The following is a 116,773-nucleotide window of genomic DNA, read 5'->3' on the forward strand; positions in this document are numbered from 1 at the left end:
GGGCTCTGACAATTATTTCAATGTTTGGTGTAAAATCTTAATAATTTGCTGTGCATGACAGACTTTTGGCCTGCACTTTTAATTAAAAGTATGCAACGCTTCAAAAAACCACAAATTGGTTTAAGTTTGTTTGGCTGAACTAGTTAGTCGGTGTCAAGTCCAGATACTGAATGGTATTTTCTATTATACTATATTTCTGCTAGAAAAAGAAGTTCTCCCTTTCATTGGCAGCTAAATTGTTGTACGATAACTTCACGTCAGCAATTAGTACATGAGTACTACATATCTACATACTTGTATTTGCGTCATCAAACAATGTGTAAGTAGCATCAAAATATGAATTTCTTAGTTAGAACTAGTTTCCATACGAATCCTATTAATTCTTAATATTGAAACCGATACAAATTTTCTTTTATAGATAAAAAAAATAACAAGAATGTAAAGCGATTTCAAAATAGTATTTGACTTTCTTGCAAATTAATAATTTCATTAGAAATTAATTAACAATTCAATTTTCTTTAATATTTTTATTAACAATCATAATTTGGACTACGCACATTCTATGCTCATACTTTATTAAATAGCATCAAATTAATTTACATACTCGTACATACTTATTTAACAACTCGCTAGTTGGACATTAATAATGTTCATTTAATAATTGCAATACACATAAACATACAGTATTTCTTGCCCATTTGAGAGCCTCTCTTAGTCTATTTTAATAACTACAAGTACAACGGAAATAATATTTTTATAGCATTTTCAGTACTTCAGTTAACTTGAAAGCAGCCATCGAGGAAATGTGCAAAATGCAGAATGCATGCGAAAGTAGGTCGCGCTACATTTGATTCGATTTTCAGATGCAGGTGAAAGGCTCTGTTTCCCAAGGACAATCGCCGACAAGTGCAGAGAAAAAACCTTTAAGTGTTCAAGGTCGTTCAGGTGCTTCGATCGTAAGTCTGTTCATACTATACTAAGTATAAACACACTTTTAAAGATTTCTGCGTTGCACACATACAAGTATTTGAATAATAAAATTAAAGAGGGGCAGGCTCTCTACTAAAAAGCCAGAGTCGTACCGTTTAGCGTAAATTGCACAAAATCGTAGCACACTCATGCGTATGGACTGCAGACACAGTAAACCAATAAACGAAAGCTATCGGTTAAGTGGGGGACAAACAGAGCTGGGGAGGAAAGACACAGACTTGACAGCTGCAATAAAACTCAACAACACGAATTTCTCAGATAAAGTAGCTTAGGGATTAACATAAGCGCCCCAAAGATGGTGATGTTGCTGCTGTTGCTGATGCTGATGCTGCTGCTGCTGCTGTTGGTGATGATGGCCCTGGTGATGTTGCTGCGACTGTTGCAGCTGCAATGTCTGATGTGGATGCGGTGAATGGGGCATAAAGTGTGTGGGGTAGGGCGACTGATAGGCGTGTGTCAGGTGATCGTAATAGCCACCAGTTGTTGTTGTTGCTCCCGCCGCTGCTGCTACTGCTGATGCTGCTTTCGTCGATGGCGAGCCACTCATAATTAGACACTCAACTGGCTGCAGCTCCACCTGCTTGCCGTTGCTGCCGTTGTTGTTGTTGTTGTTGCTGCTGTACAGCGCTGCCGGCGATGAAGCACTGGAGCAGGTCGAGAGCGAGGCAGATGAAGTGAGCGGTGGCGAGGACTGAGCAGCTATCGCCAAAGGCTGAGGAGGCGGCACATGCGTCATGGGCAGCATATGATCCATAAGATACTGGTCGATTTCCTTGGGATCAATGTCGCAACCATTTGTTGTGGAAGCCGTCACTGGCGCTGCTGACGTTGCCGCCGTCACTGCTGTCGATGCCGCTGCTGCCGCCATCTTCGAGGGGTTGGTCAAATAATTTAGCGCTCCAGTGGTGTGTGTCGCACCGCCAGCGGTATCTGTGAAGATGCCGCCGCCATTATTGTTATTGTTGCTGTTGCTGCTGCTGCTGTTGTTATAGTAGCTGTTGTTGTTGTTGCTGTAGTGCGCATGCGTTGCATTGCCAGTCTCATAGCCATAGCCACCATTCATGTTCTCCAGAAAGTCCATATCCTGTCCATTCGACTGGCTGTTGTAGTTCAGTTCGCCGAGCGCTATGTACTCCCGTCCAGACTCTAAGAGCACACCATAATCCGCTCCAGAAACACTGCTGGGCTCACTTAGCTGCCGCAGCAATAAACTGGAGCACGCTGCTCCAGCTGAACCAGCGCCCAGCAATGATGGCTGCTTGCCCCCCACATTGTAGGGCGTGGCCGGTGGCGTCAATGGCTGTCCATCGCTGCCGCAGAGCGCACTCGAGTGCAACGAACTGGCCGTGGAGCAGGGCGAGTCCAATATAGCGCTCTCCGCCTCGCCACTGAGTAGGCTCTGTTCCAGCAAGCTGGCCGCGCATGCACTGTTGAGGGACTTCATGAAGGCCTCATTGCTGAAGACATCGCTGCCTGACGACGGACGGACTGGGCAGGGCGGACTACCGACGGTTCTGTTGTTGTTGTTGCTTTTTCCGGCCCTTTTCTGAGCGGCGTTTCCCAAAGCGGCGCCACGTCTTTGCGCATGCCCCGAAGACGCTGTGTTTGTTGGTGTTGTTGTTGCTGGCACTTCTCCATCTGTGGTTGCTGCAGTCGCGTTTGTTGCTTGCAACGCTCGCGCCTTCTTGCGTCGTGGCTGGTATTTGTAGTCGGGATGTTCCTGTTTGTGCGTCATGCGCAACTTCTCGGCAAATTCCATGAACGGCTTCTTATCGCTATCCTTCAGATTTCTACGAATAAAACACAAAGTAAAGAGCAGCATGAGAATCATGTGGATGTAGTAGTTGTTTAATTTATGTCCATTATTTATTGACTGACAATTTGTCGAGTTGTGCGTCCACTCAAAAAAAAAAAAAAAAAAAAAAAAAGAAAAACTCCGCTTAATTAACGCAACGCATCCGTTGTCGTCGTCGACATTTCGCTTATCAGTTCCGAGACTTAGGACGCTCCCGCTTATCTCAAATGTCTCAGCTGGCGCTGAACTGTGAAATTTTAATTTCAGATGCGCAACAATTTATTACAAAAGGCAAAAGAAATCCAAAAATAAATAAGTCAACAAATAATTGGTTGGGTTTTGATTAAATGATACATGGTTTATGGCAAATATTCAAGCTACATGTTTTTTTTTAAAAAACATTTTGTTATTTTTGTATTTAAAGCTATTTTTAGAAGACTATTCATTTCTCTTCATTCGTAGTAGTGTGGCTCATAATTAAACTGATTATTTCTATATGAAATACTTGTATATAATGAATCTGAGTTAGATTCTAGCTGAAAAAGGAATAAGTAGTTGTAGTTCAGATATTCGGGCACTTCCAAAAGGTCTTACTAAGCATAAAATATTGAGACTTAAAAAACAAACAAATCTTAGCTACATAAACCATTTTATGTTTGTTACACGGGCAGTTAAATGAACAGCATGCGAGAATCCTGCTACCGGAACTTCAAAACTATTGAGACATTCAACTACTGTCGACTCTCCTTAATTCAAATCTGCGATAATTCGAACATCTCTATAATTTAAAGTTATCACGAGTTCCCCACAAAATCTCTTTATATTTCGAACTACAAGTAAATCAATACATTTTCGTGAACTTGGTAATTCGTACTAAAAAATCATTGCTATATAACAAAACGACGCGTTAATTCGACAATTCAAAGTTGCATAGAGAAAGAGGCGGAAGGATTGTGTGTAAGTACATTTTGCGACAAGTTCAAACTTGTCTCAACGTACAGGTGCTAGCCCCGCCCGTCGCGCCGCACTTCACCGCTCAAGATCCGTCCCGGTAATTGTTTTAATTAGTAATTAGTTTGGCTAATTGACACACACTTCACACGAATTGGTTTGTTTAGTTATCATTCAGTTACTGTTACTCTGTTGACATTGTTATAGAATGGCAGTTAATAAATAATAATTGATCAACACTTAATAATTCGAAGTTTATTTATTTTCTCACACAAATTTCGAACCATTTGATATTTGAACGAATCGATAATTCGTAATATTTTAAGAGTCCCTCGAGTTTTGAATTAACAAGAGTCGACAGTATAAAAATGGTAATATCCACTCCGTAGCATTTAATGGCATCTACATCGGGCCAATATGAACAACAAAAAATTTGTTGAAATGCAATTTCTGCGGTGCTACTTAGAATGTTACTTCAGTTTCTGTGGCACAGCTTTTAGCTTTATGTTGCTTAAAAATAACTCTAAAATGGTTTTCCAACTTCAGCGGCATGGCAACAAGTGCAATTGAAAATGCAAATGGCAAGCTCGGAATAACTGCGGCACGCATAACAATTTATTTAGCCTGGCTGCCTGGAAAAAGTTTCAGGAGCAGTACAACAACTAAATTCTACTTTCCCTCATACTTGTATTTCAACTCATACTTACTTCCACAGCTTGCCCAGAGATTTGCTCAGCTCGGAGTTTTGCAGATGCGGGTATTGCTTGGACATGACTCGACGTGCCGCCTGGGCCCACACCATAAACGCATTCATGGGTCGTTTGATGTGCTCCTTCTTGCGATCGGATGGTGCTCTGTAAGTGTGTGCGGGAAAATGGAGAAATTAATTAATTTGGAATGCGTTTGGATGCTCAACTGTTTTGGCTCAGCTTTTTCATCTTCTGCATGTTGGCCAAGAAATATTCGGAGGTAATTGCACGAAGTTGCCAATGTCTTGCCATTGTTTCTAGGCGAAATTGCATTTTGCTTTTGGTTTTTGTCAACACGCACAACAACAACAAAACCAGGAATGGCCCCAAAACAATCTTCCAACTGTAACGTGCAATTAAAACTTTTTCACAAGCCCACAGCGAACAAACTGCAAAGCGACACAAGTTCAAATGGTTTCGGCGCAGTAGCAACATCAGAGGAAGCCTCAACCACAGCAACAATACAAGTAGGAGCCACAATAAGAGCAACAATCCAAAAGTGCAGATTGCCCAGACAGCGGCATTATACTGGATTTAGTTGTACTCTATTGCATGAACGAGACATACTAAATACTTGAATTATACTTGTATATTTTAATTATTATGCAGCTGCATTTTATGGCTTAAGTCGCCACCCAAAATAAATCCTTTTGTATTTCAGGCAATATCTGAGCAAATAACATATTGTATACTATATAGTATACACATATATGAGCTAATTGAATTGAGAAAATTAGCCCCAACAAATGTACAATTTATTCAAATAAAATTGCTGAGCCGTATGATAACTAAATGGCCACAGGAGCACACGAGACAAATGCAACAACAGCAACACACAGACACTTTTTTAGCGCAAGCAAACACGCACATCTACCAGTATATACATTGTTCTTATATATTTATTCATTTTTATTTGATATGTTGAGCAACATGTCTAAGAAACACAAAAAAAAGAAGCACAACAGCAGGCGCAGGCTCAACAAGCAGCTACAAACCCAATCAATGACGCAAAATTGACACTGGACGTGCAGAGGTTGGCGATGGTGTGATGGTAGCTGTTGGCTATACTATACGTACTCGTATATAGGAGAGATTTAGCTCGAGCCGATGCCGAGATTTGTTTTCGGTGCGAGTATATTGAATTATTTATCCTAAGTAAACATGATCAGGCAACAGCTTTGTTAGCTGAGGTGTTCAAGCGTCTTTGAATTTGCTGATGTGGTTACACACACACACACACCCACACACCCACACATTCACACCACTACACACATGCGCTCATAAGTGTAGGTGCAGGTATAGCTGCAGGTATAATACAACTCATTTGACACAAAATAAAAGCAACATGTTACCCACTCCGAATAAAATATGTTGATTACAGTCAATATTGCCTGTGAATAATGGAATTGAAAATGCAAATGATTTCTGCCAACAAATTGGATACGTGTCTGAAGATACGAGTATGTCCTTGTCAACATCAGTTGAGAAATTGAGAAAAACCAAATAGACCAATAATAATAATAAAGAGAAAGACAATTCTCAGGTACCCGTAGGGGCTTTTAACTGCCAGCCAAATAATACAAACGGATTGATGATCGTAAACAAAAAAATAAACTGATTATTATTGATTTCCATTTGTAAAAATGAGCGCTTCCCTTCTCGTATTGCTTGCCAAAAACAAAACTGAAGTACGAAGCTAAAGTTCTAGCTCCAATGAGGGGAAATCATATTCAACTACTGGTAAATTAAACTGCCAAAATAGCAAGTAGGAAACCAGTTTAATAAAATTTGTTTAAAAAAAAGTGGGAAAATCTGAATTTTTAATCCGATTACCTTAAAACTTGATTTTCGCACTCAAAATAAACTGCATGTTTCGCTTTTTGATATTTTTTGGAGGCTTATTAATATTCTGCTAAGCTTTAAGCCATTTCACATTTTTATTTACCTTTTTTTTATTATACTGAAATATTTCTTCGAACGGACAGCTTTTATTCAAACTTGCGGTCAGTGGTAGATTTTATTAAATTGAATGTTTCTTTGAGTACCAAAATAAATGGAATTTCCTTTTGACCTACAACGCTACAACAAGTATAAATCTAATTATCTTTGTACACGGTCTTTTTTACACAATTTTGATATAACACGTTTTGAAAATTAAGAATTTCATATATATTTGTTTAGAGATAAGGAACCATTCCCGTATTTTTGCATATGATCAATGTCTTTTTTTACACGATTGTTTCTGGAACCAATCTACCGTGTAAAAACAGAATTAGGTATAGTATATAATGTATAGTATAGTATATATATATATATATTTATACTAACCACCTCCTCCAATAATTTTAGTTGGGCACTGCCCATTTATTTATTAATAATTAAGTTGTTTCTATGAAAATTCTTCGAAAAAAACACCGCAACTGTCATGGCTACAGGTCTGCAACAAATAAATACCTAATAGCTTTTAAACCAAGCTTTATACAAACAAATAAAATAAGAAATGCTTACAAGTATATTCCATTTCCGTTGTTTTAGCTGCCTCGAATGTTTTGGCCACAATTCATTCAATATTTTCAATTTATAGTTTAATGAAAATGTCAAATCTATAGTGCAGATACTATACAAGTACATATGTATATACATAAATGGACGCATGTTTGATTTAAATCAATAAATAATCTGGAATTCATGCACATGCTCAGCACTTGGGTGGTGTCTATATTAATTGTATGTATGTACACATATGTAGTTGTATGTACATAGTTGAATTTTTTTTGTTTTCATACTGTTGTGTAGCACCGCGGGCTATTAGTCCAGTGCCTGCGGTTAATTACAAGTGTGCGGCGCTGCCGGACTTATTAAGCGATTAAAACCGCGAGCGCAGCATCCGTGAGATGATATCGTTGGGTTCAACTCGGCTCTCAGCTCTGCTTTACTCTGGACGAGTCGAATCGAGTCGGGTCGGGTCGCCCAGGGCCCTCAACTGGCTGACGTTCTGACACTGACGGAACAACAAGTGTGCACAACTGCATACATGTGTGAGTTTGTGTGCGTGTGTGTGTGTGTGTGTGTGTGTGCGTGTGTGTGCTGCTGCTGCTCTCACGCTTGACAGCACGCTAATCAGAATCAAGTGATGTGCGTTGCCTGCCAGCCAGCAGCACCCCCTCCAGTAAAACGCTCGCCCGCGCATCACTTGGCAACTCAAGCACGTCTTCATTATTTTTATTGTTGTTGTTGTTGCTGTAGCTGTTGTTGTGGTACGACACTCTTTGCTGTTGTTGCATTTTGAGATGCGCAAATCTCATTAAGTGATATCTTCAAGTGGCCGTTAGCTGCAAGCGCTTCGCAAAATGAGAAATGGGCGAAGAATTTTGCATTTGGCTCATTTTGGAATTTTCTTACTTTGCATATAAGTATTATAATCGTACATATGCAGTGGGGATATTGTTGCTGTTACTGTTATTACAGCTATTGTTGGGGATCTGACTATGGCTCTGGCTCTGGCTCTGACTTTTGCTTTTGCTTTCGTTGTCTCTCCATTCCGTTCTCATAAGTGTTTGTTGTTGTCCATCTCTTTATCAGCCTGCATTTCGTAATGAGCCATTTGCCGCTTTTGTTATTAAAAATACACAGCACTGCGCACTAAAATGTAAATTGGAAAGCGAATGGCATGGCAGCCACAAAGATGCGAATGAGTTGCTCTTGTTGTTGCAGTCAAATATTTACACCATAAAATACGCTCAGAGTTGTAAACAAATTTTCAATTTGTAAGCGCATGTAAAGTCGCTGACAAATGCGTCTAATTAACAGCCGCCTTTTGGCTTTGGCTTTGCCTTGGTCGAGGCATCACCATCGCCATCGGCAATTTTCACAAGTTCACAAATATGAAATGTATCTAACAGATGCCAAGTGTAAACAACAACTACTACGAGTACAACAACAAGAGCGGCTGCAACACCATCGTATTTGCTGCTGCACTAGCGTGCTAAACGTAGCGACATACCCGTATACAGACATATATATACATATACTATTCGTGTACATAAGTCGCGTGTTTGCTTAGCCCGTCAGTCAGCCGTCGGTTTTCCCACGCCTCTGCCAACGATTTACGACACTTTTCTTTAAGTGTCTTCTTCTGCTCCTTCTTCTTATTTCTTTTTCTGTGCTTTGCTCATTTGATGTCATATTCAAATGCCCAGCGGATGCTCCACCCCTCCCTATTTACGAACTGTACGATTTGCGTTCCACCAGGCGGCTTCTACCTGATAAGAATGGGGAAACGAACTACTGCGTCCCCCTTTTCGATACACCCCTCCCAAGCTGTGAGCAGATAAGACACAGAAGGAGGAATATCCGGCAGGACGTAGTGGCAATATCCCTCGCATTTATATTCACAGCTATCTGGTTAATATATTTAGGGGAGCGTATAGGTTACAATGCGGATGAGAGACAATTTATTTAATATAGTTCGCTACTTGGTTACATTCCTATGATTTAGTGAACTCTTTCGTTTTGTTAACTTATTTATTTAATATATGGTAAAATTTCAAATATATTACTAGAGAAATTAATAAAAGAAACAGCAAATCGGGCCTGCTCTCATATTTATTATTAACTACTATTACTACTTTTACAAAACAAAAAGTTACTTTTCAATATAATATAGTATATTATAATACTTATATACAGCTGTTGGCAACTAATTAACAACGACTAGCAGTGAGGGATTTTTCCACTCTCATAATAACTACAATTGATCCAGCGGTACCCAATCACCCCTTACCTCTTCTTTAGCTATTCCTCTCTATAAATGTGTCGCAGGTTTATGCATAGAACCATTACTCGAAAAGTGCCGAACTATTTGTATGCCAAAATCTCGATTACCTCATCAAGAAGAACAAATAATATAGTTTGCATAAGATATAAATTATCTTGTTCCAAAAGACGCTTTTTCAAATTTGCTGTTGCTGTTGTGTGGAACGAGTTACCGCATAGCTTTAAAATAATCAGCATTGAAACGTATTTTAGAAATAGAATTCAAGCGCACTTTCAAGAAAATACCTAAAGGAAAATAAAGTAAAGAGCACAATACTAATACTAATACATTTACACTCAGCAAAACTTTTGTACTGATTATAAGGATATTAATATAAAAAATCCAAACACTTTAAATTTATGTATAACTAAAATGTATCTAATAAAAATAGGTAAAGTAATCACGAATCAAATCACTTGAATTTTTTATATCTGAGGAAATCTAATTTTTGTGAATAGTGGATTAATTTATAAGCATCTTTCCTGTCGCACTAGGAATTAATAACAAATAAATAAATAAGCACAGCAACGTTCAATTATTTATTTAGATTTTTGAGTAGAGTTGTGCGTTGTGAGTTGTGTTAAACTTTTTCTATTTTTGGTATATTTTTATACAAATTAAGCAAGTTTTTGTAGATTTTGGTTCTGAGAACGCATTTTAATCAAAATTTGGTCAATAAAAAATATAATCAATCTTGGGAAAAGGTAAAAGATGTACCCCGGCCTGCGCTTTCTAATGACCATGCAACGCCGATGTAGAGCTGTGTTAAAGCAGAAAGGCTTTCCCAACAAATATTAATGTTGTAAAATCTAAAACTATATTGAATTTTTCCTTAAGTTTTCATATTTGTTTTTCGTACTCAAGTAAACGCTATTAATTAGTTGTTTCAGTCTAACCCGAGGTATGGGCATAAAAAATATTTGAGTAAGAAATTGAGTAAGAAAAGCAAATCTGTGAAAAGGTTTTCAGTTGGCTTTTCAATTCGAAAAACATTGGCAATAATGAGCGCAAAAATCGAGAGGTTTCCTGTCAAATATTTTTGATTTATGTTTATTTTTTTGAACTTTAGCGAACATTTTAAAGAGAACCCCCAGACCCACTTGTAGAGTGTCTAAGGTACTTCTTGTTATTTTAATGTCGGTTTTCATTCTTTTTCGCTAGAATAGTGTGCAGTGAGAAGTTGTCAAGCGTCGCGGTCGTGTGGCGGCTGATAAGCGCAGGAAACTGTTGCAGCCGTAGCCATAGTCATAGCCGGAATCCGCTCCGGGTCTTGATCGGTGGTTCGGCTTCTGAGCTACCGTGGGAGTTGCGCATTCGTGTTGTTTGGACAGCTTATGTTTGCACAACAGCAGCGCAACAGCAGCACAACAGGAACAAAAGGAAAGGTATAAATGTGTTGTTGTTGTTGTTGATGCTTCTCTTATCATTGTTCTTACCATTCTTGCCATTCCTTGGCAAGCATTGAGTGCAGCAGAAGTAGTTCAAAAGGAGCCGTCTAACAATTTCAGGGAATCAAGGAACCGAGGTCAACATGGCTACGACCTTTTTATAAGTTTGTATGTAGGTAGCTTAAGTATATTTTTAAGCTTTTACTTTTCATTTAGCACGCACAACTGGTTGGCACTAGTGCTCTCCAGTTTGTGCTGCTGCTGCTGCTTTTTCATGTTCGCCCACACAGCTCATTGGCTTTTTTTCAATTTCCAAGTCAATTTATTTTCACAGCCACTCGACAGGACTCGAAGCAGATACGCACGCTGCGCCTTGTCCAGACAGATAGACAACATTGGTGAGGGCGAGTCTGGGGAGCCGGTCGTATTCGGGATGGAAACGGTGCTTAGTGAAGTGGCTGGCCACTCAACGTTTCGGACTGGGCTGGCAATGAAGAGCGACACTTAAAGTGACTCACATTTTCATTTTTTTTCCCATTCGACAACGAAAACTGCACTGATGTCGCTGACACATCGAATGCCATAATGGCACTGACATTCGATGTTTGTCCAGCATTAGAATCCGCTCAAGTATAATGGACAAATGGGCCGACGAGTCTGGCCGACCAATTTGCATGCTTTTTGCTCTAAGCTTCTCCTCTGTATCTAACAGTATGGAAGCCTGCATGTAGCTTTGTATAGATATGCATGGAGAGTGTCGCAAGAGCAAAAATAAAATTAACTTTTTTTAGACTCGAATTCACCGTCGGATGTATGAGTATTGTAGTGGCTGTCAGCAAAGCTTGTCCTTGTCAGTTGCCATGTCATAAGTGCCGATTCACAAATATCTGTACAGGCATACTCCTATATGTATGCCATATATACCAGTCCACGATGCGTGCGGGCAGACCCTACCGGATGAGTGGGCTGTTTTATAGGTCCTTCGAATGTGCGGAACTAAAGCAATTGACAAAAATCAGTGGTTTGTCGCGATTTGTCTTAAACAGACATCTTCCGAAACTCAACCTGCTGCTTATATATAATTTAATAAATGTGTAAGACAAGAGCTAACAAAAATGATTTGTTATGGCTATCTACCTAGCTATCTTTGTATCTAGTTGTCCACTTTTTCATCGTTCCATTTTCAAAGAAGTCGGTGCATTTTATTTTGTTCCAATCTAACCTGAAAATAAATGGAAAAGAGCTTCACCTAAACATCCTTTATTTACAAGTATGTAGCTGTCTATTTTTTTCTGCCATATCCTTTTAAATATCTGTCTATTTTGCATTTACATGTTTTTTTTTCTTATTTCTGGCTTACAATAAAATGCTCGGCAGTAGTAAGAAACAGTTGTGTTCTACAATGAACATCTACTTTCCATCAATATCTATAAGACTGTCTGATAACGCAAGTTATTACTAGAATTAACACATTCCCATCCCTTCCCAGCACAAGCTCTTAAAAATACAGTTCTTTTTTCACACAAGAGTTAATACAGAATATTGAAATCTATCTTTAATTGAACCAAATTTAAGTATTAGTTTGATTGTATTAGTTTAGTTTGATTGACAAAGAAGCAAGTTGAAAATCACGGATATTTACTGCACAACCCATGCTCCAACACTTTTGAATGTTTTTCAAATGGTGGTGTCTGTGTACACATTTTTTTTTTCGATTGCGGGAAAGGTTAGATCTGGCTTTGGCCCTTATCAAAATGGCTTAGCCCGCTCGGCGTATTACTACATCGGGGGCGATTGAGTGGGTGGAGCTTTATATCCGGCTATCCTTGAGCTGGAGCTTATGCGCGCCACTGAAATATGCGCCGAATTTTATGTGCAAATTTCGTTTAATATTTTGAAAAATGTGCTGCGGGAGCAGTAGAGCAAAGGCAGCGCGCATCAACTCGATATTCCGCTTCATTTCCTGGGTGTGTGTGTGTGTTTGTGTTTATGCGAGGATGCAAATGTATGAGTGTGTGAGTCCTGGGACAAGTAAGATACACGTGGCAGCTGCTTAACGGCTGGATTTCGTCGGGTAGCCTGAGCGACTCATTTGATGTCCTTGCCACCTTCGCACCGGTCGTTCCTTGACTCATATAGACGCTTACCGCTTGTTTGCTCATTTCCTCCGGCACCTGCCTTTTAAATGTTTATGCATGTGGAGAGGTGTAAACTTTCTGTAAACTGTAAACTGCAGACTGTCGACTGTCGACTTTGACAAAACCGGCGACACAGCAGGCCCTTCTGATGGGTAAGAGTCCGCGCCCCATTCGCGGCCATTGTCACGCACCTGAAGTGCGACAAGGCGACTGGTGCCAAGGATGGTGAATGGTGTATGGCAACTGGCAATAAACCGCCGGCAAAATGAACGACCACAAGGCGTAAAAACCAACGAACATCAAATGACAAGCTACGAGCATTTTGTAAATTTACAACGGAACGCAAACAACTCTCATACTCACAACAACGCACACTCACGCAAATGCACCAAAAGAAAACCAAATGAAGTGACATTTCATAAATCTTTTAAAGTTTATTTTGGTCCTAACACTTGGTCCTAGCTTTAGTAGAAACGATAGTTAATTCTCAACATCTCTGTTAACGATAAGCAATTTGTAGACAAATTTAGAGAAGTATCACTTTTCCAATGTCAGAAGCTAACGGAAAGTTTTTATTTTGAATCCTTTAAGCAAATTTTTACCATTTTATTATCATTCTTTCAGTTCGAAATTCGCGAAACCACTATTATAATAACTTTACCAGATATAAGCACAACAAAAGACCTGATCACTCATTTGATCCTATAATGAGCAATCAAAGAAACGAAAACATTTTTAATTTCATTTTTAGACTAGCAGTTCGCTCCTGTGTAGGCGCTCTTTCGAATCACGCCGCAACCATCATGTTGGAAGCATAATTAAAAAATGTCAAAGTTATCATAAAATAAAAAAGAATAAAGAAGGTTTACAGTATATAGACAAGGGGCCTGGCATATCTCAACGAGCTAACAAGAGTATATAGCTCGGTTAGAATCACGAAGAAGCACGATTTAAAAAATTACTTTCAGTTATATATATTTTTCTGTAACAGGGGTGTGGTCTCATATACATGTAAAAATGTCACACTGTTGTGTTATGGTCAAATCTTCAGGCCGATTCCGCAAAATAAAAACAAAAAAAAAAAAAAAACAAATTTGACTTATTCAAAAGTATATATATAATACTCTGCATCTGCAACATTCCCTTTCTAGAAACGAGTGTGCCATGTGCTGTGTTTTCAATCGTGTTACGTGTTGAATAAAATGGCCACAAAAAACCCTAGGTACAATCCTAACCTGCTGAGGATAATAATTATTGCCTAAAAGCTTAGACATGAGATGCCAGCCCTTTTTTACGAGCTATATAAATTACATTTAGATCTAAATCAGGCACAGGTTTTACAAAATGACGACATTTGATTAATGCATGAGCAAAAGATCATTACAAAAATATATATTAAATGATACAGTGATCGAAATATATACATACTCGTACTTCTTCACATTCAATGATAAAATGTTGCTTCCAAAATATCACATTCTCGAAAAACATGTCAATTTTTTAAAGTGTATCTACAGCGAGTGCGGTGTGCCATTAAACCTGCAAAATCGAGCCTGGCCAGCAACGACTAAGTCTAAAAAGTTTTAGGTGCTGTTGTGGTGTGGGCCGCACGTTCAAACTTCGGACAGCGAATGGCGACGAATAGCAACTACGAGCACGGAACACAACAACAGAATCAATATTTGTCTTGTAAGCCGCACGTGATTGTGCATGTGTGTGTGTGTGTGTGTGTGTGTGTGTGTATGTGTGTGGCAGTACGTATGTGTGATGTTGTGATGCTCCATGTCAGAAGCTGTGGAAACTTTGGCCGACCAACAGGCAAGCACAAACATGTTTTTGGACTTACCTCCTGCTAAGCGCTGCGGAACGTGTATTCAATGGTCAACATCCATCGGCAATCTTGGAGTGGGAGTTTTGTGTAGGCCGGGACGCTGGCGAAATGTAAATTGACTGTACAGGTAAGCTTTGGTCAAGAGCAAAATACCGTAGCCTACTTGAAGGCGCAACGTGGAAACAGAGATGATATCAGAGCAGGGCACCTCAAAGGCTGCGATTTTAGGGCTGCGATAAGACCGACGCATGCCTATGCGTGTGCACGCTGCCCAGATAAGCAATAAATAATTTATATGGTCTCGCCGATGTTCCTGAAGTGTTGGGCGACGCCTTGTCCCTGGAATTATCTTATCGGCGAGTAAATAGAAGCGCATACAAATTGAAGCTATTAGCTCAAAAAAGGGGAGCAAAACATAGCCATGGGGCGCACTTTATGATCGGGTGACATATTCACACACACACACACACACACCCTACCTAAACATTATTCAAAGCCCACTAGGAAGCAACAATAAAAATAAATATGAGCATAGGAATAAATACTTGTGTATTGCGACTTGCGAAAAAATAAATGCAAAGACCGATAGCCGCCAGCGCCAATGAAGACACCGCAGATACTCCAGTAATTTGTGTTGTTGCTGTTTGAGATTATATTATTATTATTGGGGTGTGACTCACCAGAAATTAATTTAACTAGCACCAGGGCAACAGCAGCAGCATTAACAAACAATAAGCAATATCTATTTGTTACGGACAGAAGTGTGAGAAGGCTTAGACGTGCACTCGTAAGTGGAAAACGATTCCAGTTGTGCGACACTTGCTAAATCATTTAGCGCGTTAATATAATGATGAATTGAGAGGGACTTGTTTTTCAAAGACGCTCAAAGCATTTATATGTATTGACTATATGATCAGATGGGATGAACCCACCTGTGCTTCAGCCAATAACACCTATCGAATACGATCGGATATGATGCCTATACTATGTAACTATCAGAGAAAGATACTGCGGGAGGTCTTATTTTTTTGAATTGAGAGGAATTTGTTTGAAGTATTTATATGTATTTACTAAATGGGAAGATGGGATTAATCCACCTGATGTTCGGTTTTCCGACTGTGCTCCAACCAATAACACCTATCGAATGTGATCTGATACGATGCCTATACCTTGCAGATATCAGAGGAACAATATCATTTAAAAACTAATTTTTTATAAAGATATTGGAGGTGATAACTAAAAACACTATTATTACAGATGACAGAAAAAAAGCTTCAACGGCTTGACTACACGAATAAGATCCATAAGATCAAAGAATACAAGAAATAAATATGTTCAAAAATTGGAGAAATATATGTAATATGTATGTATAATATATAATAGCTCGCCAGGTGTTTATATTATATAATAATTATTTGTGGTATCGCGAACTTTTAAACAGCACTGGTGCTTAGCGCTCTTTCTAGGGAAACCGATTGCTAAACAAGCATAATAAAAATGATTAAATGTTTGGCCAGAAATGCAGGGCAAGCTCGAAAGTCAAATTGTTTTAATATGACAAAGAAACAGACATTGAACCAATTATGCCCAACATTGTTTCGTAAGCCCCCACATTGATTTTACACAGAAATATTCAAATCTTATCTAAACTATCTCTCCTACATATACCTAAAATGGACTTGCGGAGGGTTGCATATGCCCCAATACATGCCACACATGAATCTTATACCCGTATGTTCAACACCTCAGCGGTTTAAAGAAGGCGGGCATGTAAAGATAAACAGGCGCGTAAAGCGCAAGATAAACAAAGTCGTCTATATATGTAGGTATAGGTATGTTTATAGTATATATAGGGGAGCTTGGACATGTAAGTATATACAAGTATGAGCTATGTAGATATGCATGAATGTGTTGGGAGACCGGAGACCGCTGTTGTGAAAGATAAAGGAAATGGTGCTCATATCCTTGTACAAACACACACATGCTTTTTACAACTCTTGCGCTTTTAACCCAGTCACAACAACAATCTCAGTGACAATAAGAACAACAATTTTGCAGCTCAAGGATGTTTGCGACCGCCAGCTGAGTGTGGCAATGATAAGCACAGTCAACAGGAACAGGAGCAGCCACAAAACGAAGCGGCGCGACGACCACACAGAAAACACCTCAACATCGTCACAGCATGGCCATAATAACTGACAATAGTCCGCATTTTCCAACACTGTCGACATGACAACTAAGCGGGCATTTAGGGAGGCCAAGGCTTGTCTACAGTGTTAATCACAATGCAAACCGCTGGCAGTCAATTAGTGCTACAGGATCAGCGTTCCCATGGAGCCGCCGTCGCCAAGAGTTCCAATTTTTTTCTGGCTATGGCGCCACTTGCAACTGTCAACTGCAACTGCAACTGTTGACCAACATTGCGCTTCCCACATCCAAAGCTCTCCGGCCTCATCCTTCTCCACCATAGACAGGCCCATGTCGAGTGTCAATTTGCAGCCTAGCGCCCTCGCCAGAGAGTGTTAAGTGTTGCCATCGTTTCTAACCCCACCTGTCTGGTCGCAGCCCTCAACTCAACTCAACTCACAGAACCTCTCCAGCTGCCCTTCCCTCCACTCCTTCCGCAGTCTTGTCTAGCCCATTGCCTTGCAGCTTGTTAGCAGTTAGCGTCTCCATGCTAAAAACGTATTTATTCACTTTTTATGCCTGAATTGATTTGTCGTCTTCATTTTCAACATTTCCTCGACTCGCCCCGACACCTCTCTCCAAAACACACACACCCCACTGCCCATTCATTCTACATACATTTATTGTGTTTATATTTTGTATCTTGAGTTTTTTATTTTCCTATTTTTTGGTTGTTTTTTTTTTCGCCGTGCCAAATGTGCGTTTTGCTTCTTTTCTATTTTTCGACTCATCTGCTGGGCAATTTGTTTGCTTTGAAGTCGACCATAATTTTATGTGAACTCGTCTGGGTGTTTCTGCGTCTGTATTTGACGGTGTCTGACTGTATGTGTAGTCTCAGGGTATTTGCATATGCCGACATATTCCCAGGCGTGTGTTCCACACGACGCGGCGCCTGCCCGCCTTTTGCGGTTACCCCCAAAGTTTGCTTAACCGCTTACTTATATGGCAAGAGAACTCGAAATTGTGCTAATTTGTGCGCACCCGGGAAGACGGGAAGAAGGGGCTCACTTAGTCATTGATCAGTTTCGAAGCCTACTTTTTATGACTTGATTATTGAGGCGAGGAAACCTGTGAATAACAAATGGGAAACGGCTTCAGCAGATTTGGAAACGTGCGTCCCATAGGCTTTTAAGCATTTTCTTCCTACATTATTAGTATCCTTACGACTATAAGCTGAAACCACAGAAATCGACTCTGTAATACTGTATTCAATAATTCAAGAATTAATAATCCATTAAATGCGTTCACTTCTATTTTAAATGCTTTTTGTTTGTGAAGGATTCCTATTTAAACAATATATGAATTTTTCGTGCCATCGCACTTATTCGCCTTTGGACCAGAACGCTCTTTTACTTTGAAAAGTACATAGTAGAAAGTTTCCACCATTTCCATACCAGCTATATGATATAGTGAACCAATTTTAATTAAGCGTCAAATTATCTTGAGACGGTTTAAAACAATCTACCATAAATACAAAATGTTCGTCGAAGTTTACAGTGTTTTATAACAAAACAAAAGTCCTTTATGGTCACCTAACTATTATCCCTATAAAACAGGTATTCAATAATCTTTCATTAGAAAGCATTTTGTACAAATTTTGTAATTTTTAATTAATTTGTTCTGAGTCCACAGACGAACCTCGCGGTTTGGATTTCTACCGACAAGCTGATTATACTTATATTTATCTGTAACAAGTGGTCTACTATTCTCTTTTCTGAGGATTACAAGCTTACACAACCCAAACAGGAAAAGTGTAAAAACGTGTTGATAAGAGTAACTTTTTTTCCAATCCTACCGTTAAACCTTCGTCTTGGCATTTTTGTCCAGTCATGCTGATCTTATATATGTAGCTATGAAAAGGGGTCTGCCATTCCTCCTTTTGTCTGATACTTATATGTATATGCCTAGTAATCCTTTGAATCCTTTTTGTGTTGGTGTAATAAATAAAATAACACAATCTGTTTTAATATTTCTACCCCTGACTAAAAAGTTCAGAGATAATGATAAATATTTCGTTTCAATATCCTATGATCAGTTTCAATAATAATGACGTTCAGGCTAGTATCAACAAATGTAGGTTCTACATTTCTGGATGCTACAACAATTCGATGCTTCCCCTGATTCTGAGATACAGTGTCCAGATTTTGGGATTGACTGCAGAACCGAACTACAAACAGATGTTTCAGAATAAAGCCCTAAGGCTAATTACTGATTGCGACTGGCACCTTTGCGGTAATGCTCTGTACCATGTCTTAAATCTGGAAACCGCAGTTCTCCCGAAAAACTGGCATACAAGCAGACCAATGACGACTGAAACAAAACTGTTTCAATAAGCGTCAATAGAAAATACTTTTTTTAAATAAATATTTTTCTGTATTTTCGAGCAATTCTGTTTGCAATGCGGTTTTTAGCAACTCAAAAGTCGTGATTTTGGAATAGCTATTTATTTATATAATTTGTTGAATACTTAATAACACGCATAGTTCCCACCTTCCTTTATACTTGTATAGGCCATCGTGCTTATACCCTTATAGTACATAGCCCCCATTATAATCATGGGATTGGTTCGCTGATTCAATTTATGGAACCTCAAGTTCAAAAGCTACTTTCAAATGTTTTGTATAAAATAAAATGAATTCATATCTATTCGAAAGTATCGGCTCTATTCTATTATTCCGTGAGCGAAGGCATATTTGATTTATAAAAATTGCTTTAGCTTGGTTTTTCGAAATACAATATGCCTGTAATTGATTTTTGAGTTTCTTCCACAAGGGAACCTCCATTTAAAAATGTACAAACGAATGAGGTATGCATGCATGTGTTCAGTTTCTTAAAATATTAGAGATTAGGCTTTCTTTGATGACACTTACTTGGCCGATGCCTGCACCAGATTCCAATCATAGCCCTCCAAAACCTTCATCACAGCACTCGTAATGCGCTCATCCTCCTTGCGGCCTCCCTGGCCGGCTGCGCGTTTCTGTTCCGCCTTCAACGCGTAATTTGCCAGTACCAGTGTCTCCACAGGCTTGGCACGTTCCACGCTGGCAGCACTACTACCATTGGTCGTGTCCCCACTCATATTCACTAATCACTGCTCGGTTTTAAGTACAAACACCGGCGGAAATGCGACAAAAAGCCGCCGTAAAAACTTAAGATCGGTCAAGTACCCGACGAGGCGATGTGGTTGACAATAACGAAGCGACGCGGCTGGCAAGCAAACAACGACTGATCTCGCGACCCACGCAATTCACAGCAAAGTCCGAACTGGGACTGAGCCGAGCAATCGGCGGTAAGTGGCAGTGGATCGGCAGTAGCGAGCGCCAAAGATAAGCCGAAGAAGACGAAGACAGGAAACGAAGGCGGTTGGCAGCTTCAGAGGGCGACCCCGAAGTGGCGGGCACATAAAAATCGGGGTACGCGTGTAAACATTAACATGTTCATGTGAATTTATGCCATTTGGAAGATAGAGAGAGAAAGAGAGACGGGAGAGACGGGAGAGACGGGAGAGGCGGCGCAGCGCGGCAGCCTAGACGACTGTCACTGCACTGCTCAGCTACTCAGCTGCTGAGCTGCAACACTAACTCCAAAATGGAAATGTATGGAAATACAAATTGGTAACACTTTACAACCACATGTGGATTTATGACGCTTCTGCATGGGTGCCGGTGCTGCCACTTGCTGCAGCCGAATTTGATGGGGACGATAAGACAAATACAAAACAAAACAAAACAAATCTGGACTAAGATGCTCCAACACTTGCCAGAAGTCACCTGAAACTTTGCCGCTAGCTCAGCCGAAAAATAAAACGAAAATAAAGTAGAGAAAAAAGTCCGATGCCAGATTTTATGGCTGGTAAACAAAAACTCCCCCGAAACTGCCCGCTATTAATTTCACGCTCGTAAAAATCGTCAAAAATCGCCGCGCATTTATGTTTCGCTTTTGTTTTCCAGCTAGTTTCAACTAGAAGTTCAAGTTGGGGACGCTCGCGACTGCGTCAAAGTTTCGTACGAAAATGTCTATACAGCGTTTACTTTTACCGAGCATCGAACGTTATTTTTACAACTTTATAATTTTTACAACTCAATTAACTTTTTTCTCAAACGATGCGCCGCACAACACACAAAAAACAGCATCAAAATTCAACAGCAATAAAACACGAAAATTCATAAATGAAATCATAAATACCTACTAGATGGCGATGGCTGAGATATGTACGTTTTAACGTTTTGGGGACGCCGCGTCGCGCGTCGTTTCAAGATGAACGTTTTATACGATTTTTGGTGGCAGCCGTGACCAAAAACGTCAATATCAGCGCCAAAGTAGGGAACGACTTCGCTCGACTCGACTCAACTCGACACGATTCGGTTCGAATCGAATCGACTCAAGTGTCATAAAAAACATCAAAATCGAAATTATATAGGCAAATAGGCACTTTCCCCCTTCTTGCCACCCCTTCGAGCCATTTGCGAGTTCGCTGAACTGCAGTGAGACGCGCTATTCGGAAAATTGAAATCGAGTCTAGCAATTTAATGGCAGCATCTAACAAGTCGAGCCGACAGTTTTTCTCTGTTTTTCGCGGGCCTGTTGCCCGCAGGCCGGCAAAGTTCAAACAGCTGCACAAACAGAGTCGCAGAGGCGCAAAAATGTGAAAAAATAAATTAATTAAAATATGTATGTATGTTTTATAGAAAAGCTCTGGCAAGTGCAAATTGTTTTTCTTTTATTTATTACTTTTTCGGTCACATTATCAAATTGGAGCAGCGCCAAAAGGTCGCAAAAATGTAGTAGCGGATGCGTCTGGGGCCTCAGCGTCAGCCTCAGCTTCAGCTCCAGCCTCAGATCCCAGCTTGACAATCTCTGACTTGCCATGAAATCGCATTATTTGATCTAAGCCGCCGACAAGACAAAGATTCGGCGTCAGCGTCGACATCGACGTCGGCTTCTGAGCTAAACGAAACCAAATGGCGCATTGTACATATAGTATATTATGTATCCCGCCCCACTTCTCATCTTCGTTTCCATAACTTAATGCCGTTTCTCGATCTCTTGCACACATTAGAAATGGCAAGCAAACTCAGGGCGCGCAGAAAAACGACATGTGTTGCGGAAATATTTAGCAAAACATTGTCAGGAAATACGATATTTCCATCTCGCTCCCACCAATCATTAACCCATAATGGTGAAATTTTAATAGTCACAAACAAATATTATAATATTTTCAAAATTATATACTTATTTACTTATCACCAATGATCACTATTTTCATATACACCTAATTCTGTCTGTAAAAAAAAAAAAAACATGTAAAAAAAGACATTGATCATATGTTATTTTGAATTGTTTAATATTCAACTGGGTTAAATCAAAACCGATGAAAAACAGACCGTATAAAAACAGAATTAGTGAAATATTTATCAAAATGTTATTGCGCTCTTCAAGGGCGTAGCCAGCTTTTACCAAAGGGGGGCCAAAAAATTAAAATTTTGATTAAATAATGCCCGATGCATTTAAAAAATAATTTATGCATATGATCGATGAAAAAACTTCAACAAATCCAACACAGATCCATCTTAAGGCGAAATAGTGCGTCATAATAATGAACGTGTGGTCGACTTTATATGGAAAAATTTTTTCTAGGGGGGGACAACGGCCCCCACCTGCCCCCCCCCCCTGCGTACGCCATTGGCGCCCTTAGTTCCTTTTGTTAATTTCTGAATTATTTATAATTGATTTTCTAATGAATTTATAATTTATTTGCTGCTCATTTATTTATATTTTACATTAAATAAAAAATTAAAATAATTTAAAATTGCTAAATGCTAAAAATTTGACTATTTGGGTGATAGCTACGCGTAAAAAACCCATTTCTTTAACAAATATACAACGTTATTAAATATTATTGGGTTCTTTATACATATTGTACAAGTTTCATTATTTGATGAAACAAATTAATAAATGAATAGATATGTTGCATGTATTGCATCCATAGCAGATAACTTCATAATGTATTGTCGAATTATTAGTATTTCAATGTTTTTTCGCTATGTAGGATTTGACAATTTAACTATCTTCGCTATCTTTTGATGTTAATGAATGGCAAATAAATAAATGCAATTTGGGTAAATTATCTCACGCTGTCCATAATGGGTTAACGGCTCTTGAGATCGGACACAACTAATTTGCATGCGCGCGCACAGTACAGCCACAAAACAAACGAGCACCCACCTCACATTCTCGCAGAGTCATTTTGTTTTGTTTTTATTGTTTCGCACCTTGTTCGTGTCGTTGTCGCTCATTCCCATTCGTTTGACCATCGGCTCGCGGCGGTCTGCGATTCGCCGATCGGTACTTAGTTTGACGATGTAAGAGAACGTTGGTGTGTGTGCGAGAGGGTGTGAGTGTGTGAGTGAGCAATTTAGTTACGATCGCCCGCTGTGTTGTTGTTTTAAGTGCCGTTTGTTTGCTTCGCCGTTTTTGTTTTTTTTTTCTCTCTCAACCAATCAGTTGTGGCATAGGACGGGGCGTATGCTCTGAATTGTTCAGTCTCAGTGACTCAGCCATTCGTGGAAATGATTTTATTTGAAGAATTTTTATACACTTTTAAATATTGTCAAATAGAATTTGCTCATAGGATAGGCGCATGTTTTTTTTTAATATTTCTCTGACTTTTTTATTCGTCAGTAATGTTTTCTTTTCCTTTTTATTTTGGTGTTATCAATTTGTTGACATGAACGCTTTAATGATTGCTTATCTACCCCAAATTTGTTTGCCTTGCTGTGCATTTTCCTTCATTCAGCTTATATTCCTGCTCGTTGTCACACAATAATACGTATATATAGATATATATATATATATATATTTGTGCATAAATATGTATGTTTAAATGTGAGCTTGTGTAAAAAACAGCAGGGTGAACTAGGCACTATTTCGCCTTAAAATGGGTCCAAGTTGGATTTGCTGAAGTTGTTTTTTAAATGAATCGAGCATTATTTAATCAAAATTTTAATTTTGGTAAAACCGGCCTACGCCCTTTGAAATCTTCATTGTCCATCTCTTTAGAAGCAATTTTTAAGCATGTATTTCCTTCCGAATGATATAGAGTAGGTAATATAAAGTCTAAGAATTCTTCTTACATGAAGGTACAGGAGGACGGAGGCGTGGCCGACCACTTTTTAAGGGAAAACATAATTTGCATAGACTTAAATTTAGATTGGATTGCTTTTTATGATTGGTATATTCATAACTAGTTCAAGGTACTCTATAATTGATTTTTCCCAAAAAACTTGTAAGGTGTTCTGGGATCTTTTGTAAAGCCTTGCATCCTTTGATCTGACCTAATTGGATTGATGGAAGCGAATGCACTTCTTAGCAGCACATCTGCCACCATGACCCAAAAAGTAGTAAAGTCAACTAACAGTTTTTTTTGTTCTTGTTATTAAATAGATTTGTTAAAGTTTTATTAAATTAAAGAGTTCAAAGTTCTAGCTATTTGCATTGGCGAAATATAGACCTAAAAAGTTCAGTCCGTATATTTTAAGAGCATTTTATTTTTTCCATTTTTGATTCTAAGAATTATTGAGCAGCTGCGCTTTTTTTGCAAAAAGCCTTCAGATAAATGCTGAAGAGCAAACCAATGTCAATTAAGGGTAAACTTTTTGATTTCCTTTTACCCATCTTCTAATGTAACATGGCGTCAGAAAAATATATCGCAAGTGCGTGAAAATTTGAAATTAAACAAAGTTGTTCATATAGTTTATTAGTTGTAATGAAAATATCAGCAATTTAGCAAATAGTTATTTTATTTTGATTTTCAAAAGTGTGTAGCGTCACGTCATGGGCGTAGCCAGGATTTAGTCCAAGGGGTGGCAAGATTTTTTTGGTTGATTTTTTACTATCAAATTATTTGCACTATACAAAAAACACATGAAAAATATGGAAAACTAATGAAAATTTGAATGCAATAAAATGTAAAAAACTTTCTAAAAATAAGAAGATTTGTGATCGAGGATCAAATATAAAGTTGGTCCCGTGCGACATCGATTAAAATAAATCTAACAATTTGAAATTATGTCTTCTTGCATAAATGATAAATTTTTATATACTCGTATATACATACGTGCACATACTTTAAAATTATTAAAATCTAGATGAATAATACCGGCTGCGAAAAAAATAATGAGGCGTGCAAACTGAGCGAAAAATATGTAATTTTTCTAATGTGTGCTGCTCTCAGTTTGAAAATCAATTTATAGTATCAACTCTAGTTAATTTTCTAAAAAGAATTCGTATGCTTCTCAGTTGAATAGAATATTTTTACAAGCTAAAATGGAATGGGAGCCGTATCTGGGGTCGGAATGATATTGCCTCAGGGTTCGATCAAATCAGCGAACTGGTGGCCGCAAAAACAACTTATTTGCCCCGTTTGTCCCGTTGCCCAAAATCAACCTTAGCCCCAAATATAGGGCTAGTTAAGAGTAATAAGTTGAGCATATTAACACAATATTTTCATGCCCATATATAGGTATATATTCTCAATACTATATCTTCACAGCAATCTAGCTGATAAACTAACCGTAGCCATAAAGTGGATGTATTTTTTCGTGATTTTTGTACAATGCGGCACAAATTCAAATTTGTCTGCAACATTTTTGTTCCGTTCAGAATCTAGGGGGGGCAGCCATGGTCAGATGGTAAATAATTTCATTGCATGGTATTTTGTTTATTTTCAATTTACTTTAAATTGCGGCTTATACAGGTGGAATCAAGAAATATTATTTGAAATATTTAAATATAAGTTCATTGAACGAAGTTTTTCTGATTTTGCTTCTGATTTTTTTTGCCATGTTTTTGACAGGAATTATTTTTCAACTTCTCACAGCAAAAGTGCGTTCAAATGGGCAAAACTCATTATCTTACAATTAAACTTAAACATTAATATTATTATTAAACATAATTTAGTTTTAAAAACAATACTAACTACAAATGTTCCAATGGAAATTATGTAACGTCACGTCACACCATAATTCAAATTTAAAAAATAATAAACTTATATTCATTTAAAGCCTACAGAAAAAAATTCAAGGTAAAAGTCCTTCCCATTTCGCAGAGTTTTGCAATTTTGTTATTCAAGTCCTTTTTGTGTAACGTCACGTCTGGGCCTATTTTGCCTTATATCATAAAAAATAAATATAGTGCTATTAAACTACTACTCAACTATTTAATTTATTTATTTAAAAATTTTACTTTTTCATTAATTTACTTGATATTTTGTCGTACGAATGTCACATCACGTCAGATTGGATGGGTATATGGGTATTATACCGTTTCTGTGAGAAAATTTATGGTTGCAGAAGTTTAAATGTGTCCTAGATAGTCCTAAATAGTCCTAGATATGGTTGGAAGACTAGAAGAAGAATACTGGTAGAAGCATATATCGATTCCTTCGATGATGGCCCAACTTTAAATATTGGAGAAACTAGCGTATAGGATCGCAGACTGCGAGCAGAGGGCTTGCAAAAACTTTTGGCTTTATTTAATGCAATATGGAGAACAAAACAAGAATATCAGTTCTTATCTTTGAACACCGCAATACTTTTTGTTAAGTAGAATTAATAATAACAATATTAATATTAATATTATAAACAAAACACTAATCTGAAAATAATACTTAAGAATTCGCCATAGCGGTAAGCAAGCTTTCGAACTTGACATGCATTTAAAATTTTTATTTATAGATATTTCATTGATAATAATTGAGAAATACACCTTGGGAGTACTTGAAGTCTAGCTATAAATGCTATGTGCTTGATTAATCCATCGTGCCATATTTATTTCATTCCAGTATTTCGGAGAAAATACAGCTGTTTTTCTTATTCTATATATTTTCTGATATATGATGCAACTTTTGCGCAATGAATTTGAACTTGAAATTAATTTGTATTCTCCACATCCTAATTGGTCAAGATTTCTGCACCTAGTGACGAACTTATATGTAAAATGGTATGTGGATGTCGAAGCATCGTTTTTCATACACCAGCACTGCTTACTTTCAATTGCGTTCTGATATGAATCCACAATGAGAATGTGGATTGTGCCTTTGGTAGCTCACGCTCAAAAGCTAGATGTTTGAAAATTCCAATATCGGCTTGTCACTTTCGATAGAGTATATGTTATATTTTCCAACACTGACGTTGAATTTTGCTCATAAAGCAATAACAAGCAATCAAGTTCCACCGATATGGCAACAGTGACTACCATTTACATCCCTAGCAAGATGGCGTATTAAAATCTCCGCAATTCGACATTAAGAAAAATAACAAAAAATCGCAACGCAATTGTAAAAAGTAAGTGCTCAAGGCGTGTTTGAAGATTATTACGTAAATGATCAACTTAAGTGCGAAAATTGTGCGTAACGAACAATTAAAAGCCTGCTGTTGGGAGCTATAATAGCTGCCACTTTTGTGTGCGTGTGAGTCTCGTTGCTGGCGTACGTGTGTGTTGGTGTGAAAACGCTAAAGCAGTCAGGCTAGAAACGTGCTTGCTGGCCAAACAACGGCACGAGCGAGATAGCAACAATTAACTACGTCCACTTTGTTAACGTATGTGTGCGAGTGCGCGCGTGTATGTGCGCCAGGGCAAACGACTCGTGTAAGTTTAGTTTTTTTTTGTGTCGCCGTCCGTCGTCGCTAGCTGTGGAGTGCCGTGCCGTGCTTTTTCAACGATATTTTCTTAACAATTTAGATATTTGTTTTTGGTGTTGCTTTTCCGTTTATTTTGTTGAACCAAACATAGCGCACGGCAAGCAAGAAAATTCAAACAAAAAACAACATGAATACATACATACATACATGCATGTATATGCACATATTGACAACCAAAATGCGCACTTTGTTGTTTTATTGAAAATTGTGTTAACTAATGCAGAATTATAATGTTTTCAATTATTGCGTAAATGTGCGGCGGTTGCGTGTGGAAAAGTGCAAGTTTCCCATGTCCAATGACGCCAAAACAATAATATAATACAACAAAAAAAGCAGACAGAAAAAAGCTGACATCGCTTTCTTTCGCCCGCCTGTGTGTGTAAAAGTAAAACTAAAACAAAGGAACATTTGGTTTATCATTCGTAGTTGTTTTCGTTGTCACATTTGTTATATCGAAATGTTCTTATGTCTAAAATTTCAATAAAAGCAGTGCACCAAATCAATTTTACGTTCCAGCTGTCGAATTAAGCAGCAAGTAACGAGCATACACAAGAACGGACCCCAAAGAGGAAAGCAACGCCAACAACCGAGGAGTGACTTCCAAACGTCAAGGCATGTAACCGTATAGACACATTTGCATATGTATGCACATATGTAGGCAAGCCGACTGCTGTTTGCAGTGCAAATTGACTAAAAAACAAATGCATTTTCCGTTGTTTTATATACCCCTTAATCACTACTCAGTAGCCGCGTCCTCGTCGGCGTACTGCGAGGCCATTGACTGCGCTGTCGCTCTCGAGTGTTTGTGTGCTTGAAGAATATTTTTTTTCTTTTCATAATATTAACCCATTTAATTATTTGCTTAAAATTATTGCGTTTTTCTGTCGCTTTTTATTAATCTTAATTGTGTTTATTTACAATGGCAATTGCCACGCATACTGCTTTTCTCTAATTCTGTTTGTCTTCTGATACTCTGCGTGGGCATGAAATTTTTTGTGTGTGTTTAACAACGTTTTTATTCACTCCGTTGCCCTTTTTGTTCTGCATATCTGCTTTTTGAGGAAGTGATTGGCGCCATCATCGTTGTCGTATGCAAAACAACGTGCAGCTGATTTTCAATATGTACATATTTAGCATGCAGTTCAAAAACTGTTCAAAATTGCAACAGAAAGAGCAAAATTAGCATTTATTTTTCATTTTGAATGTACATACATTTGTATATGCGAGGGCAACAATAAGAATCAGTACACCCCCACCACGATCAGCTGTTGCTGCTGTCCGTTTTTTGTCGTATTTTTCGTTTCTGCGTGACGCACAGTGGTGCTATCTCGTTCGCTCACCTGCCTGGCTGGCACACAGGCAGGCAAGAGAAACTAGAACGTGTTGTTGTTAAGTGGCAACAAAAACGAACGGTACTTTTGGTAAACGAAACCAAGCAACTCTCGCGCAAACAACAACAATAACCAAAAGTAGCAGCCACACACGCATCGTGTAAAATAAATCAGAACGCACGAAAAGAAATTAAGCAAATGCAGCAACAACAACGAAACAGAGCCAGGCAAGTTTTGAGGTTAGAAATCGTCAAATTGGAACCAACTCCAGACAAGTTGCAGCATCAAGCAAAACAACAACACAGCTCATAGGTCACATGAACACATAGATTTTTTGTAGGAGCTACTTGCTACTGCCCACACACTGGCACGCACATGTTAATGAAGAAAGCGCAGTGGAGGCAGGCAGACACACACACAGACACAGATGCATGCCATAAACGATCTGCCAGAGCGACAGACCAGACCGAAAGGCATCCATCATAATAGTCCGTGTGTGTTTGAAGAAAGCAAAACCTACAACAAAAACAAAAAAAAAAATATAGCAATCAAACATAATTTCGTCATTTATTTGGGGTAAGTGAAAACTGTCGTGCCCTTTGCCGCCCATGCCTTTTCTTCTATCTGCGTTGTCTCCGACTCCATTTTCTATGATTGTGTGTGTGTGTGTGCTTTTCACCACTGAAAGTGTCATTTAAATGGCATTTTTACTGCTGCTGTATGTTTTACCTTTTGCTTGTCTGCCTGTCTAATTGTTTACCTGCACACATTTCTTTATCAGTGCTTCGTGCTTTAGCTGCTGTTTTTTGTTGTTGCTGCAGTTGTTGTAGCTGGCTGTTGGGGACAGTGGCTGCTTCGTTACGTTGCTTGGCACGTTGATTTGTGCGGCTATTTCTGGCACCATCACCATTTTGTTAGCTATGTTGTGCTATTGTTAAACTTTTTCCTTGTCCCTCTCTGAACTCGTTGCTGATTCATGGGTTAATTTAAATGTCGTCATAACGTCATCGTTGCCGCGAGTTCTCTATTTCTTGTTTATTTAAAGTATTTTTGTATTGACTACTCACATTTTGATTTTTGCTACTACATGTCTCATTAAACATGGTTCACTTGTTTCTTCAATGGGCTAAAGTATAAAAATGCAAGTCAACCGATTTAGCAAACCCAATGCTCGGTTGTTTTTGTAATCAATAACGCATACATACATACGTATGTATGTATGTACATACATGGTACATGTATGTAGTATTTGTGCTAAATGTACATATGTATGTAAAGCAATTATTAGCTTGGTCATGTCGGGGTGTTTAACGAGTTGATATTATATTCAACAAAGTCGCATATGGAGCTATCTCAAATATCGTTAACTTACAGGATCTGTTTATTATACAGCTGCGCTGTGTATAAATTTATAGCTCAAGAAATTTTACACATCTAGAAAATATTGGTAATAACAGAGGCGTAAAAATCAATGTATAGTTAAACCTGTAACCTATTTGGAATATCAATGTTAGGGACTTAAAGCTAAATATGTGGAAATCATTAAGATAACCCAACTGATAAGACAGTCATAATAAGTTATTCCATTCCACAAGTATGTCATAAACTTTTTCGCATTTTATCATGAACTTGTGATGTCCTTTTGTATAAGTTGTATACATATTATTTAAAACCCAAATTGTTACCAACATAAGTTCAAACCGTCAGCAGTGCACGGTTCTTAGGTAAGTGCACACATTTTTAGGGTATGATTTGCCAATCTACATACACACAAATGTCTTCGCCACATTGCATTCTGTGCCTTGAATTATATAGCTGCAGAACGTGCATGTCCGTCTATTGTGAATAAACACTCCCATTTATGGATGTGGGCGCATGATTGCATATTGAATCAATTGGTTATCAATTCCCTGTAATTGTGATTTTATCAAATTATTGCATACGCCTATAATCCAAGCTTAAAGTATATCGATTGGCTCTTATAGCTTATTATCGATACGGTTTGGAAGCAGCTGACAAAGGCAAAAGGTATAACTTTAAATATGTTTCTGTTATTTGAGCCAGCTATTTGTTTTCGTGTGTGGTGAATAACAAACAAACAGTTAATTTAAGTCAAGCTGCAACGTTGGCGTTTTGAAGAAAGTGCGAACGATTGCGTCACGTACGCAGAAATTGGCGCTCTTTTTGACAAATATAACGGCATAATTACTTCAAAACTAATTGGAATAACTTGCTTTATTTGCAGCCGCCATAACAAAAACTAATAAGAGAAAATCCCTCCATTCGTTGTCGAAGTGTAGAATAAGAAGCAAAAAGGACTGGTAAAGTTTTGCCCGCGCACCCTTTAAACACCCATATAACAAAAACAACAGTTTCGTTGTTGCATTGAATCACACACACACAACAAGGAAAGCGCAAGGTTTGCATAAACTTGACCATTTGATTATGTTTCTTATAATTCAAATTTACTGTTCCCCCGCAGGCAAAAACTGCCGTCGCTCTCGCAGCAGCCAAAAACAATCACACAGAGAGCTACAAAGATGGAGCTGCGCGTTGGCAATAAATATCGACTAGGCCGGAAAATTGGTTCTGGCTCCTTTGGCGACATCTACCTTGGCACAACGATCAACACAGCCGAGGAAGTCGCCATCAAGCTAGAATGCATACGCACCAAACATCCACAACTGCACATCGAGTCCAAGTTTTACAAAACCATGCAGGGAGGCATTGGCATACCAAGAATTATTTGGTGTGGTTCTGAGGGCGACTACAATGTTATGGTCATGGAACTGTTGGGCCCCTCTCTGGAAGATCTTTTCAATTTCTGCTCGCGCCGTTTCTCACTGAAAACAGTACTACTGCTGGCCGATCAGATGATCTCACGCATCGACTATATACACTCGCGTGATTTCATCCATCGTGACATTAAGCCGGACAACTTTCTGATGGGGCTGGGCAAGAAAGGCAATCTGGTGTACATTATTGACTTTGGTCTGGCCAAAAAGTTTCGGGATGCACGCTCTTTGAAGCACATTCCATATCGTGAAAACAAAAATTTGACGGGTACAGCCAGGTACGCCTCGATTAACACACATCTGGGAATCGAGCAATCGCGTCGTGACGATCTCGAGTCACTTGGATACGTGCTCATGTACTTCAATTTGGGCGCACTGCCCTGGCAGGGTCTTAAAGCAGCTAATAAGCGACAGAAGTACGAGCGCATCTCGGAGAAGAAGCTATCAACCTCGATTTTGGTGCTTTGCAAGGGCTTCCCCAGCGAGTTTGTTAACTATTTGAATTTCTGTCGGCAAATGCATTTTGACCAGCGTCCGGATTACTGCCACTTACGTAAGCTGTTCCGCAATCTGTTCCATCGCCTTGGCTTCACCTATGATTATGTGTTCGACTGGAATCTGCTGAAATTTGGCGGACCGCGCAATCCTCAGGCAATAGCGCAGGCCCAAGATGGTAACGATGGCCAGGGCCAAGATGCGTCCGCAGCTGCAGCAGCAGCCGCCGCTGCGTCCCATCAGCAGCAACAGCAGCAGCAGCATAAAGTAAACACGGCCATGGCCACGGCTGGCGGCAGCACACATCAGTTAATGGGCAGTTCCTCGGGAGCTGGCCAAACGCTGGCAATGCTCGGCGGCGGCGGTGGCTCAGGCGCGCAACTGATAGGCGTCAGTGGCAATGGAGGCCTTAACTTGGACGACTCAATGGCGGCCACAAACTCCTCGCGACCAGCATATGATACGCCCGAGAGACGTCCTTCGATACGCATGCGACAGGGGGGCGGTGGAGGTGGCGGAGGCCTACAACCTGGCGGCATCGTCGGTGGCGATGTTCGAAATGCTAAATAATATTTTATTGTTTAGAAATGCTGCGCAGTTGAGCGCTTGTGAGCAGCGCTGGACACAGTAGCTAACTTAGGAACTATAATACACACACACACTTATATATATATAAATGCTTTATATATACGATTAACGGTATACATATTGAATGTAAAGTTTCGTCGTCATCGTTTGAGTTGTTGAACACTTCGCTGGCGGCCACGAGACAGACAAAAAAGTGACAAACACACGCGATTAGTTGCGCTCTTCTTTCCTTCCTTTGTACATTTTTTAAAATACTTTTCCGAATCGTTTCTGCGCTATATAATATGTAATGCTTAGTCATATGATGATCAATAACAACAAAAATCTGTAGTCGTGTGTACTGTAAAGAGACATGTAGGTATTGTTCTTATGCATATATTAAAAAACTATGATGTGCTCTGAAAATTGTAGATTTCCAGTAGGAAACCATTTTTTAATATCAAAAAGTTATAAGAACAATACCTACACAACTATACGCATACATATATGATAGTCTACGGCTCAGTTTGTAAGTCACCCCCTGCCACACTCTGTGCTTCATTTAGCGCTTTGCTCTATGTTTATAAATTAACTTTAATTTTAGTGTTTAATTGCAAGCTCGCTGCATACAAAAAACAACAAGAAAAACATTAAACAAATCTTAACAATTGAAGTTCGGAATGCGGGCAAAAGTATATAGGCGTGTAAAAATTGAGTAAAAACAAAACTCAGTAGTTAAGAATTAATTTATAGCAAGGAGCATAGCAACAGCAATAAATTACATTTGCACTAATTTGATAATGTGTTGCATTTAAAGCAATGTTTGTTTCATGTGTGCATTTCACGCAGTTCTACTACAATGTTTCTAAGCCGGTTTTTTTTCTATTATATTCATTTTTATATATATTTGCTTCTTTGCTCTGTATACTTACACGTATATACTTATAAATAGAGGGGGTGTAATAACAGCAGCAGCAACAACAACAACAAACCAACTCAACTGAACAAACAAGCGAAAAATTTATATTAAATGAAAAATATTAATAAATTAATATTTAAATAAAATATTGAGTGTAAGCTTATGTACAACAAAACAAAAACAAATATTTTGGAAAACAAAGGACACGTCGCAAGGCAGTGTCCCTAACCTTTAGTCTAGGCACCTAGTAATTAATAAAACTTCATATGCATTAAACAAAAAAGAAAGAAAAACCCAGGAGCAACTAATCCATAAATTATGAACAGATAGGCAAAGAAAATGGAGAGCATATTTTAATTTAGTTGCTCTCACCAACAACAAAATCGAACTGTAAAAAATGTTAGGGTGAGTTTAGCTTCTCAGAGCGTTCGAGAAGGAAAACATCGTAAGAAACTTTAGCTTTAAGCATCACTTTTATTTGTAATGCATTATTAAACCACGCTTTATGTTTAAAAAATCAAACAAACCGATAATCAATACATTTTGCACCCTTAATACAATTCTCGATTCGAGTTTGAAATGTGTTCATATATATTTCTGTTACTAATTTTCTTCAGCGCATTTTCTTTAAAGATATAGCAGAAACGTTTGTTTATCGACTACAAAATATCGAAACAATAGCAAGTCGTGCAGAAAATCTACATAACTTCAATTAGCCGTTAATGTTTTAAGCGGGCGCCCATTCAATTTATGTATAACACTAGCTAATAAATTGTACTTGTAGATATAATATGGAATTTGTTTATAAGTAATACAAAACTCTAAAAGAAAATATGATAAAACAAAAACATGGGGGGATAATAAAGCATACTAAATGCGTAATAAAAAAATATCTATATATGATAAAACACGTAATTATTTAAAAGTCTACAAATAAATACACAGTTGCAAAATAGGCGGATATATCTAGTAGATATGCCACGTATAGAAATAAATGATTAATTAACTGAATACATACTTACACTTAAAATCAATTGAGTAAAACGAGATCGTTAAATAAAATGCATTACCGTGATATTTCTTACAAATTGTTTTCTTTTGGTTTGTGTTCTTTTCAATTTAAAAAAAAGTGCAGTTTTTATTGCTCCATTACTAATACAACAGATTAAAAACAAAGTTTAGTTGGATTTGAGAATTCGTGTTTTTTTTTTTTTTAATAATTTATGGAATGTGTTAGGATTTGTGTTTTTTCGAGCTCGCCTTTACTTTATATATACGCACGCCTTGTCTAAGAAATTGACCAAATCTACACTTATAAAAACAAATTATTACATGACAGTTTTCAAATGAAAGCCCCTAGATAAAAAACGGGAAGTGCATGGCCTAGGCTGCATAGTCGTTTGGCACATTCCCATTAAACTATACATTTAAAAAGATACATATATAAATGACCTACTGAGTGTAAATAAAAATATTAAAATAAAATCTCAATATATGTGTGATTTTCCTTCTAGCATACGACTAGCGTTTTATTTTACATAAAGAAACGAAAACAAACTTAATTGTATGAAAAGTCCATACGATAAGAGAAGTGAAGAACAGCAGTTAAAAAATTAAGGCACACTTCTTTTGAATTTTTTGTAAAATTAAAGTGTATGTATATTACAAATAGATTTTTTGAGCTAAACAATTTAAAAATTAATATATCATATGCGATATAAAAAATAACAAACCACCAACAGTGATATGAAATACAAACATAGCGGACGGTAGAAAAGAAAATTACCGTAGTAATAATAACAAATTTCAAAAAAGCACGCGTATGTCACAAAATAGAAATTCAAATGATAAAGCAAAACAATTAATTACAAACTGACATAAATATAACTGTATATTTCTAGTATGTACTTAAAATTATTACAATAATTATTTGTAAACAGAATAAACAAATACATATATACATTTATGGAAACAAAACAAAAGTCGGCCAACACCATTTTCTCCGCAATAATTCAAAAACCAAGCTTAAACAACTCACTGAAATACATACCAACATCTCAAGCATTTCATTAGCCAAAACTATATAAATAATAAATTTAAACATACCCAAAACACACTAAAGTTCGTAAATGCATACATACATATAAAAAACACACGTGATAGATATAAAAAAATAAACCAACTAAAAACTCATCTACAACTTCAACACACACCAAAAAGGGTAAACATACATGCATACATTCAACTATATTAAGTAATGAGAAATAAACAAGTTGCAAAATATGAGGTAATAAAAATGACATTTAATTGTACGCATGTTGCTGTTTTATTGATCATTAATAGTAAAAATTAAATGTGTTCTTAATTTCAATTTGAACGCCGGTATAACAGCCCTGTTTCCTTTATTCTGATCGAGTTGGCAGAACCATGCAGTGGCAACGCTAAATAAAATGTCAGCTGTGTAGCAGAATACGTTCGCGTTCCATCTTTGCAAGCAAAGTTGGTAATAAAAAGGTTAGTAAAACATTGTTGAACTAAATTTTATAATTAGTATATTGAATGCACCCGCCTCTAGATAATCCTCACGGTTACAGTGGACATTTAGCGCAACTTTTAGTAAATAAAAGGAAACACCAGGAACATGGGCGCTAGACAGTCTCGTGAGCCACGTTCCGTCTCAATGGACAATCCAACTCCAGCAGGTGTGATCGATATATCTGATGATGTAGTGAAGCGCCTGAAGCACGGCATAACGCAGCAGGGTAACGTCTAATTTCATTCTAATGGCTTCTTTGAAATCGTTGGGGACTACTGCAAAAGTTTTGTCAAGTGTTATGCAACAATTGTCAAAACAGCCATTTGTTTATACCGCTTAAGTTGATTTACGAAGAATTTGTTTTGCAGCTCGTGAACATGCGTCTGTTGCCGAGGAAACTAAACCGCCTGCTAAGCCAGTAACACCGGTTCGCAAGCCAGCTGCAAAGGCAGCACCGCCAACAGTTGTTTACCAGAGCCCAACGCCCATCTATGTGCAGGGAGGAGGTCATACAATTAGCGCTGCTGAAGTACAACGCCAAATGAATCTAGAACTGCAGAAAAATGACGAGCTTTGGCGGCAACGCATGACACAGCTAGAGGAAAATCTCAAAAAGACCAACACTATTATGGAATCGGAGTATGAAAATGCGATAGATGGTGTGAGAAAGCGCTTTGTAAGCACAGCTGCGGCGCACAAAACACCACCATGTCAAGATTTGAAGGCACAGCTGCTCACCTGCTATCGCTCTAATCCTGGCGAGACATTGAAGTGTATGCAGGAGGTGGCGCAATTTAAGCTTTGTGTCGATCAGCACCGCATCAAGAAGCTGGACGAGGAGGCCATAGCACCAGAGTCCCAAAAAATTGCAGCGACAGCTACTAGGTCAGCAGTTCCTGTGGCCAAAGCAGGTTAGCTCTCATTCGTCGATGCTACCTCTCTAAACTTGATCCTGTTGACTTAGAATACGTACACACTGTGTTTGTTGTAGAATTATTTAAAAAGATTGAAAAAAACGATTTAAAACATTGTAAACCGTAAAGTGTACAACTGAAAAATTATAAAATTAATTTAACTAAAATTCAGTTATTCAACTTTAATTGATTTATCAAAATTTAATAATATAAAAATGAGTAGCATTTAAAACTTCAAGAAAACCAGTATTTTAAAAATATTTTTATTGGTAGTTTAATATTAGTAGCATTTAAAACTAAATCTGCGTTTTGTTAGTTGCTTAATATTAACGGGTTTTAGGTCATTCTTTACTGGTTCGTTCATTTGAGCTGGCAGCCATATTGCTGACTCGAACGTAGTGGCAACGCTGCATATAGTCGCCATCGTCGTCGCAATTTTCGCACGATTTTGTTAAAAAAAATATAACAGACGAGCGAAATGACGACGATAGCGGACCTATTCACGAAATATAATTGCACAAACTGCCAAGATGATATACAAGGTATCCGTGTACACTGTGCGGAGTGTGAAAATTTCGATTTGTGCCTGCAAGTAAGTAGTTCATAGCCATAGATTCTTCTCACCCCCGGACATGACAAGCAGAAAAAAGCAGGCGTTGAAAATGGCCACTGTGGCTTGTAAGCACTGACTGTTCCGAAATGATTCATCCATGTATGTATACATATACATACATATGACCCACACAAATACATTCGACGTAGATAAGCTCGTATTGATAGCCGATTTCACAATTTTGATTGGGAACAGCTGTTTTTTGTGTACGTAAAAAGTAAAGTGTAAATTCGTCTTAATTTGTAGTGTTTCGCCGCTGGGGCAGAGATAGGAGCACACCAAAACAACCATGCCTATCAATTTATGGATACAGGCACTGCCATACTGTCGGTTTTCCGAGGTAAAGGCGCTTGGACAGCCCGCGAGGAAATCAGGCTTCTGGATGCCATAGAACAGTATGGATTCGGAAACTGGGAGGATATTAGCAAGCACATCGAGACCAAATCGGCCGAGGATGCCAAAGAGGAGTATGTAAATAAGTTTGTGAATGGCACCATTGGCCGTCTGACCTGGACCCCAGCACAATCTCAACGGCCCCGCCTGATTGACCATACAGCTGATGATGCGGGGCCACTGGGTGCCAATGCACTAGCACGCCTGCCGCCGCTCGAAATTACCAGCGAGGAGGCACTCCAGCTCGGTTATATGCCCAATCGTGACAGTTTCGAGCGTGAATACGATCCCACAGCGGAGCAACTTATTTCTAATATAACGCTCAATTCAGAAGACACAGAAATCGATGTAATGCTAAAGCTGGCGCATGTGGATATGTACACACGTCGTTTACGCGAGCGTGCCAGAAGAAAACGCATGGTGCGCGACTATCAACTGGTTTCCAACTTTTTCCGCAATCGCAACTATGCCCTGCACCCCGGCATGACCAAGGAGCAGAAGGAGTTTCGTGATCGGTTTCGGGTTTTCGCCCAGTTTTATACCTGCAACGAGTACGAGCGTCTGCAAACCTCACTTGAGCGCGAAAAGGAGCTACGCATACGACAGTCGGAGCTATATCGCTATCGATACAATGGCATTACCAAACTTGATGACTGCCGGCACTTTGAGCAACATGCCGCAATGGCCACACACCGTTCCACCGGCCCGTACGGTCATGGCAAGACTGTAAGTGTTAACGTTGTGTGTGTTTTGTACATGTTCTCTGAGAATGCATGGCGAGTTGAATATCGGAGTATCGTGTCTGCAATTTCGCAATCGTAACGAACTATTTCTCCTTATCTTTCACTTTCACGATATTCAGCTCCTCTGTATTATCAACGCGCCAAACAGCGATCGTTTAAATGGTTGTATAAGACAATGTTTAACCACAGGACAACACGCATCCCTACAATGGAGGTCATCGGCCGCTAAACTCTTCCTTGCACTCCCCTCCAGTCAGCCAGCGAAAGGTGTAAGTACTTGTAGTTAACCTTGTCTGCACAATATTTAAGCCCATTGATCATGTGCAATCACTTTCAGAGAGCCGTCAAGCGGCGTCGAGGCAAGTTCAAGTTCAATCGCACCAAAAAGCATGCACCACACCGCCGACCCGACCTACTCCGGCGGATTATTGCACAACAGAAGCTACTTGGATAGCTGTCGGGGATCGTCGGCAGCTACGACGATGATAATGCCGACGATGACAACAACGACGACGACGGGGCTGACGATGGGAATGATGACGATGGACTCGGCAATAACAGCGAAGGCAGCGACTTCTACGGCTACGATGATGGCAGCGCAGGCGAGCCTCCCAATGACGATGCCAATGACGACAGCAGCGAAAGCGAACCAACAACATCAGCAGCTGCTGCAGCAAGGAGGGGGAGGGGTCAGATCACTGCTGCCACCTCCTCCCCAACTGCAACTAAACGACGTATCCATGGGCCAACAGTGCGCGGCCGTGGGCGCAAGCAACCATAATGCAGAGGAGCCCACAATGAGCCTTACTCTACGTGCCCAACTGGAGGAGGTGAAACGTTTGCCTCAGCCACTGGGGAGCAACTTGCTTAGCCATAATGAGCTAGACATTTGCAAAAAGTACAACATAACGCCCACAACTTACCTTTCATTAAAGACGGTATATCTTAGTGGAGCCCCAGCATTGAATAATCCTCCAGCCATGGAAATATCGCTGCGCAAATTCTTCATCAAATGCGGTTGGCTGAGCCACTGAAAAAGAAACAAACAGCACTGTCGCTTCCATTGCGCCTATTGCCATTGCCATTTAAAAATGTTTCCTGCATCGCAAGACTTTATAATTACTCCATATTTATTAGATATTAATTAAAGATAAGATTTTGTAAAGTTCACACGGCACACTTTTATATGGAATGTTGCCATTAAGAAGTCAAATGGAACAAAATTCCACTTCTTAAAAATTGCAATATCTTCGGAATGCATCGATTTTTCATTGGAATTTAAATTTAGAACAATCTTTAGATTCATTGTCAGTATTGTAATTATTTTTGGTTTTTTTCACCTTGGAATGATTTGAAAATATATTGTAAATTTTTTTTCGAAGGTATTGCGATTTTTCTAAGAAACAATTGTTTTTAACGCATTTCATATAAAAATGTATCTCCAACTCACTTGTATCAAGTTAAACTGGACTTTGTGTGTTACTTCCACATTTCCTGTAACAAAAATTTCAAAATCCAACGCGCTTTTTTGTATTTGATGTAATCTGTATAAGTAGGCCATAAATGAATTGTGTGTGTATAAATATTTTATGAATTTATATATGAAGTATATATGTAATAAATTAATGCGAATGAATGTATTACCAGAGCACTCTGACTTGTCTATGGTGGGTAAGGATTGGCTTTTGTCCAGTGTTTCCAGTTATTAGCTAGATCAGCAATTGAAGTTTAGTAAAAAAACTAGTTTCTATCAAATTGTGTACGAAAATGTAATCTAATTAATTCTTTGCAGCATTGTTTCTATGAGTGTTTTAAAAACACCACGGATTAGAATGAGTTAAAAAACATTTAGCTGCATTCAAAATTTCAATAACTGCAGAACTTAGGGAAAAATCAAAATAGGCAATAATGTTTGGGTATTGAGTGTGAAAGCAAGACTAGCAGAGGATCTATGTATGTGCTTCCTTCTTGAGTAGATTCTCACCTAATTTAAAAAATATGTAGGAAGCCATAATGCATTCATTATAAGCCGACGAAGCAGATGCCTTTTTTTTCAACCCAATCACAAACACCTTTCCAGATATTGACACATTTTTACGAAAATACCCACTACTGGAGTGAAATAATCCGGATTCGTACGATTTAATCGACGTTCGTTAACGAAATGATAAGCTGATGCAAATAGTACGTTAACCAAGATTCATGATTGTATTTGTAGTAGCATCTCTCGCACATGGACGATTCATTAAATTAGAGACACATATGAGTACCAAAAATATACAAATGTTCACTGTGGGCTTAAAATAGACACTTGTAGCTGCCGCTCGTTGAATGCTGTGCATCACTTGTTCCTCAGGAAGTACCGGTACAAGGTGTTTTTTTGCGTGGCGCTCGCAGCTGTTGCCGTGGTTCCACCTGCTCTTGCCGTGGCCGCATTGGTCGTGCTGCTTGGGGAGGGCACCGCTGACTGGCTAGAAGAATCTCCACTGCCATTGGTGACGGCCGCCACCAGCGAACTGCGCCATGATGCAATCAACTCGTTCTGTAATTCCACCGGCAATTCCTTGAACACTTTGGCATCCACGCCAGCTGGACAGGCTATGTGCGAAAGTGCATCTGTGGACATGGATGTACTGACACTGGGAGCAGCAAAATTGTCGGCAGCGTCAGCATGATGAAGCATGGGCATTGCCGTAGGAGTGGAGGGCGCACTAACTGAATCATCCATAGGTGAGGGGAGTGGCGAGGAGGCTGTGCTGCTGGCATTGGAGCTAAGGCGACTTGCCGTGCGTGTCGTTACAAAACGCAAGCTACCGTCAATGCGATTAAGAAGGGTATTAGGTGGCTGAATGGTGCGGAAGCGTGGAGTGCTAGCGCTGCCCGCAGCAGCTGCCGATGTGGAAGGCGTACATGCGGTAGTGGGACTCATGGGGAAATCCTTCTCGCTATCGCGCGAATTCAGACGCAGGTCGCAGACGCGCAGCTTGCTCGGGGAGGCAACATCAGCGGCGCTCTCACCGACATCTGCGGCCAGACGACTGCGTTTGGACACCAAAAGACGGCCAACGCGACTCTTTTTCGGCGAGGGCTCGACTTCTGTTTCGGAAAAATCCGAAAAGTCTGAATTGGTAGCCGCCGATTCAGAGCCGTTGTCCAAGAGCATAGGAATTGGTGATGCTGTAGTGGCACGGCGTCTGTAGAACTGATCACTTGGCTTAAATGTGGTGGGAGAGGAACGAAAGGCTGCTTCATCTGGACTGGACACCGTGGTGGGGCTCTCAGCTGTGGGGCTTGTGAGACTTGTGTTGGTTAAGGATGTGATGGACTGAACCTCCAGGTCGGTTTTTTTGATTAGGAAATTGGCTATGGACGAGGAGCCCACTTTGCGCTCCTGGAACTTCGAGAACGACAGTCCAATGAGGGTGATGTTAAACGGCTTACTGAGGTCGACAATGCGCTCGAAGAGTCTCATGATTATCTTCAGCAGTTTGTCTAGAGCGCCATCAGCCAGCTGCACCTTAGCTACACCAGTCTCGCCCATGGAGCAAATCGTTTTAAAAAGGGAAGGCAGAAAATTGGCTTGCTTGGTCTCTCGATGGCTTTTACCATCAGCACTTTTTTTACGCAGCACTACCTTGATAGCAATCGGAATGCGACCGTCCTCCGCAACCTATGAAATGGACAGGTTAAGTGTTGACCAAAATCAGTATAGAACTTCACCTACCTGCTCAACGAGCCGCAAAAGCAACATCCGAAACTTTTCCTCTACATCTGTGAGCACTGATATCGGTTTGCAAGAGTCTTCCATGCCAATGGTCTTCGGTTTTCCCGTGGGTCGTACAGAGCTCATATCACGGCCGAAGGCTAGGTCCCTCAGCTTCGTAGCAGTCTCAAAGCCAAATTTTTTCCGCATAAATTCCATATCGCATTGCTGCAGTTGCTCCACACTTGCCACTCCCGCTTCCAGTAGCAGCGTTTGCGTCTTTTGTCCTATGCCCGTAACTCTTTGCAGATCATTCAGTTGTCGCATAAATTCCTCGGCATAGGTGGACACCAATACCGTCTGTTGGTTGGGCTTATTCTGGCTGCCCACGAGCTTAGCCAGCAACTTGTTGTAAGCTATGCCAGCGCAACAGGTGATGCCCAATCGCAAATGCAGCTCCTCGCGAATTTCCTGTGCGATCCGAGTGCCAATGGCCAATCGCTGGGCACAGCCGCAGGAACATGCGGTCAACTGCGTACCATCCGACGGACAAATATGCCCAACTGGAGGCTTTTGTTGTGCCTCAGGAGCATGTGCTTGACGCAATTCAACCAGCGCCGACACATCCATAAAATCCTCATCGAATCCCAACTTCTCAACGGCGGGCGTGTAATTCAAGAGCAGATCAAAGATCTTTTGCGACATTAGACGATACGGTGCCAAGTCCTCGCCATTTACCAGCACCAACTGCGGGCACAAGCGCTGCGCTTCCGCGATAAGCATTAACTTCCGGACACCTTGCGCTCGTGCCACATAATTACAGGTAACCACAATGTTTTTTTGCTGTATACCCAAGGGACGCGTGCGCAGCGTTGGATCCCGTATCTCCTCAACCTGAGCATAAAAGCAATCCATATCCAGATGTATAATGGTTCGTTGGTGGGGCTCGCTTTTGTTGAGCACGCTGGCAAAGTCCATGATGGCGCCTAAGAATAAACATAAGACGTTATAAATTCATTTATTCTGGCCACTGAAGAGCACAACACATATGCCATCGCATTCCCCGCCCGTGACCTTTGCAAAAAATTAAAAAAAAAACTAAACAACAAAGTCGTCGCCATTTCGTCATTGAACGCAACACAAGCGTCTATGTATAAGCAAATTGACAATTATAATGAAAAGAAAAGGTGGGGGAGGGAGCGCTGATGTTCGATGGCATCGAAACGGGGAACTTCTGCGGGTAATGATTATACATAGTTTGCGCGGTCCGTCGCTGTTGCGTGCCGACGCGCGCTCTCACTCTCTCTCCTTCTCTTCCCCTTCCCAGCCCCTTTCGCATTCACAAACAAACAACGAACTTTCTAATCAAACAAAGGCGAAATAGATATGACCAAAATCGTGTACCGGCTAATCGTTAGTTTCTGTTTAGCAACATATTCGCACATATCACAATAATTATGGTGTCAACGATGACGCATTAAATAAATTGCGAGAAAACAAAAAATAACAAATTTTCAAACCGTGATAATTTAATCGACCAATTAACTGTAACTCGTTACCGGGTACTCATAGGACTATTCTTTGTTCATCTATATATATTGTGTTTAGCAAACAAAACAACAATTATAAATCAATTAATTTTCAATTGCAATTCTTAGTTTCATTTTTCACCTCTTCCTCTGCTCTTTCGCACTGCTACAGTGTGACCATCAGGGTACTTTTATTAATATGCCAGATAAGTATTTATGGGGCTGCCAGCTTGCGCACAAAAAAGTGCTGTCAACCTGCTTGAGTAAGGTCTGGATAATCTGGCGTTAAATTTTTGAATTTCAGCTTTAGTTGATTCGTTGAGTACTTAGTGAATAAGCCGTCATAAATAGAAGTCTCGCGCTTCGCACATCGCACACCAACGCATTTATTGTTATTGCAATAATTTTATGATTACCTTCGGCTTTAATGATATTCATGAGTTTTATACAGTTTACATGATAAAGGCAGTTTGAGCGACGCATTCCATAAAACCATCAGCAACAATCACCACCAACCAACCAGCCAAGCGCGTTACAAAAAGTGGGTGGGTGCCTAATGCTTGGGGCGTCCTATGGTCACGCGTTGGCTGAATGTGGAGCAGCTTTATGGCTTGTTGCTGTTTTGCCTCTGGTGGTGCAGTATGAAGAAATACGCTTGGAATTTACAACACCAGCAAAAATAACAACAGCTCCCAATGTCCAGGCCTTTACGCCTTGTCGTTGTTGCGCCTTCTTCGTCCTTCCTTCTCTGATAATCGCTGCTTGCTGCTTGACAGGCAAACAATGCTGTGAATTTGATTAAAATCAGCCTGCGTGTGCGTCGCAGTTGCTGTTTCTCTTCTTGTTGATGTTGTTGTTGTTGCTTTTGGTTGTTGCTGCTTTTGGTTGATTTTTGTTGTTTTATGTTCTTCGACTGGGGCTTATTGAAATCTTGTTTGTTGCCAGCAGAAGCTGCAGGCAATACGTCGATTGCACTAATTGTGGAACGCCTATATAGTACGGCAAAGGAGGGGGGAGACAGAGCTCTTAAATTTGGCATAAAATCGTTTGTGTGTCTCACTAGCTATTAATGAGCTCCATCTGCCCAAGAACTTACCTAACAGAACCATCCCGCAGACTCGCTTCTTGTGAACTTTAAATGGTCCGAAACCTGAGAGTAATTAGTCGTCGGGGGTGGTCGAGCCTTTCGTCGTTTATTCGCACACGCAGTGATGTAGTTTCTTTCTTTTTTGCAGATTTTCTTGTATATACATATATATGTACATATGTACATTTAATGAATCGGAAATGCAAGCCAAAATTTGCTCGACTCCCGGATAAAACTGTGCAACACATTTTTACATTTTTATGTTTATCGACCTATGAGGAGTATTTATGTGAGCGGTAATGACGACAAGTAACCAAGTATTGATCATTTGAATAACCCCCACCTTGAATACTTTTTTTTTTTGCACACTTAATTTATGTTATCTCGACTAAGTGGATAAAAATTGAGGAAAACGAAGGTAGAATGACATAAAACGGCTTAATAGTAAGTATATTACTCCGTTTGTCCATCCGCCTGTATGGTTGCATCCAGACTCAACACCCAGCGAATAGAATAGAGTTTAATGTATTAATGTATTGGTAAGGGTATATTGCTTGTTGTGTGATAAATGGCTTGCAAGCCATTAGGAAACAATGTGTTGAAGTAAGGCACATTGAAAAATAGATAACTTTTTTACTATACAAGTAAGATTCGCTCAAATCTGAAGGTATTTCTTTACATTTTCAAAATGCATGCGAATCGAGTAATACGAAGAGAAGTTAATGGTACCTCAGCCGTTCTTCATCTTTTTACGGACACCAGTGACGGAACTCGTTTGGTTTTATAATATAAATGCAAATGTAAATATTTTAACCCAACAATTTGGCAATCCGTTCTCAAAGATAGCGCAAAATTCTAATAAAAACCCAATAATTGCTTGCGACTTTCAACATATTCGGATTTAGTTTTAATGTTCCATTTGTATGGAGCTGCAAATTATGTCACCACTGTTCACGAGTTCCCATTTTGAGAATGAAAATAAAAATGTATACACACACAAAGACATCAGGAGACACACACAGGCAGGCGCAGGATCAGCCGCATGGCAAAGCGAAACGGATGTTCCCGTGGCACTCGCGTTGGTGGCTTCACCTTCCCCTCCAGCTCCCATTCAACCACATCGTCCTTATAGCCGGCGTTGTTTTGGGGTGTGTGTGTGTGTGAACGTGTGCCTGTGTAGATGTATTGGTGGCTTGGTGCGGGGCAGCAAAATGTTAATAAATCTTATTTTTATCATTTGGCTATAAATACTGAATTTTTAGCTCCGGCCATGCTCAATTTATGACCATTATTTATGTCGGAAAAGCGAAAACCTCAAACATGTTGCCACACATTTTTTTCTTGCTAGTGTTGTTGTGGCTGTTGTTGCTGTTGGTCTTCTTCGTGTATTGTGGGCCATTTTGTTGCAAAGAAAATACGCGCTCACAATCATATTATTGCAATTTTCCACTTGCTCCGCCCACGCAAAACCTTGTGTAGAAGGGAATAGTAGTAGTGTGCGAGAGATACATATATGAAAAATTGCATTACACCTTAATAAACACCTCAATGTTGCCGGATGCTGGCTGGAGCGGGCGGTAGTGGCGGGGCAGGCGAGGGAGGGCAGCTGCTGCAGCTGTATGCCCTGCAGTTGGGCATCGTAAATGAAGATTGTCTGAGCTTTAAGTGGACGCACGGTGCTCGCTGACCCCAGCATCAGCATCAGCCCCAGCAATGGCCGCAGGGTCTGTTGTTGAGGCAGCAACTGATCGCGATCATTTAGGCGCTCATCTGGCATAAAATTGTTAGAAACGCCTCCCGTGTGTGCAACGCTTGCCCAAAAGAGGGGGGTTCGTACCGCAACCAGCCATAACGTTTTTGCCATTAAATTAATAATTTAATGCGATCGTGCAGGCGAGTGGGGGCAGGGAAGGGTCTGCTCTTGTCAGAACTACCAAAATCTCAAAAAGACGGACGACGGAACGAGGACGAACCATCAATATAGTAACATTTGTTCGAGGTTCCATCAAAAGGTTTGGTTTGGGGCTTTTTGTCATAAATTCATGCGCACTTAAGCGAGCAATTTAGGGATCGCATTTAGTCAGCGCCATTCCGATTACAGTAGAGCGGCGTCATCATCATCATCATCTGCATCATTATCCCCACATTATCGTCATTGAGCGCATCGTCGTCGTGATCAGAAAGTGGGTGTTGCTAAGTGTTTGGTTCTGTTGCCAGTGCCTGGTGCCTGGTGCCCGATGCCTTTGCAGACACAATGGCTGGCATAGCAATGCACCAGTCTGCCATTTTACAAAAGCGCCTTCCCCCCATTAAGGCAACAGCAAGAGCAACAGCAACAAAGAAATAATTGCACATGGACCAACAACTTGAGGCCGTTCGCTCGCCTCACTGGCTGCTCGACTGGATATAGTCCGGTCCAGTCTGTCTTCAGTTGGTGGCACTGCTCCATCCTCTCCTTCACTCTTTCGCTCGTTCGTTCGTTCGTTTTGTGTTGCTCTGTTAATTTTACAGCCATGTCTGATATTGCTAAATGGCTGTGAGTGGATTCGTTTAAGCACCAATTTTATTACCAACAAGCATCACGTTGGATCTGCATCAATTTGGTCGTTGCTGTTGCAGTTCTTGTTGTTGTTGCTGTTGGTCGTTCCGTTGCCGTTGCTTTTGCCAACGTCATCATTGCCGTCGTCGTCGTTAGTCGGGGCCATGGCCAATAACTGAAGCTGATGCTAGTGCTGCTGTTGCAAGTGCCTTGGCCAATGCACAGAGATCCAATCATACCTCGCCTTTTGCTCTGCTTGCAGTTGTAATATTGCAACAGCAACAATAACAACAGCTGCAGCACTTACAACAACTTGGAGGCCATTATAAAGCTGACCACAGCTGGTGTTTAGCGTCTATTTTGCATTTGCCAACCAAAAGGCAAGCCACGGAATTATTTTGTGCAGGCCCTGCAGCCGACATTAATCGTTAACCACATTTTCATTTAATTTGAAAATTGACAACCCATAATTTATGGAAAACTGTACATTTCTTACATTTTCTTCACATCCTACTTGCGACAATTTGCAATTATAAGCAGTAGATTGGTAGCATTGCCAATAGAGAGCAGCATGACGTTGCCATACTTGAAAAAGCTTTTTGGCGAGGTAAGAAACTTTCTGGCGAATGTTAGACTGCAACATCATATAATTAAAATGGAAATACATATGTATGTTCCGAAGCCACTCAACCGATTTTGATCAAAATAGTTAGAAATAGGAAATAATAAAACATGGATAATAATGCTGAAATTTATTCACTTAAAAACAAATTTATTTAAATTTGTCGATAATTTGAGCCAACCAGAAACCTCTGATCGCGGTAGTTAGAATATTTATTTACATATGTTATAAGTCTGCTTCCATGTAATTCTGTAATTTGTCTTCGTTTGTCCGTCATGGAAAATTGGAGAAGTTCTGCACCGATGAAGCTCAGGACACTGTCAATACGTTCCGTCCTCTGCAAGAGCGTGTGAGATGGACCACATATTCATTATTATGGCGCACTATTTCGCCTTGAAATGGAACTGATTTGTATTTGTTGAAGTTTTTCAATTGATCATATGCAAAAATTAATATATTACCGCATCGTGCATTATTATTATTTAATCAAAATTTTAATTGTTTGGAAAAAGCTGCGTTCGCCCCTGGTCCTCTGTCTTATTGTTGGGATGAGAAGAGAGATGGACAAAAAAGTTTAATAAAAGTTTAAAGCGGACAAATAGACTAATAAGAATAAAAATCTATTAGGGCATAAAACAATCAAGTATATTATAAAATACAATTATGCACTCAAAACCGATAAATCCATATTGTGATGAGAATGGAAGGCGTTATAAAGGTAACATTTTTAGTGGCGTAGCAACGCAAGCCGAGTACCCTAGTATTAATTTTTAAATTAAATTATTCGCAAATTTTTTTTTATATGTAAATATTGTTCCCACGAAGCGAAATTGCTTTTGAATAATGCTTTAAAATCTGCAATAATTCATCAGTAAAAATACTTTGCTTAAATATTCTCTGATGATTGGTACGGAATTCAAATTTGAACAGTTTGATGGCATTGTTTTACTCAAATATCTCATTCAAATCTATTTTAAAAAAGTATATAATTTTGTGGCGGTGTTATTATTCAACAATTTTCAATCGTAGCTAGTTTAAAAATTTTAGCAGTTTGTTGGTGATTGTTTTTCTCAAACATCAATTGCATGATGCCTGCACATATTTGTTCGCATTTAGTTCTTGAAATGGTAAACTCATTTCTCTATGCTTCAAGAATTATTTTTCACTTTCTCCCACACCCTCCGTTTTTGAGTGTATAGAAACAAATTAAAGCTCATTGTTTGTCTTTACTCGATAAAGTTTTTGTTCTTCTTGTTGTCCTTTTGTGGCAGCGCATTGTCTTGAATTACAGAAGCAGCAGTAGCTTCACCTAGTGAGCAACCCCCTCCCCCACCAACCCTTAAGTAGCAAAAGGCCCGCCCGCGTAGTGCGCTTTTTATTTGGCCTTTGTTTTTTTAAAGCGAGTCACGTGCCACAACGACGACTCTCTGACATATCCGGCTGATGCTGTCGCTTGGTCGGAGGACCACATGCAGCAACGGGGCATGCCACACCCTCCATCCCCAGCCACCAGATTTCAAGCGGGGCAAGTGTCAAAGCACAAAATTAGCGCATCACGTGCTCGTGTTGCAACATCCTTGATGCTACTCTGATACTGGGTTGGTATCGATTACCTTTAATACGTTAATCTGTGCCTGGAATGGGGAATGGAGGTGGGGGCAGAAAGATCACTAGGCAGCCCGGCTATGTTCATTAGCGACCAATAAAATGTTTTTTTATTCCGGCTTCCAGCAGCCGCATACGTACGATAGAAGTCCATAAAAGTGTTTTGTGGCCATGTCCTGCCAATTGGTTGGATCCACTTAATGCGCTGCCTGGGACCGTTCCATTTTGACTGCATGTCCGTGCCTGTCCGTGTGTGTGAGAAGTTATTAAATGAGAAAGCAAGCAAATAAAAATAAAACGAAAAAGGCTTTAAACACACACTGGCAAGAAAACGCTGTCGAGTTTTATCGGCACGTTATCTGGGGGAAAACTAATTACACCGACGCGTCGGTCGCACTGCGTCGCTTTCTGGACGTATACATACATATGTATATATATGTACATACAGTGAAACCATTAAAATTGTACACTAGGGTGTGAATGATTTTTAAAATCAAATAACCATGCTTTTATATTGTAGTCTTCCCTGTCACCCATAGTTTTAAGTTGTTTTCTCCATTTTCATTAACAAGTGGAACCGTTCCCGAATCCTTTCATCGGCAACGTCGTTAACGTGTAATTATCATCATAAATATTCATATTAAGAGAGCAAAGTATTTAAACCTAAGTTTTAAAAACCCTCCTTGAATAACATCGTTTCTATATCAGCTACATGATGAAGTGATGTGGAATAGTTAGTCTCGAAAATATTTGTGTGCCGTCAAAAAGGAGCCTTGGAGATTGTTTCGATCTCTACCACTGCATGTACTTAAAATAATGATTCATATAGAACTCTATGTATGGATGTTTAAGGTTCCCAGGACTGACAGACATGGATATACTAATCCGTCTAATCATGCTGATGTCTGCTTTCTTAGTCGAAGGCAAATTAATAAGCCCTTTAAACATTTGTTAATTAACATGTGTTTCGTGTAAATGTTGTGATTTTCCATATACTTACTCCATCTTCTGTTCAATTAATTTTTATCAAATTCCTCCAAAATCATTCTCCATAAATGGCCATTAAAGCAGGTTTTACTGTTTTGAAACAAGTCTGTATATTTTAATGCATTCGTTAATTACTTTTTGTGTGTGTTGTGGAGATTTTCATGCGCTTTTAATTGCCGCCAGTCACTTTGTTTTTATGACTTTTCCATGGAAAATCGCGTGAAAAGTTCTCAAAAGGACAAATGACTGTGTTTTCCAATAATGAGCTGCAGCTCGCCTTTAACCTTTAACGTATTTTTTTTTTGTATTTATGGTGTTGGCGTTTTTTTTTGCTTTTTTTTTCTCACACTGCCACATGCAACATCATTTTTTCGATTGCCGTTCTGAAAACTCGTGGCAAGTCAATCAAAGCCAAACGCTGGCATATTGTGGCAGTCACTCAGCCAATTTCCCATAGCACGCCTGGCACAACAGCCACACCCCAAGTGGCAAACTTATGCCCGCACCCCTTGCAACAGTCGAGCACTTGCTAGACTCGGATCATAAATTTGTGCATCGTTTAGTTTTTGATGCGCAGCAGCCACCCCGCTTGACGCCCCGTTTGATTCAGAAGGGGAAGGACTACAGCGTCCTGACCAGCTAAGCAGCTAACCAGCTAAGCGGATATTCATTACATGAACCGCAAGGGCGCAGCAGCCAGACCGGCGACACGGCGCACGGCCGTGGACCGCGAACCGTTTTGAACGCGCCACCGCTTACGGGCAGGTTTTTAACACCCTCTTGGCCGAGCTTACACTTTACATATGTCATTGATATCCCCGTGGGAGAGACTTTTGTCGGGCCTTGACTTCTGAGTAGAGTGGAGTGGAGTGAAGGATGTTGGTGGGATGGTGGCATGGCGGCATGCTGGAATGGTTAAATGGCAATAGTTGCTAGCGATTCCCAGAATATTAAAAGGCAAAAAGTCATGCCGCTGATCCTGTTTGCTGTAAATAATACGATTAACGGCATCACGCAACACAATGGGCGACCGGCAAGTGGGTGGGAGGGCAGGTACTGGGGTGGGGGTAGCTGGTAGCTTAATGAGCGCTCGCTCACACAAGTGAGCATCAGAAGGAGCTTAAGGAGCATAAATTAAACAATGGATTAGAGTAGAGGATTCACGCGCACGTAGCTACAAATTTCTGCCTAAGCCCGGTGCGAAAATTTGGCGCCGGTTCGGGAGCAGCAGGACGATGGCACTGAGAAATGACACATCAGCAATTTTGTCTCCCATTTACTGTTCCTTCTAGACTGCCTCAATGATATTAGTCGAGTTCGAGATTTAATTCTGGTGTTTGATGACCCATTTATTCATCCCTTTTAGCTATATATTTGAGGATTTCAAAGAGCCCCATTCTCCACTGAATTCAGGGTACTTCTTCAATTGCATCGGGAAAAAACATTGACTTGCCGTGCGCAGGGCTTATGAGAATATTACTTCCAAGTGTGGTTGGTAATAATAGCTACTATCATTTATTTTTTCATATTGATTTAATATCAATGTAATCTGCGAAGTGTGCCACTTCATCCTTTTTTAGGGAATAAAACAAAAACATATCTCAAGGTAGAGTTGGGTAACCAATGACAGCCTTAAACAAAACTCTTCAAAAACCCTCAATCTTTAGGAAAAAAGTGAATGTATTTCTGAAAAATATTTTTATGAGAAAATCTGTAGTGGTGAGTGCAAGCCTAGTTTTGCTATAAATGTTTTCCAAAACCATAAAATATAGTTTTTCAAGTCATTGGGAAATTCCCAGGCATTTTTTTTGATTATTTTTTTATGTTTAATGTATAAGAACAAATAGAGCACAGGGGTCTTCTGCAAATTTACGTATAACACCTATCTCTCGAGAAGATTGATCCAAAAAACTGCTAATTCCCAAACATCAACACCATAGCTTAATAATAGGATAAGATAAATACTTACATAATACTTGTAATTTGTGACGTTATGATTCACGTCGATTTCCCGAGCACATTTTGTAGCTTGGGGCAAAATATTTGAATTACAGACCGAATATTATGAAGGTTCTCCAAAAAAGATTGTTATCAGTGCTGTACCTGGAAATTTTTTGTCGTCAATACCGTATAATTTGACTACTTGTATTTCGAATAAAAATAATCTTGTTAGCTGGTTCTCAAAAATGTTTACGTAATACTGCAATACTGTGAATGCAGTACTGTAAGTTCGGAATAATACACAGTCATTTCTGTGTTAGATTTTTTCGAAAAATAGAGTTAAGCCAACTGCCAATGACTGATCTTTCTTGGCCACTACAATGCAGACCCATATCTTTCAAGCATTTCAGCATTAAAAATATTTAATTAATGGATCATTACAGCTCTACTTGCCTCAACTTTGTATTTACATACGAGTTTATCAAAAAAAAGTATTGCTTGGTCAACATTTTTCGACAACGTCTTCTCACTGAAAAAAATGCGCCGAAAATGTATTTAAAGAAATAAAAAATATTCAGAAAAATAGAAGAATTAAAAGATAAATTACTGATATGTTTTAGCACTAAAATATAGTATACTTGGAAAATCAAGCTCGAAAGCGTATACAATGGTTCTATAAAATCGCTTTGTGAACAGCCCCGTGCGGCCGTGTCATTGTCTTCCGGCTCCGGGGCTCGTGCATCCATTAAAATGTCTTTACTGCCGTGCGCTCTGCACATTGCCTTTTGCCTTATGCCGTTCAGTGGCTTGGAAATAATTTTATTAACTTTTTGTGTGTGTGTGCGGAGTCGATGCCAAAAATGCACAAAATAATCGCATTAACAGCAGTAACCACCCACCGTTCGCCACCACCCCTCGCCAGGACCAGCCACGTGTGATTTACCATGATTGACTGCGCTGGTGTCTTAGATGACGATGACGACGACGACGACAAAGACATCGGCGAGTTGGGCCTGGGCCCTGGCCTTGTTTGTCAAGCAGGCTCTCAGACAGGTCGCCATGTCATTTTCGTGCTGCTCTAACTCTGTGTCTGGCCCCTCGGAAAGGTTGGGAAATGCCAGCGGGATGTAATTGTTGTTGCACCTCTTGGTTCGCTTGGTGTGGGCGTGACAAGCTCGTAAAATGTTTAGAAAATCTAATTTTCCGTCGAAGCAAGTATGCGAAAATTTGATAAACGCAGAAAATGCGCATGATTTATGGCAAGCGGGTCTCTTTAATTCTCACAGTCAAAGGGGTGCAACCACTGCCGTCGCACCGCCGCCACCGCCGCCACAATCACAACCACAGAATCGCAGGCAGAATTGTAAGAAAAAAATAAATAAAAATAAAGTGCTAAAAAAGTTCAATAAAAATTGACTAAATACGAAACATGACAGTCGGCGTTCGAGTATTAATAATGCTGCCCAGCCACTGAGCCACTGAGCCACCACCACCACAACCGCCATCACCACCGATATGCACTCATATGCATGTGGAGGGCGGGCGGGCGTGCGTCCGACCCGACCCGACCAGACCAGACGAGACCGTTGGGTAGTTTCTTTTTATAAAGTGCAAAAAACTTTGTACTTTTTCACATTCGATAAAAATCGCATGATCATAAATTTACACTTTGCACAGCCTCCGCGGCAACGCCCATCCGAAAGAAGCTGAGGCCAGAGCCATAGCCATAGCCTGCTGAAGCCCGGGCCGCAGTTGCAATCGCCAAATCCCGGCTAGCGGCCAAATGGACAGAGACACGCAAAGTTTGCGGCGGCTGCGGCTGCGGCGGATCTGTGAACGATTGGTAAATTGTTGCTTTTGTTGCTTTCGATTCGAGGCAATTGCAAAATGCATTTATCGGCGCTGCCTTTCGCATTTGTTTTATTTTCGTGCCGTCCTTTTTTTTTGCTGTTTTTGTTGTTGTTGTTGTTCTTTTCGGTACAAATCGTTGAAATATTTCTTCAAAGGCCGCGTGCGCTTTACTTTAAAATGTGGCGTGAGGCGTGTGAGACGTCGCGGCTCACGCCCACTCAGCGAGCAGGCGAGCAGTCGAGCAGCAATCGGTCGGCAAGGTGTGAAGTTATTTGATTGCGATGTGTTCTTTTTTTATTCCCTTCAATTTTTATTATTATGTGTACAATCGCACGCGTTTTGCGCGCGTTTTAAGTCGCACTGATGAACATGTTGCAGACTCTCTCTCTTGCTCTCACTCTCTGCACTCTCTCTCTCTCTCACTCTCTGCTCTCTAATCGCGCTGACCACATCTGCAAACACATAATTAATGTGCTATGCATAATTTGCATATTTCTAATTTAATCAAAATTTTGATGCCCATATGCAGAGTAATAAATTCAAATTGAAAATGCATCACAGCGACAACAACAACAGGAATGGGGAAGGCAAGGCCATCATGGTCCTTGTATAGGCAAAGCCCATAGAGTGTTGTTGTTGTTGCTGCTGCCATTGTGTGTGCATGTCGCTGCAACATTATAAATAAATCAAAATACAATTTCTCAGAAATAGCGATGCCATATCAAAATCCTCAATGCACCGCACAAACCCAAAAACCCTGGCGTAACATGGCAAAATTTCCACCCAAAGCATGTCGTATGTTACCAAGACCAAGTCGTTTACATGTGCGACTCGCACACTGGTTCAGAATATAGCATGCAAACAATTATTGACAGGACCACGACTTGTTTGAGACAACATGTTCTGCATGTCTTTATTTAAAGAAACAGCCAAAGCCGTGGGTTTCTTAAATACCAATCTGAAAATGCCAGGACAGTGGAGTTGCACGGCAGATAGACAACATTATAAGTATTTACATATATCATCAACGATGAATCAACTGAACACAGAAATTATTTGAAAGGCACCACATCTTGCACAGAAGGAAGGAATAAGGAATTGTAATTTGTATGTTGAAGAAATTAGCCAGAAACGCGTGATTCAGGAACAACAAGAATGAATGAATCTGAAACCCTACAGAATCTATAATCTACTTCAAAACTTTCGATACTGCACAGCTGAGTGGCAATTCGGTCTTTCCTATCATATGACTACAAATAATATTGTGTTTAGTTCAATAATAAAAGAATGTTAACTGAGTTGGAAAGATAATATGGTGTTGTATATCGAAATATTTTCGATATATTTCTGCTTCTTTGCATTTTACCACACTGTACCATATTCAAATCTAATTTTAATTTGCTCGGACCGCCGCCCTTGGATATTCTACTTGTATCGTAAAAAAGTAATAGAAGAACCTTTAATGTGAGTGATTTAAATCACAAATGTATTTCAATTCTATAAGTAAAGCGTCAAAAAATTATCATAACTGATAGATCTGCCTTTGCTCGTTAGTGTTTTGTTTCCCTTGCCGCGTATCGCCGGTGTCGCCTCCGTGCTGTCAGTTTCCAAATTTACACTATTTCGCAGATACTTCAAGAAACAATAAACGCACAGGCACTTGAAAATTAATTACAATACAATACTAACAGATAATAATGGAAGAATGTCTGACTTAAATTGGAAGACAAAAACGTCTAAGCGAAAAATATAAGTGCAGCATCCGACGAGATGACGAGGATTCACGGATGCGTCGTGGTAGTCAAGGCCGCGAGCGAAATGATGAACGCAGGAATCGAGATTTTGTACGCAGCGATATGGGTAATCGAATGGAATACACATTCTATGTCGGCTTTGGGTTCAATGTTAGCGATGTAGCAAAAGAGATACTGCAGCAAATCAGCGGAGATGGCGATCGTCAGGCGAATCTTTGAGGTTTTGTTGGGAAAAGCTATGGAAAACCGGGCGCAGACGTGGAACGCCGTAACAGTCCAGAAGATTATACTCCACCACCGCGTGATGCTTCGCCAGCTTCGGGCTTTACCAACCGCATCGATTGGAAGGTCATCAACAAAGATGCGGTTCCTTAAACTTTTTTAAAATAATGTAAAACAGAGATATTCCAGCGATTTACATTTGAATTCCTATGTTGCTCTTGGCAGGAAATTGCCTCTTGTTACTAAGAACTTATATAAGGAGTAGCCCGCGGTGGAGTGCATTCGTATAAAAAATACCATAAGTGTGTCCCAGGTTTTGATCCCAAAAAAAGGGAAACAGTCGAGCTCATTCATAATCCCGTTTGGCGTTTCGAGCACTGCTTTCAAAGATATCCAGATGTAATGGGTGAAATTAAGAATCATGGCTTTGTAAGGCCGACTCCTATTCAATCAGAGTCGTGGCCCATATTGTAGCGAGGTCGATGGGGACGGGCAAAGCTCTGGCCTTTTTGCTGCCTGGCCTAATACAAACGGAATATCAGGACATCCCCCGTGGCCAACGGGTTGTGCCCAAATGCTAATATTGGCGCCCACTCATGAGCTTGTCTTGTAAATTCAAATGCAGGTGAAAAAATATTCCTTCCGCTGCATGAATGTGTGAGTAGTTGTGGGCTTTTTTTCAATAATACTCGGACTTTCTTAGCGCTTGCATGTATGGCGGAGTTTCGAATGTGGAACGAGGTGCCGGAATTATAATTAATTCATGATCTAGTTCAGGCAAAAGATATTGACTTGACAACGATCACGATCGACAGACCATCATGATCTCAGCCACTTGGCCAGAGGGCGTGCGTCCTCTCGTCGAGATCTACGTGAACAGTCCCATGCGGGTGTCTGTTGGATCGCAGGACTTGAGCGTCGCGCATTCGGTAAAGCAGATAATAGAACTGCAAGAGAATGAAACCGAAAAATATTCAATGATTTAATCATTTGTTCAAAACATGAAACAAAGCGACAAGATCATCATTTTCTGCTGTCGTAAGGCCCGTGCTGAGGATCTTGAAAGAGATCTTTCGCTAGAAGGCTATGACAGCCAATTCATTCATGGCAACAGCAAACAGAGCGATCGCGAGAAGGCTATTGCCAAAATCAAGTCCGGCCACCGATGTGGCCCCATGTGGTTTGGACATCGACAACATTTCGTGAGTTTCGAAAATTCTTCTGATAACGTACCATTAATCTGCTGTCTATGCTTCTTTGCAGTCATGTTATAAACTATGATTTCCCTCGCAACATCGAGACGTATGTGCATCGTGTTGGGAGTACGAGCCGCACCGGGCGCAAGGGCATTTCCATTAGCTTCTTAACCCGTGAAGATTGGGCTATGGCCCAGCCATTGACTAAAATAATGCAGGAGGCCCAGCAAGGAGCGCCACAGGAACTGCTTAAAACGACAGAGAGTTTCAATTAAATGAAACAACGTCGGGCTGGTGAGACTGATCGACGATTTGGTGGTGATAGTCGCGGGTTAATTACAATAATTACGGAGGAGGATATAATCGTGAATTTGGTGGTCGATTAAAATATTATAAATCTGTCAATGAAAATTTGCTTATAAATTAATGGTCTTTTGTGTTTGCTTATAAAGGGTTTCTCCTAATCGGAGGTCCCGAACCAGTGTACATTTGGGTGACAGGAGGAAGACTTAGAGCATGGCAGCTTTTTGTAAGACGGCTACGCAAATCCCACATGCAATTGTGCGCTGACTTGGCGCGGGGTGAGGCAGAGTCGTTGTTAAAGTTGTTACTGTTGACGTTGTCGTTATTGGTCGTTGCAGCAGCGGGTAGCGAATGCTGCCGCCTGCCCCGTCCTTCTCGTCCACAAAGCCATCATAGGTTTGGAGTGGACCTGGCGTGTGTGTATGCCGTGCAATTATTTTGAACTTAAATTCGTATTTTGTACGAATCTTGTAAATGTATCTCGACTGCAAGTGCTGCTACAGCTTGTCGTAGTTGTTGTCGTTGTAGCAGGCGACGATGTGTAGTTGTTGTCCGCTTTTCATATGCAAAATACAGAAAACACGGCCTGAAACGAGTTAGAGACCGAGACCGAGACCGAACGCAAAGAGGACACGCTAAAGAGAGACAAAAAGAAGTAAACTAGCCTAGACAAACGGCTTAGTCAGAGCTAAATTGACAGCAATTTTCGTTTATTTGTGTGTTGCCAGCAACATGTGCCGATGCTGCTGCAGCTGCCTTGGCCGTTGGCAACATGTTGCCTCGCACAGCGACGACATTGAAATATTTTTCACTTGGCGCACAATTTTATTCACTTGAGCTCAACTGCATTTAAGAGGGAAAGAGAGAGAGTTAAAGAGAGAAATTACTTAGTGTAAGCATAACAAGAACAACAAAGCAGCTGATAGCATATCACAGTTCATACTTCAGAGTCCTCCTCATTCAGGCGCCGCGGTCGAGGGCCGCCTTGCTGACTTCCATTCGATTGGGCAGCAGGTCGGCGTCTAGTTCGTCCCAGCCAGCTGCGCATCTGACACCTCGTCCAGCAGCCCTCCTCCTGCAGAATACGAATGAGCTGTAGCAGTAGAATGGCGAAGACCACGATTAGCGTGGCGAAGGCCAGAATATCACGCTTCGTCCAGTAGGGGTGAATACTTGCTACGCCCGCTGGGAATTTGGTGCGAGACGTTCCAGCTTCTAGTTGGTGGTCCTCGGCGAATAGCTGATGTACGAACTTGGGTGTTAAGGTGCCATTCGCATCTTCCTGACGACGCACAAATCGTGCTGGCAAATGCACACCTCGATCACTCAGATATGTGACCATTTTTCGCATGAAGGCAAACTCCCATTCGTTGTCGCATAGGCCCAGCTCCTTCAGATGCGCATGCTGGCGGTGGAAGAGCTCATAGTCGAACTCGTGAAGACGATTGCCCTCAATATACAGGCGCTGCAGATTGATCAGAGGCTCCAAATTGTGCACAGTCAAAGGCAGCAAATGATTGAAGGATAAGTCCAAGTGTTGCAGACCTCCGAGCAGCAGGAAATTCTCGGGCGTGATGGAGCGCAGTTGATTTGAGGCCAAGTTCAAATACTCGAGACTGGGCAATATGAGAAATTGACTGCCATTCGGGGCACGCAACTCATCTATGCTATTCTTGGACAAGTCCAAACGCTGCAAGTTCAACATTCCGTCGAGTAGCTTTCCCACCTCCTTCAGCAGATTCGTATGCAAGTCAAGTTCCAGCACAGAACGCTTATCGCTAATACTCAGCTGTGTGAGCTCATTGTTGCCCGCGTGCAGCTTGATAACGCTTCCAGCAATGACTAAGCGTTGCAGTCCGCTGCCCTCCGCCAGCAATGTGTCCACACTTTGTACATGTAGCTCCGGCAACGTGTTGCAGTTACTCACATCCAATAGACGCAAATGAGGCACAGAGGTCAGTGCATACGGTTTGAACTCCACAAACCTATTGCCACTCAACAGCAATGTTTCCAGCTTCGTATTCTGCGCAAAGGCGGTACTATTTAGTTTTTCCAACTCATTCCCACTCAAATCCAAATGCTGGAGCTCCTTCAGCGGTGCAAAGGCCCCATCCATCAGGGTTCTAATGCCATTGCCTTGTAGTCCTAGAACTTGAAGACTTGCCAGCCCTACGAAGGCCTGCTTATGCACTGTGTGTATAATATTGTAGCCCAGTTCCAAGAGCTCCAGCTCGGGAAGAAGCTCAAACAGCTTCTCAGTCAAATGTGAGATGTGATTGCGTTGCAACACCAGCTGCTTGAGCTGTCGGGCATGGTTGAAATCCTCCGGATTTACACGATAAATCGCACAATTTTGCATGAGGAAGGCGCTCAGATTGGGAGCCATGCGCATAGCCTGGACAGGAATACTTCGCATAATGTAATTGCGAAAGACTAGCTCCTTCAAATGGGGCACACTGCTGTTTACGACCGTCACCGGTCCAGCTGGCGTTCTGCTCTGCCCTGCTATACTGCAGTAGACATTCGGACAGCTGGCAGTCAAATTAAGTTTCCCAATTGTGGACTCCTCGGCCGCCGCAACCATTCTGCAGCAGGCGGGCAGGGCCAGCAGAAGCCAATAAAACGAGATCATTGTCTCGGCTTTAATATTGGATTATACTATATATAGTATTATCACTTGCTACACGACCGCCGCTCAAAGAAGCTTCTTTAGCACTAAAGCCCGAGCTTCGCTTTAAATTAAAACTGAGCCTGCTGTTGCGTTTTTTTTTTTTTTTTTTTTGTTAGACAAATCACTGCTGCGGTTTCGTCTTATCGGTTGCGGGTTCTGAGCTTTATAAAGAGCGCGCGATATGACGCTGCTGGCTACTGATAAGCACACTGCAAGCGTATGTTCAATTCTGTCTTTGGGAAAATTTTCGACTTGGTCGAACAGCAAACATTCTCTGAGCTCTCTCAAATTAAATAAATCTCATTCGAAACGTGCAGCTTTCTAGATGAGAAAGTGCATTTGCATTTACGGATTCTGCACTTATTCTCAAACTTGACTCTGAAGAGGAAAGTACTATGTATTCTCAGCAACTTAAAGCTATAGCATTCAATGATAAAACTAAAGTGAGCTCGACCTTCAAACTCTTTCAAATCATAGTTTGTCAACAAAAGACAAGAAACAGAATAAAACCGCTGCTGCAGCTTGGGGCCTAGTAGTGCAGCTCTTTTTTTACATTAACCGGTTTAGATTTTAAAAAAAGAGGAGGCTAATAAGTCATTCCCACAGGATCGGAGTTTCCTTTGTCTTAATTTGTTTATTCTTAAAATTTTAAGTAATTATCTTTATTAATTCCAAATTACTTTTCTCTTCTAAGCTTCTCTTTTTATTTTAAAATATTTATTAGGACATCTATGAACGCCTCTCTCTATACTTGGCTGTGATTTGGGGCCGTTCCGAATGCCAAATAAAATTCCTTCATCGAGTCGGAGGCGTTTATTAGATATTATTGTAATTTGATGGGATTGTTCCTATTTACGATCGCCTCGCTTATAAGGCTTTTCAAAACTTGTATATAGTCTTACCTAAGTATATCAACAGCTTATGTTTATCGGAAAAAAAATTAAATAAGTTGAGTTCATTCTGCATTGGCATTGCGAACAGTATCAGCAAATTAATTTGGGATTAAAATGATCTATATAACATATTTGGTCTATTTGGTGGGGTCAGCCATTTTCGAAATCATGGCGCTCATCTATACAAACATCCGGATGTGGCTATGGAATTGCGTTAGTCAGGAATATATTTTTACTTTATGGAGATTCTTCCTCTATCTGTTGGATATATTTGCAAAACCCTAATGCAAAATCATACACCATATAAAAACAAATGCATAATGGACAAGATTTCATATAAATCAGGAATAATTTACCATTTTGTCGTCACAGTCTAACGACCTAACGAAGCGGCTTAAAATTTTTCATAAGGCATATATACTATATAGCCGGAGATAATTGCTCTAATTTGTATACCATGGCATGTGACATGGGGTATGCTATATTTAAATTAAGTGTGCTTACAAACTAATCGGTATCCTTGGAACAGGGCACTATATAATTGATCTTTATAAATATATTCTTATTTTTGTAAAGCATCAAATTCGCGTTCTTAAAATTCATCAATTTAGTTTTTAAAAGTGAAGTTTTTTTGCTCTAACAAACTTTTCACATTCTGGCATTCCGTGCATATCTCTAATGCCAGCAATAAGTTGTCGCATCAACATGACTTCTGACACTAAGTATAGCCTGCTGCCCATATGCCCACATGGAACAATCGCTTCCTTAGCGACGGGCGACGCAGGGCGCAACTTAGAAGCCATCATAATTTAAACATGAGTGTTGCCTGCCACTGCGCACAGTGCTAACAATGCAGACATGGACAGGAACCTGGATGTGGATGTGGACATGGACATGGATGCGAATGAATGCGAACAAATGCTCTCAACACTACGCTACAAGCTCGTATGATGGCAACCGCTTATCAGCAGCAGCGATGGCAGATTAATCAGCGCTGATAAGCGTGCGCAAACGCATGCGCGAAGCCTCAACAGCGGACTGGGGTCTTCAGTTTCGGGCATTCGACGATTGTTGTTGGGATTGAGACGCTCCCTCTGCTGCCGCCCTTAATGCGCGATGACGAGCACGCTGCTGTCGATGATGGGCTCGCATATGACGATGACGATGACGATGATGATGACGACGGTAGCGTGCGGGTTCTTGACAATGCCACGACAAACAAAACTAACAGCAACAGCAACAACAACTCGACATATTTTGAGTTCTTCACTTTCTACGCTTTTGTTGAATGTACATACTACTTATAAAAGTATATACATCATACATACCATACATAATACATACATACTACTTATGTACATATGAGCTGGTAGAATCTTCTCTGCCTTTTTTATTTTAATTTTTTGTTTTTGGTTTTGAGTTATCCCCTTGCGTTAGGGTTTTGTTAAAGGTGTGCCGGGAATATGCGAAATATGCGTGGCGTTGTTGTTGCTGTTGCTGTTGTTGCTGCTGTCGATCGCGACGCCAGATCTGCCGGCCAGCCTCGTTCATTGCCCAAAGTGGTTTAGATTAAGGGGTTTAGTTTAGTATTTTGCCAAAAACGGGGCGTTATTTGCTCAACGAAACGTGCGACTGCTTTGCTTTTGCATTGCTGCGTACGATCGTATAGTTTGGATGAATCGGATTGGATAGGATCGGATCGGTCGGTTGGTCGGTTGGTCGGTTGGTCGGTCGGTCGGTGCACCTCATTGACCTCTGCAGTCAGCCGCTGTCCATCCTTCGGTTGTGCGCTGTGTTTTGTTGAACATCTGTCGATCTTGTACGGTGATAATTTGAATTGAGTTTTCTGTTTGGATCGCTCTGCATGCAGAGGGGAAATGGAGTAAGACCTTCTACTGCTCCATAGGTATAGCTGACAGTGCTTATTTGTATATGGGAGGGTGGAGGGTGACGCGGTTTCATTCTGCATGTTAATAACAACTCTATGATGAATTGGCATGCGGGTCATCCGCAGTTCCCACATACTTAGTTTCCATTCTCTCGAAAGCCCAACCCACATAATGGCACCTAATCAAAGCGCAAAGCTTTCTCACTATTTATAAGTAAAACGTGTCACCTCGGTTTGGGGCATGGAGGAAGTTGCCAGCTTCAATTCTCTGTTGCACGTTCGGGTCGTTTTCTTGCAATTAACGCGAAATTCTACGAATTGTTTAATTAGAACTCGCTACGTTTGCTTGCTCAGCACGTTTGTTGCTGTTGTTGGAGCTGCTGTTGTTGTTGCAGTTGTTGCTGTTGTTGCTGTTGTTTGCTGCATAATCTTTTTGTAAACATGAAACTCGCGCCATTATATCTGCAGCCATGGCTTTGGGTTTTACATGCTTGATGCTGTGCTGTGCTCTGCGCTGGCTACGTTTTAAATTTAAAATCTGTGAATTTGAAGCAGTTTATCGCAAGGTGAAGACGAAGATGCTGACTTCGGAGTCCACCGTCCCCAGCGCCCCCATCGTTGTTGTCGCCGTCGCCGTCGTCCTCGTCGTCGTCTGAAGTCTCAGCAATGACTGCACTACGATCTTTAGGTGTTGCCTCTCCTGCTGGCTGCATGCTGCTTGCTGCTTGCTGCTTGATGTTGGTGTTGCTGGTTGTTGCTGATTTGGCTTGCCGATTAAATCATTAAATATTCCGATTGTGTAGCGTTATAATGAAATGTTTTTAGCGCTTGTCTGATTTGAAATTATGCTGAGAATTAAAGGACTTGGCGTATTTGCACACGACCTTTTTTTCTATGGAAATTGTTTGAAAAATATTTAAGTGCGCATATGTATGTGTGCTATTTGATAAGAATAATGATGGTTTGAGTTATTAAATCAGATTATTTATTAAGTGTACCGATAGCCTACGTTCCAATAATGTAAATAAATAAATAATATACCGAAAGCTGTATGATATTTCATTCTCTCAATACAAATGGAATATGCTCAAGTTCATGTGCGCTACTGATAAGTCAGAAGAGCGTAAAATTTATACTCTATAGTAAGTGTCTTCGCGCTTGTTTAGGTTTCGTATTGAGGCCTAATCGTCCATTAGTTTGAGATTGTATACACTGGTCGAATTTTATTTATTGGAATGAATAAAGCTTTGGTCGTTCGTTTTTAATGTGAAAAATAGCAGAGTATTATTTTTTTTAAGGCAACATTATTTATATTTTGTGAAAGCTGGGAGATGCCTAAAGAAAAAAAATTTTAAAATTATGCATAGTTTTCTAAAGCAGCATATTTTTTGTATAACTTTAATAAAAAACAAATTTAATGCAAGTGACCAACATCATATAATATTAGTATTATTAAATAGATACAAAATTAGTATTTATTTGTATTTTAAATAGTAATGACAAAACTTATGCTAAAGTTATGAGGAGCAAAAAGGGAACTTCATTTTGCATCATCTGGATACATTTTAAAACATATTTTTCGATATGTTCCCATCATGATTTGTATGTACATGTATGTTCATTTTCATAAATAATTAATGTTATTGATCTTGTTGTGACGTTCCTGAGCAGTGAGACTAAAAAGTTGCAGTCTCTGATGTTACTTCATATACTTAGTATGTACAGGGTGCGCCATCTTTTATGTCGGTATGCAAACATTGAATATCCTTGAAAATAAACAACCGATTTTCAAGTATGAATTATTTTTATTTAATTTGGTTCTGTACAATTTCTTGAACTGAGGTTTTCAACACTGGTCTACTCAAGTCAATCGGTTCACTAATGACAAAGTTATTCAATATCTACATACCGACATAAAAGATGGCGCACCCTGTAAATATATTCAGGAATATTTTATGTGCTCAATTAAAAGTATTTGAGATCAGCTAATATATAATTTTTCTTATTTATGAAATTTCTACGATTTTTTACATTTTATTACCGCTGGATTCTATCTGGCGATGCTGAATACGTTGAGTATTTTTTGTTTTTATTTAAAATTAATGTGTAAGTTACAAAATTAAACCAATGTGTCCGTATTTACAATATAATAAACAAAGACTTAAATGATGCTGAACGATGTTAAAAAGCTTAAACAACTAGTCTAATTATAATTGTAGCTTATAACTTTATATGCAAATGCATGAGTGTTATACGTGGACCAATTTCCAATTTTATTTTATTTTATTTTGTATTTGTTTATTAAGAATAGAACTTCAATACATTGCATGTCGTTTCGCTTTTGATTTTGGAGAAACACATAAGAATTTGTTTTTCAAACTATTATATTTGGGCTGACCAGCTTATGGACTGTAATTCATTAATCAATTTAATTATAGCGTGTGTCAACATAATTATGCCGACCACTGTTTTATTACGACTAAATTGTGACTTATCTGTTGTGGTTTTGAGCACTTTGAATGCCAAATGATAAGGAATTTGTATGGATTGTATGTGAAACTTATTCCCAAGTAAGCTTTTTTAGAACGCCACTTGAGCACCAAGTGTAGGAAAGATTTGCCAGCAACATGTGGCTAAACACTACTGCGGGCAACATCTTGTGATTCATTTGTTGCGAGAAACACTTAAAGATTATTTTGATGTTGAAGCAAATGAAAAATATAAATAATATAAAACGATTGCATATGCTCATCGCAATGTTCAAAAGAAGATATTTACTATCACTAAGCATTACAAATGTGATAAGCTGCAATCTCTAATTTTGTGCAACGTGGCGTATGCGCAATGTGTGTCATTCACAAACTGCTGTGCTATGACTCTCTATGGCAGAAACATAAGTAAAAAGTAAAAAAATTTGACTGCGCCTCATTTTATTTAATCACAATCGCTGATGCATAATTAATTAAAAGGTTTTTGTGTGTTGTAGTTGTCTTCTTCTTTTCACAACACGCCCCAAACCACCGTTGTCTGTTGTAGTTGAGTTGTGGTTGTTGTTAGGTTGCCTCACTGGCAGTCGGGCAGGCAGGCAGGCAGGCTGGCAGGCTGGTTTGCCTTATCTTGTAAATTGAATTATGAAATCGTCAACTTGAAACTGAACTGAATGCAGTCGACGTTGTGGCTGCTGCTCCTTTCTGTCCATAGACTGGAAAATCAGTTAAGAGAGCATGACGACTACAGTCGCCGTCGCAACAGCTGCCCGCGCTTACGCCCAATGACCAATGACAGTGCCTCTATATATATATATATTTCTCTGTTTGTTTGTGTATGTGTGTGAGTGAGCAAACAAAACGAGCGTTTAACATAATCATATCATATCGTAGTAGGCATCACATCGCAGCTTCCTGAGCAGCGCACAGAAACCACTTAAGTTGCTGGCTTGCCCGATGCCGCAGGACGACTGCCATTTGCATATGTCCCCCTTCTATGTACGAGTATGTATGTATGTATGTACATACGAGTATGAATGTGTGTTGGAGTGAACAGCATTTAGGAGTTATCTCTCCTTCATGGCTATATTTGCCTTCACAGTTGCTGTTGTTTTATGCCCTGCTTTTGATTTTTCATATTTCGGTCACAGTGCCATAAGCAGAAGCAGAAGCAGAAAAGGCTGAAAAAAGCTAAAAGGAAAAAAGACAATTCGAAAACGCTTTTGGGTTCTCTAATCAAGAGACAGCATCAGCCGTCTGATTGTCTGGCATTCTGACAGTCGAGCAAACGCACTTTGGTAATTGAGAATATAATTACACGAATTACGTCGCTGTGTTTATCTGACCGTTAGCATCTGTTTTATCTCAAAGTTGCTGTTGCTGCTGCTTCTTCTGCTTCAGCTTCTGCTTGTGCTTGTGCTTCTGAATTTGACAAGGCAGAGCCTTTTGTTGGCAAGTTAAAAAGTCCAAAGCCACAAGGGTTTGTGGCAACATGTGTGCGTTTTCACAGTGCTTGGCAATTGACGAGGTAAACAGACATACACACACACACACACACACACACACATTCACAAGATCGTTCAACAATTGTCACTTCCCAAAGCAATTACGTTACAATTTAAGCGCGCAAACAAAAAAAACTACAAAGTTGTTGGGGGGACAAATAGCACAGAATGTGCAAGTCATTTAGGTAAGAAGCCAAACAAAAAATATACAAAATAGAGAAAAATAACATGGATTAAAAATTAGGGTGCCGAATGAGGCGCCTCCATGCCTCCACACCTCAACGCAATTAAACAATTACACTTATATGTAAGTGTTCATTCAAATCTATTACAGTGGAGACTGCTCAATAATAATGTTCATATATATTAGGTATAAAGAAAATACATACATAATATCAATTTACAAAATATATATCACAATAAAGGAAAATATAGTATACAAGTATAATACAAAAAACTATTTAAAAGAAATATAAATTCGTTTACAGTTTTCAAAAATAAGAAGTGTATCAATACATACGTGCACATAAAACATATTAGACACGCCTTACACCTTCCGAACTCTGGAATTTGTTGAATATAATACATTTTTTCTTCTATATCCTTTCTCCTAGTCGTAAAAGGGCATAAATTCTTCATAGTTTCGATTTCAAAGACATTTTTCTCATATTTTTTGCGAGTGCCGCTTCATCTGTTGTCTCGATTATCAGCGTTGTTGTCAATAGATATTACTACCATGTCTCAAAGTCCTCTGAAGGAGAGACCAAACAAATGTTTGGTTTTTCTTTCAGTACATTTCTAAGTATATATTTTTATCTATTACTATAATATGAGGCAACTTTTCCAGAATTATTCTCGTATTGTCATGAATCTACTTTTTTAAATGATTAAATCCATCTTTGAAACAGGGCACGATTTTGGTTGAACGATTTTTATTTTCAATGTCGGCTGTTATGCAGAAGGAATTTTTTTAATATTCTGTAAAAGTAAACAATAGAAAGCCTTGGTTAGTGGGAATGTATATATAGTACATATGTAATACACAGAAAGACGTGTGACAGACCCTATAAAGTATACAAGTATAAGAATTTCAGGAAGTATAAGAGCTGGAATAAAAAGGACAAGTTCGTGTTTTTTTTAAATTGATTTAAAATGTAGTTTTGGCTAAAGGACGCCTTCAAATCCTAGCGCGTTAAGACCTACTTTTACTTTCGTTGAAGAGTTGGAAGAAGCCCAGCCCTCATCTCACTCTGAAGTCGGAGTGGCATGGCCTGTCTATTCTCCATTCACATAAATAATTTAAGGGTAAGACCAAAAGAAAGTAGTATGTGTACACCATGGGCAATTGTTTTATTGGTCGACTGGTCAGAATTAGAACTCGTTTGCCTGACATACCCCTGTACCCTATAAATATATGTGCATGTGTGTATGGGTGTGCTTGGCAAGTGTTACCTTTCCAATAAATATTTGTTAGGGACAAATAAACTTGTAGCTTGTTGCGGTTCGAGCGAGAATTTGGTTTACGAGTAATTTGTTCCACATGCTCTGCAGTCCTGTGTGCCTGCCTCTATGGATGTGTGTGCGTGTATCTATGTATCTGTATGTGCCTAATGCCTTATCAAATGTTGATAATCAGAGCTCTGTTTGCATTGCGCACTGTTTCTTGTTTGTTTTGTTTTTTCCCCCTCCCTATAGACACCAAACGAAATGTTTGCTTAATTTATCGCAGTAGCATCGCGAGCACTTGTTTGAAAATTGAATTTAATTGGATGCCACTGACGGCTCCAACACCCAGTATGTTTTGAAAAAAGAAAAAACGAAATAAGTGCGCCCGGATCTTAGTCATAATTTCCTATGTATCTCTGGTTTCCTGTTTCGGACTCACTCCCTTTTGTGGGCTTGAGTTTTATCGCAACATTTGGATCGCATGTTCGCACCTATTCAAATGATTCGATGCTGATTGAAATCTGCTCGAACTGGCAGGAAGTCTTTTGCTACAGTTTTAGGGAATTTTCTTGTTTGACACACAAAAGTACGAGTAAAAAGTAGCTTGCACATTTTTTATTTATCGCCAACACTTTGTTGTGGCCATCTTGATGAAGAGTGTGGTCAGGCCATAGTAGTTGGCCGTCGCATCACGATCACGTGTCTAATTTCGCACTCGGCATTGAGCAGAGAGAGAGGGCCAGAAGTGTCCTTTGAGCATTGTTGCGGTTTACTGCGAATGATTTATCTTGATGCGAGCTAAAATGTTGCGCTTTATATATGTGTGTGTGTGTGTGTTTGTGTTTGTGTGCGTTTCAGCACAATGCTGGCAAATTAAAAAAAATGTTGCCGGCCTCGCTGGTCTGGCTGCTGCTGCTGCTGCTGCGTTTCATTTTTCATGTTGGTCACTCAATTGTCTGGGCCCAGGACGAGCGACACATGCCAAAAGGTGCAGCAATCAGCGTTTTGTGTCAAATAACAAATAAATATCACGCATGCTGCCTGTCCGACTCCACCACAGCCTGGCTGTCTGTCTGCCCAAAAACAGCAATCAAAGCCATCAACTGGCATTGGAAGGCAGATGCCAATGTGGCGATAAGCAAAGCATAGCACATTTTGTCCTGCAAAAAACGGCGCATGCTCGAATCTGCGGCTCGGACAATGCTTGGACTTGGACTTGGACATGGCATTGATTGCTGGGTGTACAACATGGGAGCAGCATTTCGATTTGATAACCGATAAAGTGGCTCGCATTGTTGCTGCAATTGTAGCAATCGGGTATTTAACATGCGTTTTAGGCCCTGCGCCTAGTCTATCACCATCGCCATCGTCATCGTCATCATCATCATTATCATCTAAATGCTTGGCTACGAAGCGCGCAGCCATAATTATTTCATTATACCCATTTGTTCCATCAACATCAGCAGCTCATTGGCTCCAAGTTTTATTGTAGCTGCTGCTGGTGCTGCCCATATTGTGTTGTCGCTGTTGTTGTTGTTGTTGTTGTTCTTGTAGCTGATGATTTGGTTGCCAGTTTATCAATTGGTCGCCATCTTAATTGTTTGTTGTTAAACACGCAGCTCGACTCGAACTGACTGTTGCTGTTCGATACTTGTTGTTTTGTTTATTGTTTGTCGTTGACGTTGTCGCTCGCTGGCCAGCCAATAGATTTTTCAGCTTATTGATTTTTCATTTGAATTTGGTGTCCGCTGCTCACTCCTTCGACTGTTGATTTATTGTTGTCCACTTAATTTGTTAGATGCTGTCGAGATTTACCCTCCACGTTTGTCTTTCTTGTCTGGACTGTGGCTACCAATTCGGTATTTATGATCGACCCAAGTTTCTGTTCGTTAACACAAATTTTGGATGCGCTCTAAAAAAATAATTAGTTTGTTGGCTCAACTTGGAACAAGATTGTGGAATTAACATTTTCGCAACTTTACACAAGCAGCCGTAAAAATTTGTATTATTGATTTTTCAAATTTTCATCACTATATACAGCCACATGGCTTTATCTAATCTCGCGAACTGTCCTCCAAACTTGTAGTTAAAAATATTCAAATAGTTTTTGTGCCTTTTGTCAAGAAAGTATTTTTTGATAACAAACATCTTTTTATTTTAAATATTCTGCTAAATTGTTAACCTATGCTATATAATAAATATGGCTTTTAGTATTTGTTATGACTTCTTCTTTGTTGTTTATCACGCAAAACAATATTCCTTAAAGCATTTTCAGACGCTTTTTGCGACTCTTCGCCAACAATTGCTGACATATTTTCATTTGGGTTATGGGTCAAGCTTTAGAAGGCAGCTTCCATCAATTCAACAAACAAAATCTGTACCTTTCTACTATCCACCAGTTGGACAAAGTTTTAAAAAAGGTTATTGATAAAAATAAAACAGCAATACTAGCGTATAGCACAATAATAATCGCTTTACATTTCAAATAGTCGAGCTAAGAAATTATTTTTATTCTAATAATAATAACAAAATTAGGAAAAATAAGAAAACAATAATCGCTTTCCGTTTTGAAATAGTTGGGTTAAGAAGGCCTTTTCTTAATTATGAAACATTTAACAACTATTTAATTAGGCTGTAGAGCTGAGAAAAAAAAAACTATTTTTTAAGTCATGTTACTGATTAGAAAATTGTCGTTATCCATTCGCCTTTTTCCTGATATATATTTCCATTTATTTATTACCCTACGATTTTCTTTCAGTGTCTAAGTCTAGTGTCTAGATCTTGAGAATGGGACAGTGTAGAGACGCATGGGGTTCCCTGATCAAATTGTTTCCTCAATTCTATGGAAGTGCCAATTATTTTTGACACCATTCGGAATAATCCCACCCCTGCCCCATGAGGCGTCGAGCAGTTGCTGGTCAGCAATTAGGACCGGCGCTTCTACAGACACCCGTGTTTAGTCTCCAGGTGTGTGGTCAGCACTCACACACATATATACACATACAAACATACACACACAGACAGACAGACACACAACGGCAACCCGCCCACCCACAAGTCATGTTTGCTGAGAGGCGAACAATGGAAATAGCGCCGGCTGAGAATGTTGTCATATGTTGCTGTTGTCGTCGCCATCGTCGTTTGTCGGTATATTTCATGTAAACAAATAACAAATTAAATAAAAATTTAAATAAAAGAGAGAACCCTCACACACATACGTACTTGTATATATAAACATAAACCGAGGACAGCCCTAGTAGCTCAAACAAACGATTTATGTGGCTGGCAGGATAAGCCCAAAAACTGCACTAGACGCAACCGTAGCCTGACGCCAAAAAGGACGCCGTCCTCGTCGTCGCCTTTGTGGGCACAGCCCCTGTAGGCGAAACCCCGCTGATCGAATCAAATAAAATATACAAACACAGACACATTGTATGAGAGGCAAGGCTGAAAAACGCCGGTACTGGGCTATAAAACCAACGTACAAAAAGGACAATCAAAAGGTTGTCTGCTTGGTAGCTGGCAAGGATTTTGACAACGGAGGGTTGCCAGGACGTGAGCTAGTGTGTGTATGTGTGTGTCTTCGTGTTAGCCGGCTAGGCGGGTGGCACTCGGCTGTAATTGGGATTTGTATTGAGTTATTATTTATTGTCAGTGGCAGCAACTTGCCCTTCTCCTTGTCCAAGGACCCCTCCCAGCAGTCAAAATAGAGAAATTATCGAGCGGCATGCTTATGACTGTGGTCGCTCCCTACTCGCTGCGGTTTAAATTGCGTGTTGAATTGATTGATTTGCTGTGCTAGGCGTCGCTTGGTATCCTACTTGCCATTATCCTTTCCCCTACGTGTGTGGCATGCGGGCGACTTCGTGTCGTCGTCTTGGCCGTCGTCTACTTTCTTTGCATGTCAAAAGGTGCTAAAAATTATTTTTGGCGCTCGCCTTCTTATAGCGGTGGTGGTGGCGGTGGCGGTTGCGGTGGCGTTGGCGGCGGTTGACGTCTGCCGGCCCAAGGAACCTGTTTGAAACTTAATTAACAAACGGCAGATTTATCTGGAAACAGAAGCTATGCCCCATCAGGAGATAAACACACGACAATCAGTCAAAGCTGTGGGGACCAAGAGGTAGCGTATGGAAATTCAAAGTGCAGCTGCAGACTGCAGACTGAGTCTCAGTCTTACTCTGACTCTGACTCCGACTGCGACTCCAAGAGATCGAGAAGGAGCGACAGAGTACGACATTTACATACTTACAAGGAAAGCAGAAGCAGAAGGCGCTACATACTGCTGGCAGTGAAGCAGCAGCAGCAATTCAGGCATGGCGATGATATATAAAAACACAAAAAATTTGACATGAACTGTGAGATTTCAACGCAAAGATAGCGCCAAAGATACGATGGCTTGCGAATGAGGAGAGAGAGACAGAGTTGGGAAAGTAAGGAGACTGAGAAGACTCCTTGAATAATGGCGCGTATCTCGAATGCGACGGCGACGGCGACGGCGCGACCAGGATGGATGGCTGGCTGGCCGGCTAGCTGGCTTGCTGGCTACCAAATTGTAAGAAAAACTCAACTCAAGAGGGTTTGCACAAGAACAGACCATCACATAAAATACACACAAGATGTGATGTGATGTGATGAGATGAGATGAGCTGAGCTCAGATGAGATGAGAGCAGCGTACAAAAAGGTACGTTGTGGTTTGTCTTTGTGTGTGTTTTATTTTTTATTTTTTTGGAGATGACGCGATTTCTAGATTTGATAAGAAAATCATTTGTGATAAAATAAATAATTGAGTTCGTTTGCATATCATGGGAAAAATCTCAGGCAATGCTGCGGACGTTGCTCTCATAGGCCCAGGGGCCGAGGGACCACCACTCATAAACATAAAGCTGAAGAAAACTTCATAAATAAATTCAGAGGTCGTGGACAGAGACAGAGACGTGGAAGCAGAGGAAGACACTCATAATTTCGACAAAACTTTAACTTCGACGTCGTGCAGATTAGACACACAATTTTCAATCAAATCAACGTAACTTTTTGTTATTTTTTTTGGTTTTTTTTTTTTGGTTGCTTGTCTCAGCTATCAGCAAGTATCTGTGGCACACCTCAGCAACCTATCGCTGCCTGCCGCCCCCTCCCCCGCCATACATATGTGATAAAGCGTTAAAATTAATTATCGACTGCCACATTGCTGCGCTTGTGCTGTCAAATCTTTATCGCGTAATTGATTTCATAGCTACTGCGTTCTTCAAATTACACGCCAAGGGTCTGGCCAGGCAGCCAAGCTCGTTGTTTAAACAGTTAAAAAAAGAAAACAATCTATGTAGCATGCCTGTGCAGTAGCTGTGGGGCCTTTGGGGCCTATGGGTAAACGCTAGAAAACATCACGATAAGAAACTGTGATTTTTATTTTTCAACTGATTTTTGATTTCCTGTACAATTTTGATTAAAAACTCTGCGGCACCTTCGTCGATGATGAGTGGCCCAGGGGTTGGGCCAACAGCCGAATGCCAACAACGGCAGCCACGGCAGACAAATTGAAAACAAAGTCTAATCAGTAACAATTGAGCAATTTTTTATAATTTTTATTTTGATTCTTGTGCCTGTCTATCTTCCCCGCCTGTCCGCCTGCCTGCTTGACTGCTTGACTGCCTGCCTGCCTGCCGGCCCCTATGCGTTGAGAGTTGAAAATCTAATCATTGACAAGCTATGGCTGCCTGTATTTGATAGATAACTGTAGATGGCTCGTCACTTACCTGAAACTAGGACTGCTACTGTCTGAAAGTTAACTGTCGAAATGTTCCAAAGTGGGTAAAGATAGGCCAAATTGTAGACGATGATCAGATGATCTATCTAGTCTAGATCTAGCAAGACTCTTGAGCTAACACAACAATTTATTAGTGCGCATTCACAACAATCTCCTTCAATCAAATGTAAACCTTTTCTACTATAACATAACAAAATACATGCTAGGCTAGGTATAGGACCCAGCCTATAAACTCTCACGATTTTCCTTCACTTTATATTCAACATCAGCCGAGAAGAAGCCGAGAAATATATTGTTTACAGTCGAAAGTAGTCGCTAAATCCAGTATTTTTATTAGCTTCAAAACAAGTCAATGCTTAACGCACAAAAAAAAAACATTCTTCTTTTTAAAAATTTTGTTTCTTTCAGATACATTTCAAATACATTTACAATGAAATAGAATCCCTAAAATTCTTACCTTTTTGGCACAGCATTGTCAACACAACTTCGGTTAAGCCTTTATTTATTTCCATACATAGGCAGGGTGCCCTTGAAATGGCCTTAGCATCAGCAAACCTTAATCATTCCATAAATTTTGATAACTATAGCATGTATGGGTTGGTGATATCTCTGGGGCGCCTCAGTTGAATGCCAAAAATGTCATATTTCTAAACATTAAAACAGCAGTACACGTGTGTTATTTTTCCATTCAAGCGAGTCTAATAATCGCATAATAGCTTCACGCTACTTGTTCAATTTAAATTCTTGCCAAAATTAAACGGCAGCTATTAACTGAGAGATAGTAGTACAAAAATAAAAAATTTCTTGACTAGGCCTATTAGTTTAACGCGCGGCGTATTTTCGAAGCTTTTAAATTCGAGTCTTGGCCTTACAAAGTAACAGAAGAGGAAAAGGTATAATAGAACATTTTCTATTACGAATTTTCGGTAGCTTTCGTCTTTCACAACCGCCTGCAGTTAATGGCTGTATTCTAAATCAACTTGTCTAATTTACACCTAATTTTATTTTTACACGGTATTGATTTAACACGGTTTAAAAATTAAAACTTTTATATCTGGTTGCACGACTTTATTCCATTTATCATATGATCAATGTCTGTTTTACACGTTTCTTACACGACTTTTTTTGGAACCATTCTACCGTGTAAAAACAGAATTAGGTACACCTAGATTGGTTCCAGAAACAACCGTGTAAAAAAACAGACATTGACATTGACAAAGACATTATCTCTAAAGAAATATATATACAATTTTTAATTTTCAAACCGTGTTAAGTCCAAATCGTGTAAAAAATTACCGTGTAAAAACAGAATTAGGTGTTACTAATTAGGATTATTTTTCTGACAAAATTTATAAGCCAAACTATTTATAACCGAAACTATTGACCCTATCTTCCTTTTGTTTATTATTTAAGTCCCAGACTATTTTTCTACGAAGAAATTATAAGTTAATTTCAAAATCATTTGAAAAAATACCGTGTAAAAACAGAATTAGGTGTATCCATATTTTTTAACAAACAAAGTTTTGTCGAGAGTATTTAGGGTTTTACTTTTGCTAACTGACTAGGATATGATTTAGAACGCATCTAATTCATTTTCAGGAACATTACAATTATGTTACTTTTCAAATAAATTTCGAAGGATATCAAAAACAAAGGCTGCCTCGAATTATTCAACCTCTTTACACCTTCTGGGGCGAGTTGCGAAATCCTCGAACCCTGACATCCACTTGAGCAGACCCACCACGTGCTGCTGCTCTTGTTGCAGCTTCCCAGTCTCTTCTCAGTCTCTCTGTGTAATTAAAACTTAAACTGCTTTTTGTTTTGCAAGCAGCACTTGAACCATTGTTCTTGAACCAAAAAGTTCAGGCTACCCTCCGCCTTGCCGCACAGGCTGCAACAATAAAAGCGAAGAAAAGCAAGAAAGAAAAACTCAAGGGCTTTCATTGTAGAAATTCCAATAGAGAGCGTGCGACTTCATTGGCAAATGTCTACGTGCGAAATGAGAAAAGATGAAAATAAAAGCATGCTCGTTCAAAACTTCGCAGGCCGGAGGCTGCCTGCCGCATCCCTACGAGCGTCGCGACAGTGAGGAGGTAAGGAGGTGGGGAGGGGCTGTCAGGCACGCGCGTTGCACCACTCGAACCCTGGAACTCTAGCACCAAGTGGTTCAGCCTGTCGACAGGGTAGTAAATGAAGCGTTCAAGTGTGCCAATATGTTGCAGATACGATGCAGGGGCACATGCCACCACATGCTCGCATTATTCGATTTTTGGTGTGGTGTGTGTTGATTTCGAAACTTATTTGAATTACAAATTTATTAACAACACAAACATACAATATACAAGTATACGTATGCAGTAGCTTAAAGTCTGGGGACCATGCTGTGAGGGTCTCCAGTTCTCATGAAATATGTCGCCACAATCATTTCTATAATTTATGTAACGGGTCTGACTGAATTCCTAGTCCCAATCAAAGTCCTGGCTGAATGAAGTGCAGCATCAGCATCTCATCTCGTACTACCTGATATTTCCACCTGTATGACCTGTAACCCTAGTTAGTGTATAAATCATCAATGTAACAGCAGAAATGACAATAACAACAACTATAACCATAGAAACGGGCTACGAAATCTACCAAAATAAACGCCCGCAGCGCCGGCTCTCAGGCCTACGCCCTCGTCTTAGTTTTGGTCTTCGTCTAGGTTCGTGTGTTCGTATTTGTATTCGTATTCGTTTTCGACCTGTGACGAAATATTTAGTCGAAAATATTGTCTCTAATGCTGGCGCCAGACAAGTCTTGTGCTGATGATGATGACAGACTTAGGCACCGTACACAAAACAAATCCAACCTGTCACACTAACGACTTCTGCGAAGACAATGGCCGGGCGGTCAGACCTACGGCTACTCGTACGTGTACAAGTAGACGGCTATGGCCTATTGAGCTCGGCTCTTGGGCTATTGGGCTCTGCGTTAGGCGCAGTTGCTGGCTTTGTCTATAAGCCAAAAGTGTTGCACTAGTTTTCAGTTTTTCAGTTTTTAGTTCTCTTTGAGACAAAGGGCCGGGCGGTGCTTTGTTCTTCCTGCTGTTTTGTGTATATTTTATGGTGCAATTCTTTTGTGCGTGCAACTGCCGGAGGCAGGGCAATATTTTTATTACGGCTTGTAGAAATTTATGATATACAAATACGTACATACTTGTATATGCATTGTACTGCTGGCTGGTAAGTAGCCGTAAGAGTTATGACCCGGCGCTAAGGATTGCCTGCAAAGGCTGCAACAGGCACTTCCCAACTGATATCATGTGGAGTTGCTGCAAAGGCTTAAGGGCGATCAGGACACGAGAATGCAGCTTAAATGGCGCCACAAATATCGAAGGCGTGTGTCCATATTGCCAACTAAATAATAATGGAATGCTAGACACCACTTGCATAAAAAACCCATTAAAAATCAAAATCAAAAAATAAAATTATAAAATTATAAAATTAAAAAAAATAATAAAACAATTATACTACATCTCCTTACCTCATGCCCAACCTTGAACTCTCTCAGCACAAAATGCTTCACTACAATAAACCCCATTCTCCCTCCTTTTCTCTCTTTTCAGGGTTATAAGGAAAATGTTCAATTATCAAGTTTTTAAGAGATGCTAATTTTTATCTCTTCATATAAAATGAAAAAGGAATTAACTTGTAAATATTTATTTACTATTTATACATATTATGCCCCTAATTTATTATTCATATCCATATAAGAAAATACACAATTACTTTTCTCAAATCCCATCAAAATGATCAATAAATAAAAATAAATAATTTGTTAAAAGTATTTATATCGTGATTACACTCTACACTCCCTACAACCTAGTCCATATCTATTAACTCATATTTCTCTTCTCCATAATTCAGTACAAAAATTTTATTTTTACTTAATTACACATCTGAGCTTAAAGCCACAACTTTTCTCCACTGCTCGTATGTAGATTTAACGTCGCATGAATAAATAAAAAAAAGAATAAATAAAATAAAAAAACAATAATAATGCAGTAGCGCATATTTTTTTAACATTTAAAAAAATTGTTTTGTTTTTGTACAACACGAAATTAAAACACAGAAATAGCAACAACAACAGTGATGGCAATTAAGGCTTTAGTTGTTTTAGGCAGCCGACCTCTCCTGATGAAACTCGTCTTATGGAATTATGGGAGTTATAACAAGGGGGAAGTGAAAGCACTTAGCAATTATTTAACCAAGATTGATTTTTGTAGCTTTTATGCTTTCTGATTCATTTCGTTGTACTAATCAAGAATATATATATTGTATATAAATGTTCCTTCTACATCTTTTGTGCCGAATTGTAATGGTCCCATGCCCTGAAGATACGTTTATTTAACTGAGTACAAATTTAAAATATTTTACCAGCATTTTTTTTTTATGGAAATCTTTCATAATTGTTTATAATGCAATTGTGCCTGTAAACAATTTTATTTATTACTTTACTTGAATGTTGTTGTCCAAAATGTATATTTTAAATGCACATAAAATTTTGCCTACAAATACTGAACTCAAATTCAAAACTCAGAACTCAGATTTATAAATAGGCTTGGTAATAATCGTATTTTAACTACAAGTAGAACTGACACTTCCTATTTAATTTCAGCACACTGAAAAAAAACAACAGGATATAAGGAAGCAGGTTCTACATTTCAGTTTTCATTTCAAAAGCATAGTTAAACTGAGATTCTTGTTAGACTCTATTAATAATCAAATTAAACAAATGTAATTTTTTTCTGAAGCCATTATAGCTGTACTTAGCTTATTCCATGTATGGAATATGGAATATATAATATATTTTTTTAAAGTTCATAAGAAGATGTTTCTATCATTAAGCGTAAGTTGATCGTTTCTGTTGCTTAGCTCCTGGTTTTTGTCCACTTTTAGTTCTTCCTGCATTAAAAAATAGTTTTGTATTGCTCTGACACCTTGAGAGCATTCAAATGAATGTGTGAGCTGCGATCAATGATAAAATATTTGCTTGCCCGATCCGCTGTACATTGCAGACATTTTGGCTGGTACTTTGCGATACAGCTGCATTGATAGGCAAATCCGGGATTCTGGCTCTTATGCCCCGATTTCTTGGGAACACTGATATCACTTAGCCGCTTTTCCGCCCCATGTATGACCAGATATGATCAAAGGCAAACGCCCCAGAGCAACCTTATCATGATAAGCACTTGTGCGATCGTCCATCGCATCGCAGCGTCTATTATCAAAAGATGAAATCAGCAAAAAAGAAAACAACAAAAAAGAAGGTAAGAGGAGGGCTCTTAGAGTACCGCTGCTGATAATCGACAATGATATGCACATTTCTGCTCAGCCACTGCTAATCCTTCTGCTCGCCTACACCATCGGCATTGGCGAGATCGCTGAGATCGCTGAGATCGCTGAGATCGCCTCAACGCCCCATGTAGACGAGTGTCTGCTGCTGTGGCTTTATGCTAATGATCTCGACCAAACTAGACCAGGCCACAGACCGGACCAAAGAAGGCGCAAACCACTCAAACGCTCATTGTCTGTGCGATTGTTTCGTCAAAATTGCTTCCCTTGTGTGTGTTCGCCTAAATATTGCAAATCTGCTTTGTCGCCGCTATTGTTCAGTCATGAAGTGTACATAGTTTGTGTAGTTGTTGGCTGGTGGCTTTGGTTTTGGCCCGTTGTTCGGAGTGCGAAAAAAATCTCTTAATCGGCACTGGCGACAGCATTCAATGAGTTTTGAGTTTTGAGTTGTTCGGCCAACTTTGTTGCCATCTCGCTCGCTTATTCTGAGCCGCGGGCACTTGAAACATGACAATATCAATTTGTACGTACAATGGCCTAATCTGATAATCAGTGCAAACATGTCCTTTGTGTCCATTGTGCGTGAAACAATGCAAACGGCATAGTTGTGCGCCAGGATTAAGTGTCGGCCTGGCTCGCAGTCCGAGCCAAAAAAAAAAAAAAAAATTGTAACTACCACATATAGTAAGAGTACGTATGTATATTCGTACGATGTGCCAACGATGCGACTGCGTACGCATATTTTTGGCAATTTGGCGTTTCTTGCTGCTGGCCCACAGCCAAACGAGGGCAGCTCCCAGCTGCAGGGCCCCTCATTACGCTCCCAAAATGGTTAGCAGTTGACCAGCGGCCAACAAACGAAGCGGAGTTCATTATGCAGCCTATTAAATGATTAATGCGCCTTTTATGTTAAAAAGTTTCGGTGGCATCATAAAATCACACATGCGAGGTGCCATCCAAGAGTTATTGTGCTTTAAAGCACTCTAGATTTATAAAAATCAATAAGTCTCTTACTTGTAAGTTAAAAGCTTGCGACATGTGTACAAATGAATTAATCAGAATCACGCTATGATAGTTCCAAGATAGCATTCGAATGCTATCAATGTAGGGCTAATAGAAAAAATTATAATAAATCCTTAGAATGTACTTGTAAGCATAGGCATTTTCTTTGAAGCGTTAAAAAAGTTGAAAAACGTTTCCAACTTGCAACGACGCTCTGGCCCGAATATACTAAGGGAGTATTTTGATTAATCGATTTTGTGGGAATATATCTTTATTTATTAAAACTGCCTTCACTGGCAAAAATCCTGTGAATCGAGTTTAACTAAACTCCATTTTCTTTCAAGTTCTGCTTACACACTTACACTTACAATTACAGCCGTCCTACCAGTTACAAACCGTACCTAAAACTGTTGGCTGTTTATCTAAAATCGATTACCAAAATGTTATTTCAAAACCAATTTTGCGTAAGTTTGTTTCTCAAGTTACTATCAAATATATACATGAAATAATTTACGCACTTCCTTCTATTTGATAAGTTGTTACAAGGAAAAGTTTTTTTAAACGATTCATCTTGGGTTTTAAATAAGATCTTTTTATTCCCTGAGTGGTAAAAAATGTATAATTATTATTATAAATTAATCTGTTTCTAAATAGCATTTGCAAATATTATACCCATGGATAGTACAAATACTTCAACCTGCAGAAGCAATAGCTAAGGAGACCAATCAGTGATTTTGGATTGCTTGTGATTAGAATTCAACTACAACCAATTTTTGTAGCGTTAGCTAGAGCTTTTGCCTTCGGAGCTTTCATAAAAATATTGAATTCCATGTTGAGATTTTGACGTGATTTGCCCCGTTTGCTAAGCGTTTTGAAGCTAAGTTCCTCTTTTATCACTCAAATGGTCTAAAAATGTATCATGTACCAGGTGTAAAGTATATAAGATAGACAGAGAATTTTGTTCAGAAGTGGGTGAAGTGTTTTAAAGACTCAAAAAAGTCTATGATCTTCCAAATCATGGGACGAAAAACTGATTTTGGCCGTATTTTCAAGCAATCCCTTCTTATCCTTGCGTCAAGGACAAATAAAATTACAGCAGGATTTGATATATCTCACGTGACTACCGAAGAATATTTACGGGAAAATAATTTAAAATGGCGAAGCACAATAAAAAACCATAGCTGACTAAAAAACACGTCGAAAAAACGCTATTGTTGGCCGCGACTGGAGCATTGACCATCACAGTCCCCGGATGTCGTTCCAAATTGAAAAGTTTGGATATTTAAAAAGCATAAGCTTCAGGCAAAACGACTATTAACTCTTCAGCAACTTTTCCGTCAAATTCGACAAATTTGGCGGTCACTTTCAATCGAATATGCTGAAAATTTGGTGGAAAATTTAACTCTGGATGTCACTGTTATCAATATTAATGCAATTGCGCATTGCTCCAGAGCACAATTCTCAAGATTATGTGGAAACAGTTTTTTAAAAATAAAGCATTTTCGAAATACGCGCCACACGTTCTTACCTAACATGCTGTATACGAGTATAAGTCATATATATAAACAATATATCAACACTAGTATTTGTTTCATACAGTTGCCAATATCGATGAACAATTCTAAACAAGAAAGGAATGCTAAAGTCGAGCAGGCTCAACTCTTAAATACCCTGTACCACCCCACAAAAAAGTAATTAAATTAATTAATTAATTTAATTAATTAACTAAATATTAACTAATTAAATATAAAATATTCCATGCATGCATACATACATTTACAATTACATCAGAATCGTGTCTATGCGTGTTTGTGTACTTGTACATATGTATGTATGTGTGCATTGAGCCTGGTTATATGGCTATAACTTTTTTTCCGATCATTCTATCATAATGAGACTTGGTATACGGTTATATAATTACTAACCTAATGTGACAACCAAATTTTAGTTAAAAATTCCAAGAATTACGGGAGTTATAGAAAATCGTTAATAGGGGGGGAGTGGGGGGGTGGATCAAAAAAAATGAACAAACTCGTCCTTTCTCGGTCTCAGGAGAATCTGTATACCAAGTTTGGTTATTCTAGCTCTTATACTTTCGGAGATCCTTGCGTTCATACAGACAGACAGACGGACAGACAGACAGACGGACAGACGGACATGGCTATATCGACTCGGCTTGTCATGCTGATCAAGAATATATATACTTTGTGGGGTCTACCAAGCCTCCTTCTGTGTGTTCCATGTGCACTCGCACTAAACTAATATACCCTTGTACCCTTTGGGTACAGGGTATAAAAATCATAGGAGAGCACATAAATGGTCTAATTTTGGGTAATTCTTTCAATCCGCCAATCTGGCAACTGTCTGATCTTGCCTCGTGCTCAGCATTAAGATCCGCATCGACGTGGCTCGCTTAAAAGGCGAGAGAAAAGTTGTTTGGCCATAAAAAACACGGCGACAGAAAGATGATCGCTGCATGTAAAATGAAATGCTTATGCTGACTGACTGACTGCCTAACTGCCTGACTGAATGAATGCCGAACTGTCGCGTCCCTGTTGTTGTTGCTGCTGCTGCCGTAGCTTGTCAATCAAATGGAGCCCGCTTGTGCGCATAAAAATGATCGACAACAATGACACTTTGGGCGGCAGGAATGTCGCGGATAAGCATCTCAAAAGGCAGTAACCACAGAAAAGTGAGCGCCAGGAAAATGTTCATTTATCATGTGTTTTGGGTTTGTTGGCCTGCTGTGAGCATGTGTGTGTGTGTGTGTGTGTGTGGTAGGTGTGGCTGTGAATTAATTATGTTGGTTTAAGCCAAGCAAATCAAATTAAAATCTCAAAAATCATAACAAATGTAGTTGCTGTGGTTGCATCTGAAACAGCCGCAATTAATGAGGCGCTGCAGCTCGAGGGTTGCTCAAACGTCTATCTATCAGATACAATGGCTTAAGCACTTGTTTTGCACCCCTTCTGCTGCAACACAAATTGACTTGTTCTGTTGTTTTTGTTGTTGCTGGCATTGATGCGCCGCAAAACTCCCCACGAATTAGTTGCATAATTGAGTCATAAAACCGAATGTGCCAAATGTTACGAAAAACTTTTGCCTTCAACCAAAACAACAAGCTACTCAATTGTTATTTTATTGAGCGAACGAGCACCAGACCAGAGGGGCGAGGAGACAAGGAGCAGAGCAATTGTGTTAATTGCATTGCCGTTTCAATTGCGCCAGCAAACAGAGAAACGAAGTCAGGGAGCAAACAAAAAAAAAAAACAGGAAGGAACAACAAAAGCCACGGGTTGTCCAATCCCAGGAATGGCAATTGCATATGCTCGGATTTGAAGGGAACTGTCGACTCTGTCGACTCGGTGGACTGTGAACTGTCGACTGCAGGACAACTTCACAGATAAGCCACGAAGCTAGTAGCGCTAGCATTAAAAAAAATTATGTCATATCAGAAATGGACTTTTAAGTTGCTTTGATTATAAAAATTATATAATTTTAGGTTACCTTTTTACGACTGCCATTAAAATCAAAAGCCGTAATTTGTTGAGCGAGATTTATCAGCGTGCACGCCATCAAGCCTCATATAAATTTAAATGCTAATAATAAAATGTGAAGCACTGCTACACGAGCATGTTTTGGGAACATCTTCCAAAGGATATGCGCACATTTATGGCCAACAATTAAATGGGCTGCCATTTGTTTTATTATAACGCACAGAGTGCGAGCAGCGATGGAAGCAGCAGCAGCAGCAGCGGCCACATCAGCGATAAGCGCATTTTTATTATTATCCTTTTTTTCGGTCCACATTAGAATAGGCAACAGTGGCAAGGCGCAAAACAAAAACAAAAACAAGACAAGGCCATAAAAAGGCGCAATGCGCCATAAAAACAGTTAAAGTCAAGACAAAAGTCGCACGCACATATATAGATACACACATACACCTACACTCTCTCATACACACACACACACACAGAGACACAGGCACACTCACACAGACACTGGGGAGTCGTTAAATGTGCACCACTGTACAAATTAAGCCTTTCTACATAAACAAACGAGCGCATATCCTTCTCATATTCTCATACTTGTATGTACGAGTATATAGATTTGTGTGGGTGGAACAAACAAAGCAACTCCAACCCCCCTCCCCCACCACACACACACACGCACACACACACACACACACACACACCACATCATGTGCAAAGTAGGTTGCGGAAATCGCACACAACATAAAACATTTTTAATGCCAACAGAACGAACGCACAGAGAGCTACAGGGAAAACGAGCCGCAAAAAATGAGCATTAAAATGGCAGCTGGCTGCAAAGAAAATGGCGGCCCAAACGCCCATGCTTAATACATATGTATGTGTGGGTGTGCATTTACACCCACAATGGGACCCAGCAGCATACAGGATATTGTGTAAAAAGAATTAATGCGCGTTCTTTTTTTTATTCTTCCCTCTCCCTCTCTTGTGTTTTAATTGTATTGAGCGGGTCCCCCAAAAAGCGCGGTGGGGTGGGGGGCAGTGGCCCTTAAAATGCCCAAAAGCGCAAAATATATAAAATATATGTATTTGGTGCCATAAAAATGTCACAAACGCCTTGAGTTATGTGCACTCCTGTGGCTCCTGAGGCCACTGGCCATTGGGATCCCCAAACTACAAGCAAAAGGCAAGAATATATAAAACCCTTTTGTTTCTCCGTAATACAAATGTGGTTATAAAAGAATTTATTGCTGTATTATGTAATTGTGTTATGTTATGGAGGACGAAAGGAAGAGCCAAGTAACACGGATCGCAGCTGAGGCTTTCCAGTTAGTAAATAAAAATGTTATGGCTTTCATCTCGTGCCTCAGTTATGGTGCAAACTCTAACTCTCTTTAGCAGGACAATTATTCTAGGGTAGCTGCCGCAACTATGAAGAACTAGAAGAAACTACACATTTGAGAGGCTCTTCCTTTGAGAACATTACAACATAATGCGTAGTATTCCTCCTCGTCCTATGGTCATCTTAAGTTCATGATTGCTACAGAGATTAGGAAATCTTCAGCAAATTTGTTGACATTTAATAACAGGTCTAAAGTAAGCATTCACATTCGAACGACCTTACGAGTTAATCATGATATAGTACAAGTAATTAAATAGTTCCCTTTTCTATAGAAATGTTATTCTACAAATTTGTTGCCTGTCTGCCTTAGTCAAAAGAGAAATTTAAACAAATTAGGGGAAATGTGCATACTGGAGTCTTTTCCGGTTAAGCTCTAAGCAAATAAATATTTCAAATAAATATATTTTAGAACTAAATATGATAACAAATGACAATGACATGGCAAATACAATTTTCTTTCTCTCCACAACTTCTTATTCACTGAACTATAATGAGTTTTTTAAGTTGCAGCAACCGTTAGTACCAGGTAGATGGATTTAAGAATTTATTAATGAGACTTTTTTAGTGCAACGTTATAACGGTTATTCGTACCATATAACAGATACATAATCTGCTTCTGTTTAGACATTTAAAATAAGAAATATATTTCTTTCGTTTCGAGCAGAAGTATTATGAACCTAGAGAGACAAGTTTACGATAACACGGATTAACTAAACTTCGTATTAGAATTACAAGTATTCTAAAACATGGATGGCCTTTTTTTGTTGTAAGCATATTTAAAGACTTTTCCTAGAATTTGTCCAATTGCCTTATTTCGATCAATTTGAAACTGCTAAACGGATATTAATGTTTTCTCGTGATAAGCTCTTGTCGTTAAGTCTCAAGTACTTCAAGGTAGAAAACAATTGAATGCTAGGCTCTAAGTCACCAAAAATAACGGAAAATAATAAAAATGCTTTAGGGAAAAAATAGGATACCATATTTCGTTATTCAAGCTCTAATACTTCCTCAAGTCGTTAAGACTGACGAACATGGCTATTTCGACTCGACATATATTTGCTTTAAGCCAGCATACTCATTTACCCTTAGGGTACACAGGGTAGAGGCTATAGAAATTGCTTTAACAGTGAAATATTAAGTAATTCGACACATTTAAAATATTGAGCATATTCGCACCAAGTTATCTTACTTATACTATGTAAGAACAAAATATCAGCCTTATAGTAAATGAACCAAGTGCAATGCAGGCACTGAGAAACACTTTAAGTCCATAAGGAATTCCTTTTGAAACTCTATCAAACCAAATACAAAGCTTTGTATAATTCGTTAAACCTATGCACATTCCCCCGATACATTTGTGGACATGTGATACTTGAATCTACAACAGTAAGAAGCCATTGGAAGGGGCAATAAAGACGCTCCAAGGTGCAGCCCACAAGCATTTCTAGAGGCGCCCACTCTCTGGCTCAGCCCATTGCAGATGCCTTCGCTTGCATGCTGGGCTTGCACGCTGCTCCTTGGGCCTGCGTTTCGGATTCTGTCTCTTAGTTAAACATCTCTCATTTATATGCGCCATGCTGGCACGGTAGCATTTTAGCTGTCCACACACGCAAATTTCCTGCCGCACACCTGTCGGGCCATTTAATTTATGGCGCTTGTCATATTTTGTTTAGACACCATCGTGTGCAGGGCGATTAATTAAAGTGCAGAACTAAACTGAGCCTGGGGGCCTTAAGGCTGTCCCTCTCACTCCCTCCCTCTCTCTCTCTCTCTCTCTCTCTCTTTCTGATTGTTAGGCAGGAGCAAGACGCGCAACGGGCTAATTGAAAAATACCAAGAAACAGAAGTTTCCAGAGGCAAGTGCCTATTAAAAACGCAAACACAAAGCCAGAGAGTCAAGTGGTTCCAGCACTGAGTGGCTAATAAATACGGTTCAGCCAGTCCGTCAGTCAGTCATTCAGGCAATGGGCGCTTTGAACAGTCATCGATATTAGCTCAATTCTGCGTAAACTGCACAAGAATGGGAAAAAAAGCGCCGATCATTGCAGGAGCGGTCGCAATTGAGGCTCAGAGTTGAGTGGCAGCGGTTGCGGCTGCTTGCTGCATAAGAAAAATAAGAAATACACAAAATATTTAAAAAGTAAATTGAATTTAGTGCAAGTCATGAAACAAAATGCACTTCAGGGCACTTCGAGGCGTGGCCATCAAGGCGCAGGAGCGAGCAACCAACTGACACACATGACATGCTAATTAAAAGACAACAAACAGCCGCCTGCCAACCCAACCAGCCAGCATTCAGGCATTCATATCTTCGAGTAAGCTGAACAAAGCCCGCCAACATCTACGCCACTGCAGGTTGGCCTCCATTTCCATTGTCTGTCCTCTATACTATACTATATACTCGTATATATGTATAAGCTTTTGCGTAATCTATCTTATTTTGACTGCAATTTGTCAACCACAATTACGTGCACATTCCGAGTTGAGCTGAGCTCACTCACAACTTTTTATTTCTTTAATTTCATTTGTCTCTTCTGGGGCACTTGTGGCTGCCCACGCACTCATCGCATAATCCACAGAGACAAGTTTTGTTGCTCCGATATGTCATATAATTACATAGCTTATTGTCATACGCCTATTCAGCTTATTACCACGCACGCGCCCCTCTTAACTGATCGATATTGTTTGTGATCGAGCCGATCGATAATGAAAGAAAAAGCTCAACGACAGGCTCGTGGGGCATGGGGCATGGGGCATCGGGCATGGCCTATCCATTGATCAAAGGCAGACGCAGGCCAACCTACTACCTACCTAAAATTCTCGGTTTTGCTTTGTTTTCATTTCTCTCGGTCTTTGTTTGTCACTCGCTCGTAGGCGAGAATTTCCGATCATCAGGCTTTGATCAACGACTCCGGCCACACCAGAATCAAAATCAGAGTCACAGAGCGCTCAGGGCACACACCATCTTATAAAAAAGATGGATCGCTGACGAAGCCACACAGCGTGTTGATTTATTCCCCATAGAGTCGGAGTAACTGAGTCGACCGAAGCGCAGCGCACATACATACATATATAACTTTGATCTTGGCCATAATAATGAGAGACGGAGACGTCTTAGCAGCAAGCATAAAACTTATAATAGCTTCTAATGAAAACAAGAGTTTTTAATGCACTCAGGATTAGCCGACAATTAGATGCGCTTCAAAGCATTTAGTAGCTTCTAATAAAAAATATTAGTTTTCAATGCTCTTAGGACTAGCCGACAATTAGATGCGCTTCAATAAGCAGATGTTTTAAATTTAGTTTATAAAATAGTAATGCGGAAAAAAAGCATTTAGTAGTAGCTTATACTCATTAGCTTGTAATAAAAAATAACAGTTTTCAATGCTCTGAGGACTAGCCGACAATTAGATGAGCTTCAATAAGCAGATGTTTTAGATTAAGTTACGAAAATAGTAATGCGGAAAAAAAGCATTTAGTAGTAGCTTATACTCATTAGCTTGTAATAAAAAATAACAGTTTTCAAAGCTCTCAGGACTAGCCGACAATTAGATGAGCTTCAATAAGTAGATGTTTTAAAATCCGACTAGAAAATAGTAATGTGGAAAAAACAATTACTATATGCTATTAAGCAATTTTATACATTTTTGGGGCAGTGATGTTTGATTATTATATTTTTAAACAGTGTTAATTAGAACCAAGAACCATAAATATTTCTCGGAAAAATAATATAGATATGAACTGAATTTGTTATCTTGCTGAACATATTGTTCAAAATTCTATTTGAGATATTCTAATATAGTATATTCAAAATTAAGTAATCGCATTGTTATTCAGTTTTGGATGTAAATTTTGTATCTGTTGTACAGTTTTTAAAACTTTTAACATTTATTATAAGTACATTATTCATTGTTTAGTTCTACTAACATCTGATATAATTCTAAGCCCAGCAAGTCAATTTTTCTCAAGAAATCGGAGTAGGGTTATTGCTTTATAGAAATTTTACGATTTCTCATTTAAAATCTATTTTTATAATTTTTGTATGTTTTTCAAATTTATGGCGGTTGGGTGGTTGAATTGCCATTTGAATGCTTTTTAATTTTTTTCTTTTAACACAATAAACAGAAATATAAATTCGAAAATCGTGCTGTAGATTATTTAACATAAATGAAGAAAGGGGAACACTATCTGGAGGAATGGTAAACGTTTTAGTGGAAGGAAACGCTTAATAATAAGTCATACCATCACTATCACTGTAACGTCTTATGAGTATATATAAAGATCGTATCTTTAGGATACCCAACCATAGAGGCCAGCAGCGACTTAATATATTTAGAAACCAAATCAAGTTAGCCATTAAGCAGCAATTTTCAACAGATCCAAAATAAATACGTGTATTGACACATTGTTTCAACCTTTAAATATTAAATAGAAGGTATATCGGATCGAATATATTTTACATTAAATATCTTGTTCTGAATGTCAAAATCACTTTATTTAGGTATTTTTACTAGTTTTAGAAACCTTTTAAATGCTGTTTAAATATGAGAAATACTTTTATATTTTCATTATAAAATAATAATTTATATTATTGTATAAGTCTGAATATCAGTTTGTAAATGAAGAATTGGTTCAAGAATACGATTCCATTTACATTTTCCATATTCCATAATATACAGGTATTATCAACTACTAGCACTTGTAGGCTTAAAGAAACCGACTATATACGACCAGCTATGTGTACGGCGTTTTGAAAGTAAATATGAGCACTCATAATATATTACATTAACGATATACGCGCACGTCCTCACACACACACACACACACACACTCACACATGTGTATATATGTATGGTTTGTATATAGATATATGTATAAGTTGGCAGAGACTCACTTGCAACCAGCAGTGGCAGCCATCTAGTTTCGTATGCAGCTCAGGATTGTCGCCTGCTTCGCGTCGTCGACATCGTTGATCATGTGGCTGAGGTAACGATGAAGATGACGACGACGACGATGACGATGACGATGGCAGCGACAACTTTACTGCCAATGATGATGTTGTTCCTTCCTTCTCCGGCTCTTAGGCCGTTCAGAATTGTCGTGGTGTGTGTTTGTGTGTTCACAGTAGTTTCGGGCGCGACAAGAATAATTACAAATGTCACATGAAATCAAAAAACATCATAAATCAAATCAAATTATAATTAAGCATATTTGATCAGTTTGTTTCTGCCTTACCGGCTTACCCCCCTCCCCCCCCCCCCCCTGTCTCTTTTCTTTCTCGCTCTCTGTTTATCTGCTGAGGTTATATGTAGTTGTTGTTGTTGTTGTTGTTGTTTTGCGCCTTCTCCGAATCAATCAGAGATATCGGTACGAATGCCTGTGTGTGGTTGTGGCTGCGGCCTAGGCAGAGTTTTGTTTTTTACAATGATTTAAGCACTTCTACTTATTTGGCATAAGTAATTGAATTTGTGTTTATTTATGTTGACGTTGATGACGCTGTAAGGATAATCGTTAAAATTCATTAATTTCAAGGCGACCAAGCGGCGGCTACCATAGGATTGTGTGTGGGATGTCTCTTTTGGGTCTGCTCCATGATAGTTATTACTGCCTCGTAGAGATGGGCAAGAGTCGAAAAGAAAAAGCATTTTAACCGATTATAATCATGAAATGATTGAATTCTTGAAGGAAATGATGTCAAAATACTTGAAAAAATGTATACATTGATATATATACTCGCTCGATTTCAGTATAATTGTCAACTAAGGTCTTTAAATTTGTTTAAAATATATTTTAAAACACAAGAGAACTAATTAAGAACAATTTACAAATTTCTTCGAACATTCATAAATTATTATAAAAGATAAGACAATTGTCATAAGTTCTATGAAAGTGCCGATATTTTAAATTTATTGAACAATTGTTTGGAAATTAAATCACACAGCTCGAATTTCATTTTATTTATTTATATAGCTTTTGTTTGTTTGCCTGCCTTTCAAAAGATTATGAACAGATGCACCGAAAAATTAAATTTAAATCAGCCAACCTAGATATAATCGCGGGCGTAGCTCGGATCTTAATTAGGTAAAGGCAAGACAATATACTTGTAGTATATATACAATAATATACTATATTGAAAAAAACTTGATAACAAAACTTATGCTCCACAAAAAGCCGCTGATAGACGAACACGTTGGTCATTATGGGTTTGTTTTACCAACAAATTTCTTTGACCGTACGAGCGTAAAATACAAAACAAAAATTTTAAATGAATAGATTACTTTTGGTATTAGACTGTGAATGAAAAGAAACATTTTCGTAGCAGCATCAGGATAAATAAATGGCAACTTAACCAATGATCTACTTACTTTGCAGCAATAAACCATTATATCGTGACTTTGTACTCTTGAACTTGTTTAGAGGGTGAAGGAAATGAGAATATATATCCATTTCCATTTGTTTTGTTGAAATAAACTTGGAAATAATGAAGAATAACAATAAACTGGCTATTGATTGACTAGTGATGCTTTTAATGATAGTAATTTTATAATCTCTTATAAAAATTAATTACAAGAATCATGTATTGTTTAATAAATTGGAACACTTCCATTCAAATATTTTGCCCTGAGATAAATTTTAATAAAAAATAGGTATTTAAAAAAAAACACTAACTTTACAGGGGACCAATTCCCATATAAAGGTAGTGCTTATATTTAATTTCATTTGAAAAAATATATTGGTTTGGTTCGAACTCTAAGGTGGGACAGCTGTCCGCCAGATGCATGTTTATAATTTATGTTTATCTAACTAAAATTTCAGTGCGTTGCAGGTACAAGTATACTGTACTTCAAAACATATGAGCACCATTTTTCCATCCTGGATATTTAAATCTTTTTTTTTTTAAAAAAACAAAGCTAGCTTTTTTTGTAAAACATGTTCCCAATGGAATGCAGTCTTGGGCTGGATATCTCTCTGGAATGATTTGTGGCATCACTAATGTATAATATATTATATTTGTCCCGCTATGTTATGTTGCTAGTTAGATGAAGTCGTGTCACGGTTGAGACACGACCGATGCTCACCTCTACTACCACGCCTGCCTCCATTTTCAATATTTGCGTTTAATAACATTAATTTGTCTGACTCATTCGACCGTTTGTTGCTGCTGGTGCTGTTGTTGTTGTTGTTGTTTTTGCTGCTGCTGCTGTTTTTGTTCGGCTTAACTGTTTTCCATTTTGTGGCACAATGCTTGCCACTGGTGGAGTGTTTGTTTTGACGCGGATAAAGACGGCGTATCTGATAATTTGATTAATACGAGTATGTACACTTTTCGAATATGTACATACATATATGTATGTATGTATATATTATACACAAACAAACAAACATAATCTTGTATCTTTTGATCGAAGCATAGCACGAGTCAAAATTGTTTTGTCATTTCGTGTGAGTGTGCTTCGTATGCTTTGTGTGTTAAGGGCTTGGTCGCTCCCTGCGAGCAGGGAAACTTGTCTTAAAGCTTTAAGCCAAGTTGACAAGTTGGCAACACTGCCTGCCGCCTTTTTATGGCCTCCGCACGTAAAAGAAATGGCTATCATATATTGCAAAATTTATCAGTGCAAATAAAAGCAGAGAAATAAATACGCTGCCGCCGCTCATATGTTTCACACATGCACGGCGATATAGAAAGAGATGTAGATAGAAAGAGACACACAGAGAGAGAGAGAGGGAGGGAGGTCAGGGAAATTTATGTTTAGATTTAAGCATTTGCAAAACGAAAAGTCATAAATTACTTCCGATGTGGAAGCGGCAGAAACACTGCCATTGCCAGCTTTTGGCATTAGCAACAACTGTAAGAAGAAGGCAATGGCAGCAACAACAACAACAACAACAACGACAACAACGAGGTTGCGCCACAAGGATGCGCGTCGACAACAATCCACATGAAAAATCTTCATTTTACGATTTTTGGCGCACAGAAGTCAACAACAATGCCATGTTGTTGTACATACATAGTTGTTGTTATTGTTGTTAAAGCCAAAGAAACAGCAGTGGAGGAAGAAGAAGAAGAAGAAGAATAAGCACAGAGCGTACGCCTAAAGAGGGAGAGATAAGCGCTGCCAAAATCAGTGGCATGTATCTTATGGCTACAGAGCCAGAGTGTGTGCGCCATTTTTATTGTAGATTTACTTCTTCGGATATGCTTAACATAACATTTAAGCACAGCTACCTACACCAGATGGGGGTTTGTGTGTGTGTGTGCGTGTGTGTGTGGCACATAAAACTCGCTCGCAATTGTATCTGCGTCCCTCAACATTAAAATAAATATGTACAAATGCGCAGATAAATAGATAGACGATTCGTGTGATGCGTGGGAGCAGGCCATGAAAGGATGACAAGGCTGTGGCAGTGGCATAAAAACAGCAGCAAAAATGGCGTAAAGGACCCATAACACACACACACACACCCACAATTACAAGAGACACATTCACACACAGTTCGTTCATACACACAACATTTATATTTCAGCGGAGAAAGCTCGTATATTATCATAAAACAAGTTGCTGGAGCAACGGGTGGGGTGTAGTGGTGGGGTGTAGTGGTGGGGTTGTGGGGGGTGCTGGCAACACCGCCAGGACGAGTCAAGTCCTGAGCAGCGGCAGGCAGCGGTGGCAAGCGGGGGCCAGCGGGACGGGCACAGGGCGTGTGATGCGCAAAAGTCGGGTCGTAAATCTTTGCGATAACATTTTATGCGAAACATTTCTTTTTCTGGTCCACGGGGAGCAACAACAACAAGGACACCCACACTGCGGAGGAAGAAAGGGAAGAAAAGCGAGTGAGCTGGAGAGACGGATGACTGGGGAGGGGGGAAAGGAATGACTGCGTTTAACATTGGCAATCGCACGGAAAATGGCGCGTACAGTGTGCTCGCTGTTTTTGGGTTTTCTGGGTAAAAGAAAGCAGCACAAAAGTGCAAAAACAAAAAAAAAAAAAAAAAAAAATGAAGCCAACTTTTGCCGTGACTTGTGGGCCAGCACAGTGGGAGAGAGTGGGAGGTGAACGTGAGGGTTGGGGTTGGAGTTCATGCTGCACGCTTCGCCCTGGCGGTAGGAAGTAGAATTTTATTGTTTTTGTTGTATTGCGTGGGGATGCTGCGCTTGAGCAATTTATGGCTTTCAGAGATGTATCTGTGTGAGTGTGGCTGAAATGGCAGCAAGAGGAAGCGAGAGAGAGAAACGGAGAAAGGCAGAGGGCATTACAGGCTTTATTATGCGCACACATACAATGCGAAATAGGTTCAAGTACCCTGCAGGTAAAATGTAAAAGGCAATGGCACCCCCAACATATTTAAAGTGTTGACTACGCTCAACGACGACATTTCCATTTCAATGTGCTCCTTCTTTTCCATTTTTGGCAACATTGAATGCATTACGCCCAAATCAAAACTATGTCGAGTATTTGAGCATAAACAACAGCAGCAACAACAAACAATTGCAGGCAACTGACAGTAAGAAAATGTCATTGAAAACCCTCAGCAACTGTCACTTGATGCATAGAAAAGAAAGAGTCTGGAGTATCGTGAAATTCAACCCAAACCCATTTACGTTACGCTTTATTGTGAGACAGGACAAAAGGATATGACCAAAACAAAAACAACAACAACTGCCAGAACATCAAAGCAAATGCAACGAGAACGCCAACGCCGCGTCGAAGCCGATGATGATGGTGATGGTGATGATGTGACAGTTTTTCAACGCAATTTTCATAATTTCCATTCCTTTTGTGTGTGAAAAGAATAAAGGAACCAGCTAAAGAAAGATCACTATTTATTGTCATGCAACGAAGCCTAGATACACTACCAAATTTTCTTATGTACATACTTATTCATGTTAGTAATGGGGAAAGCATACTATTTTGGTTAGAAATCACTTTACAAAACGTAATTGTCGGAGGTAAGAAAACATAATTTCTAAGATTTTAATTATTTATACGGTTCTTTGACTACAGCAGCCTGCAGAATTAAAATATACTAAAAATCGGTGCAAGTTCCTCATCATAAGTACTGCAGCTACGACTATCACTTGTACTTCTAGTGGAGATATATGCTGCAGGCTCATCTTCCTGAAGAAGCCAAAGTTTTATATGATTAAAAAATTGAAGATATTATCGGAAAAAAATATAATCAATGACAGAACGCATGATTGAACAAATCCAATGCTACCATATAATTTAATAATTGTCCTCCTTAGGACAGATCTTAAATAAAGAATAAAGATTTAAAACAAAAAAAATGGAAGTGGTACTTACTACGCTTACTACAATTTTGTAAAAGCGGCTGGGCTGGAAAATAGTTGGAGGATATCAAATATTCTGAATAAAAGTGTTTGTTAACATTTTTGAAATTTTCTAAGGTCAACGACACCAATACCGTGAACAAAAGTCGCAAGTCCGTTACTCAGGAGATGTCTACTCTCCAGGCAATCTGAAGATTGTGGCTTTTTTTACCCATTTTTCATTAATATCCTTTTAGCAAGTATTACCAGATTTTTCAATATACTATGCATAGTTAGTGGATTATTTTTTATGCTTCTTTTTCTGATACACTGGTTCCATTTATGACTTTCTTTGGAGAACTTGAATATCTCTCTAGAATGGGGTACCTGCGGTATGTATAACAACTTCTATTAATACTTTGTGTACCTTAAAATAATTCGCTGTTACTTCATCTCCACATTTGATCAGATCATATAGTAAGGATTTGCATATATCAATTGATTTAAGTATTTTTTTGGTACTGCTATAATGATTCTCTCTAAGTTCTAAGCTTCCATACAAGTATAGCAGCTTCATAGTTTAGAGAGTGGAAGAAAAGTGCCATTATTTATCTTCTACAAGTATGTACATATTACAAAGTTTGTAGTGTAGTTAAAACACTCTATTTAAGGGTATCAAAGAACTGGGCGTCGCTGGTGCTGATGTTTTGTTAAGTGCCCGAAATCAGAACGTCTTTGTTGTAATTGCTGCAATTGTTGTTATTGTTGTTGTTGTTGTTGTGTTGCCAAACATGAAACGCGTTTTCGACCTTTGTGAAAAGCGCTTCCCATTTCATTTCATGTTCTGTTGGGCCTGTCAGGTGCAATCGAGCGCTGCCCTTTCGTAAGCAATTGAAGAGAAAAGGATTTCAAACGAAAATATGATAATTTGTACGCTACGCTGAAAATGTATAACAAAGGCGTAGCCAACATGGAATATTTTTAGATATATTTTTAGTACTTATGTTTGTGTGCGTCTCTGAGTTGTGCAGATAAAACATAATTTTAATTAAAACCACTGCACTCGGTCCAAAATGTTCTCACAGTTTCCAGAGCAATTGACAATTAAAAAGCAATCAATGCTGAAATTTTCTCACCATTCTGCGATGCTGCGAGCGTCGCTTGATCATAAAAATTGCAATAAAATTATGCGCCTAATTTTTGCATAACAACATTTCGGGCTCGAATGGGTCGCTGGCACTCGCCACCAGGCCAGAAACTGTCACAACAAATCAAAACAATGTGGGGCGCAGTTGTCGCTGCTAACCCTTAATGAGGCACAAATAGCTGGCCGGCTCGCGCAAGACTCGCAGGACGAAGGCTCAGGCACACGTTGCACGCGCAATAAAATGACAAAATCGATTCGTTGCGCCAGCAAGCAGGACCAGCCAGGACTCATGCTCCTTCCTAATTAGCTCGTCTAGCGCATGCTGCAGGTCTCTCTTATTATTTATAGCTATTGCTTTTGTTGTTGGTGTTGTTGTTGCTGCGTGTAATTGCTGCGGTTTGTTCAAATAATTGCGCATGCAAATTTCTATTTGTTACGTGTTGCCAATTTCCAAGCCAAAATGTTGTGTGTATGTGTGTGTGTGTGTGTGTGTCTGTATATTTGTATGTGTATGTGTGTGTGTGTGTACAAGCTGCACATGTTCTATCTTCGATCTGATGTCAGTATCGTCTGGATGTGTGACTTTTATAATTATTTGGCTTTGGCTGCCAAGACAACAGCCTTTAGAGTTTGATGTGATTTTGATTTGATGCTCTTGCGATACATACACACAGCTACACTGAAACAAAAAGCACAGTATTATGCAAGTTCTAAATAAATTCGTAAAGACTTGCTATTGCTTATTTGAGATTAGTCCTACAACTAATTCTACTAATAATAATAATATAATTAGAATTTATAACTAGCATTTAACAAATATCTTTGGAATCATTGCATTTTTGGAGGAGTTTTTGCAAAGTTTTTAAAATGTTTTAGTTTCAAATGTAAGCATAAGAATGTTTTCTTTAAATATGTGGTTTATGTTCAATTAGTCTTAAATTCAAATTATGTATTTTCTATAGCAGTTATTATATTTATAATAATTACACTTTAATATTCAATAAAGAAACCAATTTATCCAAATTATCTTCCAACATCGGTGGTATTAAGAAGCTTTTGCATTTAATAACCGAAATAAATTTGCACGAAAATTGCAGAGAGTTCCCCTATGAGCGCAATTTAAAAATTAAAGTATTTATAAAACCTGACAATTGATCATATTTATCGCCGAAAAATTAAACATCGATGTCTATTGTGCATCTGAATAACTCTAGCAATAGAAAGCTATTAAATTAATTATTTTTACGGCTTTAATTAGAGAAATAGGAGTTATAAATAGAGAAAATCTTCTAGTCGGTCAAGTTACTAACAAAAATAATATTACCCCCTTTACAAAATATTTTTCTTTTACTGACTAGCAATCTTCAAGAAATCATAACTACTCAAGGCATTTTGACGAGCAGAGAAAAAAGTGAAAAGGATACTAAATATAACAACTGAAACATAAAGAATCAAAAGCCTAAAGCATATACAATAATTTGCCTTTCAATTGCACAAATGTAATTAAATCAGAAAGTAATTAAATTTAGTTGCTCATTAGTATTTAAAAGGCACATTTCGCAAAAGGAAACTTTAAAAAGCCTAGAAATATGATAGAAAAAAATCTATATTAGCTTTAAAAATGATTCCCATCGACTTGCAGTTATTCTTTGAGTGTACTTCCCCCACCTCTTCACAGATTGTGAATGAAACGTGCGCCGAGCGGCGATACATGACATATCTTGTATCGGTGCGCTGGCATCTTATCTCAATTGTGCAGTTTAACATGCGTTTGGCAAACCTTGCAACCCCCGTCCATCCCATCGACTCCCCACAAAATTACCCAAAGACCTCCCCTCAGCCAGGCTGCAGACTACAGACCGCAGCAGCCCACGCACATTGCACGCGCCACTTGTGCCTTTTTCGGTTGCCAGTTGGACGCCACCGACGTTTGGTAATTTAGAAGAATGAGCTGCTGGCGTTGCTGCCACTGCTGGGGTTTCTGATGCGATCGCCGATTCTCGATATGATTCGAATGTGTTCTGTGCAGTTGCCTGCAAAGCGGCAGGATTTGTCAACGGTCCAATGTTCGAGCAGAGAAACTGCTGGGGGTTGCAAGTAGCTGTGGCAGTTAGGGTTGTTGCTCTATATGGCTCTTGCTGGTGCTGGTTGTTGCTAATCTTGCGCCAAATCGAATCTGGCTACTTTATGGCACTTGTATGTGGTTTTGTGCCCGCTGCCTCCTTCATGCCAATTGTTTCAAATTTAAACTCAATTACAAGTTAGCAACCACAGTATTATTACAGTGCGGACTCAATAAAGTATTCGTTCAACGCAAAATAAATTGAATGGATCCATTACCAGTTTTCCTTTTGCATACTCGTATGTACATATGTAACTAAGATTTTGAATACGTAAGGGCTTTCACAATTTGTTCTTATATTTAACATTTTATTAATATTTTTCGAGGCTAACCCTTAATGACGCACAAATAGTTTGTTATATAAATATTCATTGATTTCACAATTTGTTCTTATTTTTAAAAGGTGAGTTATATTTTTGGCTTATTATATAAATATTCATTGATATTTAGGCATATAGCTTCCATTATTTTCCATTAACATTGTAGTTTCCATTAACTATGTAGTTTTATTTGGAAACTCTAGTTTGGAAATGTAATTAATTGAATGGCTTATCAAGCCCTTATTTATCGAGTGTCGACTGTATTATTATTATGTGTTGGTGGACTATTATTATAAATGCCGATTGTGTACTTTTATCAATGGGACAGGCACAGTAAAAATGAAGTCAAGCGACAATATTCATTAAAATTTGTGCATTGTTTGTTGGCTGTGAATGAGCAACAATAAAAGCCAACAACGACAACAGCAACAACAACAGCAGCAGCAATCAGACACCAGCAGCAGCTTAAAACAAAAAGCAATTCAATCAAAACGAGTGCACACGACAAACAGTCGGCAACATCAACAACTACAACAACAACAACAACAACAACAGCAAAACAACACTCAAATAAATGACAAAGCTGGCTGATTGCCCTCAGCTGAACCAAAAACAACAACACAATCACGCGCGGCAGCGGCAGCAAGTACAAGCCCAACTATTATCCCAACAGGTGAAATGTTAATCTGCATGCGCTGTACGCTTTGTCGAGCAAAGCGCACGGCAAATTCAAAAGAAAGCTCTGCCAAAAGAGCTCGAAATTGTACAAGTAAGCCACAAAATAACAAAAAAGATGAAGAGGAGGAAAAAAGCGGGAATAATGTCTGCAAAAATCAGCAAAATTGATAAATGGCATTGGTGAGCGTCAAACACAAGTGCAATTACCATGGAAAACAAAAGCGACAGCCAGCGTTCGATAAAAACAAAATGGCGCTGTCAAAGGATGCTGTGGGTGCGACAATTGAAATTGAAATCAAATACGAAAGGATTGTAGCAACAAATACAATAGCAGCAACAACAGTAAAACAGCAACAACCATATATTAGTGACGAGCTTGCTGATGACCAGCAAATATGTCGGCCGACAGCGACTGCGAAGCCCGCAAAGCCTGAGCAGCAGCCTGAGCGGCGCATCTGCCAGCCAGAGCATTCGCATTCGACACATCACAGCGTTGCTGCTGTTAGAAATTCTTCAGCACCGCCACTGGTGTGATACTGAACGGCTATTGCAAGCGAGTGAGCAGTGCAGCTATATGTAGACGATGCAGTACGCTCTCTTTTAAAACTCGCCATTTTTGATTTGGGCGGCGTTTGCATGGTGCGCTCTCATTGGCCACCAGGCATGCGCAGTATTAAGGCGAGCAGCAGTCGCGGCGACGACGCAGAGAGGCAGAAGCAGTAGCAGCGCAGATGTTCCTTGTTGACGACGCTCTGTGTGCGAAATTTTTAAAAATGGTACATTTTCCAGCAGCAGAAACAGAAACAGCGGCAGCAGCCAAAGTTATAAGCCCGCGTCTGTACATACATATATGCATGGGTATGTGTGTGTGTGTGTGTGAGGAGGTGCACGTGAAGGCTGGCGCTTGTCTCTTTTACCACGCTTTTATTGTTTCTGCACTTTTGCTATAATTTTTGTCACACAGCTGTCACATACAAACCTAAACAAACACACACCCATACACATGCTTGCATAATTTTATATAATTTGGCGAATGCTGCTGCTTTTTGCTTTTTGCAAAGTTCAGTGAACGTGAAAAATATTTGCAATTGTTCAGCTTGGATTGCACTTTGCAGGGTGACCGGGAAGCTTGCAAAAGTTTTACTTTAGCAAAAAAAAGGAGAGGGAAATTAAACAAATCTCTGTCTTTTTTGAATTCCTGATGCAACTAAGATTTTAGAAATTGAATGTTTGACGAAAATAAATTAAGATAATATACCTTTACTTATACTTGTATTTATATTTGATTTTACTTTCATTTAATAAACGGGGCCTGGCATAGCTCAACGAGCTAGCAGGAATCCAACAATGTGAGACCTTCCTGAGTAGGCACTCTTGTTCGAAACCCGGCACTACTATTATTGCATAAAGGATTATTATATTTATATTAAAAAAGACTTGCGATTCTTAAAAATCTGTAAAAGTGGACTCTTATATAAAATTGTCAAACTGTCGTGTTGTGGCCAAAACTGCAGGCCGATTCGCAACATAATAATAAAATAATTAACAAACGATTTTGTTTATTTGTTTTGATTTTGTTATCTTAATTTAATATTATTATAAATTATTTATTATTAATATAAATACCTACAAACCAATTTAATAGTAGGAATGAACGGCTCTGAACACACTTATCAAAAGCTAGATAAATAAATATATGGAAAAATAATTAAACTCGAAGACACTTAGTTTGCGAAATTAAATAATATAGTCATAATTAAAAATATTGAGAACCAATCATTAAAGAGCTAGAGCCGTAAAATGATTTCCTTTTCTTTTGTAATTCGCTGTAGAACATTTCCGTTTTCAAAAACATTTACAAAATTGCAAAAAATAAAAAAATGGTCAGCTCAGTCGGTGCGTTGCCTCCGTCTCCATTAGTTGCCCAACCTAACAGCACACATTCTTCCGCATGTATGTAAGTATATACATAAATGCATATGTAGATGTGTTTGGTTGCCTGTCCCCGTCCCTGTCCCTGTGCGCGCACGTGTGTGTGTGTGTGTTTGTCGCACTTTTTGCTATTTGCATCTCTGATAAGCGCACAGCGTTCCCCTTGCTCGTGTGCGATTTATGCGGGCCAACGTCGACAGCTGCAGCCTTTTAGGCGCGCACACACACACACACGCGCGCACACACTCATATAGAACATGCCCATATGTAGGATGTGCGGCACTTTAGTTGCTGTAGTCCTTTTGTGAATGTGTTTACTTTTGATTTGTGCCGTTGATGCCCTTGCGCAAAATGTTTGTATCAATTCATTTGCTGCCATTTTCACAGCTTTTTGTTGTTGTTGTTGCTGTCGCTGTGGCTGTTGCAGTTGTTGTTGTTATTGTTGTCGCTGTTGCTGGCTGTTAATTGCTTCATTCAAACAAGCTGCCAACTGTCAAACTTGCTTATTAGGTGCAAACAGTTTTAGCCATTTATCAATGCGCAAAAAAAAATCTGCATCAACTACAACAATAATAACAGCAGTTTTAGGCAACTCTATGAACTGATGGCTGGCTTGTGAATTGAACGAGAGCGCGATTTCATTTACAATTTATGTAGATGCTGATAGATGGATGTTGCTGTTGGAGGGCGCCTAAAAGCCATTTACACAGCCCAAAAAGGATTGCGGGCCTGACTATTAAATCTGTCATTAAAGCTAATCACAGCTAAAAGGCACTTAAAGAGCGCACCCAAACAGTAACCAAAAGTGAAAGAGCTCCGATTGAAATCGAACTAAATTAGAACGCATCAAAAATTGGGTGTGTGTGTGTGTGTGCACTACTTAAAATAAACTCATTAGCTGATAAGCAGAATGAGAGCTGGTCAGATAGGGAAATACGACTACCTATATCAGGGCACAGCCATCTGAGCTGTTAACAACACTTAAAGAAAGTGCAGACAGTCGTCCACTTAGCGGGCGGCTCTTGGCCAGCCGGCCAACTGGCCAACTGGCCAGTAAGCGATAAGTTGTTCGGTCGGTGAAATTAGGCAAGGCTGCCATATAAAAATCAAAGTCGATATGAGTTAAGCCGCCAACACAAAAAGCCAAAGGCCCCCGAGGCTGAGACTGTAACTGTGGCTGACGCAGACGCTGACGCTGAAAAAAGCCAATCGCGCAGAAATTCTCCGAAAAAAACATAAAACGGCAAAGTGACAAATGAAGTAACTAAAATCATGGGTAAATAGCCCCAAAAAACGGAGCACACGAAGCAAGCAATCAAAAAAAAAAAAACAAAAAAAAAGAGAAAAAAAAATCCAAAATCAAATCAAATCATTTGTATGCGCAACGAGTCCAATCGTAAAAGTAACGAACTACAGGTCATAAAAGTTGAGCCGAAATGCGACGAACGATGATGCCATTAAAGAAGAAGAAGAGGAGCCAGCACAGTCTTCACTGCAGCCGTCAAAGTGCACAGAGAGCGGAGAGATACTTTGGAAAAAAAGTGGACGCGCAATTACCGAAAAGCCACAAAAACAAATTAAACTGGACGCGTGCTTGGCTCAAGACGTGCGCAAAGAGATTTCTTTGGGCAGAGGGGCAGGCACTCGAAATCCCAAAGCCAGACAGCCAGATGTAAAACAAAATCCATTAAAGCAAACAACGCCGAGTGATATGAAAGTTGGAAACCGAATACCGATGACTAAAACCTTTCCCAAGCATCATGGAAAAGTCGAAACCTAAAATAATTAAACTAAGCCATTCACTAATTTTCAATCTCATCTGAAGTTATTAAATTAATAGATGTACATATTTGTATGTATGTAACATAATTAAACATACATATTTGCCCGTTAACATATTTGTTAAGTATTGTATGTGGTCTTGTACCCGGTAAAAATGTATAATTTATAATTGGATAAACTTCATTATATCTTGATTTACACTTTACTCAATTACTATCCCAGACAAATGAAGTGTGCGCTTTTATTTTATTTGGCTAAAGTAGAAAATGTAAGTTCTTAATATCAGATAAATTAATTTCAGCAGCAATTGAAGTCTTGTTGGTTCAACAATTAAAGCCGTTTGCTTTATTTGACCGAAACACTGAACCTATTAACTTGAGCAGTTTTACATACATATATTTAAAAGCAATAGTTTTTAAGCGATATATAGTAGAAATTATGCAATTTTTAGACATTGTAGGAATAATTTCTAAATAAACGATTCTGTAAGCTTGAACAAAAATAAAAAATGTTTGTTTTCAACATTCAAGGGAGACATTGTCTAACAATTTGGAATAAAGTAAAACATTTGCATTTTAAGATATCAAGAAAATATTGTTTCTTAGTTAAAAACAATCGAACAAAAAGTGCATATAAGAGGCCCTCTTTATCAAGACCATCACTGAAAAGCGTGGAGTGTAAATTTGTAACAGCCACTTATCATTTAGAAATGGTTGACCCCATATAATAGGTACATCGATATAATTATGATCAACATTATTAATGCGAGGCCTGCCTATCTGTTAACCTATTCGCAGCACTCTTAGAACTATCGCATTAAGACCTTGCACAGAGCCTGATTTTTGAAGGATATAGATAGTAGACAGTGTCAAAACAGTATACCACATAGTTGTCAGAGAATAAGTATAACCATTATTGACTTAATCGAATTATTGTCTATGGATGATGTTTTAGTCACAAAAAGTGACCGTGGAAGATTACAAATTGAATAATACGGACACGTCTTAGTGGGCGGCCATTTACTATGGAGAGATAAAGTGTGTATTGTTATACATAATATATACGAAATACCGTATAAGCATAACTTGGGGAACACGAACATAAGTGTTGACTTGTTTTTAAATAAGATTTATGCTGAAATATTATATTATATTACAAATCTGCAATGTAAAAAAGAAGAATGCTTTCAGACGTAATTATAAATATTCTTTATAATTATTGCTCGAATTTATACCCAAAATTGGAATATCGGGACTAGTAAGCACTTTTTGCTCTGTCTACTTTAAATATATGTATGTATACACTTTATAAAAGTCGTAGCGTTAGCTCTTTTTTATTTCTTGTCCAATCGATCAGTTTGGCAAAATCTGGCCTTATTCAAAATGAATTTTGTGAATCGAGTCTAAGCATCATTGTTACTTTTCAGTATATGCTGAGCGAGTTGATCAAATAATTTCCACTACTATCCCATAGTTGGTTACTCCCATTAGATCTGTTTCTATTTAAGTATGTACATATCTATGAGCTGAGTGGTCGAGTAGCGCCAAAGATGAAAAACGAAACTAGGAAAGGACAATGCTGCTAATGCACGCCTACAATTAGGATATAAACAAACATACATAAAACAATCTGATCATCATCGGTATGCTCAGCGTGAAGATGATGTTGCCGATGATGCCGTCCGCGATAACTGGCGATAAGCCCTGCCAAACGGTAGTAATAGATGCCGCCAAAGAGCGGCCCAAAAATTAAGGCAACGGCAGGTAAATTGCAGACGCAGAAAAGATGACAAATGTCAGTGTGTGAGTGTGAGTGTCTCTCTGTGTGTGTATGTATGTGTGTGTGTGACACAATGTGACATCAAATTACTTGCCGCTGGTCCCGCACGCACGCCCCGTCGCACACGTTTGCCTATCACAGCTGCGCAATCGCAAAAAAAAGAAAAAAAAAAAACAAAAAGAAGAGAGAAAACATTTCAAGAGGTTTTGGCCGTACCGCACTCTCTACGTGTGACAACAACAACAGCAGAAACAGCGAATACAACAACATAGGCGCATGTTCGCCTCACTGAGCGCTTAACGCACTTTTACCCCCGTCACCAAAAACGTAACGTCCTTTGACTGTGCCTGCCTCCCTAACTCCCTCCACGACCCTTCCTCTGCCAGTGTGTGACTGCCACTCCACTCCACTCTATTCCATTCCACTCCACTCCACTTCAGTCCAGTTCAGTCCGTTCCATTCCTTTGCTTTCGCGCTCACGATGCGTAAGCGCTTATCGCTTATCAGACGCGTAGCATCTCTCCTATGTACACACATAAATATTCACACATACACATTCACATACGTTTTTAGATATAGTTGTGTATGTGTTTGTATGTCAGTGTGTGTTTGCCTTTCAGAGACAGATCGCGCGCTACCATCAGTTAAGATTTCTAAAGTAATTTGGCGAGATTTTTTATGCAGTTGCTTAAATCAGTGTTGTTGTCGCTTCATAAAGATTGCCGGCATTATTATCGTTCTTGTTTAGTTGTTGTTGCTGCTGCTATTTCTGTATTATTGTTGTAGTAGGTGTTGAAAGGATAGCCGCTTTGTGGTACCGATCTGCCGCTTTGAGCATTTCATTGCTTAATGGGCAGCCCTCTGAGGGCAACAATTGCGCGAGCGGAATAAAGGGGGGGGACCAGCAATTGGCACTTTCAGCTGCTGCCCACTCAGAACAACAACAGCAGCAACAACAACCACAACAACAATAACAGCGAACAAATGAACTGCGCTTAATCAGAAGTTTTATCCCTCAACACGCCACCGCCACTCGTTTTGCATTCAAGGAAATCGTAAAATTATCCTGGCAGACACATCGTAATTTAGCCCGGGGAGCCCAAAAGGGACGTTGCTAAAGTTCAAACGCTGTCCTGGCCAAGTGGCAACTGTCGGCGGCGGACGGCGTGCATAAAACGGTCATGTTAACCTTGACGTTTTTGGTTTCGTTTCGATCCGGCGGCGACGGTAGTTGCAACAACAACAACAATAACAACAACAGCAGCAACAAAAACAACCGAAGGGACGGTGGCAAACAATGCGCAGTCTAACAATAAGTTTGCTCAGGTGCTTAGCCAAGCTTTCAGCTGCAGGATCTGACGTAGCGACGTAAGGACTAACGTAAAACGGAAGTGGCCACCTTCCATGTGTGTCCTATGTGTGTTGTTGTGTTTGTGTCTGTCTGCCTGTGTGGCTATGTGGCTGTGTTTGTGGCTATGAATATGCCGCCATGCTCGAAATGCTGCACGTACTTTGTTTCATTCACTTTTTCACATGGTTTCCTTGCGAAAAGCGGAAAACTTGCAATGAATATGTATGAAAGATTCTCGAACACTCACGCTCACACACACATACTCTTCCGTATAAGCATACATATGTATAGTAAAGGTAATAGTATTGGTATATATAGTCTGTTGGTTCGTTAAACTATTAAAGTGGCCCAACATATCGTCAAGAATCAGATCAAGTTATAAATATATTCGTAGATCTAAGAAAATGGTTTGTCTTTTAATGATATTTCTAGTAAGGCAAGGCTAAAGAAAAAGCCGCCAAAAATCGTCTACAAGATTCCAACACTATATTCATGCAAGTACCGTGCTTTAATAACAATTTTCTTAAACAAATTGAAATATGTATTTATCATGGGTTTTTGATTAAATTTGTTGACATATTAGAACTCATAAACTGTAAAAACATACTTTATTTATATTTCAGTTGATAAGGGTTTATAACCAGTACTCTTTATTATTAACGAATTATAGATACACATCAATGATGAAATGAAAAATTGAAATATTTTGCTAAATTTAAAAACATACTTTATATTCAGTTTTCAAGCAAACAAAATGTCCGCCAAATAATAGAATAAAAATATAAAATCTTGAAGGAAATGTTTATAAACAAAGCTTAATTAGGCTCGTATTTCAGAATATTCTGAAATATTTTTTTTTTTGTAAGCAAGCATGCCTCAAACGGTTTTGAGAATTTTAATTTCAAATAAAGTATTGTAGCCCAGCATTGATCCACGGGAAGGCGGAAATCATGCAATTTGAGTTTGTTCCAGACTAGGGTCTCTGCGTTCGACCAACATCGCAGAAGCATGAGGATAATTGACAGGACAGATATTAATTAAATAATATCTCGAAAAATGTTGCAGTTTAACTAGTATTTATAAATTTATTAATTTCAATTCGCTTTTTAGAATACAATTGTATTCGTAATTTTTAGTTGACTTCATACTTCAGATTGGAAACAAGTTTGCTTTTATAGAATTCGACTTAATCAAAAACTCACTTAAGTTATTTGCTTCCTTTCACAGCAATTTAAATTAAATTCCTGACAGCACTTAGCTGTGTTTGTTAAGACATAATATGTTTGGTATATTAAGAATAATTCATACAAATAAAAGAAACCAATAGGTATAGAAACTATTTTTCTGGCTAGATAAAAATGATTTTTTGATAAAGCTTGAACAACTCTCTAACCTAATTAGAGTTCCGTGCGAATATGTCAACATTTTTCTCTAGCCTAGTGTAGTCCCGCATATGTACAGTTTCAGGCCAACCCACTCCTTTCCCTTTCTCCATTCTAGCTGGCCGACGCTATTTGCCAAGCGTATTGTGTTTGCGCTCGCCTGGACGCGCCACTCTGTTCATGAATTGGCAAAAAAAAAAAAAATAATAAGAGCGCCCATAGAGCAGAGCTCGTGCAGACTGTTGGCAAACAATGGCCGTGCTTTAAATATGCAATGGGCTCCGAGCAGGAACCTCTGCCATAGTCATAGTCGTAGTCCTAGCCATGGCCATAGCCATAGCCACAGCCCCTACCCCAAGAAACGTGCAAGTGTGTGTGTGCGTGTGTGTGAGTGCGAGTGGAATGTGTGCGTATTGGTAGACAGGCTTTTGTTCAAGTACTCGCCCGTCTGCCCATTTGCTTGACTGTCTGTCTGTCTGTCTATCTGGCCTCTGGTTTCTGTGTCTGTCATGCTTTGCATACGTGCTCGGGCATTTGTTTTGACGTTAATGCGCACAGGGTTGCATTTTTTGTTCGAGGAACCCAACGCCTCGGCATATTTGCACTGAAATGGAAAGCTTCGAATAGGCTGTTGGCCGTCCATCCGCCCTACGCGTAATACAAACGGGCAGTGAAAGTTTCGTTTCATCAAAGTTTTCCAATTGAACGGCATTATTAAAAAGTGTTCTGGCCAATTGTTTGAAAGCTGCGATTTTCAACTTAATTTGTGCTAAAATACTTAATAGGAAAACAGATTTTCCGAGCCACACAAATCACTTTCGCCATGTTGCACAAACACAAACATACTCGTACACACTGACAGCTGCAACTGCAACTGCCACTGCGACTGCCTCTGTCTGCATACGAGTACAGACATACATACATACTTGTACATACATGAATGTGCGGCCATGGACATGCACGGCTTGCATTTGCATAATTGACCCATACAGGATTCGCGCACCAACTGATTTCATTTACGAGAAAGCCCCCTGCTGCCGCCTTCTCCATCTCCATCACCATCTCCCTCTCCCTCTCCATCGCCCTATGTTTCGGGCTGTTGTGCAACGTATGTTTGAGCTTTTGCACATTTAGGCAATTTACATTTATGGCCTGGCACATGAGGTGCTTACGAGCTGCACAGGATATACTAACCGGCCGCTAGCCATCGACTCCTCGACTCCACGACTCCCCGACTTCTCGAATCCTTGACTTCTCGACTCGGACTGTTCGGACATTCCGTGAAATTTACACTCTCTGCGGTTTGGCGTAGCCAATTCTGAATTGCTAGTTGGAACAGTCTAGTTGATATACTATATGCTGGCAGGGTAGGCGGAGGAGGGACATAGGAGGTACGTACGAGGGGCACTTGGGGCAGCAACAATCCTTGGCACTTTATTATGAAATTAGAGCGAACGGCGCCACGCGCTGCATTGCAGTCGAAAAACTGGCACATCACATCTGAGCTGCACAATTTCCAAAGTTGTTCCTCTTCGTTGTTGTTGTTTTTATTAAATTATATAAATGTGGCTGCCACGAAGGGTGATTGAAAAAAACAGAGATAATTAATAGCGTTGCTCTTTGGCCTTTTGTGATCATTTTAATAAAGTACCGCACCATGTTTGCCGATTATTGTCCTTGGTAGAGGTTGTGATATAATTATATATGTACATAACATATATAATTAAACACACACTTAGTTGAGTAGTCAAAATAGGTTAAGTATAAAACTAATTAAAAAATCCTAATATATATTTAATATAATTATAAAGAATAATAATAATGTTTAATGTTAAAACTTAAATTAATAATATGAAAATAACCTAATAATAAGATTGATATAATTAAAATTGTAATGACTAGCGTAATAATTTAAAAGTAACCTGATACTTGTAACGCTAGGATAGGGTTAACAAATAAATAAATAAAAAATAAAATAAATATTACATATATGAATATAAATATAAGCGGAATATATTTTTGGATTTATTGGCAGTCGGTGGCGAGGAGAATCTAATATATGACATACAATAGAAATCAGAGTTGGATCGGTTTGGGCTATAGAAGAAGAAAACTCAATATCCATTAAATGTTATTTTGTTGAAATTTTAAAAACGGAAAATATTCAAATCGAGAATTCTCGGCTGGTCATTAAAAATTAATGGTTTCAAACAGTTGTTAGATGCAGTTATGTTGAGAGTAAGCAAAACGTAATCATTTGTGCATCTAGACGAGAGAAAAAGTTTTCGAAGAATTCCAGTTAAATCTGCGGAGTGCAAAAAATAGATAATCTTCGAAGACGGACACTCGGACACACTTAATAAGGCTAAGTACGCCATAGACTGGTTTGTGGAAGATTGACGTTGAATTTGGAAGCAAAAAGTACTACAAAGAGTTTAACTCTTAGTTGCAATGATAAATTTTCAATCGTATAAGTGACTAATTGGGTTATAGTCTGAATAGAAGTTACGATTATTTAGAGCAATTACGTAGGTAGGTACTAAGATAGTATAGGTCGTAAAGTAGTCGATCATAATGGGGAGTTTATTAATAAATAATGAAAATATTAAACGCAAAGCCCCCCAGAAGTTACATAAATAGGCTTAGAAATATTGTACAGGGGAGGGGAGGGGGCAGCTATGGTCATTAGCCCCCCTAAATCTTCGGACAAATATTTTCCCTATCTGCAGTCGACCACACATTCATTATTATGGCGCACTATTTCGCCTTAAAATGGAACTAAGTTGGATTTTATGAAATTTTTCTGTTGATCACATGCATAAATTGTTAATTTAACGCATCCTAGACTATTTTAGTTAACCCCTCCCGCCCCCGGGGAAAAAACGGCGAACGACCTTGCAGGAGTGGAGTGTAGAAGACCATGGCTCATAAAGTCAAATGCTTTACTGAAGTCCGTGTAAGTGAAATCATGGGTAGAGGTAAAATCATCATCATAATTTACGTTTGAAATTGCTAGCTAAAGAGTTAAAGAATTATTTTGAATTTTGCATCGGGCAAGACAATGATTATAGCACAACAAATTTATAAGAACGATTTGGCTATAGAATATTAAGAATAATCAAGACCCAACCGATTTTTTCTGTTGTTCGCGACATCAAAGAATTAATGTACAGTGTCATGTAAAATCAAATGCATTTGCTTCGAAGTTTTTGCAGCTAGACTTCTTTTTGACGGATCGATGTCACATCCATGCTGTACCTTAAGATATTTTGCTTTAAAAATATTTAAATGAAAAATAAGAATAAACGTCTAGCTTGCTTATTTAACTCAACAGTAGGGGCACAGTAGGGTTCACAAATAGCTCACGGCTTGATGGTAGGACGCAGAAAATATACTTTCTTAGCGCATTTTATTTCCGATCCATTTTAATCGTTATGTTGGGGTCAGTCTTTAGATTCCACTACATTAAGCAAAATGTGCAGCTGCATGTCATTTAATTTTATGACTTTTTCAATAGTTTCATCTGCCCGAGCTTCATACATTGCCAGTTCATTTGTCCGTTTCATGGAGTCCGCTGCCATATGTACACGTATGTATGTATGTATGTATTTAGGTATTTATGGCCCCCGGACTTTTTGTGGAGCAATCGTGTGGGGGCGGCGGCAAAAGAGGCGGATTTGTAATTACAAGTGGCAGTTCAAATAACAATTTTTTAATGCTTCTCATAATGTGAGGTTGTTTTATTACACACACATCTAGTACTACTACTATATATGTATGTATTTATGCAACATCTGTATATTCGGGGAGGGAAGAAGAGAAAAAGTCGCGACAGTTTTGGAACTAAATCAGAATTTATGCTTTGTTTAAATGCTGTAAAAATGTCGCTGATTTTTATCGCATGGCAATGATTATAACAATCACAATAGCAACAACAAATGCCCACACACGCACACACACACACACACATACAGACAGACAGCCGTAATAATAATAACTGTCTATATGTCGCGCACAGAGCATTTATGATATAAGTATAGATATATACACACACACATGCATATGTGGAGAGACGGCGAGCGCGTATTTAAACCAATTTTATGGCGCATTTAATTGTTGCTGTTTATAAACTAGACGAGCAGCCACAATCACAACAACAACAACAACAGCAACTGCCGCACAATACTAGAAAAAAAGCCCAGAAATGGTAACAAAAGGTTAACGTAAATTGTTAAAACTAAATTATACATATAAACAAAACATTTTTATGCGATTAAAATCAAAATTACACGCAACGTGCGTCAGTCTCTCAGCCTCTATGGCGGCAGCAGCAGGTGAGGGGAGGTGTGTGGCAAGGCCTAGAGGCAGAGGGGGCAGAAGCTACACACATGCTATGCTGCACATTGTCTGGCTTTGTCTGCTTGACAGCGTGCCGAGCTCTCTGAAGCGTATGGCAGAGGCTTGCCTCAACTCGCACCAACTCGCCTCTCCTCGGACGTGGCCGGAAAAGCCGTTCTGTGCACGTGCTGGAAAAATATGCATTAGCAGGCTGTCCATTGGTCTCCAGCTGGGAGGGTGGGCGCTGCAAATGAAGTGCTTGGAAAGCAGACAGGCATGTTGAAGAAGTGCGTTTCTAAACAACATCACAGATTAAAGCCACTTGCAAATCACGAATACGTCGTGAGGTATACGCCCAATATTTGAATATAATGCAGGCTGCTAGAATGTACAATAGACTGTAGTTTTCAACACCAAACACAACAACCAAGTTTCTTCTTGCAACCTCAACAAGGCCACTTTTCTAATCACTTTAAATTAAGATTGAACAAATATAAATACAATTTGTGCATATTTGATTTCCTGAGACTCATGCAAATGCGAAAAATCACCTGAGAAGCCTTTATTAATTTAATTTTTTTTAATTTTGTTCTTTATAACGAATTAGAGCACTTTTCGGATTCGTGTTGAAACTGCAATTCCTTTTCCCTTTCATTTAATGCATGTGTTTTACTTTCAATTGGAGGTTCTTTCTATTCGAAGCAATTTACTTAACGGAGTCATTTCAAAAGTATTCAAAGCACGTAAATAAAATTCTTGTAGCTTCGCATGAGACATAAATTCAAATGAAAAAGTTTTCTCTTACGCTTTTTGCAAGAGCTTTCTTTTAATCAATACGCACCATCAATTTAAATATTCAATTGTATTAGGAGCAATTAAAAATCACATAATAAAAAAATGGAATAATATTCGCTGAAGACTCCAGCTTTTTTGGTCATTTAAACGTATTCCAAGCTAATGTAGTAGACCTAATGGTCTTCAATTTACAGATTAAATATTCTCTCTGATGCAAACAGAAAAGAAACATTGCACCCACCGTTGCAACAACAGCTTTTTTATTGAATGGGAGATTTAATTTCTGGCTAAAGCCTCTTTTAAAGTGGTGATATTTCGAAGTTGGACATATACATTTCAAGAAGCAAAAGAGTTTAGCAAAACGTTTGCCCTTCCTCGGAACTAGATGACAAATTTTGAGATTATAGCTTTCTTACTTGCCGATATGCAAGAGTAAAATTTTAACCAAAAGCGCATTGCATGTGAGACGTGGTGCTTAGGACTTGCGAGAATCTGTTTACCAAGTTTGCTGATCTATCGGATCTAATAATTTCTGAGATCCTTGCGTTCATACAGACAGATAGACCTGTCAAGACCGACACGTCTTGTAATGCTAATCTACAATATACATATATGTATATACTTTATTCATGCCTTCTAGGTGTTACTAAAACTGAAAGCTATCTTAATATACCTTTACCGTTCGGATACAGGGTATACAAGTATTACAAAAAACCCTTATTGTGCAATGCTCATAAGAAATTGTTTTAAGTTATCAAAGTGCATATCTTGTTATACATTTTATTATATCCTTAATTAACAATCAAGATAGAACCATTAAAAAATGTTTTAGATCGATACTCTAGCCATAGAATATTTATTTATATAATTGAATATTCTTATTAGAAAATAAATATATAAATTGCATTTAAAAAATAACAAACAACCAATTTTCATCAAAAATTGTTCAGTTCATATATATGTGTATGTATATGTATAGTTTTCTAAATAATTATTAATGTTTTTGTTTTAATATTGTTTACGATCCGAGTTGTCTATATAATTATTTATTTTGTTTACGATCGGGATCTAATTTCAAGCGTCATGATAAATTTCTTTTTACTCATGAACTCGCCATATGTTTAAATTTCAGTTGTTGTCTCTTACTAAGTACTATAATTTGTTGTTGTTGTTAAGCATATTAACATGTTGCGCCTGCTAACAAAAAATGTGTGATATTGTTGTTGTTGTGCGCGCGTTCGCTGTCTGCACCGTTTGTCGATCAGATTTTGTTACAAGTTTTGTCAACATTTGTTTAAGCGCTGGCCTAAGTTATGCGTCCATTTACATGCATGAGTAGTATCTTTATCTAAAAATATGTATCTGTATCTATCTAGAGTCTATCTGCTGGCATTGTACAAGCTTTTAACTGCTGTTTAGGTAGCTATTTGTGTTTTTCTTTTTGATTTGACCACGATTTCAAGGAACTGACTGCCAAACGGTTTTTTATTTTAACAATAAAACAAATGCTGGCCGAACAGATTTGAATCTCATTTATGAAACTTATGAAAAACTGGTACAAATAAATATTTTCAGCTTTAAAATATGTATGCAAAGTCAAATGAACGTCTCCCCAGTTTCTGCGACCCTTTGACTCTTAAAAGCTGCGCCGTTCCATGGGAAACTTGGACAGCTGTGGCAACTCACACACACACCCGTACTCAGGCTATACGCAGCATCTTTCGCACTTGCCGTCTGCGCTACTTTTGCGCTCATTTCAGGTGTAAGCACACACACTCATAAATATACATACATATATATTATATACACACAACAAAACAACAACGTTTAACTTAACCCTTTTCGCTGTGCCTGACATTTTTTGTGCCCAGAAAAAGTTTCAAAAGCAGCAAAAAGTAAAATGGAATAAAAGTCTTAAACGAAAATCAATGCAAGCGCCAAAAAGTTGGCTCAACTCCTTTGTAAGTATGTATGTATTCTTGTTTGTGTGAGCTCACGTAGCGATTATGTGTGTGTGTGTGTGTGTGTGCGCCTGTTTATGCGCAGCAGATGTACAAATTGCGCCAAAGCAGCCAAGCACAAAAAATATGAGGACGATATTAATAATTTCTATCTAGATAGTTTTGCCTGCTTGCTGGCAAAGATGCTGCGGCAAAACTGTCGCGGCTGTTTCCTGAGAAGAAGCAGCTTGTCGTGCCTCCGAATATTTGGGGGCAGTAAGCGCGCTCTACGCTTCAGATTATTATTAGTATTATTAATATTATTGCTGCTATATGTATTTTGCATGCGTATAAGCATTCATTTCGTTTATTGGTTGAGTAAAAATAAAAGCAACACAAAGTCAGTTAAAGACAACAAAGAGTACAAGCAAGTACGCAGTGCTAAGCAAGCAGTAGCAGCAACAACAACAACAGCAGCAGGAAAAACACTACAGACAAACTCACATACTTTCGCGCACACACACACACACATACATACATACATATGCTCACAGATACAGACATAACTCAAAATCGGCAGACAAATCTGCACACATGTTAAAGCCCATAAATAAACCACATAATCACAAACGGAACGATCGATGATTGTTGTCACTGTTTGACAGCAGTAGGCAAAGGCAACGGCAACAACGACCGACCAGCAACAGCAGCAGCAGCCGCTGTGGCTGCCAGACACCAGAAAACAATAACAACAACAACAACAACTGCGGCAACAGCAGCAGCAGCAGCAAAAGCAAGCAATGTGAACGACGACGCCGAATCGGAGTCGAAGCACCGTGTAAAGTGCAGAGAGGCGTGCCATAGAGA

General features: G+C 39.3%; 6 protein-coding genes across 9 annotated transcripts; 3 read left to right on the forward strand and 3 right to left on the reverse strand.

Annotated features, from left to right (window-relative positions):
• Positions 1–716: 716 nt before the first annotated feature.
• On the reverse strand, positions 717–20,092 carry LOC115620316 (transcription factor SOX-9). Its single transcript, XM_030513508.1, has 5 exons — positions 19,716–20,092; positions 4,444–4,590; positions 2,026–2,780; positions 1,502–1,920; positions 717–728 (listed from the first exon to the last, which is right to left on the reverse strand). The coding sequence occupies exons 1-5, from the start codon at positions 19,922–19,924 to the stop codon at positions 717–719; spliced, it is 1,542 nt and encodes a 513-aa protein (XP_030369368.1). The 5' UTR covers positions 19,925–20,092.
• A 6,975-nt stretch (positions 20,093–27,067) lies between these two features.
• On the forward strand, positions 27,068–34,729 carry LOC115620624 (discs overgrown protein kinase). Of its 2 annotated transcripts, none has more exons than XM_030513952.1 (3): positions 27,068–27,188; positions 31,122–31,295; positions 31,359–34,729. In XM_030513952.1, the coding sequence occupies exon 3, from the start codon at positions 31,417–31,419 to the stop codon at positions 32,734–32,736; it is 1,320 nt and encodes a 439-aa protein (XP_030369812.1). In that variant the 5' UTR covers positions 27,068–27,188; positions 31,122–31,295; positions 31,359–31,416; the 3' UTR covers positions 32,737–34,729. The 2 variants fall into 2 exon arrangements, with proteins under 2 accessions (XP_030369812.1, XP_030369813.1); XM_030513953.1 differs by lacking the exon at positions 27,068–27,188 and adding an exon at positions 29,434–29,452.
• Positions 34,730–36,026: 1,297 nt separating this feature from the next.
• Positions 36,027–37,288, forward strand: LOC115621307. Its single transcript, XM_030514919.1, has 3 exons — positions 36,027–36,166; positions 36,228–36,414; positions 36,557–37,288. The coding sequence occupies exons 2-3, from the start codon at positions 36,294–36,296 to the stop codon at positions 37,102–37,104; spliced, it is 669 nt and encodes a 222-aa protein (XP_030370779.1). The 5' UTR covers positions 36,027–36,166; positions 36,228–36,293; the 3' UTR covers positions 37,105–37,288.
• A 223-nt stretch (positions 37,289–37,511) lies between these two features.
• On the forward strand, positions 37,512–40,634 carry LOC115621308 (transcriptional adapter 2B). Of its 2 annotated transcripts, none has more exons than XM_030514921.1 (4): positions 37,512–37,694; positions 37,962–38,834; positions 38,971–39,120; positions 39,189–39,439. In XM_030514921.1, exons 1-4 carry the CDS (start codon positions 37,581–37,583, stop codon positions 39,303–39,305), a joined length of 1,254 nt encoding a protein of 417 aa, XP_030370781.1. In that variant the 5' UTR covers positions 37,512–37,580; the 3' UTR covers positions 39,306–39,439. The 2 variants fall into 2 exon arrangements, with proteins under 2 accessions (XP_030370781.1, XP_030370780.1); XM_030514920.1 differs by having other exon boundaries at positions 37,516–37,694; positions 39,041–39,120; positions 39,189–40,634.
• Positions 40,635–41,036: 402 nt separating this feature from the next.
• Positions 41,037–44,246, reverse strand: LOC115620567 (DNA polymerase iota). 2 transcript variants are annotated; one of them, XM_030513858.1, is made up of 3 exons: positions 44,226–44,246; positions 42,576–43,540; positions 41,037–42,521 (listed from the first exon to the last, which is right to left on the reverse strand). In XM_030513858.1, the coding sequence occupies exons 2-3, from the start codon at positions 43,530–43,532 to the stop codon at positions 41,193–41,195; spliced, it is 2,286 nt and encodes a 761-aa protein (XP_030369718.1). In that variant the 5' UTR covers positions 43,533–43,540; positions 44,226–44,246; the 3' UTR covers positions 41,037–41,192. The 2 variants fall into 2 exon arrangements, with proteins under 2 accessions (XP_030369718.1, XP_030369717.1); XM_030513857.1 differs by lacking the exon at positions 44,226–44,246 and adding an exon at positions 44,114–44,222.
• Positions 44,247–58,883: 14,637 nt separating this feature from the next.
• On the reverse strand, positions 58,884–60,876 carry LOC115620964 (leucine-rich repeat-containing protein let-4-like). The gene is made up of 2 exons (XM_030514485.1): positions 59,134–60,876; positions 58,884–59,033 (listed from the first exon to the last, which is right to left on the reverse strand). Exons 1-2 carry the CDS (start codon positions 60,820–60,822, stop codon positions 59,016–59,018), a joined length of 1,707 nt encoding a protein of 568 aa, XP_030370345.1. The 5' UTR covers positions 60,823–60,876; the 3' UTR covers positions 58,884–59,015.
• Positions 60,877–116,773: the final 55,897 nt, after the last annotated feature.

The sequence above is a fragment of the Scaptodrosophila lebanonensis genome, unplaced genomic scaffold (genome assembly GCF_003285725.1).
Source record: "Scaptodrosophila lebanonensis strain 11010-0011.00,11010-0021.00 unplaced genomic scaffold, SlebRS2 tig00000024-arrow-pilon, whole genome shotgun sequence".
NCBI lineage: Eukaryota > Metazoa > Arthropoda > Insecta > Diptera > Drosophilidae > Scaptodrosophila > Scaptodrosophila lebanonensis.

Bases quoted from the DNA above. Each gene is read 5' to 3' on its own strand.
- LOC115620316 (XM_030513508.1), bottom strand. From the start codon at position 19,924: ATGAGTGGGGACACGACCAATGGTAGTAGTGCTGCCAGCGTGGAACGT. The intron at 4,591-19,715 runs GTAAGTGTCATC...ACACACTTACAG, and splicing joins CTGGTGCAGGCATCGGCCAA to AGCACCATCCGATCGCAAGA. The intron at 2,781-4,443 runs GTAAGTATGAGT...TTTTATTCGTAG, and splicing joins TCTCTGGGCAAGCTGTGGAA to AAATCTGAAGGATAGCGATA.
- LOC115620624 (XM_030513952.1), top strand. From the start codon at position 31,417: ATGGAGCTGCGCGTTGGCAATAAATATCGACTAGGCCGGAAAATTGGT.
- LOC115621307 (XM_030514919.1), top strand. From the start codon at position 36,294: ATGGGCGCTAGACAGTCTCGTGAGCCACGTTCCGTCTCAATGGACAAT. The intron at 36,415-36,556 runs GTAACGTCTAAT...TTTGTTTTGCAG, and splicing joins GCACGGCATAACGCAGCAGG to CTCGTGAACATGCGTCTGTT.
- LOC115621308 (XM_030514920.1), top strand. From the start codon at position 37,581: ATGACGACGATAGCGGACCTATTCACGAAATATAATTGCACAAACTGC. The intron at 37,695-37,961 runs GTAAGTAGTTCA...CTTAATTTGTAG, and splicing joins ATTTCGATTTGTGCCTGCAA to TGTTTCGCCGCTGGGGCAGA. The intron at 38,835-39,040 runs GTAAGTGTTAAC...GTTTAACCACAG, and splicing joins CGTACGGTCATGGCAAGACT to GACAACACGCATCCCTACAA.
- LOC115620567 (XM_030513858.1), bottom strand. From the start codon at position 43,532: ATGGACTTTGCCAGCGTGCTCAACAAAAGCGAGCCCCACCAACGAACC. The intron at 42,522-42,575 runs GTAGGTGAAGTT...TCCATTTCATAG, and splicing joins TTTTGCGGCTCGTTGAGCAG to GTTGCGGAGGACGGTCGCAT.
- LOC115620964 (XM_030514485.1), bottom strand. From the start codon at position 60,822: ATGATCTCGTTTTATTGGCTTCTGCTGGCCCTGCCCGCCTGCTGCAGA.